The sequence below is a fragment of the Bufo bufo genome, chromosome 1, assembly GCF_905171765.1.
Source record: "Bufo bufo chromosome 1, aBufBuf1.1, whole genome shotgun sequence".
NCBI lineage: Eukaryota > Metazoa > Chordata > Amphibia > Anura > Bufonidae > Bufo > Bufo bufo.
In genome coordinates, this window is record NC_053389.1 from 28822390 (window position 1) to 28944285 (window position 121896).

At 45.2% G+C, this 121896-nt stretch overlaps 1 protein-coding gene and 1 long non-coding RNA gene across 2 annotated transcripts; one reads left to right on the plus strand and one right to left on the minus strand.

The window, feature by feature from the left end:
* Positions 1-48726: 48726 nt before the first annotated feature.
* LOC120986800 lies at positions 48727-60661 on the minus strand. The gene is made up of 3 exons (XR_005775798.1): positions 60651-60661; positions 56374-56380; positions 48727-48963 (listed from the first exon to the last, which is right to left on the minus strand). It is a non-coding gene; the product is annotated as an uncharacterized LOC120986800 (long non-coding RNA).
* Positions 60662-71127: 10466 nt separating this feature from the next.
* Positions 71128-121486, plus strand: LOC120986799 (phospholipase A2 inhibitor and Ly6/PLAUR domain-containing protein-like). The gene is made up of 5 exons (XM_040415502.1): positions 71128-71315; positions 73845-73964; positions 107549-107692; positions 108132-108293; positions 121119-121486. The coding sequence occupies exons 1-5, from the start codon at positions 71168-71170 to the stop codon at positions 121325-121327; spliced, it is 783 nt and encodes a 260-aa protein (XP_040271436.1). The 5' UTR covers positions 71128-71167; the 3' UTR covers positions 121328-121486.
* The last annotated feature ends 410 nt before the right edge of the window (positions 121487-121896 follow it).

The following is a 121896-nucleotide window of genomic DNA, read 5'->3' on the forward strand; positions in this document are numbered from 1 at the left end:
TTTACACAATGATTTCTTTTTTGAAGCAAAAAAAAATCATGTTTTTGTGTTTCCATAGTCTGAGAGCCATAATTTTTTTAGATTTTGGGCGATTACCTTGGGTAGGGTATGATTTTTGCGGGATGAGATGACGGTTTTATTGGCACTATTTTGGGGTGCGTGTGACTTTTTGATCGCTTGCTATTACACTTTTTGTGATGTAAGGTGACAAAAAATGGTTTATTTAGCACAGTTTTTATTTTTTATTTTTTACGGTGTTCATCTGAGGGGTTAGGTCATGTGATATTTTTATAGAGCCGGTCGATACGGACGCGGCGATACCTAATACGTATCCTTTTTTTAATGTAAGTTTTACACAATAATATCATTTTTGAAACAAAATAAAATAATCATGTTTTAGTGTCTCCATATTCTGAGATCCATATTTTTTCAGTTTTTGGCCGATTATCTTAGGTAGGGTCTCATTTTTTGCGGGATGAGATGACGGTTTGATTGGCACTATTTTGGGGTGCATATGACTTTTTGATTGCTTGCTATTACACTTTTTGTGATGTAAGGTGACAAAAAATGGTTTATTTAGCACAGTTTTTTTTTTTTTTTTACAGTGTTCATCTGAGGGGTTAGATCATGTGATATTTTTATAGAGCCGGTCTATACGAACGCGGCGATACCAAATATGTATACTTTTTATTTATTTATGTAAGTTTTACACAATAACAGCTTTTTTCAAACAAAAAAAATTATGTTTTAGTGTCTCCATATTCTGAGCCATAGTTTTTTTATTTTTTGGGCGATTGTCTCAGGTAGGGGCTCATTTTTTGCGGGATGAGGTGACGGTTAGATTGGTACTATTTTGGTCGGCAAACGCCTTTTTGATCGCTTGCTGTTGTACTTTTTGTGATGTAAGGTGACAAAAAAATGGTTTATTTAACACAGTTTTTATTTTTTATTTTTTACGGTGTTCATCTGAGGGGTTAGGTCATGTGATATCTTTATAGAGCCGGTCGATATGGACGCGGTGATACCTAATATGTATACTTCCCCCCCCCCCCCTATTCTTTACCAATTTTTTTTAACTTTATTTGGGGAAAATTACATTTTTGTTTACTTTTACTTAAAACTTTTAATTTTATTGGGGGAAAACTGAATTTTTCGACCTTTTTTTCACTTTATTTTTTGTCCCACTTTGGGACTTGTACTTTTGGGGGTCTAATCCTTTACAATGCATTCCAATACTTCTGTATTGGAATGCATTGGCTGTATGATTAATACTGTGTTTATAACTCATACAGCTTCCGGCCTGTGAGATCCAGGAGGCTGGATCTCACAGGCTCTTCACCGGAAGGCAGCGCGATGCCTTCCTTAGACATCGCGCTGCCTTCCATGCCATCAGGTCCCCTCAACAGCCCCATGGGGACCCGATGGCAGCTCCGCCAGCCGCCGCCGCACAATAAAAAGCCGCAACGCAGGTCTGAATTGACCTGCGGTTTGCGGCGATCGCCGATACGTGGGGGTCACGGGATCCCCCCCGGCCATTTAGCCGAGGTGCCTGCTCAATGATTTGAGCAGGCACCAGGTTTCGATCACCGCCCACCGGGCAAAAGTGATCGGAACTATGCATGACCTACCAGTACGTCATGGGTCCTTAAGGACTCGGGATCCATGCCGTACCGGTACGTCATGGGTCCCTAAGGGGTTCAGGGGTTCGATATACCTGTTTCCACCAAATATTGATTAAGGGGTTTCATATTCCTGCTTTCACCAAATATTGATTGAGGCCTACGATATACCTGCTTCCACAACATACTGATTAAGGAGTTCGATATACCTATTTCCACCAAATATTGATTGAGGCCTGCTATATACCTGTTTTGCTCTTCCGCCCCAGACTGTAATAACTGGCTGGGCTTGGTTGAGAAAGTGAAAAGCTACGAGAAGATTCTGTACAAACAAAGAGGATCCTACTTAAAGTGGAATAATTTGTGGAAAGATTGGGACACGGTTAACTAATTAGGACCTTTCTTCTCCTTTTTTTCTTTTTTTTTTTCTTTCTTTCCTGCAAGGTGGGGGGGTGGGCTGGTGGGGTGGGTTGGGGAAAATTCTATTAGTCTGGTCTCTTCTATATGTATTGCATCGGTGAAGAATGTGAAGTTATACTGGAGTACAGGAGTATCTCTAGGAATGCGGGAGGATGGGAGGACTTTCCGCCATTAAACAATTGTTGAAATTTTTATTTATTCATAATATAGAGCGGCATAAGGGCGGGGGACCTCGGGGCGCCCAAGCATCGGGCGCGACTCGGGGTGCGGCTCTTCCTGACAGACATGAGGTTCGACTGCGGGCAGTGATATGACACATGTGGTAGGCGTGTTACTATGTGATCTTTTAATGGGACAGAGTGGGCCTTTGGCTGTGTTGTTTATCTACATCCTCTTCAATTGCCGGCGACTGCCGACTGATACTCGACTCGAGTTCTTTGGCACATGAGATACCAATGTAAATATATGCGAGGTACGGCTGATTACGGCACTAATATTTAATTTAACCACATGGGGATGAGGCAGTAAAATATGCGAGTGGGTTTTCTACCACTGTGATAGAGGACTGCTGGACCCCCCCTTTCTGTCTCCTGCTCTATGAAATGTTTGCGATTAAAGATCGCCGTAAGCCCGCCTCGTATGGAGCATGTGAGTATCAAGTGATTGGCCACATGAGTGTCAATCCTGCCGACCGTGCTTACCCGTGTCTGGGGGAGGGCGTGCGCGATGCGCGCTCGCTGCTTGGCGGCCGTCTGGGCTGCGGGCCTCTTATCCCTGCCCCTTATAGATAATATTACGCTAAATGAGATGCTTTGTCCATCCGCTTTATTAAGCTTTGGATGTCGGGTGAATCCTGTTATCCTCCTCAGTAAGAGATCTCCACTTGATTTTTAAATGTTCACATAACTATGGTCACTTGTATGCAATTATTGTTAATTATGTCCATGAATCAGAATTGACGGACTTATGGATTTTATAATATCACAAATGTAATATGGATATATATTTTGTATTATAATAATAAAATATATATAAAAAAAAAAAAAGGGGTTCGATATACCTATTTCCACCAAATATTGATTTAGGCCTGCGATATACCTGTTTCCACAAAATACTGATTAAGGGGTTTGATATACCTGGTTTTACCAAATATTGATTGAGGGGTGCGATATACCTGCTTCCACAAAACCTTGATTAAAGGATTCGATATACCTGTTTTCACCAAATACTGATTGAGGGGTGCAATATACCTGCTTTCACAAAATACTGATTAAGGGGTTTGATAAACCTGCTTCCATCAAATATTGATTGAGACTTGTGATATACCTGCTTCTACAAAATACGGTATAAGGGGTTCGATATACCTGTGTCCACCAAATATTGATTGAGGCCTGCGATATACCTGCCTCCACAAAATACAGTCTAAGTGGTTCGATATACCTGTCTCCACCAAATATTGATTCAGGCCTGCAATCTACCTGCTTCCACAAAATACTGAGTAAGGGGTTCGAAATTCCTGTTTCTACCAAATATTGATTGAGGCCTGCAATATACCTGCTTCCACAAAATACTGATTAAGGAGTTTGATATGCCTGCTTCCACAAAAAACTGATTGAGGGCTGCGATATACCTGCTTCCACAAAATACTGATTAAGTGGTGTGATATGCCTGCTTCCACAAAATACTGATTGAGGGCTGCAATATACCTGCTTCCACAAAATACTGATTAAGGGGTTTGATATACCAGTTTTTACCAAATATTGATTGAGGCCTGCGATATACCTGCTTCCACAAAATACAGATTAAGGGGTTCGATATACCTGTTTCCATCAAATTTTGATTAAGGCCGGCGATATACCTGCTTCCACAAAATACTGATTAAGGGGTTTGATATCCCTGCTTCCACAAAAAACTGATTGAGGGCTGCGATATACCTGCTTCCACAAAATACTGATTATCGGGGTGTGATATGCCTGCTTCCACAAAATACTGATTGAGGGCTGCGATATACCTGCTTCCACAAAATACTGATTGAGGGCTGCGATATACCTGCTTCCACAAAATACTGATTAAGGGGTTTGATATACCAGTTTTTACCAAAATTTGATTGAGGCCTGCGATATACCTGCTTCCACAAAATACAGATTAAGGGGTTCGATATACCTGTTTCCATCAAATATTGATTGAGGCCTGCGATATACCTGCTTCCACAAAATACTGATTAAGGGGTTTGATATCCCTGCTTCCACAAAAAACTGATTGAGGGCTGCGATATACCTGCTTTCACAAAATACTGATTAAGGGGTATGATATGCCTGCTTCCACAAAATACTGATTGAGGGCTGCGATATGCCTGCTTCCACAAAATACTGATTAAGGCGTTTGATATCCCTGCTTCCACAAAAAACTGATTGAGGGCTGCGATATACCTGCTTCCACAAAATACTGATTAAGGAGTTCGATATACCTGTTTCTACCAAATATTGATTGAGGCCTACGATATACCTGCTTCCACAAAATTACCGATTAAGGAGTTTGATATACCTGTTTCCACCAATTATTGATTGAAGGGTGCAATATACCTGCTTCCACAAAATACTGATTAAGGGGTTTGATGCACCTGCTTCCATCAAATATTGATTGAGGCCTGTGATATAGCTGCTTCCACAAAATACAGATTAAGGGGTTTGATATAACTGTTTCCACCAAATATTGCTTGAGGGGTACGATATACCTGCTTTCACAAAATACTGATTAAGGGGTTAGATATGCCTGCTTCCAACAACTAGTGTTTGAGGCCTGCGATATACCTGCTTCCACCAAATACTGATTAAGGGGTTCGATATACCTGTTTCCACCAAATATTGATTGAGGGGTGCGATATACCTGCTTCCACAAAATACTGATTAAGGGGTTCGATATACCTGTTTCTACCAAATATTGATTGAGGCCTGTGATATACCTGCTTCCACAAAATACTGATTAAGGGGTTTGATATCCCTGCTTCCACCAAATTAATTGATTAAGGCCTGCGATATACCTGCTTCCACAAAATACTGATTAAGGTGTTTTATATACCTGCTTCCACCAAATATTAATTGAGGGGTGCGAAATACCTGCTTCTACAAAAAACTGATTAAGGGGTTTGATATACCTGCTTCCGCCAAATATTGATTGAGGACTGCGATATACCTGCTTCTATACAATACTGATTAAGGGGTTCGATATACCTGTTTCCACCAAATATTGATTGAGGGGTGCGATATACCTGCTTTTACAAAATACTGATTAAGGGGTTTGATATACCTGCTTCCACCAAATATTGATTGATGCCTGCAAAATAACTGCTTCCACAAAATACTGATTAAGGGGTTTGATATACCTGCTTCCACAAAATACTGATTGAGGGCTGCAATATACCTGCTTCCACATAATACAGATTAAGGGGTTCAATATACCTGTTTCCACCAAATATTGATTGAGGGCTGCGATATACCTGCTTCTACAAAATACTGATTAAGGGGTTCGATATACCAGCTTCTACCAAATATTGTTTGAGGCCTACGATAAACCTGTTTCCACAAAATTACCGATTAAGCCTTAATCGGTAATCGCCGGGCCGCGGCCCAGGACCGGACCGTGGAGGATTGTTAGCCGGGCCGCGGCGATCAGGGCAGTCTTTAACTCTGTACTAATGAAGCGCTTCCATTAGGGAAGCGCTTCATTAGTACAGAAGGAGGACCAGGGAGCGGTGAAGGATCTGTACTCACCGCTTCCTGGTCCACGGCTCGGCTATCGGCTGTGCAGGGCTGCGCACAGCGTGAGGTCTCTCTGTGACCTCACGCTGTGCGCCGCTATACACAGCCAGAGCCGACAGCAGAATGAAGAGGATCGCGATGGTGACCAGGAGCAGGAGAGGTAAGTGTTTTTTTTATTTTATTTTATTTGCACTGGGGGCTGATGGCTGACATGGGGCTGACATGAGGGGGGCTTATGGCTGACATGGGGGCTTATGGCTGACCTGAGGGGGGCTTATGGCTGGCCAGAGGGGGGCTGATGGCTGACATGGGGCTGACATGAGGGGGGCTTATGGCTGACATGGGGGCTTATGGCTGACATGAGGGGGGCTTATGGCTGACCTGAGGGGGCTTATGGCTGGCCAGAGGGGGGCTGATGGCTGACATGGGGCTGACATGAGGGGGGCTTATGGCTGACATGAGGGGGGCTTATGGCTGACATGAGGGGGGCTTATGGCTGACATGAGGGGGGCTTATGGCTGACATGAGGGGGGCTTATGGCTGACATGAGGGGGGCTTATGGCTGACATGAGGGGGGCTTATGGCTGACATGAGGGGGGCTTATGGCTGACATGAGGGGGGCTTATGGCTGACCTGAGGGGGGCTTATGGCTGGCCAGAGGGGGGCTGATGGCTGACATGGGGGGGGCTTATGGCTGACATGAGGGGGGCTTATGGCTGACCAGAGGGTGGCTTATGGCTGACCAGAGGGGGGCTTATGGCTGACCAGAGGGGGGCTATGGGCTGACATTGGGGGGGTGTTATGGCTGACATTGGGGGGGTTATGGCTGACATTTGGGGGGGTTATGGCTGACATTGGGGGGGTTATGGCTGACATTCGGGGGGGTTATGGCTGACATTGGGGGGTTATGGCTGACATTGGGGGGGTTATGGCTGACATTGGGGGGGTTATGGCTGACATTGGGGGGGTTATGGCTGACATTGGGGGGGGTTATGGCTGACATTGGGGGCTGATAGATGGCTAAAGGTTTGGGGGTTGATCTGAGCCATTTGGGGTCTGATCTGAGGTCTGATTAACATTGGGGGTCTGATCTCAGGTCTGATTAACATTGGGGGTCTGATCTGAGGTCTGATTAACATTGGGGGTCTGATTGCTGGTCTGACCTGAGGTGTAATGAATTTTTTTTTTCTAATTGTTCTCCTCTAAAACCTAGGTGCATCTTATAGGGCGAAAAATACGGTACAGTGCAGCAGAGACCAGTGCAGCAGAGACCAGTGCAGCAGAGACCATAGTCAGTTTATATAGTCATTATATAGTGTTATATATTTTAATATGCACCTTGTGTTTTGTTATGCACGTGAATCAGTCAGCCCCGCCCACCCCCTAAGCCCCGCCCAGAACACCCGCCCCCACCCGGTCCCTGGGAAAATTGTCTCGCATGAAACCGGTCCTTGGTGCAAAAAAGGTTGGGGACCACTGGATTAAGGGGTTCGATATACCTGTTTCCACTAAATATTTATTGAGGCGTGCAATATACCTGCTATCACAAAATGCTGATTAAGGGGTTTAATACACCTGCTTCCATCAAATATTGATTGAGGCCTGTGATATACCTGCTTCCACAAAATACCGATTAAGGGGTTCGATATACCTGTTTCCACCAAATATTGATTGAGGGGTGCGATATACCTGCTTCCACAAAATACTGATTAAGGGGTTTGGCATACCTGCTACCACCAAATATTGATGCCTGCGATATACAGTCAGGTCCATAAATATTTGGACATCGACACAATTCTAAGATTTTTGGCTCTATACACCACCACAATGGATTTGAAATGAAACGAACAAGATGTGCTTTAACTGCAGACTGTCAGCTTTAATTTGAGTGTATTTACATCCAAATCAGGTGAACGGTGTAGGAATTACAACAGTTTGCATATGTGCCTCCCACTTGTTAAGGAACCAAAAGTAATGGGACAGAATAATAATCATAAATCAAACTTTCATTTTTTAATACTTGGTTGCAAATCCTTTGCAGTCAATTACAGCCTGAAGTCTGGAACGCATAGACATCACTAGATGCTTGGTTTCATCCCTGGTGATGCTCTGCCAGGCCTCTACTGCAACTGTCTTAAGTTTCTGCTTGTACTTGGGGCATTTTCCCTTCAGTTTTGTCTTCAGCAAGTGAAATTCATTCTCAATCGGATTCAGGTCAGGTGATTGACTTGGCCATTGCATAACATTCCACTTCTTTCCCTTAAAAATCTCTTTGGTTGCTTTTGCAGTATGCTTTGGATCATTGTCCATCTGCACTGTGAAGCGCCGTCCAATGAGTTCTGAAGCATTTGGGTGAAGAAGAGCAGATAATATTGCCCGAAACACTTCAGAATTCTTCTGTATTGGAATGCATTGGCTGTATGATTAATACTGTGTTTATAACTCATACAGCTTCCGGCCTGTGAGATCCAGGAGGCTGGATCTCACAGGCTCTTCACCGGAAGGCAGCGCGATGCCTTCCTTAGACATCGCGCTGCCTTCCATGCCATCAGGTCCCCTCAACAGCCCCATGGGGACCCGATGGCAGCTCCGCCAGCCGCCGCCGCACAATAAAAAGCCGCAACGCAGGTCTGAATTGACCTGCGGTTTGCGGCGATCGCCGATACGTGGGGGTCACGGGATCCCCCCCGGCCATTTAGCCGAGGTGCCTGCTCAATGATTTGAGCAGGCACCAGGTTCCGATCACCGCCCACCGGGCAAAAGTGATCGGAACTATGCATGACCTACCAGTACGTCATGGGTCCTTAAGGACTCGGGATCCATGCCGTACCGGTACGTCATGGGTCCCTAAGGGGTTCAGGGGTTCGATATACCTGTTTCCACCAAATATTGATTAAGGGGTTTCATATTCCTGCTTTCACCAAATATTGATTGAGGCCTACGATATACCTGCTTCCACAACATACTGATTAAGGAGTTCGATATACCTATTTCCACCAAATATTGATTGAGGCCTGCTATATACCTGTTTTGCTCTTCCGCCCCAGACTGTAATAACTGGCTGGGCTTGGTTGAGAAAGTGAAAAGCTACGAGAAGATTCTGTACAAACAAAGAGGATCCTACTTAAAGTGGAATAATTTGTGGAAAGATTGGGACACGGTTAACTAATTAGGACCTTTCTTCTCCTTTTTTTCTTTTTTTTTTTCTTTCTTTCCTGCAAGGTGGGGGGGTGGGCTGGTGGGGTGGGTTGGGGAAAATTCTATTAGTCTGGTCTCTTCTATATGTATTGCATCGGTGAAGAATGTGAAGTTATACTGGAGTACAGGAGTATCTCTAGGAATGCGGGAGGATGGGAGGACTTTCCGCCATTAAACAATTGTTGAAATTTTTATTTATTCATAATATAGAGCGGCATAAGGGCGGGGGACCGGGGCTCGGGACCTCGGGGCGCCCAAGCATCGGGCGCGACTCGGGGTGCGGCTCTTCCTGACAGACATGAGGTTCGACTGCGGGCAGTGATATGACACATGTGGTAGGCGTGTTACTATGTGATCTTTTAATGGGACAGAGTGGGCCTTTGGCTGTGTTGTTTATCTACATCCTCTTCAATTGCCGGCGACTGCCGACTGATACTCGACTCGAGTTCTTTGGCACATGAGATACCAATGTAAATATATGCGAGGTACGGCTGATTACGGCACTAATATTTAATTTAACCACATGGGGATGAGGCAGTAAAATATGCGAGTGGGTTTTCTACCACTGTGATAGAGGACTGCTGGACCCCCCCTTTCTGTCTCCTGCTCTATGAAATGTTTGCGATTAAAGATCGCCGTAAGCCCGCCTCGTATGGAGCATGTGAGTATCAAGTGATTGGCCACATGAGTGTCAATCCTGCCGACCGTGCTTACCCGTGTCTGGGGGAGGGCGTGCGCGATGCGCGCTCGCTGCTTGGCGGCCGTCTGGGCTGCGGGCCTCTTATCCCTGCCCCTTATAGATAATATTACGCTAAATGAGATGCTTTGTCCATCCGCTTTATTAAGCTTTGGATGTCGGGTGAATCCTGTTATCCTCCTCAGTAAGAGATCTCCACTTGATTTTTAAATGTTCACATAACTATGGTCACTTGTATGCAATTATTGTTAATTATGTCCATGAATCAGAATTGACGGACTTATGGATTTTATAATATCACAAATGTAATATGGATATAAATTTTGTATTATAATAATAAAATATATAAAAAAAAAAAAAGGGGTTCGATATACCTATTTCCACCAAATATTGATTTAGGCCTGCGATATACCTGTTTCCACAAAATACTGATTAAGGGGTTTGATATACCTGGTTTTACCAAATATTGATTGAGGGGTGCGATATACCTGCTTCCACAAAACCTTGATTAAAGGATTCGATATACCTGTTTTCACCAAATACTGATTGAGGGGTGCAATATACCTGCTTTCACAAAATACTGATTAAGGGGTTTGATAAACCTGCTTCCATCAAATATTGATTGAGACTTGTGATATACCTGCTTCTACAAAATACGGTATAAGGGGTTCGATATACCTGTGTCCACCAAATATTGATTGAGGCCTGCGATATACCTGCCTCCACAAAATACAGTCTAAGTGGTTCGATATACCTGTCTCCACCAAATATTGATTCAGGCCTGCAATCTACCTGCTTCCACAAAATACTGAGTAAGGGGTTCGAAATTCCTGTTTCTACCAAATATTGATTGAGGCCTGCAATATACCTGCTTCCACAAAATACTGATTAAGGAGTTTGATATGCCTGCTTCCACAAAAAACTGATTGAGGGCTGCGATATACCTGCTTCCACAAAATACTGATTAAGGAGTTCGATATACCTGTTTCTACCAAATATTGATTGAGGCCTACGATATACCTGCTTCCACAAAATTACCGATTAAGGAGTTTGATATACCTGTTTCCACCAATTATTGATTGAAGGGTGCAATATACCTGCTTCCACAAAATACTGATTAAGGGGTTTGATGCACCTGCTTCCATCAAATATTGATTGAGGCCTGTGATATAGCTGCTTCCACAAAATACAGATTAAGGGGTTTGATATAACTGTTTCCACCAAATATTGCTTGAGGGGTACGATATACCTGCTTTCACAAAATACTGATTAAGGGGTTAGATATGCCTGCTTCCAACAACTAGTGTTTGAGGCCTGCGATATACCTGCTTCCACCAAATACTGATTAAGGGGTTCGATATACCTGTTTCCACCAAATATTGATTGAGGGGTGCGATATACCTGCTTCCACAAAATACTGATTAAGGGGTTCGATATACCTGTTTCTACCAAATATTGATTGAGGCCTGTGATATACCTGCTTCCACAAAATACTGATTAAGGGGTTTGATATCCCTGCTTCCACCAAATTAATTGATTAAGGCCTGCAATATACCTGCTTCCACAAAATACTGATTAAGGTGTTTTATATACCTGCTTCCACCAAATATTAATTGAGGGGTGCGAAATACCTGCTTCTACAAAAAACTGATTAAGGGGTTTGATATACCTGCTTCCGCCAAATATTGATTGAGGACTGCGATATACCTGCTTCTATACAATACTGATTAAGGGGTTCGATATACCTGTTTCCACCAAATATTGATTGAGGGGTGCGATATACCTGCTTTTACAAAATACTGATTAAGGGGTTTACCATACCTTCTTCCACCAAATATTGATTGAGGCCTGCGATATACCTGCTTCCACAAAATAATGATTAAGGGGTTCGATATACCTGTTTCCATCAAATTTTGATTAAGGCCGGCGATATACCTGCTTCCACAAAATACTGATTAAGGGGTTTGATATCCCTGCTTCCACAAAAAACTGATTGAGGGCTGCGATATACCTGCTTCCACAAAATACTGATTAAGGGGTGTGATATGCCTGCTTCCACAAAATACTGATTGAGGGCTGCGATATACCTGCTTCCACAAAATACTGATTGAGGGCTGCGATATACCTGCTTCCACAAAATACTGATTAAGGTGTTTTATATACCTGCTTCCACCAAATATTAATTGAGGGGTGCGAAATACCTGCTTCCACAAAATACTGATTGAGGGCTGCGATATACCTGCTTCCACAAAATACTGATTAAGGGGTTTGATATACCAGTTTTTACCAAAATTTGATTGAGGCCTGCGATATACCTGCTTCCACAAAATACTGATTAAGGGGTTTGATATCCCTGCTTCCACAAAAAAACTGATTGAGGGCTGCGATATACCTGCTTTCACAAAATACTGATTAAGGGGTATGATATGCCTGCTTCCACAAAATACTGATTGAGGGCTGCGATATGCCTGCTTCCACAAAATACTGATTAAGGCGTTTGATATCCCTGCTTCCACAAAAAACTGATTGAGGGCTGCGATATACCTGCTTCCACAAAATACTGATTAAGGAGTTCGATATACCTGTTTCTACCAAATATTGATTGAGGCCTACGATATACCTGCTTCCACAAAATTACCGATTAAGGAGTTTGATATACCTGTTTCCACCAATTATTGATTGAAGGGTGCAATATACCTGCTTCCACAAAATACTGATTAAGGGGTTTGATGCACCTGCTTCCATCAAATATTGATTGAGGCCTGTGATATAGCTGCTTCCACAAAATACAGATTAAGGGGTTTGATATAACTGTTTCCACCAAATATTGCTTGAGGGGTACGATATACCTGCTTTCACAAAATACTGATTAAGGGGTTAGATATGCCTGCTTCCAACAACTAGTGTTTGAGGCCTGCGATATACCTGCTTCCACCAAATACTGATTAAGGGGTTCGATATACCTGTTTCCACCAAATATTGATTGAGGGGTGCGATATACCTGCTTCCACAAAATACTGATTAAGGGGTTCGATATACCTGTTTCTACCAAATATTGATTGAGGCCTGTGATATACCTGCTTCCACAAAATACTGATTAAGGGGTTTGATATCCCTGCTTCCACCAAATTAATTGATTAAGGCCTGCAATATACCTGCTTCCACAAAATACTGATTAAGGTGTTTTATATACCTGCTTCCACCAAATATTAATTGAGGGGTGCGAAATACCTGCTTCTACAAAAAACTGATTAAGGGGTTTGATATACCTGCTTCCGCCAAATATTGATTGAGGACTGCGATATACCTGCTTCTATACAATACTGATTAAGGGGTTCGATATACCTGTTTCCACCAAATATTGATTGAGGGGTGCGATATACCTGCTTTTACAAAATACTGATTAAGGGGTTTGATATACCTGCTTCCACCAAATATTGATTGATGCCTGCAAAATAACTGCTTCCACAAAATACTGATTAAGGGGTTTGATATACCTGCTTCCACAAAATACTGATTGAGGGCTGCAATATACCTGCTTCCACATAATACAGATTAAGGGGTTCAATATACCTGTTTCCACCAAATATTGATTGAGGGCTGCGATATACCTGCTTCTACAAAATACTGATTAAGGGGTTCGATATACCAGCTTCTACCAAATATTGTTTGAGGCCTACGATAAACCTGTTTCCACAAAATTACCGATTAAGCCTTAATCGGTAATCGCCGGGCCGCGGCCCAGGACCGGACCGTGGAGGATTGTTAGCCGGGCCGCGGCGATCAGGGCAGTCTTTAACTCTGTACTAATGAAGCGCTTCCATTAGGGAAGCGCTTCATTAGTACAGAAGGAGGACCAGGGAGCGGTGAAGGATCTGTACTCACCGCTTCCTGGTCCACGGCTCGGCTATCGGCTGTGCAGGGCTGCGCACAGCGTGAGGTCTCTCTGTGACCTCACGCTGTGCGCCGCTATACACAGCCAGAGCCGACAGCAGAATGAAGAGGATCGCGATGGTGACCAGGAGCAGGAGAGGTAAGTGTTTTTTTTATTTTATTTTATTTGCACTGGGGGCTGATGGCTGACATGGGGCTGACATGAGGGGGGCTTATGGCTGACATGGGGGCTTATGGCTGACCTGAGGGGGGCTTATGGCTGGCCAGAGGGGGGCTGATGGCTGACATGGGGCTGACATGAGGGGGGCTTATGGCTGACATGGGGGCTTATGGCTGACATGAGGGGGGCTTATGGCTGACCTGAGGGGGCTTATGGCTGGCCAGAGGGGGGCTGATGGCTGACATGGGGCTGACATGAGGGGGGCTTATGGCTGACATGAGGGGGGCTTATGGCTGACATGAGGGGGGCTTATGGCTGACATGAGGGGGGCTTATGGCTGACCTGAGGGGGGCTTATGGCTGGCCAGAGGGGGGCTGATGGCTGACATGGGGGGGGCTGATGGCTGACATGGGGGGGGCTTATGGCTGACATGAGGGGGGCTTATGGCTGACCAGAGGGGGGCTTATGGCTGACCAGAGGGGGGCTTATGGCTGACCAGAGGGGGGCTATGGGCTGACATTGGGGGGGTGTTATGGCTGACATTGGGGGGGTTATGGCTGACATTAGGGGGGGTTATGGCTGACATTAGGGGGGGTTATGGCTGACATTCGGGGGGGTTATGGCTGACATTGGGGGGGTTATGGCTGACATTGGGGGGGTTATGGCTGACATTGGGGGGGTTATGGCTGACATTGGGGGGGTTATGGCTGACATTGGGGGCTGATAGATGGCTAAAGGTTTGGGGGTTGATCTGAGCCATTTGGGGTCTGATCTGAGGTCTGATTAACATTGGGGGTCTGATCTGAGGTCTGATTAACATTGGGGGTCTGATCTGAGGTCTGATTAACATTGGGGGTCTGATTGCTGGTCTGACCTGAGGTGTAATGAATTTTTTTTTTCTAATTGTTCTCCTCTAAAACCTAGGTGCATCTTATAGGGCGAAAAATACGGTACAGTGCAGCAGAGACCAGTGCAGCAGAGACCAGTGCAGCAGAGACCATAGTCAGTTTATATAGTCATTATATAGTGTTATATATTTTAATATGCACCTTGTGTTTTGTTATGCGCGTGAATCAGTCAGCCCCGCCCACCCCCTAAGCCCCGCCCAGAACACCCGCCCCCACCCGGTCCCTGGGAAAATTGTCTCGCATGAAACCGGTCCTTGGTGCAAAAAAGGTTGGGGACCACTGGATTAAGGGGTTCGATATACCTGTTTCCACTAAATATTTATTGAGGCGTGCAATATACCTGCTATCACAAAATGCTGATTAAGGGGTTTAATACACCTGCTTCCATCAAATATTGATTGAGGCCTGTGATATACCTGCTTCCACAAAATACCGATTAAGGGGTTCGATATACCTGTTTCCACCAAATATTGATTGAGGGGTGCGATATACCTGCTTCCACAAAATACTGATTAAGGGGTTTGGCATACCTGCTACCACCAAATATTGATGCCTGCGATATACAGTCAGGTCCATAAATATTTGGACATCGACACAATTCTAAGATTTTTGGCTCTATACACCACCACAATGGATTTGAAATGAAACGAACAAGATGTGCTTTAACTGCAGACTGTCAGCTTTAATTTGAGTGTATTTACATCCAAATCAGGTGAACGGTGTAGGAATTACAACAGTTTGCATATGTGCCTCCCACTTTTTAAGGAACCAAAAGTAATGGGACAGAATAATAATCATAAATCAAACTTTCATTTTTTAATACTTGGTTGCAAATCCTTTGCAGTCAATTACAGCCTGAAGTCTGGAACGCATAGACATCACTAGATGCTTGGTTTCATCCCTGGTGATGCTCTGCCAGGCCTCTACTGCAACTGTCTTAAGTTTCTGCTTGTACTTGGGGCATTTTCCCTTCAGTTTTGTCTTCAGCAAGTGAAATTCATTCTCAATCGGATTCAGGTCAGGTGATTGACTTGGCCATTGCATAACATTCCACTTCTTTCCCTTAAAAATCTCTTTGGTTGCTTTTGCAGTATGCTTTGGATCATTGTCCATCTGCACTGTGAAGCGCCGTCCAATGAGTTCTGAAGCATTTGGGTGAAGAAGAGCAGATAATATTGCCCGAAACACTTCAGAATTCATCCTGCTGCTTTTGTCAGCAGTCACATCATCAATAAATACAAGAGAACCAGTTCCACTGGCAGTCATACATGCCCACGCCATGACACTACCACCACTATGCCTTACTGATGAGGTGGTATGCTTAGGATCATGAGCAGTTCCTTTCCTTCTCCATACTCTTCTCTTCCCATCACTCAGGTACAAGTTGATCTTGGTCTCATCTGTCCATAGGATGTTGTTCCAGAACTGTGAAGGCTTTTTTAGATGTCGTTTGGCAAACTCTAATCTGGCATTCCTGTTTTTGATGCTCACCAATGGCTTACATCTTGTGGTGAACCCTCTGTATTCACTCTGGTGAAGTTTTCTCTTGATTGTTGACTTTGACACACATACACCTACCTCCTGGAGAGTGTTCTTGATCTGGCTAACTGTTGTGAACGGTGCTTTCTTCACCAGGGAAAGAATTCTTCGGTCATCCACCGCAGTTGTTTTCCGTGGTCTTCCAGGTATTTTGGTGTTAGCTCACCGGTGCGTTCCTTCTTTTTAAGAATGTTCCAAACAGTTGTTTTGGCCACGCCTAATGTTTTTGCTATCTCTCTGATGGGTTTGTTTTGTTTTTTCAGCATAATGATGGCTTGCTTCACTGATAGTGACAGCTCTTTGGATCTCATCTTGAGAGTTGACAGGAACAGATTCCAAATGCAAATAGCACACTGAAAAAGAACTCTGGACCTTTTATCTGCTCATTGCAATTGGGATAATGAGGGAATAACACACACCTGGCCATGGAACAGCTGAGAAGCCAATTGTCCCATTACTTCTGATCCCTTAACAAGTGGGAGGCACATATGCAAACCGTTGTAATTCCTACACTGTTCACCTGATTTGGATGTAAATACCCTCAAATTAAAGCTGACAGTCTGCAGTTTAAGCACATCTTGTTCGTTTCATTTCAAATCCATTGTGGTGGTGTATAGAGCCAAAAATCTTAGAATTGTGTTGATGTCCCAATATTTATGGACCTGACTGTAACTACTTCCACAAAATACTGATTAAGGGGTTTAATAAACCTGCTTCCACAAAATACTCATTGATGTCTGCAATATACTTGCTTCCACAAAATGCAGATTAAGGGGTTCGATATACCTGTTTCCACCAAATATTGATTGAGGGGTGCGATATACCTGCTTCTACAAAATACGGATTAAGGGGTTTCATACACCTGCTTCCATCAAATATTGATTGAGGCCTGTAATATACCTGCTTCCGCAAAAATACTGATTAAGGGGTTTGATATGCCTGCTTCCACAAAATACTGATTAAGGGCTGCGATATACCTGCTTCCACAAAATATTGATTAAGGGGTTCGATATACATGTTTCTACCAAATATTGATTGAGGCCTGCGATATACCTGCTTCAACAAAATACTGATTAAGGGGTTTAATATACCTGCTTCCACAAAATACTGATTGAGGGCTGCGATATACCTGCTTCCACAAAATACCAATTAAGGGGTTCGATATACCTGTTTCCACCAAATATTGATTGAGGGGTGCGATATACCTGCTTTCACAAAATACTGATTAAGGGATTTGATATACCTGCTTCCATCAAATATTGATTGATGCCTATGATATAACTGCTTCCACAAAATACTGATTAAGGGGTTTGATATGCCTGCTTCCACAAAATACTGATTGAGGGCTGCGATTTACCTGCTTCCACAAAATGCTGATTAAGGGGTTTCGTTATACCTGTTTCTACCAAATATTGATTGAGGCCTGCGATACACCTGCTTCCACAAAATACTGATTAAGGGGTTTGACATACCTGCTTGGCACACGTCCTGAACGTAGACGTGCAACGATTTGTTGCTAAATACCCGGGGGTCCAGGACGTCTTGCGGCAGGCCAGGAAAATCTCTGGCCATTTCAGAAGATCTTATACAGCCATGGCTCGCCTTGCTGACGTTCAGCGGCGACACCACCTGCCCATCATACGTCTGATTTGTGACAGCTCGACGTGCTGGAACTCCACCTTGTATATGCTTGATAGGCTGCTCCAGCAGCAACGTGCCGTTAACGACCACCTGTACGAACTCTGAAGCAGGACAGGTTCTGGGAGCTTGGTTTCTTTTCACTGCGTGAGTATCTGATCATGTGCGACGCATGCAGTCTTCTGCGGCCATTTGATGAGATCACTTAACTGGTCAGTCGCAGCCAGGGCACCATCAGTGACATCGTACCTTACGCCTTCTTTCTGGAGCGTGCATTGCGTTGTGTCATTGATCAAGCCGTTAAGGAGCAGGAGCTGGAAGATGAGGAAGTCGCAATGCTGAATGAATCCCCGTGGGGGGGGGGTGTGAATCCACGTGGGGGGGGGGGGGGGGCTACTCCATCTGAGACAAATCAGCAGGAGTCTGAAGATGAGCCAGAGGAGGATGGTGTCTGGGGGGAGTAGGAGGAGCAAGAAGAGCAGGCTTTAAACTTTTCGGGGATCCCTGGTGTTGCAGGAGTTTAGGCACTCCACCGCTTCCAATTTAGTGCAAATGGCGGCTTGCCCCTCGTCAAGAGTCCTGTCCGAAAGGACTTCCAGTGCAGCAGGGGGGATCGTGACCGATCAGCGCAATCGCCTAGCTCACGACAGTGTGGACTACCTCACATTTCTAAAAATGAATGAGGCATGTATCTCGGAGGCCACATAATGACTTGATCTTTTCTCTACGATGAATGCATAATTTTTGGAGCATATAATCTAACTGGCCAACAGTAAAATTGTTATACGGTGGCTGCCTAATGTACCTCCAGCTACATATTCACTTGTTCTTTTTTGTACTGTGAATGCCTAATGTTTTGGCCCTGTACTCCACTGGCCTGCAGTAAAATTGCTATCCAATGACTGTCTAACATACTTTCAGCCACATAATCACTTGATCTTTTCTGTTCCAGTGAATGCCTGTTTGGGTCCTGTACTCCACTGGCCTGCAGTAAAATTGTTATCCAATGACCGCCTTGTATACCTCCAGCCACATAATCACTTGATCTTTACATTCCGGTGAATGCCTAATGTTTGGGGCCTGTACTCCACTGGCCTGCAGTAAAATTGATATCCAATGACTGTCTAATATACCTCCAGCCACATAATCACTTGATCTTTTCTGTATGGTGAATGCATAATTTTTGGGGCCTGTAATCTAACTGGCCAACAGTAAAATTGTTATACGGCGGCGGGGGGCGGTTGTTGCGGCGAGGTGACAAAGCTTTTCCACATGTCGGCCATGCTAACCCTGACACATCTGTGTTGGCGACCTCTTCCTCCTCCCATGCCTTCGCCTTGTGCTTCCACTTGTCCCCACCTGTAGTCGCGCATCTTCCGATCATGCTCCAGTGAGGGAATTAAGGATGGCACATTGTCTTTGTAACGGGGATCCAGCAGGGTGGTCACCCAGTAGTCAGCACACGTTAAAATGTGGGCATCTCTGCTGTCGTTGCGCAGGCACTGCAGAATGTAGTCGCTCATGTGTGCCAGGCTGCCCAGAGGTAAGGACAAGCTGTCCTCTGTAGGAGGCGTATCATCTGCGTCCTCTGTATCCCCCCAGCCATGCACCAGTGATGGACCCGAGCTGTGTTGGGGACCATCCCGCTGTGAACATGCTTCATCCTCATCCTCCTCCTCCTCATCGTCTTCCAGTAGTGGGCCCTGGCTGGCCAAATTTGTACCTGGCCTCTGCTGTTGCAAAAAAACTCCCTCTGAGACACTTCTAAAAGATTGGCCTGAAAGTGTTAGAAATGACCTCTCTTCCTCCTCCTCCTCCTTGTCTTGGACCACATCCTTTTCCATCATCACCCCAAGTGTTTTTTTCAAGTAGACATAGAAGTGGTATTGTAACGCTGATCGCAACTGGCCATGTTTGTAGAGTACTCGAAACAGCGCAACAGGGCACACAGGTCTTGCATGGAGGCCCAGTCATTGCTGGTAAAGTGGTGCTGTTCCGCAGTGCGACTCACCCGTGCGTGCTGCAGCTGAAACTCCACTATGGCCTGCTGCTGCTCGCACAGTCTCTCCAGCATGTGCAAGGTGGAGTTCCACCTGGTGGCCACGTCGCATATGAGGCGGTGAGCGGGAAGGCCGTTACGCTGTAAAGCAGACAGCCGAGCGGCGGCAGGATGAGAATGCCGGAAGCATGCACAGACGTCCCGCACTTTATACAGCAGCTCTGACATGTCGGGGCAGTTGTGAATGAATTTCTGCATCACCAAATTCAGCACATGCGCCAGGCAAGGGATGTGCGTCAAATCGGCTAGTCCCAGAGCTGCAACGAGATTTCAGCCCATTATCGCACATTATCGCATACCACCAGGCCGAGCTTGAGGCTGACTGGCAGCAACCACTCGTCGGTCTGTTGTTCTATACCCCGCCACAACTCCTGCGCGGTGTGGGGCCTGTCCCCCAAACACATCAGTTTCAGAACGGCCTGCTGATGTTTACCCCTGGCTGTGCTGAAGTTGGTGGTGAAGGTCTGTCGCTGACCGGATGAGGAGGTGGTAGAAGAGGAGGAGGAAGCCGAGTAGGAAAAGGAGGCAACAGGAGGCAAAGAATGATGCCCTGTGATCCTTGGCGGCGGAAGGACGTGCGCCAAACAGCTCTCCGCCTCGGGCCCAGCAGCCACTACATTTACCCAGTGTGCAGTTAGGGAGATATAGCGTCCCTGGCCGTGCTTACTGGTCCACGTATCTGTGGTTAGGTGGATCTTGCCACAGATGGCGTTGCGCAGTGCACACTTGATTTTATCCGATTGGTTGTGCAGGGAGGGCACCGCTCTCCTGGAGAAGTAGTGGCGGCTGGGAACGACGTACTGTGGGACAGCAAGCAACATGAGCTGTTGGAAGCTGTCTGTCTCCACCAGCCTGAATGACAGCATTTCAAAGGCCAGTAGTTTAGAAATGGTGGCATTCAGGGCCAGGGATCGAGGGTGACTAGGTGGGAATTTTACGCTTTCTCTCCAAGGTTTGTGAGATGGAGAGCTGACTGCTTCCGTGTGACATGGTGGAGATGCTTGGTGACGGAGGTGGTGGCACATCCTCTGTTTGCTGGGCGGCAGGTGCCAACTTTGCTCCAGCGGTGGAGGAAGAGGCCAAGGCAGCAGCAGAAGAGGGAGCAGGAGGGGCCTGCGTGTCTCGCATGTAGATGCCTGGTCATGCAGGTTGTGCTAAGGTTCAGAATGTTAATGCCTCGCTTCAGGCTCTGATGGCACAGCGTGCAAACCACTCGCGTCTTGTCGTCAGCACATTGTGTGAAGAAGTACCATGCCAGGGAACTCCTTGAAGCTGCCTTTGGTGTGCTCGGTCCCTGGTGGCGGTGGCCAGTAGCAGGTGAACTGTTTTGGCATGGGTTTCAGATGGGCATGGGTTTCAGGCGCCACCTGTGCGCTTTCTGCAGAAGACTGGGTGGGAGATAATGTGAACATGCTGGATCCACTCTCGGCCACCCAATCGACTAGCGCCTGTACTTGCTCAGGCCTTACCATCCTTAGAACGGCATTAGGCCTGACCAAATATCGCTGTAGATTCTGGCAGCTACTGGGACCTGAGGTAGTTGGTTCAGTAGGACGTGTAGCTGTGGCAGAACGGCCACGTCCTCTCCCTGCACCAGAGGCTCCACCAACACCACGACCATGACTGCGTCCCTTATTAGATGTTTCCCTCATAGTTAGCGTTCAGAAAGCAAAGTGGTTGTCTGTTAAAAATAATTATCCGCCAATAAAAACCCTGATGTAAGGTATTGCACTCAAATAATTTTTTTTAACTCTATATGACAGCGGTATTTGTGGCCTAAATTTTACAGTAACTTATGCACGTCTAATCCCATTTGTGCAGTATATCAGAGGTTTTTTTTTAACCCCAGTAAGCAAAAGCCGTATTTGTGGCCTAAATTTCACAGTAACTTATGCACCTATAATCACAGATGTGCACTATATGAAAGAGGTTTTTTTTTCACCCAGTATGCCCCAGTATGAGAATGCCGTATTTCTGGCCTAAATGTGACACTCACTTATGCACCTATAATCACAGATGTGCACTATATGAAAGAGGTTTTTTTTCACCCCAGTATGCCCCAGTATGAGAAAGCTGTATTTCTGGCCTAAATTGAACAGTCACTTATGCAGCGATAATCCTAAATGTGCACTATATGAAACAGAGGTTTTTTTTTTAACCCCAGTGTCTCAAAGCTGTATTTCTGGACTTGCAGACATGCAGATATCCTGTGCTGGTGCACTATCGTTGCATAAAATGGCTGCCGATTATGTATTGACTAACTGAAGGAAAAAAGTTCGTTTTCAGTAGTAGTTGGCTCAGGGCAGGCTTAAAACAATTGTGCACTGCACCCACAAAACACATTTGCTGTAGATCGCTGAGTAAGGCCTCCTGCACACGAACGTATTTTTTTGCGGTCCGCAAAAACGGGTCCCGTTTTTCCGTGATCCGTGACCGTTTTTTCGTCCGTGGGTCTTCCTTGATTTTTGGAGGATCCACGGACATGAAAAAAAAGTCGTTTTGGTGTCCTCCTGGCCGTGCGGAGCCAAACGGATCCGTCCTGAATTACAATGCAAGTCAATGGGGACGGATCCGTTTGACGTTGACACAATATGGTGCCATTTCAAACGGATCCGTCCCCATTGACTTTCAATGTAAAGTCTGGAGTCCCTTTTATACCATCGGATCGGAGTTTTCTCCAATCCGATGGTATATTTTAACTTGAAGCGTCCCCATCACCATGGGAACGCCTCTATGTTAGAATATACTGTCGGATATGAGTTAGATCGTGAAACCTCATTTCCGACAGTATATTCTAACACAGAGGCGTTCCCATGGTGATGGGGACGCTTCTAGTTAGAATATACTACAAACTGTGTACATGACTGCCCCCTGCTGCCTAGCAGCATCCGATCTCTTACAGGGGGCCGTGATCAGCACAATTAACCCCTCAGGTGCCGCACCTGAAGGGGTTAATTGTACTATCATATCCCCCTGTAAGAGATCAGGGCTGCCAGGCAGCAGGGGGCAGACCCCCCCCCCTCCCCAGTTTGAATATCATTGGTGGCCAGTGCGCCCCCCCCCCCCTTTCTCTCTCTATTGTAATAATTCGTTGGTGGCACAGTGTGCGCCCCCCCGCCCCCCCCTTCCTCCCTCTATTGTAATAAATCGTTGGTGGCACAGTGTGCGCCCCCCCCCCCTTCCTCCCTCTATTGTAATAAATCGTTGGTGGCACAGTGTGCGCCCCCCCCCCCTTCCTCAGTCTATTGTAATAAATCGTTTGTGGCACAGTGTGCGCCCCCCATCGGCCCCCCCTCCCTCTATAGCATTAACAACATTGGTGGCCAGTGTGTGGCCTCCCATCTCCCCCCCCCCGATCATTGGTGGCAGCGGGTGACTAGCAATAGTACAATAGTAAAAGATTCATACTTACCTGGGAGCTGCGATGTCTGCTTCCGGCCGGGAGCTCCTCCTACTGGTAAGTGACAGTTCATTTAGCAATGCGCCGCACAGACCTGTCACTTTCCAGTAGGTGGAGCTCCCGGCCGGACACGAACATCACAGCAGTCGGTAAGTATGAATCTTCTACTATTGTACTATTGCTAAGTAACCATGGCAACCAGGACTGTAGTAGCGTCCTGGTTGCCATGGTTACCGATCGGAGCCCCAGCGATTAAACTGGGACTCCGATCGGAACTCCGCTGCCACCAATGATGGGGAAGGGGGGGGAGATGGGAGGCCGCACACTGGCCACCAATGTTGTTAATGCTATAGAGGGAGGGGGGGCCGATGGGGGGCGCACACTGTGCCACCAACGAATTATTACAATAGAGGGAGGGAGGGGGGGGCGCACACTGTGCCACCAACGAATTATTACAATAGAGGGAGGGAGGGGGGGGGCGCACACTGTGCCACCAACGAATTATTACAATAGAGGGAGGGGGGGGCCGCACTGGCCACCAATGATATTCAAACTGGGGAGGGGGGGGAGGAAGGGTCTGCCCCCTGCTGCCTGGCAGCCCTGATCTCTTACAGGGGGCCGTGATCAGCACAATTAACCCCTTCAGGTGCCGCACCTGAAGGGGTTAATTGTGCTGATCACGCCCCCTGTAAGAGATCGGGTGCTGCCAGGCAGCAGGGGGCAGTCTTGTACACAGTTTGTAGTGTATTCTAACTAGAAGCGTCCCCATCACCATGGGAACGCTTCTGTGTTAGAATATACTGTCGGTTCTGAGTTTTCACGAAGTGAAAACTCTGCTTTGAAAATGCTTTTATGCAGACGGATCTTCGGATCCGTATGTATAAAAACTAACCTACGGCCACGGATCACGGACACGGATGCCAATCTTGTGTGCATCCGTGTTCTTTCACGGACCCATTGACTTGAATGGGTCCGTGAACCGTTGGCCGTGAAAAAAATAGGACAGGTCATATTTTTTTCACGGCCAGGAAACACGGATCTCGGATGCGGCTGCAAAACGGTGCATTTTACGTTTTTTCAACGGACCCATTGAAAGTCAATGGGTCCGTGAAAAAAAACGGAAAACGGCACAACGGCCACGGGTGCACACAACGGTCGTGTGCAGGAGGCCTAAAGAAGCAGTTCTTCAAAAGATTCCTCCCTGATCTCTCCCTCACAGCAGCTGCATCATCTCCGTACACTAATCCGAGCAGAGTGGCGGGCAGTGCTACGTGACTCCAGCTTAAATAAAGGCTGGGTCACATGCTGTAGTTGGTCAATCACAGCCATGCCACTAGTAGGCATGGCTGTGATAGCCTCTTGGGGCAAGTAGTATGACGCTTGTTGATTGGCTGCTTTGCAGCCTTTCAAAAAGTGCCATAGAAATCCGAACCCGAACTTTTATGTAAATGTTCAGGTTTGGGTCTGGGTGCCGAAAAACCTCAACATGCATTACCCTGATTCTGCAGTTTACAGAACACCCCATATGTGGTCGTTAACTGCTGTATGGGTACACAGCAGGGCTCAGAAGGCATGGAACGCCATATTGATTTTGGAGGGCAGATTTACAGTCAGGTCCATAAATATTGGGACATCGACACAATTGTAACATTTTTGGTTCTATACACCACAACAATGGATTTAAAATTCACTGTAACAGGACTTTGATGACGTCACTCCGGTCATCACATGGTACGTCACATGATCTTTTACCATGGTGAATCACCATGGTAAAAGATCATGTGACGTACCATGTGATGACCGGAGTGACGTCATCAAAGGTCCTGTTACAGTAATTAATGCTCACCACAGCTCCTATTCAACAAAGGAGAAAGAAGCAGATGCCGGACTACGCGATCAAGTGGACTTAGGTGAGTTAAATTATTATTTATTTATTTTTAACCCCTCCAGCGCTAGTTTACTATGCATTCTGTATTCAGAATGCTATTATTTTCCCTTATAACTATGTTATAAGGGAAAATAATACAATCTACAGAACACCGATCCCAAGCCCGAACTTCTGTGAAGAAGTTCGGGTTTGGGTACCAAACATGCGTGATTTTTCTCACGTGAGTGCAAAACGCATTCCAATGTTTTGCACTCGCGTGGAAAAATCGCGGGTGTTCCCCCAACGCACCCGCACATTTTCCCGCAACGCCCGTGTGAAAGAGGCCTAAGTGAAGCAAGCCATCATTAGGCTGAAAAAACAAAACAAACCCATCAGAGAGATAGCAAAAACATTAGGAGTGGCCAAAACAACTGTTTGGAACATTCTTAAAAAGAAGGAACGCACCGGTGAACTCAGCAACACCAAAAGACCCGGAAGACCACGGAAAACAACTGTGGTGGATGACCGAAGAATTCTTTCCCTGGTGAAGAAAACACCCTTCACAACAGTTGACCAGTTTAAGAACACTCTCCAGGAGGTAGGTGTATGTGTGTCAAAGTCAACAATCAAGAGAAGACTTCACCAGAGTGAAAACAGAGGGTTCACCACAAGATGTAAACCATTGGTGAGCCTCAAAAACAGAGGTGGTCCCTTTTGCTTGGATCGACCACCAGAGGACACAAGAGTAAAAATGGAAACCTGGACTGCTAAGGACTGGAACCGTACCGTCTTTAGCGACTAATCCAAGTTCTTTTTGGGATCTGATGACTATCAGGTTTGAGTATGGAGGCCTTGTGGTGAGTCCTTCAATCCTGCCTTTGTTGTGGATTGACACACTGACCTCACTGCGGATGTGATGATCTAGGAAGCCATTGCATATGACATTCGGTCACCCCTAGTAGTGATATGAGGGGCACTAATGCGACGTGCCAGACCTGCAGGGGCGACACGTGAGGTGCACGGTGGGCCGATGAGGGGGAGTAGTAATACAGTTCATTGGTTTACTCACGGTTAGCAGAAAGCCTCCCTGGGCCGGCAGCACAGTGATGAGGAAGACAGCACGAAACCTTCCGGGGCACGCTCTGTGGTAGGGGAGCACCAGCCTAGATGGAGGTTGAGGTGCCCTTGATGACGGCGGTGCTTAGGGTGCTTGTGGCGGCTGGGTCCCTTGGTGGTATTTGTCGTGACGCCAGTACCGTTTATGGTGGTACAACCAGTTGTAGTGGTAGGTATTGAAGAATGAGGTAGACAGTGGTAGGATACAACTCACAACTTTTACTAGTCTATAGCTGGTTTTAGTTGCACCATAAACATCCAGACAGAATACAGTCTCTGGGTATATAGAGGAATTCTGTTGATCCACTGTTAATAGGTTTTGGCTAGGTCCTGACTCAGGCTGTGGTTCAGTAGTACTCTTTTCGGGTATGCTTAGTCCTATAACTTCTGTATCTTCCAAGCTCTTGAACAGGTAGCTAATCTTTCTTCTATACTTTATGGTGAGTCCGCCTGTAGCTAGATTGTCCTCCACCATGTGCAAAGGTGCCCGTTAACCCTTAGGTAGTGGCTGCTATCACCGATGTCTCTCTGCTTGGATTTCTTCCAGGGACGAAACTCTATCCTCTGGTTGTAGGATTAAAGGAACTAGGAGGACCACAGGAGGAAAACGCTCTCCTGCTCCTCATACCTTGGCACTACCACATAGTCGCTTCTGACTCCACTCACTACTCTGTGATGTGTAGTCTTAACTGAATTGATTAACTCCCACCAACAACAACCCACACTAGGCCTGACTAAGGTATTTATATAGACTGAGTGCTATCCCCCTCTAGTGGTGGGATGTATAAAACACACCTAACCAGCCTATGAACAGGGATCCAACAGGTGAAGTAATGCAGAATGACATGCAACAGGGTAATGCAGTTTACAGTTATTTTGCAGTTCCCATGTGTCCTGAGTGGGACGCTGCACTAACAGCTCAGCAATATGTCCAGGACATCCTGAGACCACAAGTGTTCCTCTCATGGCAGGACTTTCAACTGGCATTTTGAGCATTATAATGCTTGCCTACACAAGGGTTTCCGAGGAATATCCCAATCAGATTACATTTCCTTGGCTTTGCGGTCACCAGATTAATCTCCGATTTAGTGATGAGTGGCAGGGGTAACATTCGAATTCGTGATATTTCACAAATATTTTGTAGAATATTCGTCATATATTCGCAAATTTGTATATTCGTCATTCTTTTTTTCTACGCGAAAATCGGCAAGGTAATGATTGTGTAATATGTGAATATTGCACGCTCAGTACAGGCGTGGGTCAAAAGCGAATATATAGCACTATAGAATATAGTGCTATATATTTGTTTTTAGAATATTTATCATTTTTTTCCATCTGAACACATGATTCCTCCTCATGACTTCAGATGGAAAAAAATGACGAATATTCTATAAAAACTAATATATAGCACTATATTCTATATAGTGCTGTATATTCGTAATGACGAATATTCATAATTTTATTCCATCTGAACACGATTCCTCCCTGCTTAAATTGCTTGTGGGCCAATGACTCATTGGCCCCCAAGCAAGAAGCAGGGAGGAATTGTGTTCAGATGGAAAAAAATTATGAATATATTTCGTCATTACGAATATATAGCACTATATTTTAAATATTCGCAAATTCTCAAAGTTCCGATATTCGAGATTAAAATTTTCTATTTGAATATTCGCGCTCAACACTACTCCGATTGAGCATCTATGGTACCAGGTGGAATGCTTGCTTTTTCAATCTACAAGTGTGCAGGATCTACAGGCCCAGCTGTAACACCTGCGGGCATTGTACCACAAGATACAATATACAGGGTGGGCCATTTATATGGATACACCTTAATAAAATGGGAATGGTTGGTGATATTAACTTCCTGTTTGTGGCACATTAGTATATGTGAGGGGGGAAACTTTTCAAGATGGGTGGTGACCATGGTGGCCATTTTGAAGTCGGCCATTTTGAATCCAACTTTTGTTTTTTCAATAGGAAGAGGGTCATGTGACACATCAAACTTATTGGGAATTTCACAAGAAAAACAATGGTTTTAACGTAACTTTATTCTTTCATGAGTTATTTACAAGTTTCTGACCACTTATAAAATGTATTCAATGTGCTGCCCATTGTGTTGGATTGATAGCACAGGCTTCCAGTATCCGTAAATTCAGGTGCTGCACATCTCGTATCTTCACAGCATAGACAATTGCCTTCAGATGATACGAGATGTGCAGCACCTGAAACTACGGATACTGGAAGCCTGTGCTAGCATTTCTCCTGTGGTGTTGCTATCAGTGTGTGAAGAGTGGGAGAAGAGGGTTGCATTGACAATCCAACACAATGGGGAGCACATTAAACACATTTTGTAAGTGGTCAGAAACTTGTAAATAACTCATGAAAGAATAAAGTTACATTAAAACCAAGCACACCATTGTTTTTCTTGTGAAATTCCCAATAAGTTTGATGTGTCACATGACCCTCTTCCTATTGAAAAAACTAAAGTTGGATTCAAAATAGCCGACTTCAAAATGGCCGCCATGATCACCACCCATCTTGAAAAGTTTCCCCCCTCACATATACTAATGTGCCACAAACAGGAAGTTAATATCACCAACCATTCCCATTTTATTAAGGTGTATCCATATAAATGGTCCACCCTGTAGAACCTGTATGCCTCCATGCCCAAACGTATTTTATCCTGTATCCAGGCCAGAGGCCGTATCTCAACTTATATCCAGGCTAAGGAACATATCTCATCTTGTATCCAGGCTAGATGTTGTCTCTCACCATGTATCCAGGCTCAGTGAGCAAAACTCTAGATAATGAGGATCAGTCTGTACTTTGATTTACATTCATATTTGTGTTATAAATGATTAATGTCTCATTACTATCAATGTAATAGGGTCCAAAGGTCTGAGGATGGAAACAGTTGTTTTCCTTCCTTTCACTGTTCACAGGCTGTAACGCTCCGTCTTATGTTACCATGGTGACATTTTTGCCCTTTTTGTGATTAAGCTGTACTTTCATCTGGCGGCTCATTCACTCCTGTGATATTTTTCACTTACACTTAATTGATGATGATGGATTTGGCCTGTGTCTCATAACGACCTGAATAATTTATTCTCCATGAATTTCCATTTGGCTGTAGCAGAATACAAGGGACGGCTTTCTGCTAATTTCTCGTAAAACATGTGGTACACTGTGATATCAGTCATGACCGTGAGAGACCTGGTCCCAGAACTTAATGCTCAAACAGGGAGGAGCTTCAAAATAGAGGCTGGACCTCTATGAGAGATAGGCATGGAGCAAGGGAGGACATGCAGATGTGCAAGGTGCTCACAGGCTTTCTTTCACCAAGGCCAAAGTTTGCTGCTCTTTCCCTACATCTAGGTACATTAGATAAGGCAGAAAGGCTTGTTGGTGCCCCCTGTCTTACCAAGGAGCTTGGAAAAACCACCCCAGCTAGACCCATAAGAGTACAACCAATAGCCATATATAAATAAGGTATTTAAAAGGGGTTTTTGAGATTTTTAAACTGATGACCTATCCTCTGGTTAGGTCATCAGTATTTGATTAGTGGGGAGTCTGACACCCGGGACCACTACCGATCCAATGTTTGAGAAGGAACACAGTGGTTTTCTCACAACTTTGTCTTATGACATCATCTTCATCGGTCACATAGTCTAGGTACAGCTCAGTCCCATGGCAGTGAATGGAACTGAGCGGCAATATCAAGCACAGCCTCTATCAAATGGACAGCGCTGTGCTTGGTGAGTAGATAAAAGGCCTCTGCACTGTGAGCACCGATGCCTTCTCAAAGAGCTGATGTCAGATCCCCCAGATAGATTATCAGTTCAAAAATCCTGAAAACTCCTTTAATGTCCATTAGAGATTGCAGAATTTTTCAAAAAAATGCTATTTCCTGGCTGCAGAGAGCCTTTATAGTGGTGTAGAACACTGTGCCTTGCAGTAACAGGAATAGGGAGTGTGCTGTGGTAGTGAAACAATACTGTGAGTCATAATGACATGCAGATGACAGGTGTCGCTCTTAGAATCACTGCACACTTCACTTTTTTGGGCATTTACGGGGCCAAAACTAACCAAATAACTCAAGTGTGAACTCAGCCTTACAGGTCGATGTTAGCATCAATCGTCAGCAGCTGATTCCACACAGATGTCTACAGAACCTGTTCTATTAAACGCTTATACAAGTAGAGCCCCCCGACAGAGTGCAGAGGGTGTCAGCAGTAAGTTTGTGTTGACGTCACTGATTATTTTGCCCTTCCTCTGATCCATCAGAACAATAACTCCCAAAAAACGGATCCTGTCTGTGAAGCATCCACCTTCACTCGGTCAGCATTTGGTCAGTAATCCATCAGTATTGCTAAAGCCAAAAAAAACAGGAGTGGATCCAAAACAGAGATGACTTTTGAATGGTATATTTGCATGTCTTCTGTGTTTTGTACCCCCTCCTGCTTTTGGCTACCAAATCATAAGCCAATTCTGATGCAAAATAGGGACCATATCATGTAGACCTTACAGCTGTTACACAGACAGGATTCATTGTGCGTCTCATTTTTCCTTCCTTCTGAAAGATCAGAAGAAATGTCAAATAATTGATGATGTCAGCCAGACCGAAAGGCAAAATAAAGGCCCAGTCATGAAGTGAGGAGGGTGGGAACAGCATGAGAAGTCCACAGAGTGGCCCTATGACATAGTGGTGAGGTTGAAGCAGCATGAGGAGACCACAGAGTGGCCCAATGACAGAGTCTGGAGGTGGCAGCAGCATCAGGAGGAGGCCACAGAGTGGTAAAACGACAGTGTAGAGGTGGCAGCAGCATCAGGAGGACCCAGAGTGGCGCAATGACAATAGGTGGCAGCAGCAGCATCAGGAGGCCACAAAGTGGCACGACAGAGAGCGGAGGTGGCGGCAGCAGCAGAATCAGGAGGAGGCCACAGGGCGGTACAATGACAGTGTGGAGATGGTGGCAGCATCAGGAGGCCGCAGAGTGCCACAATGACAGAGTGTGGAGGTGGCGTCAGCAGCAGCATCAGAGGAGGCCACATGGTAGCACAATGACAATGTATAAGTGGCAGCAGCAGCTTGAGGAGACCACAGAGTGGCACAATGACAGAGTGTGGACGTGGCAGCAACAGCAGCATCAGGAGGAGGCCACAGGGTGGCACAATGACAGAGTGTGGAGGTAGCAACATCATTATCAGGAGGCCACAGAGTGGCACAAGGACAAAGTGTGGAGGTTGGCGGCAGCATCATCAGGAGAAGGCCTCAGGGTGGCACAATGATAGTGTGGAGGTGACAGCAGCATCAGGAGGCCACGGAGTGGAAAGGTGACATAGTGTGGAGGTGGCAGCAGCATCAGGAGATCACAGAGTGACTCGGTGATAGAGTGGGGAGGTGGGTGGCAATACAAGTACCAGTTGAAGATGGTGGGTCAAAGAAGGAGCACTTGGCATCAGATGTGTGGCATCAGGCGGGTGGCAGCATCAGAATAGTAGCTGAGGCAGGTAGCCAGAAGAAACCGGTCTCTTTTGTCAAAGTGTTGGTGTGGCACCAAGGATGATCTAGTCTGATGCATCAGGCATTGGTGGGTTGAAATCCTGGCTGATCAACGCCTGATTCATCTTGACAAAGGTCAGTATCTCCACATTTTGGACAGGCAAGTTCTTCTTGGGGTAACTATGGCCCCTGCCGCACTAAACACCCGCTCTGATGCCACACTACTCGCCGGCTAGGACAGATTTTCCAGGGCAAACTCTGCCAGTTGCGGCCACTAATCCAGTTAGGCTGCCCAGTAGTCCAGTGGATCTTCAATATGGGGTGGCAGGGTGTTGTTGAAGTATGCCGCCACCTGCTGGTTCAGATTCTGCTCCAGGTCTAGCTGCTGCTGCTGGTGAGTAGTTTATTCACTAGGCGGGTGAAGAAAGCTGCTCATCAGCGACTCTAGACTCAAGTTGCTGCTGATGGAGCTGGAACTGCTCCTACCTCCCCACCCTGCGACAGCAGCCATGGCAGAGGAACGTGAGCACAGAAGGCTTCCGCGGTCAAACCTGCGAGAGGATGGACGATGGCGCAGATAGGCAGCGGCCAACTGACTAAATAGGATCTCTCTATAGTAGTTCAGTTTGTCCTCCCTCTCAGCGGGTGTAAAAAATGCCTCCATTTTGGACCTGTAGCGAGGGTCCAACAAGGTGGAGAGCAAGTAGTCATCCCTCTGCCGAATTGTGACAATTCGGCTGTCACTACGCAAGCAAGTGAGCATGCATCGGGCCATTTGTGCAAGTGACTCGGAGGGACTCTCTGCCTCCATCTCCACTGCATACTGCCACGTTGTGTCTGGGATCTCTGCCTCGTCTTACTCATTGCCCTGTAGCTACTCTGGCTGCTCCTGCTCCTCCTCTCATGTCACCTGTGTAGAAAAACCACCTATTTCGCTACATATTGCTTGTACTCCAATGTCCTCTTTCTCCTGTTCAGCCCCCACAGGGCTCATGTGGCCGTGAGATGTAGACGCCACGTCTCAAGTCCCCTGACCAGCCAGATTTACCAGCATCTGTTCCAGGACATGAAGCAGTGGAATGACGTTGTTCATCCCGTAGTCTTGGCGACTGACAAATAATGTTGCATCCGCAAAAGGCCTGAGCAAATGGCAAGTGTCATTGTCACGAGGGTATCAAGAGCCACGTCTGACTCCGTTATACCCGGGGTCAGGAAGTCGCAGCGGGTGGCTGCGCGCTCTATATCTAAAGATCACGGTGTTTCTTAGTTATTGTTTTCTGTGTTTGCCTTGCTATCCTTTTTGTCTCTCTCAGGAATCCGTAGCTTCTCCTCCTCAGCTGTTTCTTGTCTGCCACTCCCTACCTCCTTATATTCTCCCCTCACACTTCTCTAGTTGCCAGTTATAGAGCTTCCTGCCTGGACATCTATACTGACCCACTGGAGTGGTTAATCCTGGTTGTCGTTCCTGTGTGCTGCCCTCCGGATCCCTGTTTGGCTTATTGTTGTCTCTTGTTGTCGCCCACCTGGGAATATATGTTGAGTCTGTGTTGTCTGTCCTCCCCTTGGTGTTTTCCCTTAGAGTTAGTGGTGCGGACTAGTGTTCCCATCGCCCTGTTCACTACTTAGGGCTCAGCTCAGGGAAAGCCAGGGCTTTAGGCACGTGATCGGCGTACGGGTGAGGAACCCGTCTAGGGACGTCAGGGCAGCCAGGTGCCAGCCGCCAGGTGAGTCAGGGGTCACCATCTTCCCTCTCACTTGGGCAGGGCCTTCCTCGTTCCCTCCCTCTGTGTCACGTATGTGATAGCCACGCCGACAGTGATATTATAACTGGCCCTTACTTTTTGAGAGAAAAAAAAAAAAAAAAATATATATTTTTTTTTTAATTGTTGTTTTTTTTTCTCTCTCTACTTAGAATCCAATATGGATCCTATTGATGCCTTGGCAGAACAGCTTCAAGGCCTGTCTTTGGAGGTGGCAGGATTGAAGGCGTCTGTTCTCCAACAACAGCAGCAAATGCAGCAGACCGCACCCCCAGCGGTTGCTATGGGTAACCAGGTTGTCACTGAACCCAAGGTTGCTCTTCCCGACAGATTTTCTGGGGGAAGGGACAAATTTGCGACGTTCCGTGAGGCCTGCAAATTATATTTTAAGTTGCGCCCTTACTCCTCAGGTCATGAAGAACAGCGGGTAGGGATTGTCATTTCCCTGCTTCAGGGGGATCCGCAATCCTGGGCGTTCTCGTTACCCCCTGGTTCTCAGGCTCTTCGGTCAGTGGAGGGATTTTTTGGGGCTTTGGGTCTCATATATGATGACCCTGACCGAGTTGCCCTGGCTGAGTCGAAGTTACGGAGACTCCTACAGGGAGATCGGTCAGCAGAGGAATATTGCTCAGAGTTCCGTAGGTGGGCTACGGATACTCAGTGGAACGACCCGGCTCTCAGGAGTCAGTTCTGCTCTGGGTTATCTGAAAGGGTTAAGGATGCACTGGCGCTGTATGAGACCCCCCTTTCCCTTGATGCTGTTATGTCCCTCTCTATCAGAATAGATAGACGTCTTAGGGAGAGATCGAAAATTCCGGAGCAATTGGTTACCTCTCCCAAGCAACAGTCAGCCTGTACTGACTTAGATGAGCCTATGCAGCTAGGCGGAACTTCTCGTCAGGTCCGTCCTCCCGAGGTTCGCCGTAGGGGGGGGGCTTGTTTTTTCTGTGGGGGGAGGGGTCATTTCATTAATGTCTGTCCCTCCTTTCTCAAAAACAAAAGACCGTCTGAAAACTACTAACCCCGGGCTGTGCGGAGGATGTCAGCCGGGGGGTATACGTTTCCTCCATACGAACATCTCAATTTGTGTTACCAGCAGTCATTGTTTTTGGTGTTAAGACGGAGTCTATTTCTGTTTTTCTAGACAGTGGAGCAGGGGTAAACTTGATTGATGCCCATTTTGCCCGCACTATGAGTTTGTCTCTCTGTACGCTGCAGAGACCCATTCCCGTATTTGCTATAGATTCTGCTCCTCTGTCTCAGAGAAACCTCACCCACATTGTTCGTAATTTACACCTTCGGGTAGGGGACCACCATAATGAGTGTCTTGCATGTTACGTTCTGGAGGGCCTTCCCTCTCCGGTGGTATTGGGTCTTCCCTGGTTGGTAGCGCACAATCCAGTGGTGGATTGGCAGGCCAGGGAGATATTGGAGTGGAGTGAGCATTGCAGAGAGAATTGCTTAAATAACAATTGCTTAATCGCCTCCATAGCTTCCCTACCTACATTTATTTCGGACTTTGAGGACGTTTTTTCTGAAAAGGGTTGTCAGAAGCTACCACCTCATCGTCCTTATGATTGCCCGGTTAACCTGATTCCCGGGGCAAAATTACCCAAGTCCAGGTTGTATAATCTTTCGGGTCCCGAGAGACAAGCCATGAAAGATTATATCTCCGAGAGTCTGGCTAAGGGACACATCAGACCCTCTTCTTCACCCGTGGCTGCAGGGTTTTTCTTTGTTAAAAAGAAAGATGGGGGCCTGCGTCCTTGCTTAGATTTCCGTGAGTTAAACCAGATAACCATCCGTGACCCATACCCTCTTCCTCTCATTCCTGACCTTTTTAATCAGATTGCGGGTGCTAAGTGGTTCTCCAAACTTGATCTTAGGGGGGCCTACAATCTGATTCGTATCAGGGAAGGGGATGAGTGGAAGACAGCTTTTAACACCCCTGAGGGGCATTATGAAAATCTAGTTATGCCTTTCGGTCTGACCAATGATCCTGCTGTCTTCCAACATTTCGTTAATGATATTTTTAGTCATCTCATCGGCAGGTCAGGGCAGGACGTCAGGGCAGCCAGGTGCCAGCCGCCAGGTGAGTCAGGGGTCACCATCTTCCCTCTCACTTGGGCAGGGCCTTCCTCGTTCCCTCCCTCTGTGTCACATATGTGATAGCCACGCCGACCGTGATAGTCATGCAGTGCAGTTTCTAGGTAAAATTTCTCTCAGGGCTGCTCGATAAAATCATATCAGAAGAGTACTTGCAACCGTCTCACCATATATATATATATATATATATTTTTTTTTTTATGCAAATTGCGGGTCCACAACACACCCGCCCGGCACCCCTATAGAAATGCCTATTCTTGTCCGCAGCTGCGGACAAGAATAGGACATGTTCTATCTTTTGCGGAGCTGCGGACCCGAAGATCGGGGCCGCGCTCCGCAATTGCGGATGCAGACAGCACACTGTGTGCTGTCCGCATCCATTTCGTCCCCATAGAGAATGAATGGGTCCGCACCCGTTCCGCAAAATTGCGGAACGGATGCGGACCCATTTTGCGGACGTGTGAAATGGAGCCTAACCCCTACACAGTGTAGAGGTATACTGTATATTGTGTGGCACAGTGTATGTTATGTATGCTATGTGTGTATAACATAAACATATTTCACATGAAAACTTACAATTACTTGGCTTGGCCCTTGGGGATCTCGGACACCACTTCAACACTTTGATGTTGTGTTTTATCCTAATGAGAAAGATTTCATAATAAGGATTAAGGGGCAGAGGGATAGCAGAGCAGAGAGAGGCTGGTGCTGCTACTAGGGGGTCATACCATGGGGGAGTAATAAAGCCCACCATAATGCCCCCCCAGTAGTAATAATTCTCCTTATAATGTGCAAAACATACCCCCTTGTAATGCCCCCAGTTGAGCTAATGTTCCCATAATGTGCCAATATAAAATACCCCTTCTCAGTGCCCCCGTAGATGACCCCATAGTGCTCCTCTCCCCCCTTCCCCATAGTACCCACCATAATGTGTCCCAGTATAAAATGCCCCTATACAGAGCCCCCATATAAAATACCCCTTATACAGTAGCCCCCTATCATGTGCCAGTAACCCCCCTATCAAGTGCCAGTAGCCCCCCTATCATGTGCCAGTAGCCCTCCTATCATGTGCCAGTAGCCCCCCTATCAAGTGCCAGTAGCCCCTCTATCATGTGCCAGTAGCCCCTCATTCATGTGCCAGTAGCCCCCCTATTAAGTGCCAGTAGCCCCCCTTATGTGCCAGTAGCCTCCTATTATGTGCCAGTAGCCCCCCTTATGTGCCAGTAGCCCCCCTTATCCCTTATTTGCCAGTAGCCCACCTTATGTGCCAGTAGCCAGTAGCCCCCCTTATGTGCCAGCAGCCCCCCTTATGTCTGTGCCAGCAGCCCCCTCTCTGTGCCAGCAGCCCCCCTGTCTGTGCCAGAAGCCCCCCTTATGTGCCAGTAGCCCCCTTATGTGCCAGCAGCCCCCCTTATGTCTGTTCCAGCAGTCCCCCTTATGTCTGTGCCAGCAGCCCCCCTTATGTGCCAGTAGCCCCCCTTATGTGCCAGCAGCCCCCCTTATGTGCCAGTAGCCAGTATCCCCCCTTATGTGCCAGCAGCCCTCCTTATGTCTGTGCCAGCCCAGCAGCCCCCCTTATGTCTGTGCCAACCCAGCAGCCCCCCTTATGTGCCAGGATTGTCATTTTTACATATAAAAAAAAAATATAAACTTATACTTACCTCCTCCAGGATGCGATGCAGGCCTCTTCCGTGATGTGTCCCTCGCTGGCTCAGGCGGCGCGATGACGTCATTGCGCCGCGACCGGCCTCTGATAGGCTGCTGGCCTAGTGCTGGCAGCCTATCAGAGGAACAGGGAGGGGACACACCTCTCCCTGCCCTGCCGCATTACAGACATTTGTATCGCCGTCCTGAGATGATGACTTTGGAGATGAGTGAGCGCTTCCACAATGGAAGCGCAGCGCTCATTTCCTGCTGTGCCCTGCCGGCGCCCCCCTTCTGACAGCGCCCCGGGGCGGCTGCCCGGCCCGCCCGCCCCAAGAAACGGCCCTGGTGTCATGCATAAGCTGCCACTGGCTGACATCGAAGTTACACCGGAGAATACTCCTGTCCGCTTGGATTATCAAGAAATCGTTTATGGCCTTTCTCTGTCCGTATAGTCAGTCCAACATATGGAGGGTGGAATTCCAAAGGGTAAAAACGTTGCATATCAGCCTATGTTGGGGGATGCCGTTCTGCCACTGCAGCTCAAGGAGGGTGTGTTTTGCGGTGTACGAGTGGCTGATGTGCATGTGCATGCAAAGTTTATGATGGGTGGAAGACTTCAGGAACCGCTTGACAACCAGATTGAACACATGTGCCATGCAGGGCACATGGCTCAGCCCTCCTTGACGCAGCGCATTGTTATGATTTTCAGTTGTCGTGAAGAAAGCCAGGATTCGATTTCTTGATGAAGGACAAGGAGCAGTTCCTCCCCTGTGTGACTCAGTTCGCCCAGGCAAACTAGGTGCAGAACAGCGTGACACCGACGTTCCTTGCAAATGTGGTATGTTGGAGGGGCACTGTAAATTGTCCCTGCAGTGGAGGCTGAGGACACGGTGGAGGATGAGGAGGCAGAGGTGAACATTGTCAAAGGACCAACAGAGTGAGAACGTGGAGGCAGAAGTGGCGTCACCTGGTCAAGTTGCTGGTGTGGCTGTGCAGGATCCACATTTACCCAGTGATCCATAAAGGACATGTATTGTCCATAACCGTAGTTACAGCTCCACAAGCCGGCACTGCCGTGCACTTTGACAGACACTGGCAGGCTCAAGGACTGGCCCACCTTCTGCTCTACATATGTGTGCAGGGCTGGTACTGCCTTTTTAGCAAAGAAATTACTGTTTGTGCAATACGCAGCCCTGCAGGGTATTGCGATGGTGAGGTCACGGTTACTAGGCAATCGAGGGTTGCTCTTGGTTTCTCACAGTTTATAGGAAGACCCTGGGCAGGCGTACAGCAGTGATGGAGAGGCTGGCACAGAAGTCCTCTGGGGCACTCTCAATGTATAGGGACCAGGCCGGTGGTAGGTGAGGTGCCCTGGGTGTTGCAGGTTTAATGTGCCGGTGGCAAGGTCCCTTTAAGTTCGTGATGCCAGTGCCGGTAATGGTGGCACACCGTTTGAAAATAGGAATAATTGAGGAACACGATATTGTGTTAGAACCAAAACTTCCTTTTACTGGAAACAATCAACTATTTGCAGCTTTTTGTTCAGTTCCATATGTCAGCAGCAGTCACAATCAGGCTTGTACAAATGGCAGGCACAATGTTCTTGCAAGATACACAGAGGGTTAACACACTTACAGATCAGGCTGTACTTTTCCTCAGAATTCCTGTCTGTCTTTATCCCAAGACCCGCCGTATGCTCTATTATTGGCTTTATCCTTGGTTAGGGAAACTTCCTCAGGTATATGTCCTTGCTTTCCAAATAAATCCTTCTGCCCTTCAGCTCTCTAGTCTGGCTGGAATACTGGCTCTGCTCTAGGGTGCCCACTGACTTCAGGAATTCACAACTCTGACTGAACTCTCTCTCTCTGGTCTAGACCTGGCTATATATACTAGGGGGTTCCCTAGCTCCCTCTACAGTCTAGGAGGAGGAATTACACCCCTAATAGGCCTGGTACTCAGGAGATACACATAAATAACAGGAATAAAATGACATTATACATAAAAATGACATATAAAATACAATGGCCCTGGTCCACAGGAGGTGGAGAACAACGTTGCCCAATTGACTCTTGTGTAGTGCCCACATTTACCTAGTGGGACACTACATACCCCGTTGCTTTGACAATGCCCGTCCTCGGCGCAACACAAGGGGCCCGTCCAGCTGGAAACTGCAACCTGAAAGACAAAAATCAAATGCAAAGCAGGCACACACATCTACTATTGCAATACAAATTTCAGGCAGCTCCGCTGGCAAAGGAACAAGTCAGTGAAAAGGGGAATCGTTCTCTTCACTCAGGATAGTATAGAGAACAGGGGCGCTGACCTGGTACAGCGTATCAGAGATAACCAGGATAGTCCATAATAATAAAACACAGTAGTCCCATAAAACAGCATCTCAGAGACCTGTTCTTTCTGAGGCTTGCTCTACTAAGTGGCTTCTTATTAAGTGGAGTTAAAAAGTAAGGAGTTCTAGAGCTGTGTGTGGTTTTGTGGGAGTGATTGCAGGTGGCTGAGAGTGGATTGCAGCAAAGATCATTGAAAGTTAAGTGTTTGTATTCTTGTACTTGGATTTAAAATCGCTTTTTTTTTTTTTTTTTTTTTTCCTCTGCTTAATTAAGGCGAGTGCCCGGGGCAACCAGGTGCTATAAATTGAGCCACTTATACTCTTCAGAGCCTGCTCTTTCTGAGGCTTGCTCTACTAAGTGGCTTCTTATTAAGTGGAGTTAAAAAATAAGGAGTTCTAGAGCTGTGTGTGGTTTTGTGGGAGTGATTGCAGGTGGCTGAGAGTGGATTGCAGCAGAGATCATTGAAAGTTAAGTGTTTGTATTCTTGTACTTGGATTTAAAATCGCATTATTTTTTTTTTTTTCCCTCTGCTTAATTAAGGCGAGTGTCCGGGGCAACCAGGTGCTATAAATTGAGCCACTCATACACTTCAGAGCCTGCTCTTTCTGAGGCTTGCTCTACTAAGTGGCTTCTTATTAAGTGGAGTTAAAAAATAAGGAGTTCTAGAGCTGTGTGTGGTTTTGTGGGAGTGATTGCAGGTGGCTGAGAGTGGATTGCAGCAGAGATCATTGAAAGTTAAGTGTTTGTATTCTTGTACTTGGATTTAAAATCGCTTTTTTTTTTTTTTTTTTCCTCTGCTTAATTAAGGCGAGTGCCCGGGGCAACCAGGTGCTATAAATTGAGCCATTTATACTCTTCAGAGCCTGCTCTTTCTGAGGCTTGCTCTACTAAGTGGCTTCTTATTAAGTGGAGTTAAAAAATAAGGAGTTCAAGAAAAGGAGCAGGAAACTAAGGTTGGATATAATTTCCTTGTGTGTTGTTGGCTTAATTTTACGTGGTCCTTCAACTACAGCAGACAGGGTCTAAATCTAAATCATTTATACTGTTTTACTTTTTTACTGTTGTAATCCCCATTTGGTATGTGTTGCACAATTTACAACGCAGTCCAGTGCACATCTTGCATGATGTATGCAGTCCTGGAACAGGAGTTCAAGGGTGTATATCTTTGTTCTAGATGTGAGCAAATTACCCGTTTGGAATCGCAGGTCGAGTCTCTAAATGGGCAAGTTGCAACACTGAGAGGCATTGATAATTTGCAAAAGAGTTTGCTTCTCACCGAGCAAGCACTCTTTGGGGTAGATGAGGGGGAGGGTGACAGAGAGGAGGCTGAGGAAAGTGAGGTAGCTAGCTGGGTAAAAGTTAGAAAGCGGGGTAGAGGGAAGAGTGCCAGGGAGGCTAGCCCTGATCTGACACACCCCAACAAGTTTGCACGTTTGGCAGATGAGGGGGATGTCAGTCCGGGGACGGCACTGCTGCAGCCAGACACTTCCTCTGCCAGTCAGGGGAATGTCAGCTCCAGTAAGCAGGGAACCAGGAGAGCAGGGCAGGCCAGACAAGTGCTGGTAGTGGGAGACTACATTATTAGGGGAACAGATAGGGAAATCTGTCACAAAGACCGTGATCGCCGAACAGTGTGCTGTCTTCCTGGCGCTAGAGTTCGACACATCGCGGATCGGGTTGACAGATTACTGGGAGGGGCTGGAGACGATCCAGCGGTCATGGTCCATATCGGAACCAATGACAAAGTTAGAGGTAGGTGGAGAGTCCTTAAAAATGATTTCAGGGATTTAGGTCAAAAGCTGAGGGCAAGGACCTCAAAGGTAGTATTTTCCGAAATACTGCCTGTACCACGAGCCACACAAGAAAGGCAATGGGAGATTAGGGAGATTAACAAGTGGCTCAAGAACTGGTGTAGGAAGGAGGGGTTTGGGTTCCTGGAGAACTGGGCCGATTTTTCTATCGGCAACAGGCTCTATCGTAGGGACGGGCTGCACCTCAATGGGGAAGGGGCAGCTGTGCTGGGGAGAAAGATGGCTAGAAGGTTGGAGGAGTGTTTAAACTAGGGACTGGGGGGGAGGGTAATTACGTTATAGGAGGGGAAGATAGTGCAGATAGAGACCGGGGGCAAGGTAATAAGAATGGGGGAGGAATGGAAGGAGGGACTAGAACAATTCAGAAGGAAAGGTGTAGGGTAAAAAATATACATAAACCTCTCAAATGTATGTATCCTAATGCCAGAAGCCTGACTAATAAAACTGGTGAACTGGAATTAGTGATGTGTGAGGAGGACTATGACATAGTGGGAATAACTGAGACATGGCTGGATGATAGCTATGACTGGGCAGTTAATGTACAAGGTTACAGTCTGTTTAGAAAGGATCGTCAAAACCGGAGAGGGGGAGGGGTCTGCCTTTATATAAAGTCCTGTCTAAAGCCCACAGTCCGAGAAGATATAAGTGAGGGACATGAACATGTGGAGTCACTATGGGTAGAGATACATGGAGCTAAAAACAACAATAAATTACTAATAGGAGTTTACTATAAACCACCTAATATACCAGAGTCCACAGAAAATCTACTACTAAACGAGATAGACGAGGCGGCAAATCATAATGAGGTGGTTATTATGGGGGACTTAAACTACCCAGATATAGACTGGGAAACTGAAACTTGTATATCTCATAAGGGAAACAGGTTCGTGGCTATAACCAAAGACAATTACCTCTCCCAACTGGTTCAGGACCCGACTAGAGGGACGGCCATACTGGACTTAGTATTAACCAATAGACCTGACAGAACAACAGACGTGCAGGTCGGGGGACACCTGGGAAATAGTGACCATAAAGTAATAACCTTCCAATTATCATTCAAAAGAGCGTTTCTACAGGGAGGAACAAAAATACCAAACTTCAAAAAAGCTAAATTTAGCCAACTAAGAGAGGCCATAGGCCAAACTAACTGGGACAAAGTCCTCACAAATACAGACACAAAATGGGATATCTTTAAAAACATCCTAAAAACTCATTGTGAGAGGTACATACCGTATGGTAATAAAAGGTTAAGGAACAAAAAGAAACCAATGTGGATAAACAGAACTGTAAAGAAAGCAATAAATGACAAAAAGAAAGCATATAAAACACTAAAACAGGAGGGTTGCACGGAAGCACTGAAAAACTATAAGGAAAAAAATAGAACATGTAAAAAACAAATAAAAGCGGCCAAACTAGAGACCGAGAGATTAATTGCCAAAGAGAGTAAAACTAACCCTAAAATGTTCTTCAATTATATAAATGTTAAAAAGTATAAAGCTGAAGGTGTTGGCCCTTTAAAGAGTAATGAGGGGGGAGTCGCAGAGAGCGACGAGGAGAAAGCAAAGCTGTTAAATATTTTTTTCTCCAATGTATTCACTGAGGAAAATAAATTGTCCGATGACATGCAGAATGCAAAAATAAATTCCCCATTAAAGGTGTCCTGTCTGACCCAGGAAGAAGTACATCAGCGGCTTAAAAAGATTAAAATAGACAAATCGCCAGGACCGGATGGCATACACCCCCGTATCCTAAAGGAATTAAGTAATGTCATAGCCAGACCCTTATTTCTGATATTTGCGGACTCCATACTGACAGGGAATGTCCCACAGGATTGGCGCGTGGCATATGTGGTGCCAATATTCAAAAAGGGGCCAAAAACAGAGCCTGGAAACTATAGGCCGGTAAGTTTAACATCTGTTGTGGGTAAACTGTTTGAAGGTTTTCTGAGAGATGCTATATTAGAGCATCTCAACGGAAATAAGCAAATAACGCCATATCAGCATGGCTTCGTGAGGGATCGGTCATGTCAAACTAATTTAATCAGTTTCTATGAGGAGGTAAGTTCTAGACTTGACAGCGGCGAATCAATGGATGTCGTATATCTGGACTTCTCCAAAGCATTTGACACTGTACCGCATAAAAGGTTAGTATATAAAATGAGAATGCTCGGACTGGGAGAAAACGTCTGTATGTGGGTAAGTAACTGGCTTAATGATAGAAAACAGAGGGTGGTTATTAACGGTACACACTCAGATTGGGTCACTGTCACTAGTCGGGTACCTCAGGGGTCAGTATTGGGCCCTATTCTCTTCAATATATTTATTAATGATCTTGTAGAAGGCTTGCATAGTAAAGTATCAATTTTCGCAGATGACACTAAACTGTGTAAAGTAATTAACACTAAGAGGACAGTATACTACTACAGAGGGATCTGGATAGATTGGAGGCTTGGGCAGATAAGTGGCAGATGAGGTTTAACACTGATAAATGTAAGGTTATGCACATGGGAAGGAAAAATGCAAGTCACCCGTACATACTAAATGGTAAAACACTCGGTAACACTGACATGGAAAAGGATCTAGGAATTTTAATAAACAGCAAACTAAGCAGCAAAAACCAGTGTCAGGCAGCTGCTGCCAAGGCCAACAAGATAATGGGTTGCATCAAAAGGGGCATAGATTCCCGTGATAAGAACATAGTCCTACCACTTTACAAATCGCTAGTCAGACCACACATGGAGTACTGTGTACAGTTCTGGGCTCCTGTAAACAAGGCAGACATAGCAGAGCTAGAGAGGGTTCAGAGGAGGGCAACTAAAGTAATAACTGGAATGGGGCAACTACAGTACCCTGAAAGATTATCAAAATTAGGGTTATTCACTTTAGAAAAAAGACGACTGAGGGGAGATCTAATTACTATGTATAAATATATCAGGGGTCAGTACAGAGATCTATCCCATCAGCTATTTATCCCCAGGACTGTGACTGTGACGAGGGGACATCCTCTGCATCTGGAGGAAAGAAGGTTTGTACACAAACATAGAAGAGGATTCTTTACGGTAAGAGCAGTGAGACTATGGAGCTCTCTGCCTGAGGAGGTGGTGATGGTGAGTACAATAAAGGAATTCAAGAGGGGCCTGGATGTGTTTCTAGAGCGTAATAATATTACAGGCTATAGCTACTAGAGAGGGGTCGTTGATCCAGGGAGTTATTCTGATTGCCTGATTGGAGTCGGGAAGGAATTTTTTTTCCCCCTAAAGTGGAGAAAATTGGCTTCTACCTCACAGGGTTTTTTGCCTTCCTCTGGATCAACTTGCAGGATAACAGGCCGAACTGGATGGACAAATGTCTTTTTTCGGCCTTATGTACTATGTTACTACTATGTTACTATGTTACTATGTAGAGGCCCTCAGGCGTTGGGGTCATCTCTGGGCACATTTCTTTAAAGTTTTAATATTGCACATAAAAGTCACAGCACCAAAGGTCCACATCTCAGGGTTAATTCCCCTGGCAAGTCCTGGCATATGAAAATAGTGCTGCAATATCCCCTATTCAACCTGAAAAGGGGGTTAAAAGGGTTAAAGTGCAAGGAAAATAAACAGGCACAACTGGGCTGGAGTACTTGAAGCAGGCAGGAGGTCCTGTAAACTGTACGGCAGTAGAGCATTAGCTAATCTCAGTGGTTTTTAACTAACACTGGGCCGTGGATAACTGGCAGCAGCTCTTGTGGCCAAAACGTAGGACTCCTGTTCTGAAACAGCTGAGTTCACATAACTGGGTCCATCAGCAAAAGTAAAACATGGCCTAGCAGGCCTACTCACAGGTATGTATCAAGTCCACCCTGGTCATCAGTGGTACATCCTGGCTCTGCTTTAGGTCTTGGCCTGAAACGGGGATCCATGATTGGCTGGGCCCACAAGATAGTGTTGACAGGTAGTTGTAGTATAAAGGGGCCTGTCGCTGCTATAGGCTCCGCAAGCCTGGGGGTTAACACTGCAGGAGGCTCCATGGGTCTGGGTGTCGCCGGCTTTATGCGACGGACCCGACTCCTGGTATAACACAGTTTCTCCGCTGGCGCAGTCATGGTGGTCGCCGAACTGGTGGCGATGGGATCCTTAACTGCAGACCCGGGAACAACATCCTCCGATCGCATTGGTGCTGCTTTGGACGCAGCAATTTGACGCAGGCCATTAAGGTGTACTTCCAGCCTGGCGATCTGCTCAAAGTAGATCTTCTTGGCGGTAGTCTTACGTATTGCAGTGGCGCGTATCTCGGCCATCAGCAAAGACAATTGCGCAGTAGGCTTGACAAATCCACCCCGCGAGCCAAGGCACGGCTCGAGCTGTGACCGCGGTGGGAAGCAAGGTGGCCTCTCTGGTCCCGGAGTATAGGCAGGCGGTGCTTCTCTCTCTTCCATCATGGCAGGCTCTGGGGTCCGGCTTGCAGGTAAGGCTATTCCGGCTGTAGACTCTCCTCTCTGCAACATGGTCGATCCTTCTCTGGAGAGTGATAGGGCGGCACACATTATCTCGGCCAAGATCTCCCACTGCTCCGGGAGGCCGCCCCCTAGCTACTTCAACATGGGGGAGGCGGAGTCCATCTTAGTAGACATGCAAATTTCAAGATAAGGCGGTGGCGCGGACATACAGTCTTTCCCGCTCTTCTAGCAGAAGGCGCCAATTTTTCCCGCCAACACAGTACAAAGATGACGCAGCAATTTATTTCAGTCAGTTTAGGCGGCCATCTTTAGACATAAGGCTGTCAATTCACTGACAGCAAGCGGTGACTTAAGAAGCGTCAAAAAGTCCACAAAAATACAGTTTTCACACCGCGATTTTTCACAGTTCTTTGGCCCAACAATTTTCAAATAAACAGATAGGGCTTTTATCAATTTATGGCAATAACGGCACACAGTTTATATTCCACAATGGCGTCGGAATGATCGTATCCTGTTCGTGATGCCAAAATATGCAGTACGCAGCCCTGCAGGGTATTGCGATGGTGAGGTCACGGTTACTAGGCAATCGAGGGTTGCTCTTGGTTACTCACAGTTTATAGGAAGACCCTGGGCAGGCCGTACAGCAGTGATGGAGAGGCTGGCACAGAAGTCCTCTGGGGCACTCTCAATGTATAGGGACCAGGCCGGTGGTAGGTGAGGTGCCCTGGGTGTTGCAGGTTTTATGTGCCGTGGCAAGGTCCCTTTAAGTTTGTGACGCCAGTGCCGGTAACGGTGGCACACCGATTGATAATAGGAATAATTGAGGAACACGATGTTGTGGTGAACCAAAACTTCCTTTTACTGGAAACGATCAACTATTTACAGTCTTTTGTTCAGTTCCATATGTCAGCAGCAGTCACAAGCAGGCTTGTACAAATGGCAGGCACAATGTTCTTGCAAGATACACAGAGGGTTAACACACTTACAGATCAGGCTGCACTTTTCCTCAGAATTCCTGTCTGTCTTTATCCCAAGGCCCGTATGCTCTATTATTGACTTTATCCTTGGTTAGGGAAACTTCCTCAGGTATATGTCCTTGCTTTCCAAATAAATCTTTCTGCCCTTCAGCTCTCTAGTCTGGCTGGAATACTGGCTCTGCTCTGCCCTGTTTATGGGAACTTATCTTCTTAGGAGGCAAGCTCTTCTCCTGGTATCAACTAGAAGCCTGGACTGTCTAGCTGCATATCAAAAGCTGGATCCCAGCTACCCTCTGCCTAGGGTGCCCACTGACTTCAGAAATCCACAACTCTGACTGAACTCTCTCTCTCTGGTCTAGACCTGGCTATATATACTAGGGGGTTCCCTAGCTCCCTCTACAGTCTAGGAGGTGGAATTACACCCCTAATAGGCCTGATACTCAGGGGATACAGATAAATAACAGGAATAAAATGACATTATACATTAAAATGACATATAAAATGCAATGGCCCTGGTCCACAGGAGGTGGAGAACAACATGGCCCAATTAACCCTTGTGTAGTGCCCACATTTACCTAGTGGGACACTACATTTGGGACTCTCCATCTCGGCTCGGCACAAGCCATCAGTTCTCTGAAAGGTGCAGAGTCCACCACTTGGAAAGGGAGGGATTGCAGCACCAGCATCTTGGCCATGAGCACATTCAGCTTCTGTGCCGTTGGATGACTGCACGCATACTGCTGTCTCATGGCAATCGATTCGGTGATCGATTGGTTACGGAATGACTGACGAGGAGGAGGAGCAGGAGCATAAGCATGAAATCGGGTGCATGCCACTGGGTGATGCAGTGGTTTCTGTGGCAGGCTGGACCACCACATCGGAGCCACGGTTTTCCCAGGCCACTTTATGGTGACGCTGCATATGTTGACGCAGAGCTGTGGTGCCAACATTGGCACCCAAGCCATGCTTCACCTTCTGCCCACAGATTTTACAAATGGCCATATTCACCTCCTCCAGCAGCTTAACAACAAACTGCCACACCACCAAGTAGGTGATTTTACTCCCAGGACTCCACACTGACTGACTGTTACCACTGCTGCTTCTGTGAACCCGTGCACCGCTACTTTACGGGCAGGTATACTCCTGTGAAGCGGATCGTCTACCCCGGGCACGTTTGGCTCCCGACCTCCCACTGCTGCCACCCTACTGACTCCCGGCCATGCTAGTGACTTGCTGGCACCGCCGCTGCGTCACAGGCAAGCTGCCAGCCTCTTCTCTCGATGATGATGAAGCCCCTAATTCACCCAGCTCCCAAGTGCGATCAGCCTCTTCATCATCATCGAGTACTGTTTGTACGTCACTGATGTCCTCCTCAACGGTCACTGGGCCAGGAGCCTGACCAATCGCAACACAACCTCCCACGCCACTCTCCTCATCACTACTTGCCCGCCTACCGGAAGAAGCGGTGGATGTCTCCTCTACATCTTGGCTGGGCAGTACCTGTTGACTCTCCTCTGTAGCTCGTCCTCGCTGTATAGGGGAGCTGAGCCCACATCATATAATTATTAATGCGATTATTAATGCCGAATATTTGGTGACCATCCAATTGAGATTCTGGTTTGAATGACTATTATATCTGTTAACCAGAGCATATTGTGATTTGCGGTTATTGAATTTTTGTGGTTATCGAATATATGGTGATGGTCTGATTGACATCCAGCCTGAACAATCACCTTTATTCGATGACCTGACTACATTTGCTGCTAGGCACATAGGTTCAACAAATACCCTATTCCTTAGCCTTTAACAAATAATCGTCATTTTAGTGACGTTTTAATGGTTTTATTGTGTATTTCTAGTACAATTTACGTATCTTGTATGTTGATTTTAGATGCATGATTTTTAGTAATTTGTGACCTGCAGAATATTTGAATATAATAAAATCAAATGTTTGAGCAGTCTTCCGGATATATGAGTGCCATATCTTTCTTAACTATCTTTTTGTATTAATGCTTTGGTGTGTGGAGTTCACACTGAGATATTGAGCACCATTCCATCCCCATTGATTAGTAGAGCCACCCCATTCTGCCAATACATTTTCTTCCTACTAACTCCATTTGGGGTTGAGTTCACTACCAAAGGGGATGGATATCTGGAGTCATGCTGAAAACAAAAGACTAAATGTAGAGTCATTCAACTTTGACGTTCCGGATACAAGGATAAATATTTATAACCAATCAATAAATGATTTATTCAGGGAGGCCGAATCTCTGCTATTAAAGCAATTACGGCAGAGATGGGAAATTAAATCCCTGCAACAGCATATCTATCGAGATATTATCCCAAGGGGACTGAGTTTAAACAAGATTCCAGCCCAGGACCTATGGGATCCGGAATTTGAAATAGAATGGAATGCATTGTTGAAGGAACAGTCAAAGTTGTTAATATTACTGATTATTAAAAGGAGGACAGTGATGTTGGATAAAATAGTAAGCCAGTTAAATCTGGTGAAAGAAAAAATAGATAAATTACCAAGGGATGATGAATATGAGTTATGGCAGCAAAGGCTATGTAAAAGCCTTGATAAAACAGAGCAAGATATTATAAATAAAAAATCCAGAAAAATAGTAAAGAATCCCTCAGCTAACAAACAAGATGTGAACAGACAACAGGAAGCTTCAAATGGGAATAAGGGTACAACAGGGGAAAGACAAGAAAGAGATGACTTAGGCAATAGATACACAATCCCAGTTAGTAACAAATTTGAGCTATTAACAGAGGAGCATTTTTTAGATGTAACTCCGTCACATCACAAAGTACGGACACGAGGGAGAACACAACAGTCCCCAACACAGAGTCACCAACGGAATTCACCAGGCACACATCAATACAATTTAAGGCACAGACAGGGAGAACAGACTCACAAGTACGGGAGAACAACACAGAACAGCACGAGACACAGATCACCAGTTCAGCACTAGATACAGAACCTGAGACACAAATCACTAGTCCAACACGAAACACAGAACACGAGACACAAATCACTAGTCCGACACGAGACACAGAACAGTATGAAACACAGATCACTAGAACGAGAACACAGGGACACCCATTGGGAGGGAAGAAGAAGAGGATACGAAGGGGAAGAGGGAAAAGGAACACAAAGACACAGATAGAGGACCCATCACAGGATTTAGTGGTAAATTTAAGTAATGTGATATTAACACAAACTCAAACAGCACTATTAAATAAGGGGCTAAAATTTGCACCGACACAAAAGCTCAACCATTTAGATGCATATATTGGCATCGAAAAATTTGTGAGAAAACTGTGCCTTAAGAAATATCACCTTAAGAACCCAGTGGAAAGGCCTATGATAGTTACACAGGAATATACACACACCAACCTAAAAAAGAAATCGAGAAAATATCCTATACAGGAGTTGAGTCAAGAGATCATCGCCTTTCGTCAATCAGTCGAATACGACCTGAGGAAGATTAAAAATAACAATAGGGGTAATAATACAAATCAGCAGATTCAGGCTATAAAAGAATTGCAAACGAGAGAGAATGTGGTAATTAGACCGGCCGATAAAGGGGGGGCTATCGTAATTTGGGGAGTGGAAGAATACAATGCGGAATGTATGAAACAATTAGAGGATGAGATCACATATATGAAATTGAAATCGGACCCAACTGGGGTATACAAAAGGGAGCTCAAACAATTATGTGAAAGAGGAGTCTCCGGAAACATATTAAAGAAACAAGAGCATGATTTCATACGTGATACACAAGCAAGGATACCTGTTTTACTGTCTGCCGAAAATTCACAAGAATCCTATACAGCCACCCGGCCGGCCGATCGTGTCTGGGATAGGCTCTATTACAAGTAATCTGTCCAAATATATAGACAGTCATCTGCAGCCGACAGTAAAAGATATGAAGACATACATTCGAGACACGATGCAAATTATAGAGATTTTAGAGAGGCTGACCTTTAACCCCGAATGGACAATATGCACATTAGATGTGCGGTCTTTATATACTATTATCAATCACCAACAAGGAATAGAAGCCATGAGGGATCAATCGACAATAGAGGGCAGACTAAAGAAAGAACAAATAGTCTTCTTGGAGGATAGTGTGAACTACATCCTATCCCACAATTACTTTCACTTTGGGTCAAGCTATTTTGTCCAGAAGTGTGGTACCGCCATGGGCACCAGGTTCGCCCCCAGCTATGCCAACCTCTTTATGGCGGATTGGGAGGAGAGGTTTGTTTTACCTCGGCTGGGGACGGACCTGGTGCTATGGTATAGGTACATTGATGATATTATCCTAATATGGAATGGGGATGGGGGATCTCTAACTTCCTTCATAGATACATTGAACAAGAACGATAGGAATATATACCTCTCAAAGATTTATGATGAAAGTATTGAGTTCTTGGATTTAAATATCCGGATTGAAGGTGAGAAGGTAATATGCAACACTTTTCTGAAGGATGTAGCAAAAAACAGCTTTATCCCCTATACAAGTGGCCACCTTCCTAGGTGGCTACTAAATATACCTTATGGGCAATTTAGGCGTATAAAACACAATTGCACTAGGAATGAACAATTCGAAGCGGAGGCCAGAAAAATGAAGGAACAATTTACAGTTAGGGAATACCCTCAAGCAATAGTTGATTCATCCCTGATGAAAGTGCGACAATTAGATAGAAATGCATTTTTTGACCAGGCACAAGGGAGAAGAATAAATAAGGATGATAAAATTATAAGAATGGTCTTGCCCTTTAATGCCCAGTATAGAAAAATAGTATAGACAAATAATTAAAAAACACTGGCATTTTTTAAAGGGAGATAGAGTGATAGTCTCACTGATCCCGAGCATACCGCAGATCGTGTACAGTAAAGCTCCTAATTTGGGTCTTAAGGTAGCCCCCACGATAAAGAGGAAGAAGACCAACAAAAATACAATACAGAATATGTTACAAATCCATGGTTTCTATAGGTGCGGTGTGTGTACAGGGAGTGCAGAATTATTAGGCAAGTTGTATTTTTGAGGATTAATTTTATTATTGAACAACAACCATGTTCTCAATGAACCCAAAAAACTTATTAATATCAAAGCTGAATATTTTTGGAAGTAGTTTTTAGTTTGTTTTTAGTTTTAGCTATTTTAGGGGGATATCTGTGTGTGCAGGTGACTATTAATGTGCATAATTATTAGGCAACTTAACAAAAAACAAATATATACCCATTTCAATTATTTATTTTTACCAGTGAAACCAATATAACATCTCAACATTCACAAATATACATTTCTGACATTCAAAAACAAAACAAAAACAAATCAGTGACCAATATAGCCACCTTTCTTTGCAAGGACACTCAAAAGCCTGCCATCCATGGATTCTGTCAGTGTTTTGATCTGTTCACCATCAACATTGCGTGCAGCAGCAACCACAGCCTCCCAGACACTGTTCAGAGAGGTGTACTGTTTTCCCTCCTTGTAAATCTCACATTTGATGATGGACCACAGGTTCTCAATGGGGTTCAGATCAGGTGAACAAGGAGGCCATGTCATTAGATTTTCTTCTTTTATACCCTTTCTTGCCAGCCACGCTGTGGAGTACTTGGACGCGTGTGATGGAGCATTGTCCTGCATGAAAATCATGTTTTTCTTGAAGGATGCAGACTTCTTCCTGTACCACTGCTTGAAGAAGGTGTCTTCCAGAAACTGGCAGTAGGACTGGGAGTTGAGCTTGACTCCATCCTCAACCCGAAAAGGCCCCACAAGCTCATCTTTGATGATACCAGCCCAAACCAGTACTCCACCTCCACCTTGCTGGCGTCTGAGTCGGACTGGAACTCTCTGCCCTTTACCAATCCAGCCACGGGCCCATCCATCTGGCCCATCAAGACTCACTCTCATTTCATCAGTCCATAAAACCTTAGAAAAATCAGTCTTGAGATATTTCTTGGCCCAGTCTTGACGTTTCAGCTTGTGTGTCTTGTTCAGTGGTGGTCGTCTTTCAGCCTTTCTTACCTTGGCCATGTCTCTGAGTATTGCACACCTTGTGCTTTTGGGCACTCCAGTGATGTTGCAGCTCTGAAATATGGCCAAACTGGTGGCAAGTGGCATTTTGGCAGCTGCACGCTTGACTTTTCTCAGTTCATGGGCAGTTATTTTGCGCCTTGGTTTTTCCACACGCTTCTTGCGACCCTGTTAACTATTTTGAATGAAACGCTTGATTGTTCGATGATCACGCTTCAGAAGCTTTGCAATTTTAAGAGTGCTGCATCCCTCTGCAAGATATCTCACTATTTTTGACTTTTCTGAGCCTGTCAAGTACTTCTTTTGACCCATTTTGCCTAATAATTATGCACACCTGATATAGGGTGTTGATGTCATTAGACCACACCCCTTCTCATTACAGAGATGCACATCACCTAATATGCTTAATTGGTAGTAGGCTTTCGAGCCTATACAGCTTGGAGTAAGACAACATGCATAAAGAGGATGATGTGGTCAAAATACTCATTTGCCTAATAATTCTGCACGCAGTGTATTAACTGCCGAACGACATGCTTTCCACTAAAAACTCTTGAGATAATATCCCCAACAAACCAACTTAGACATAAAATAAAGGAATATCTCACGTGTAACACTATGAGTGTTATCTACGTAATAAAATGCCCTTGTAATAAGATTTATGTAGGAAGGACTAAACGGATGTTAAAGACAAGGATTGCGGAACATCTAAATAATATCCGAAAAGGCCACATGGATCACCCACTCTCAAAACACTTCAAAGAATACCATGACCAACAAACAAAAAATCTGAGCTTTACAGCAAAAGAAAAGGTCGAATTGGATTGGAGGGGTGGGAACCATGTGGATAAAATGTCTAGAATAGAATCGAGATGGATTTTTGAGTTGGATAGCCTTATCCCACACGGATTAAATGCCGAACTTGAAATTTTTGTTTTTTTGTAAATACAAGAGGCTCTTGGGTGGGTGCTTGTCCACTGATGCACAGTCGGATGGTATTTTTATTACGTACGTCCGACTGCTCCTTGGTGGAAAGCACCCACCTTGTAATCAACCATATTCGCATATTCATCAAAACAAGCCTTCGCATCACATATAAGTCTGAAAGTTTTTTACGACAGTTTTAACCCATTAAGTTTTAATCATTAAAGTTTTAACATGTTTTTACTTATTTATGTATATGATAATTAAATGAATAGGATATCGCACTAGAAGAAATAGAAACCAAAAGGTGCTCCTGTAAATTGAGAGCACTCACTCAATAGAAGGATTATGAGAAATATATAAGGTACAGGGCACTCAAGAGACCGTGACCATGTGGTTAACAAATATATTGTTTTATTTAGAATAAGTCAAATAAAATAAATGCAATAAAATACACAATAGATAAATGCTTCTATAATAATATCACTATATTCATGCTATTCAAAAGTCCGCTAACATATAGATTGTCATCAAAAGCGGACCTCAGTAGTATGACCAGCAAAAAAATTGGTATCAAAATAACTAAAAGTTCATCCAATATTATGTGCAGTCTTTAAAAATAGATACCTGAGTATAGTTGATATGGACCAAGAAATCAGATGTCCCGTATTTAGTAGCAGCGGCGTCCCGCCGAAAACAGGTGAATTACTTGCAAGTAAAATAAATTGTAATCGACCAAACCTTGACTTTTGACCACTCTCCGAAATGTGCCTCTGGTTTGTGCAGCACTTGTAGAATCAGGAGATTGCAGGCGGCTCTGTAAATCGCTATCCAAGCCTATAGACCTCCGCTTTTAAATCGAAATTGCGCAATAGTATAATGACGGGAAATTTCGTCGGTAAAGGTCCACTTCTGCTTCTGTATGTTGGTCAGTCTCCGGTACTTAGGTCTTTCAGTACAAAATTTGGGGGGTGTCGCACCAGACGCGTTTCGGGGTCTAGCTATTTGCCCCTTCCTCAGTCCACTGAGTTAAGGGGGTGGGCTGCTGGGGAGGTCCAAATTTAAGGGACGGGGCACTTTGGGGGGGGGGGTCAGTGTTAAGGGGTGGGGGGCTGTGGAGGTCACTGTTTTAGGGGCAGGGTGCCATAGATGTCAATGTTATGGTGGATAGTGTTGATATCTTTTAACGACACACACACAAACATTAAATGAAATAGAGTAAATATACCCGAGCGAAGCCGGGTCCTTCAGCTAGTAAATAAATAAAAAGAAAATTAAAACACGCCAAAAAGGGCTGTAATTTTCTCACTTCACCATACAACGGCTAATAAGCCTCTTTTTTCCCCCACTAATACAATCTTAAAATGCTTTAGAACATATAACTGCACTGCACAAGGGCAAATAAGATATAGAAATATTTCCTTGTAATAAACCCTTGAAACACCAATACAAGAACACCAACGCAGTACTACATATATGTCAAAAATATATATATATGATCTTTATTTATTCACACAAATATATAAAAATTGTAGGTTGCAATGACAAACATACAGAAATACATAAAATATACCGTCAGTAGTAATAATATGACATCTCTGCTACCCCAATTTACCAGTAATAAGATCCCATATCTCTAAACCGCTCTACCATACACAACATTACACAGTAAAGTGCATAGTGCTCTAGAGTCACGCTTAATCAAGCGATAGGGAGTCACTTTATTGAAAGTCTGACCTTACAAGCAGCAAAGATAAAAGAGTAAACATATTACCGACCAGTTATCAAACACCTCTATGTTTGATCACTAGCCGTTAATATGTTTGCTCTTTTATCTTTGCTGCTTGCAAGGTCAGACTTTCACTAACAAATCGAAATCCACTCCGTCAACTTCGATTCACTCATCTATAATGTCCATATAGACACATCTGATATATTTGGTCACGCTTGTGGTAGAAGCTGTCAAAAAGGTAATGAGCAAGTAACTGAGACTTTTTATTAACTGGGGCTAAGGATATAAATCTGGTCAGGGTTATATCTGAACAAGGTTTGTGTGTTAACTCTGGTCTTGTTCTATTATCTAAAATAATACTCTGCTCTAATTAATACTCTATTTTTTACATCATTGTCTGTGTCACTTGCTTATTATCTTTGGATAATTTTAGATCATCTAAGATGACTAGAGGGTCTACTCATTGCAGTAACACATGCTGCTTACCTATGGTTTTATGAACTACAGGATCCATGGCATGTTATGCAGTAGTCCAGTAGTCATTAATGAGTAGGGGGCTGCTAACTGGGATTTATTACTGTGTTCAGGGCACTAAAGAGGCATCATCACTTTGTCGGGCCAAAGAGGGCACTAAATAAGGGGCACAGAGGAGAACTATTACTGTCTGGGGTATTAAAGGGCACTATTACTGTGCAACAGGGCACAAATGAGGGGACATTATTTCTGTGTGGGTACAAAGGGGCACTATTACTGTATGAGACACAAAGAAGGCATTGTTACTGCTTGAAGCACAAAGGAGGACACTATTACTGTGGGGGGGGGGGATGGCACTACAGGGATGGTATTACAGTGTGGGGCACTATTTTCCACTATGTTTTTGGCTCTATACACCACCACAATGGATTTGACATGAAACAAACTAGATGTGCTTTAACTGCAGACTGTCAGCTTTAATTTGAGGGTATTTACATTTAAATCAGGTGAACGGTGTAGGAATTACAACAGTTTGCATATGTGCCTCCCACTTGTTAAAAGACCAAAAGTGGGAGGCACATATGCATATGGGACGATTGGCTTCTCAGCTGTTCTATGGCCAGGTGTGTGTTATTCCCTCATTATCCCAATTACAAGAAGCAGATAAAAGGTCCAGAGTTCATTTCACATCTGCTATTTGCATTTGTAATCTGTTTCTGTCAACTCTCAAGATGAGATCCAAAGAGCTGCCACTATCAGTGAAGCAAGCCATCATTAGGCGGAAAAAACACAACAAACCCATCAGATAGATAGCAAAAACACTAGACGTGGCCAAAACAACTGTTTGGAACATTCTTAAAAAGAAGGAACGCAGATTAGAGGCCAGATTAGAGTTTGCCAAATGACATCTAAAAAAGCCTTCACAGTTCTGGAACAACATCCTATGGACAGATGAGACCAAGATCAACTTGTACCAGAGTGATGGGAAGAAAAGAGTATGGAGAAGGAAAGGAACTGCCCAAACTGCCCATGATCCTAACCATACCACCTCATCAGTGAAGCATGGTGGTGGTAGTGTCATGGCGTGGGCATGTATGGCTGCCAATGGAACTGGTTCTCTTGTATTTATTGATGATGTGACTGCTGACAAAAGCAGCAGGATGAATTCTGAAGTGTTTTGGGCAATATTATCTGCTCATATTCAGCCAACTGCTTCAGAACTCATTGGACGGCGCTTCACAGTGCAGATGGACAATGACCCAAAGCATACTGCAAAAGCAACCAAAGAGTTTTTTAAGGGAAAGAAGTGGAATGTTATGCAATGGCCAAGTCAATCACCTGACCTGAATCCGATTGAGCATGTATGGGCCTGGCAGAGCATCACCAGGGATGAAACCCAGTGTCTGGTGATGTCTATGCGTTCCAGACTTCAGGCTGTAATTGACTGCAAAGGATTTGCAACCAAGTATTTAAAAGTGAAAGTTTGATTTATGATTATTATTCTGTTCCATTACTTTTGGTCCTTTAACAAGTGGGAGGCACATATGCAAACTGTTGTAATTCCTACACCGTTCACCTAATTTGGATGTAAATACCCTCAAATTAAAACTGACAGTCTGCAGGTAAAGCACATCTAGTTCGGTTCATTTCAAATCCATTGTGGTGGTGTATAGAGCCAAAAATCTTAGAATTGTGTTGATGTCCCAATATTTATGGACCTGACTGTATGTAGCCCTATTTATAGAGCAGTATGACACTGTTAAAGGGGGTGACTGGATGAGACATTTCTGTAGATGGTGGGAAAAAAGGGTAGATGATGCTGGAAATAATTAAAAGCCAAAGATACCCGGCCAGAAAACTCTGCATAGATGAATCATGCTCTGGAGAAGTCATTACAGTGGTCTGGGTCACATGAAAAGAAAAGTAAATGTCTCCAGTCAGAGAAGAGATCACAATTATATTCTTCAGAGGGGCAGTGTATTATATATGGTCACTGTAAGTGGATATTATTGGTAGGGGAGTGCTGGGAAGGGGGGCAGGGAGGCAATTGTCCCCCAGGCCGTCCTAAAGCATGTTAAAAATGTCTGCTGGGCCGTCTTTAACAAATGATTATATATTTGTTTTTTTATTCCTCAGGGCCACACCGCCGATCACCACAGGCGGCGCGGCCCTGGTTCTAGTTGCCAGCGGCGGTGGGGTGGCAGTAGGAGATGTGGAAGCGCTCATCTCCATATTCATCTGTATCGTCGTCCTCAGGACAGCGATACAGATGCCTGTGCTGCAGGGCAGGGGAGGGAGAGGCGTGTCCCTTCCCTGTTCTTCTGATAGGCGGCAGGCACTAATGCCTGCAGCCTATCAGAGGCCGGCTCAGGCGGCGCGATGACATCATTATCATTGCACCACCTGAGCCAGGCAGCACACAGCGGGGGACACAGGCCGGAAGAGGCCTGCATCACATTACTGCTGATGGAGGTAAGTATTAATGTTTTTTGTTTTTTTCTTTGCGGGGGGAGCTGGCACTATGGGCGCATCTGGCTTTTCTTACAGCCCCATTTTTTTGGGGGTGGCACTATGGGGGCATTTATTTCTTGCCCATTTTTTGGGGGGGCACTATGGGGGCATTTCTTACTGGCACATTATGGGGGGCACCATGAGGGAGAGGAGCACTATGGGGCAGCTGGGGGCTCTAAAGGGGCTTTTTTTTATTGGCACACTATGGGGGGCACTATAAGGGAGAGCGGCACTATGGAGGATCTGTTGGCACTATAGGGGCATTATTTGGGGGCACTATGGGGAAGTAAGGGCTCTAAAGGGTCTTTTTATTATTGGCACATTATGGGGGGCATCTAGTGGCACTAAGGGGGCATTTTTTCACTGACACATTATGGGAAGCACTATAGGGGAGAGCGGCACTATGTGGCAATATTTGGGGGCACTATGGGGGAGTGGAGCACTATTGGGGCATCTGGTGGCACTAAGAAGGGGAATTTTTTACTGGCACATTATGGGGGAGAGGAGCACTATAGGGGCATCTGCTGGGGGCACTAAGAAGGGGAATTTTTTTTACTGGCATATTATAGGGGAAACTATAGGGAAGGGGGAGAGGAGCACTATGAGGGCATTTACTGGGGCACTATATAGGGGTATTTTATACTGGCATACATTATGGGGACATTAGCTCAACTGCGGGCACTAAACGGGGGTATTTCATGTACTGTCATATTATTAGGAGAATTATTACTACTAGGGGGTATTATGGGGAGCTTTACTACTACTGGGGGGCTATGAGGAACATGATTACTAGTATGGGCACTATAGGGGCATTATTACTACTGTGCTCTGGCAGAGAATTATTTCTATTGGTGGTATTTTGGGGAGTACTGTTACTTTGGGGGGCACCCTGGCACAGTATCAGCTTAGCACAATTATTTTTGGGGGACATTATCTTTATACTATTAGTGTCTGGGCGCAGTTATTCTTTAGAGCATTGTGTGCCAATAATTGTTGAAGGGGGCACTATCTGTGTGGTAGTAGTATTTCCAGGGGGACTGTTTCTGCAGTATAGTATTGCGGGTGGCAGGAAAGGGTGTTCAGAAGATGTGAAGATGATGGAAATGTGGGAAACTAATGTCTGTTTGTCAATCTCTGCAGAGACGGGAGATGGCAGAAAAATCATCATGGCGGTCTGGTCTGAATGGAGAAGATAAAGAAAGAGAACGTCTACAACAAAGGTGACATCACTGGATGTAAGAGGTATGTGGCGCTATGTAGGAGAGGAGATGCTCCGGCTCCGTGCAGAAAGAGGATTCAGAGCTGGTAGAGGACGGCCAAAGGGGGCAGCAGTCCACGGGCGGGTGGCAGATGGTGGTGGGAACCACAGGCCCTGAGCGGGATCTGGGGAGGGAGGAGAGCGGCGGAGCTTCCTGGCTGCAGCCGGCTGTTTATTGTATAATGTGAAGCAGGCAGTGCAGCCAGGACAGGCCCCCCCTCTCCGTATGATGTGTAGAGACAGGCCTCAACAATAGAATTTCAGCTGTACAGTGTTTGTTGGGATTGGCCTATTATGTGTAGGAGGGGCTTTTAATAATGGACGGGCCTAAAATGGGCCACTTGACTGGATTTTCCCCCCAGGACTAAGGCTGCCAGCCTTCCCCTGATTATTGGTTACATTGGTCTTTGTGGTAGCTACATGTGGTCAAAGTGTGGCACTACTGTTTGGTAAGTGTATGGTTTTTAAGGTATATGCTATTTTAGGACAGGGTGATTCATTTATGGATACTCAATAGGCCCGACATGGTTATTTTACTGCTGATGCATTATATTTAAGGCTATGAACTTTTATAGATATTCAATACTGTCTTCTTTGCAATTTTTTTTCCGCAGTGGGTTAGGGGCATATGCTTTTGGGTGTGGCCTCCTGATCTTTAAACACCCTAGCAATCCCAGTTGCAGGATCCCTTCAGTTGCTCTATCTGCAGTAGGAGACCAGACATACTGACCCTTCACCTCAACAAAGCACCACCCACATAATCCTCTACTTGGACTTGTCTGTCCATCAGAAACCCACCTTCCAGCATGGCTCTCAGCTCTGGAGAACAACAGAACTTTATGTTATTTACTGTTATACCATGTGTCCCATTGGCTCTAAAGAATCATTTACGTTTCCCTTTGCAAATAACATCTGATTGAGAGCAGTGAGACCCCCGACGCTCAACTTTTACCTTCAGAAAAAACTCAAAAAGCTTGATCCACCAACAACGCTACCTCAAACTAATTAACTTATTACACTTTACTCTCCATTAGTTTTGGGCCCGTCCATTACATTGTCCATTACGTTATTAGTCTTGATAGTTCCTTAATCTACAGTGAACCTAATAGATGCTAATGGAGTAAGTAATAAGAAACCATTTGAAAACTGGATGCCAAACTCTTTTCCTGTGAATGAGTAGCAATGGTAATCTACTGGTCGGGACCATCACTACAAGGAATCCCAGTGGATGTACTACATGGAGAGATTCAACAGAGCACATCTTATTTTTCTCATATTTATTCTCATGGAAATACTTTTTCAGAGCCTTTTTTTACCAGGTCAGTGTAACATTGTGACTAGTGTTGAGCAAAGCGAAGCATCCGAAGTGGAATTCGGTCTGAATTTTAGGAAAAGTTTGATTCTAAACAAAGCTGAATTTCTTTGCGCATGGTGGTAATGATTCATTACTCCTAAAATGGTGGCTGGAGTTGTCTTAGAAAGAACATAAAAAAACCACTCACCTCATCCACTTGCTCGCAGAGGCAGTCCTCTCCTCTCTTGATTGAAAAAGACCTGCTGAAGGACCTGTCCTGAGTGTGATGACAAGATTACGTGGAGCAAGTGGATGAGGTGAGTGATTTTAATTTTTTTTTACCCAAAAGGCCATATTGTACTAGCGTACTACTTCTGACATAGCGATTCATGGCAACTCAAATTTCTTGTCAATCTTCGGCGAAGCTGCCAAATCAAATTTTTCTAAACTTTGCTCATCTATGATTGTGACTAGGGATGAGAGAATCGACTTCGGATAAAACATCTGTAGTCGATTAGCATAAAACTTTGTTCTAATACTGTATGGAGCAGGTGCTCTGTACAGTATTAGAATGTATTGGCTCTGATGAGCTGAAGTTATTGCTTCGCGAAGTCTCGCGAGACTTCGCGTAATAACTTCATAAATCAATTTGTACTGTAAAAAAACATTTACCGAACTCGGGTTCGGTTCCAAGTCATACCTTGGAGCAAGAGCAAGAAAAAAGACGCCAGCCCAACTGAGGCGGCTCGATAAGCGCCAAAAGGGTAGGAACCAAGGATGTCTTAGGTAACTGGGGCATCCCCTGGTCCTGTCCTAGAAAACAATCATGCTGCTGAGGCCTTGAGGGATGACGAAGTCACAGGCTGAGGAGGTCGCCAGGTCCTCAGAGTCCACCGATTATGAAAGTATTGGTGAGGATGATAGTAAGTGGCTAGAGGAAAAAGCTAAATCAGGGCGCCAAGAAAAAGAAGAAGAAAGAAGATGTAAGATCTTCTCCCACCCTGGTCCAGGTACCAAAGGAAGGTAAACCCGACCGCCCTCTGGTTGATCTCTCCAACCGGTTCCAAGCCCCTGATAACATCTCCTCCTCTTCTTCGGCTGAGGGTGAGGGGCCGGAGGTAGAGATGGCAGGGCCTACAGGGGGTGTTGAGTCTTCCCCTGAGGGCAAAATGTTCTGAGAAGGGGAGACTGGACTGGAGTCTGGAGACAAGGATGAGGAATCAAAACGGGTGTTGGGGATGGATACATCTGTGTCATTAAGAAGGGGGAAGGGTTCTTGTTCAGACACAGAGGGTAGAGGGGAGAGTGAGAAAAAGAAAGCCATCTAGCTCAACCACCCAGGATGGCATCACTCACCCCGTTGACGCTAGCGTCCATTAATGTTGCCAGCATTAAGTCAGATGCGGCTAGATTTGCTGCTTATGATTTTTTTGCCCGGATTGATTCAGACATTTTATTTTTGCAGGAGACCAGGCTCCCAGTTTTGGCAGCCATACATAAAGCTAAAAGAGAGGGGAGGCACGGGCCCTCCTATTGGTCTCTTGCGGCCGAGCCGTATAGCGGGGTGGCAGTACTTTTACGGGTTATTGAGTTAGAAATGGGGAGGTGCCTGATTTTAGATGTCCTCATGAGGGGACAGGAACTTTGGTTAATCAACATCTGCGGTCCTCAGTCCAAGTGGGACAGGAACTGTCTCTTTATGAGGATCAAGCCCTACCTTTTACGAGTTGGCAGGTGTTCTTTGGAGAGGACTTCAATACTGTCATGAGGCCCCAAGATAGGGGAGTTCGAGAGACAAGCTGACTTATGATGGGGTTGCGCTTAATGGCATAGTTAGTGATGCTTTCCTGGTGGATGTCCACATCCGGCACACCCCCGGCCACGCGTTGTTCACCTATCATAGGGCTAGTTGCAGGTCTCGAATAGATAGGTTTTATTTAGAGGTGGAAGCTGTCTCTCTTTTATTTTCTCTGAATGTTACAGAGACCCCGTGTGGGGCGAGGCTTTGGAGGCTCAATTCATCTCTCATGGAAGAAGCGGAGGTAAGACAATCCTTTGAGGACTTTCTTCAGAGCCAGGTACCATTGCTGGATCTTTGTCAGAGTGGTGGGAGATGTTCAAGGAAAGGTTGGCGAGATTCTGCCACCAGCTCTCGAGCCTCAGAAGCCTTGACAAGTACAGCTTGTATCAGGGCCTGAGGAGAAAACTCGAGTATCTTGACTTGACTGGGGGTAGCCGGGAGGAGATCTCCAGAGTGAAATCTTTGCTCATGAAGTGTCAGTGTCATCTTTAGTTTTTGAGAGGGATTACTGGAAATACTACTCTCCCGACCCTTACAGGATCTGTAAGATGTCAATGAGTTCTAAGATCATCTCGGGACTGATTGATAGTACAGGATCCTTGAACAGATCCAGATCAGGGATCCTGGAGGTCATCAGATCCTTCTACTCATACCTTTTGGGGGAGATGGATCTAGATCGAGATGTGAAGTTGGCTTTCCTGGCTGAAACTGTCCCCAAACCAGGAATAGATCCCTCTCTTGATGTTTTGGCAGGGATGATCAGTGAAGAGGAAGTCATACTGGTGATCCAAGGTTTTGCCCTCAAGAAGTCGCCAGGTCCAGATGGCTTAACCCCTTAAGGACACATGACGTACCGGTACGGCATGTTTCCCGAGTCCTTATGGACACATGACGTACCAGTACGTCATGTGTTGTTCCGATCACTGCCGCCCGGCCGGCTGTGATTGGAACAAGGTGCCTGCTCAAATCATTGAGCAGGCACCTCAGCTAAATGCGCGGGGGGGTCCCGTGACCCCCCCATGTCCGCGATCGCAACAAACCGCAGGTCAATTCAGACCTGCGGTTTGTTGCGATTTCTGCAGTTTCTGATCCCCGCGGTCCCTGACCGCAGCGATCAGAAACTTTAGTGTGGCGAAAATATATATTTATCACCCCCCCTGCACCTCTGAATGATTTTAGCCCGGTGGGCGGTGCAGGGGGGGGTTGCGGGCGGTGCGGGCAGTGCGGGAGGCGGGCGGTGCGGTAGGCGGGATTGCGATCCCCCGCCCGCCTCCCATTGAATAATCGTTGGGGTACAGTGGGTTTACCAGGGTGCCAGCACATTGCTGACACCCTGGTATAAACGGCTGACATCAGTGATGCGATGTCAGCCATTTAACCCTTTCCATACAGCGGTCCGTACGGACCGCGGTATGGAAAAGGTTAACAGCTCAGGGAGCTCCCTCCCTCTCCGATCGGGGGGGCTGCTGTGCCTTTGCAGCCCCCCGATGGGAGAGAGCTCCCAGAAAGCCCCCCACCAGCCCCATCCTCACCCTTCCCCGTCTGCGAAGTTGTGGCAGACGGGGAAGGTTCCCATGGCAACAGGAAGCCTTCTCAGGCGTCCTGCTGTCCATGGTGCTGAACAGATCTGTGTTGAAGGCATAGATCTGTTCAGTGTAAGTAAAATACAGTGCAGTACCCTATATAGAGTACTGTACTGTATTATACAGACATCAGACCCACTGGATCTTCAAGAACCAAGTGGGTCTGGGTAAAAAAAAAAAGTGAAAAAAAGTGAAAAAGATTTAAAAATCAAAAAACACATTTATCACTGATTAAAAATGAAAAAAAATTAAATTCCCTACACATGTTTGGTATCGCCGCGTCCGTAACGACCTGATCTATAAAACGGTCATGTTACTTTACCCGAATGGTGAACGCCATAAAAATAAAAAATAAAAAACTATGATGAAATTTAAATTTTGCCCACCTTACTTCCCAAAAAAAGGTAATAAAAGTGATCAAAAAAGTTGCATGTATTCCAAAATTGTAACAATCAAACCATCATCTCATCCCGCAAAAAATGAGACCCTACTTAAGATAATCGCCCAAAAACTGAAAAAACTATGGCTCTTAGACTATGGAAACACTAAAACATTTTTTTTGTTTCAAAAATGAAATCATTGTGTAAAACTTACATAAATTAAAAAACAGTATACATATTAGGTATCGCCGCGTCCGTATCGACCGACTCTATAAAAATATCACATGACCTAACCCCTCAGATGACCACCGTAAAAAAAAAAATATATAAACGGTGTAAAAAAAGCCATTTTTTGTTATCTTACGTCACAAAAAGTGTAATAGCAAGCGATCAAAAAGTCATATGCAGTTCAAATAGTGCAAATCAAACCATCATCTCATCCCGCAAAAAATGAGACCCTACTTAAGATAATCGCCCAAAAACTAAAAAAACTATGGCTCTTAGACTATGGAGATACTAAAACTTTTTTTTTGTTTTAAAAATGAAATCATTGGGTAAAACTTACATAAATTAATTTTTTTTTATACATATTAGGTATCGCCGCATCCGTGACAACCTGCTCTATGAAATTACCACATGATCTAACCTGTCAGATGAATGTTGTAAATAACAAAAAAAAAAAACGGTGCCAAAAAAGCTATTTCTTGTTACCTTGCCGCACAAAAAGTGTAATATAGAGCAACCAAAAATCATATGTACCGTAAACTAGTACTAACAAAACTGCCACCCTATCCCGTAGTTTCTAAAATGGGGTCACTTTTCTGGAGTTTCTACTCTAGGGGTGCATCAGGGGGGCTTCAAATGGGACATGGTGTCAAAAAAAACAGTCCAGCAAAACCTGCCTTCCAAAAACCGTATGGCATTCCTTTCCTTCTGCACCCTGCCGCGTGCCTGTACAGCGGTTTACGACCACATATGGGGTGTTTCTGTAAACTACTTAATCAGGGCCATAAATAATGAGTTTTGTTTGGCTGTTAACCCTTGCTTTGTAACTGGAAAAAAAATATTAAAATGGAAAATCTGCCAAAAAAGTGAAATTTTGAAATTGCATCTCTATTTTCCATTAAATCTTGTGCAACACCTAAAGGGTTAACGACGTTTGTAAAATCAGTTTTGAATACCTTGAGGGGTGTAGTTTCTTAGATGGGGTCACTTTTATGGAGTTTCTACTCTAGGGGTGCATCAGGGGGGCTTCAAATGGGACATGGTGTCAAAAAAACAGTCCAGCAAAATCTGCCTTCCAAAAACCAAACGGCGCACCTTTCACTCTATGCCCCGCTGTGTGGCCGTACAGTAGTTTACGGCCACATATTGGGTGTTTCTGTAAACGGCAGAGTCAGAGCAATAAAGATACAGTCTTGTTTGGCTGTTAACCCTTGCTTTGTTAGTGGAAAAAATGGGTTAAAATGGAAAATTAGGCAAAAAAATGAAATTCTCAAATTTTATCCCCATTTACTAATAACTCTTGTGCAACACCTAAAGGGTTAACGAAGTTTGTCAAATCAGTTTTGAATACCTTGAGGGGTGTAGTTTATAGAATGGGGTCATTTTTTGGTGATTTCTATTATGTAAGCCTCGCAAAGTGACTTCAGAGCTGTAGTGGTCCCTAAAAATTGGGTTTTTGTAAATTTCTGAAAAATTTCAAGATTTGCTTCTAAACTTCTAAGCCTTGTAACATCCCCAAAAAATAAAATATCATTCCCAAAATAATTCAAACATGAAGTAGACATATGGGGAATGGTAAGTCATCACAATTTTTGGGGGTATTACTATGTATTACAGAAGTAGAGAAACTGAAACTTTGAAATTTGCTAATTTTTCGAAATTTTTGGTAAATTAGGTATTTTTTTATGCAAAAAAAATATTTTTTTTGACTTCATTTTACCAGTGTCATGAAGTACAATATGTGACGAAAAAACAATCTCAGAATGGCCTGGATAAGTCAAAGCGTTTTAAAGTTATCACTACTTAAAGTGACACTGGTCAGATTTGCAAAAAATGGCCTGGTCCTTAAGGTGAAATAAGGCTGTGTCCTTAAGGGGTTAACATCTTAATTTTATAAGACCTTTAAGGATACCTTGGCTTCCCTCTTGACTGAGGTAATAATGAGTGTCTGTCCTTGGGCACTCTGCCAAAGTCAATGAGAAGGTCAGCCCTGATCATTCTATCAAAGGGTAAAGATCCATCTTGCATTGAGAACTGGCATCCTATAGGGCTTCTCAGTGTGGACAGAAAGATTTTGGCAAAGGTGCTGTTTAACCAGCTGGTGAAATTTGCACCCCAGCTCCTTTCGTATGCCCAGCATTGCTCTGTTCCTGGCCGCAGTACATTTGGTGCAGTGTTCAGTGTCCGAGAGGAGTTGCAGCAGGGTAGGGCTGGTCACTGGACGGTGTACTTGCTGTCCTTGGATCAGGCAAAATCGTTTGATTGGGTGAACCACTAGTATCTCTGGTCTGTTCTTCTGAGGTATGGCCTGCTGGGGCGGTTTGTCGATTGGCTTAAGACCTTGTACGCAGTGGCAGAGAGTTTCCCTCTTGTGAATGGTAGGATTGGCCACTCTTTTGAGGTGGTGTCTGGTGTTCGCCAAGGTTGTCAGTTGAGCCCACTTCTATATGTGTTCGCGATTGACCCCCTTCCTTAGAAGGGTAGATCGTGGGCCCTTGGCAGGGATCAGGATGGACCGAGCGGAGCCGGACTCCACTCTATGAGTGGTAACGAATGCCGATGATGTCACCGCCTTTGCGCCTTGAGAGGGGAAGCAGAGTGGTTGATGTCTAAGGTCGATGGCAACTCGGAGGTCTCTGGGTCCAAGATCAACTGGGATAAGTGTAAGAGTCTCTAGCTGGGAGAGGGAGATCCTGGCTTTGATCTCCCGGACACTCTCCCAGAGCCCCAGGAGTCTGCAAATGTCCTCTGCTTTAAATTCGGCCAAGGGGATTACCCCAAACAAAATTGGGACAGCAGGCTAAAGATTGCCGCTCAGAAGGTGGACCAGTGGAAGGGTTGGTCTTTGACCCTCAAGGAAAGGGTTAACTTGATTAAAACATACCTGCTCCCTTTGCTGATATATCTTGGCAGTGTGTGCATCTTGCTGGAGCCTCTCTGGACTCGGGTCTACAGTCTGTTCTTCCAACTGTTGTGAGGGCACAGACTGAACCTAGTTAGGAGGGAGGTTACTTACCGCACGAGGAGGCTAGGGGGGTTGTGTATGGTCCACCCTGTGGTGTTCTTGGTGAACACCTTCATCAAGGTTAACATTGCTGACCTCTGGAAAGAAAGGGATACTCCATGGGTATTCTCCTTTTGGGGATGGTTTCGGCCTTTCTTCCAGGAATGAGAGACAGGAGGGTAAGTGAAGGATCTTTGTACACCGCATGGACATCTTCCTGCTTATGTTACCCCAGTTCTGAAGATGATTCGCCGGTGGAGTCTAGGGTTGTGGGAGATCAAAACTCTGTCAAGGAAACTCCTTGACCAAAGGGTTCTGTTAACCTATTTCCAGAAACCTCTGGCCCTCAAGGATTGCCCAAGTCTGGATCTGGAGGTTGGGTTGCGACTTTTGAATTCTATCAGGATAACATTGAAGTTTTGGGACTTGGCTTGGCGCTTCTTCCATGGGAAACTGTATGTGAGGGACAACTTGAAGTGCAGGAGCTCTGAGGAAAAGGGTTGTCCCCAGGAGGAGTGCGGTGATGTGCTGGAAAGCATGGACCCCTTCTTGCTTCATTGTCCCTTTAATACAAAGGTCTACAACAGGGTGGGTGCCTTCATTGGCTGGCCTAGGCTGGCTGGTCTCACCTATGCGGAGTGGGCCTATGGCGCATTCAGAGACCTGGGAGGCCGGGATGGCTGCACTTTATTCTTAGTTAGTGTAGTGGTGAGGTACTACACGTGGAACGCACGCTGTCTAGTATTTACAAAAATCCTCCCGGTGAACGAGGTGGTGAGGAACCTTCTGGGTGACCTCGTGAAGGTGCACTCTCTAGAATTTGACAGTCGGGGAGCAGGGAGGGCCTCTCTCCTCTGGAGGAGCTTTTTCTTTCCGGTGCCCTAGTTTTTTCATCCCCTTCCCTGGTGGTGGGCTGATCTTGACATGGTAGATTTTTGTTTTGGTCAGTATTTAGGATGTAGGGCTTGCAGGCACCAAACTTGGGCTTTGTTGGGTTTTTGTGTATTTTGTTTATTTATTGTTTTACTAAAGTTTACTTTTATTCTGTTTATATTGTGTATTTATGGGGTTTGCCATTAGGTGGGGTGGTAATTCAAGGGGGGGGGGGGTGTTCATGGGACTTTCTGAACTTTGGGACTGTTCACTAGCCTAACCTAGTCTATGGACATGGAATGCGAGCATGAGAGGTGGGTCCAGCTCTCTGGCTAGTGGGGGGGAGAAGGTTGGTGGGCGTGGGTGTATATAGTGTACATAGTTCTGTTTTTATTGTGTGTGTATAATTTAAAAAAATGTTATTATGGTTATTGTTGTTATCATTATTATATTGTTGTGATGATATAGATGGTATATTTGGTAACTGACCAGCAACTGGACCAGTTAGTTTTCTGTGATTATTTGTATATAAGTGTTGTGGTGTAGGGTCAGTGTATATATGTATGTGAGTAGTTGGTGTATGTCTACAACGGAATATTGCATTATGGTGGCTGGACCAGTGTTAGTTGTATTTATTGGTTGGTTGTGTTTGATATTTTATGATGATTATGTTTCTTATTAATATTGTTACATTGTATTATTGTTATGTTTCATAATTTTATAATAAAAGAAATACGTTATAGTATGTAATGCAAGATCAGTACAGGATAAGTAATGAAATGTATGTGCACAGTGACGGCACCAGCAGAATAGTGAGTGCAGCTCTGGACTATAATACAGGATATAACTCAGGATCAGTACAGGATAAGTAATGTATGTGCACAGTGACTCCACCAGCAGAATAGTGAGTGCAGCTCTGGAGTATAATACAGGATGTAACTCAGGATCAGTACAGGATAAGTAATGTAATGTGTGTACACAGTGACTGCACCTGCAGAATAGTGAGTGCAGCTCTGGAGTATAATACAGGATGTAACTCAGGATCAGTACAGGATAAGTAATGTAAAGTATGTACACAGTGACTGCACCAGCAGAATAGTGAGTGCAGCTCTGGAGTATAATACAGGATGTAACTCAGGATCAGTACAGGATACGTGATGTAATATATATACACAGTGACTGCACCAGCAGAATAGTGAGTACAGCTCTGGAGTATAATACAGGATGTAACTCAGGATCAGTACAGGATACGTGATGTAATGTATATACACAGTTACTGCATCAGCAGAATAGTGAGTACAGCTCTGGAGTTTAATACAGGATGTAACTCAGGATCAGTACAGGATACGTGATGAAATGTATGTACACAGTGACTGCACCAGCAGAATAGTGAGTGCAGCTCTGGAGTATAATACAGGATGTAACTCAGGATCAGAACAGGATACGTGATGTAATGTATATACACAGTTACTGCATCAGCAGAATAGTGAGTGCAGCTCTGGAGTATAATACAGGATGTAACTCAGGAATAGTACAGGATAAGTAATGAAATGTATGTGCACAGTGACTGCACCAGCAGAATAGTGAGTGCAGCTCTGGAGTATAATACAGGATGTAACTCAGGAATAGTACAGGATAAGTAATGTATGTACACAGTGACTGCACCTGCAGAATAGTGAGTGCAGCTCTGGAGTATAATACAGGATGTAACTCAGGATCAGTACAGGATACGTGATGTAATGTATGTACACAGTGACTCCACCAGCAGAATAGTGAGTGCAGCTCTGGAGTATAATACAGGATGTAACTCAGGATCAGTACAGGATACGTGATGTAATGTATGTACACAGTCCAAGTGTATACATAAATTCTTTGTTATATTGACTAATATATTAAAGTGAATTATATTTATGTCTTTTGAGGCTTGTAAAAATTGACAGCGTTCCGGCTGACATTATCTGTGCTGTCTGTTGTTGTATTATCATGCGGCTGGTTATCCCTCGGCCATAATAACATTATATTCCAGCTGTTGCTGTGCTGGCTGGTATTTCTCCTGCTTGCAATCACCACAATAAGACGGCACACATCCCATTCCCTGATAGTTCAATCATGTCTGATGTAATACTGAAGCTTTTACTGTCCTGCTCTTTCCATTTTATTTATCCCCTCCCCTCTGTTTTATGGCATAATCTTATGAAGCCAACGCCCTGTTATAAAGTAAATCTGCACACAAGGCTGCACAGTAAACTACTTGTTTTCATAGCATCCTCAAGGAACTTCAAAGTCATGAGAAGCTCCTGGCTCCTGTTCATCTGCATCTTATCAGGCATCACAGCTACAGGTAGGTAACTAGACAAGCGGATGAGTCAAGTCTTCAATCTTGCAAAAGGGATATTTTTATTTTTTGGAAATAAATTTGAAAAACTAATGATTCTAATACTCCTTTTAAATGTACTTTATTTTATTTTGATTTTATATAATGCATCTTGTAAATACATGCAATCAAAATGTGTTTTATATTTTAATCTAAGAAATAAAATATTATTGTATTTTATTAGTAGTAGTAGTGGTATTTTTTATGTTTATTATTTTATTGTATGTATTTGTTACTATATGGTTTTATTATGCAACATTTTGTATTTGTCAAAATAATAGAATTAATTATTCAGTTTAAATTTATTTTGCTTAAAATTTTGGGAAAAAAATGTTAAAATCAGTTTACTGCATAAATAACTGGACTCTGATATTTATTGCTGATATTGTCATTGTTTAAACAGGCCATGGATATTTATGCTGTTGCTGATGGTGATGGTGATGATGATGGTGATGAGTGTAGATATGGTTATAACTGTACCTTATCAGTACTCATGACTGAGGATAAACAGATATTACTACAGAAATGAGCGCTGACTATCAATGTTCAGCAGCGTATCTCTAATACTGGATGTGACTGCCATAAAGTAGAATATGTCAACGTTCTTAAAGGCTGTGGACACTAGGGATGAGCGAATCGACTTCAGATGAAACATCCGAAGTCGATTCGCATACAACTTGGTTTCAATACTGGATGGAGCGAGGTACCACGTGGAACCGAACCCGGGTTTGGGAAATGTTTTTTTACAGTATAAATAAATTTCTGAAGTTGTTATGCGAAGTCTCACGAGACTTTGGAAAGTAATAACTTTGGCTCATCTAAGCCAATACATTCTAATACTGTACGGAGCGCTCGCTCCGTACAGTATTGAAGCAAAGTTTTATGCGAATCGACTTCGGATGTTTTATCCAAAGTCGATTCGCTCATCCCTAGTGGACACCTTTGGGGGAAATTTTTTTTTTTTATTGCGTTGTCCTCATTTTGAACAATGAATGACTTTTTCAATTGGTCTTTATTAAAAAAAATAATAAATCTGCAGTTTTGTTCTACGGGATTAAAAGGGGTTTCTCACTTCTGACATTGCTGGAATATCGCGAGGATATGCCACCAATATCACATAGGTGCAGGAGGCTCCACCTGTGGGATCGGCTCCTATCTCCAGAATGAGACCCTCGAAGTGACTGGAAGGCATACGTGCATGCTGGTTGCTCTCCGTTTATTTCTATGGCAGCTCTGAAAATAGCCAAGTGCTGACTTGGATATTTCCAGGAGTCCCATAGAAGTGATTGGAGAGGTGACTGCCCTGCACTGCATGCTGTTCATTAATTTCTATGGGAATTCTGGAAAATAGCCGAGCGCGCTCGCTTGGCTTTTTTCAGAATTCCCATAAAAATAAATGAAGACCACGCCATGCATGTGTGATGCACCCTCCTTTCATTCTGGAGGTGGGACCCACATCTATTTGGCATTGGTGGCATATCCTAGCAGTATGCCTCCAATGTCTGAGATGATAAAACTCCTTTAAGCTTGTCTATCTGCAGAGTACATTGCTTTCAGTTTCATGCTGAACCGTCAGGTTGCTGCTCCAACTGCTCGATGTCTAGCCCTTATCTCTGAACTCCCACACACTCAGTTAAGACATATTCCTATCAGCTGGATAAGAATTGAGCTATTGTGAGTGTTTATGAGCTGTCAGGAGTTCATAGATAAGGGCTAGACATCCAGCAGTCAGAGCAGTAGATGTTCATGGCCTTTAAACACAACCTGACATGTCTGTTTTACTATCTACTGTCCTTGTATGCCCCATGTAATAACATGTCTGCAGCATCTTTTCATATAACTCTATCTTGTGCCATTCCTCTATTATTCTTACTAGCAGTTTATGAGTGAATTTCCAGCCCTCTGCTATAAAGGTTCAACTGAGTGTCACCGCTAGAGACTGGGTCACTGCACAGCCTTACACTATCCAACCAGCACTGCCAAGGTCACCACAAGGACTTTTATTGCAGACTGCTGGCAATTCGTAACTTTTAGTAAGAATAATAGAGGAATGGCACAACATAAAGTCATAAGAAATGGATTCTCCAGAATTATTACATGCGAAATACAAGTAGCTATTAGAAAAGACATGTCAGGCGAGGTGACAGCGGCTCTTTACCCTTTTATATGCATATACAGTAATCACTGCCCTCACCAATCCATTGTATATCTATTAACTATTATATCTATTAAATTCTCCCCACCAATGCTTGCAACAACCCCTTTGACCTTGAGTGAAGGCACTGACGGGATTAGAGCCTAGGGTTTCATAATGCGATTATAATGCAATGGAGACGGAATATAGCAGCCATAGAAGTCAATGAGTCCAACTAGTCCTCCACATACCTCTGATTTCATACAGAGACATCCTCCATACATAACATTTCTTTGTAGACATAGCACATGATATTGCTCTTTTTTGGGGGGTTTCTCAGCTTTATGAATCTTCTGTTTCAGATTCGCGTTTGTCATGTCTAGTGTGTGCGGCAGAAAATGCGAAGAACTGCGAAGGAAAACTAACGGAATGTCCATTGGCCACTGACAAATGTATCTCAATTCATGAAGTAACCAAAATAGGTAAGTCACCAAGAGACCCTGTCCAGCCTGTCTAACCCCCCACTCCTGCAATCTGCTGTTTTTACAAGTCATTTCCCAAAGTGCGAGGCCCAAACTTTTGAATCAATTTACTGCAACCCCCCATCATTGAGCAGCAAATGGCACGGAAATGTCCCTGATTTCAATATGACAGACCCTCAAATCCAGCCCTGTGGCCTTCTCCCACCAGGCTAATGGAATTTGCTGCCCTCTTTCACATAATGCACTTCCCTGTCAACAGCCAGCGGAATGTGAGGGTCCTTGGTCCTGTTGTGTGTGGGGTCTCTTCTAAATATGGCCATAATGGCTTCTTGGTTCCCATCCCCTATCCGCTCTATAGCTAACATTGAAAAAGTAAAGATTTGGGAATGGACACTGAAGCCCTTCCCTTTGGCCATCCAGCAATGGCCTAAAATGCCCCAGAAGACCCACATAACCCACAATTTGGGTCGTGTGCCCAACAAGCTTCATGAGCTGGTACAGCCAGAGGCCTTGCATTTGGCAGTGGAATCCTGGCCCTGCACAGAGGTTGTCTTGTTGCTCCTTCAACCTGAGACTGTGCTCACACTAGGGAAGTGGATGGGTGGTGAGTAGGGTTGAGCGAACCTGAACTGTATCAGTAAAAGTTCGGGTTCGGTGTTCGGCGATTTCTTGGCACTTTTTGAAAGGCTGCAGAGCAGCCAATCAACAAGCGGTTAACTGTCTGACCTTAGAAGCCATCACAGCCATGCCTACTAATGGCATGGCTGTGATTGGCCAGAGCAGCATGTGACCCAGCCTCTATATAAGCTGGAGTCACGTAGCGCTGCACGTCACTCTGCTGTTACAAGTGTAGGGAGAGGATGCTGCTGGACTTGATATTTCAGGGAGAGAATAGGAGAGAATCCAACTCAGCGATCTACATAGAAATAGTTGTGTGGGTGCAGGGCACAATCGTTTTACCCTGCCATAAGCCCATTGACCAAAAAAAAAACAACTTTTATCCATCTGTTAGTTAGGTGGGTGGCGGCGGCCATTTTATGCAAGCTCAGTGCACCAGCACTGCATCACAGCTTTTGGGACATTGCAAATCACAATTTTTTTGGGCAATCTACAACATCTGGATTAGTCAGTGTGCAATTTAGGCTAGAAATACACCCATCATTTTCCTGGGGTTTGAAAAACACACTTTTTTGTAAAAAAAATGTATTTTCCTGATCTGCAAGTGTTAAATTCAAGTTTAATATATACAGCTTACATATTCTGTTACCAAAAAAACATTTTTTTGGCAATCTATAACATCTGGATTAGTACATAAGGCCGAAAAAGACATTTGTCCATCCAGTTCGGCCTGTCATCCTGCAAGTTGATCCAGAGGAAGGCAAAAAAAAAAAAAAACCCTGTGAGGTAGAAGCCAATTTTCCTCACTTTAGGGGAATAAAAAATCCCTTCCCGACTCCAATCAGGCAATCAGAATAACTCCCTGGATCAACGACCCCTTTCAGTGATTAGTCAGTGTGCAATTTAAGCTAGAAATACACCCATCATTTTCTGGGGTTTGAAAAACACACTTTTTTTTGTCAAAAAACTGTATTTTCCTGATCTGCAAGTATTAAATTCAAGTTTAATCTATATACAGCTTTCAAATTCTGTTACCAAAAAAACTTTTTTTTTGCAAACTACAACATCTGGATTAGTCAGTGTGCAATTTAAGCTAGAAATACACCCATCATATTCTGGGGTTTGAAAAACACACTTTATTGACAAAAAACACTATTTCCAGGCCTTGCAGCATCAGCACTTGTGAAATTACAGGCTTATATACTGCTGTCAAATTCAGTTGTTAAACAAACACTCGTTTGGGCAAAAAAAAATTGTTGGCAGCCTTTGATGCAGATGTCATTGTGAGATACACCCTTAATACATTTGGGTTACATTCAGAGATTTGAAATACCGCCATTTGGTGCACCAATATTGAATTCAGGCCTACACTGGTTCAGGCCGTGTGAGATACACCCTCTACATACAGGGGTTTGATTCAGGCATTTAAAATACAGCCATTTTGTGCAAATAAATATTTAATTTAGGCCTACACTGGTTCAGGCCGTGTGAGATACACCCCCTACATACAGGGGTTTGATTCAGGCATTTGAAATACAGCCATTTTGTGCAAATAAATTTTTAATTCAGGCCTACACTGATTCAGGCCATGTGAGATACACCCTCTACATACAGGGGTTTGATTCAAGCATTTAAAATACAGCCATTTTGGGCAATTTTTTTTTTATTGAGGCCTAGTCTGGTTCAGGCCATGTGAGATACACCCTTTACATACTGTCATTCTATTCTACTATTAATAAAACACCCATTTAGGGCAAGATCCTAAATTCGAGAAATACGAGGAGAGCGTCAAATAAGGGACGTGGCCCAGGTCGTGGTGCTGCTGGTGGAGCACCTGTTGCAGGGAGAGGATGTGGTCGATCTGTACCAGCTACACGCACAAGTGAAACCCCTTCCTCAGGTGCGAGCAGGCGACAGAACCTGCAGCGGTATTTGGTTGGGCCTAATGCGGTTCTACGAATGGTGAGGCCTGAACAAGTACAGGCGATAGTAGATTGGGTTGCTGACAGTGGATCCAGTTCCTTCACATTGTCTCCCACCCAGTCTCCTGCTAAAAGACCACAGTTGGCACCTGCAGCCGATCTCCATCAGTCTTTCACCTTACCCCCTTGCAAATCAGCCAAGCAGTCTGAGCCCCAAGTCATGCAGGAGTCTCTTCTGCTTTTTGATGACTCTGTTAGCAGGGTTTCCCAGGGCCATCCACCTAGCCCTGCCCCAGAAGTGGAAGAGATCGAGTGCACCGATGCCCAGCCACTTATTTTTCAAGATGAGTACATGGGAGGACCATCGCAGCGCGTCTCGGATGATGACGAAACACAGGTGCCAACTGCTGGGGCTTTCGAAAGTGTGCAGACCGACAAGGAAGGCAGGGGTGAAGACTGGGTGGAAGATGATGTGGAGGACGATGAGGTCCTCGACCCCACATGGAATCAAGGTCATGCGAGTGAACCATGTAGTTCGGAGGAAGAGGTTGTGGTCGCACAGAGCCACCAGCACAGCAGAAGAGGAAGCAGGGTGCAAAAGCGGAGCGGCCGTCCTCTAGACAGTACGCCTGCTACTGCCCACCGCAGCAAAGGACCGAGCACACCAAAGCCAGCTCCAAGGAGTTCCCTGGCGTGGAAGTTCTTCAGACAATGTGCTGACGACAAGACATGAGTGGTTTGCGCGCTGTGCAATCAGAGCCTGAAGCGAGGCATAAACGTTCTCAACCTGAGCACAACCTGCATAACCAGGCATTTAAGTGCAAAGCACGAGCTGCAGTGGAGTTGACACCTCAAAAACCAAGAAAGGTCTCTAGCTCCTCCTGCTTCCTCTTCTGCTGCAGTCTCGGCCTCTTCATCCACCTCTGGAGTGACAGTGCCACCTGGCACCCCGCAAACAGAGGATCTGCCAGCAACACCATCACCTGGGTCACCAAGCATCTCCACAATGTCCCACGGAAGCGTTCAGCTCTCCATCTCCCAAACGCTGGAGAGGAAGAGGAAGAACCCCCCTACCCACCCGTGATCCCTAGCCCTGAATGCCAGGATTTCTAAATTACTGGCTTTTGAAATGCTGTCATTCCGTCTAGTGGAGACGGATAGTTTTAAAGGCCTTATGGCGGTGGCTTTCCCACAGTACGTCGTGCCCAGCCGCCACTACTTTTCAAGGCGAGCCATCCCTTCCCTGCACAACCAAGTAGGGGACAAAATCAGGTGTGCACTGCGCAACGCCATCTGTGGCAAGGTGCACCTGACTACGGATACGTGGACCAGTAAACACGGTCAGGGCCGTTATATCTCCATAACAGCACACTGGGTAAATGCAGTGGCGGCTGGGTCTGAGGCGGATAGCAGTTTGGCGCATGTCCTTCCACCACCGAGGATTGCAGGGCGCTTCAGTTTGCCTCTTGTTGCTTCCTCCTCCTACTCCGCTTCCTCATCCTCTACGGCCTCCTCATCCGGTCAGCGTAACACCGTCACCACCAACTTCAGCACAGCCAGGGGTAAACGACAGCAGGCAGTTTTAAAACTTATCTGTTTGGGGGACAAACCCCCCACCGCACAGAAGCTGTGGACGGGCCTTTAACAACAGACCGATGAGTGGTTTGTGCCAGTCAGCCTCAAGCCCGGCCTGGTGGTGTGCGATAATGGCCGAAAGCTCGTAGAAGCTCTGGGACTAGCCGGTTTGACGCACATCCCTTGCCTGGCGCATGTGCTGAATTTGATGGTGCAGAGATTCCTTAAAAATTACCCCAATATGTCAGAGCTGCTGCATAAAGTGCGGGCCGTCTCACCCTGCTGCTGCTCGCCTGTCAGCGCTGCAGCGTAACTTCGGCCTTCCCGCTCACCGCCTCATATGCGACGTGCCCACAAAGTGGAACCCCACCTTGCACATGCTGGAGAGACTGTGCGAGCAACTGTAGTGTACGGGGACTGTAATACCCGTCACTACCAAAGTGTCACTTGGTGTGCTGTCGTCCCTCCTTAGTTATAGAGAAGTTGGTACATGTCAGTTTTATAAAATGTCATGTAATGCAATGCTATGTGTTTCCCTGTTGCTGTGAAACTTGCATGTACAGGCCTGCAGGGGTGTCATTCCAGCTTCTAGTCGCTAGAGGGAGCTAGAGAGCCCTAGTTTATATAAGGCCCAGACAGGGAAGCAAAGGCCAGTCTAGACCACAGCTCAGAAGTTTCTAGAGCCTGAGGAAGTGTCCAGCAGTTGAGAGAGACAGAAGCAAAGATCAGGAAAGCAAGAGGTACTCAGAAAGACAGAGGAGGTACTGATTAAAGCTATAGCCAAGGATATAAAGCCAGAACTAGGTTAATGGGCCTTGGTGAAGATATGCTATATTCCAGGATCAGACAGAATTAGAGTGCAAGCTCCTGTGCTGCAAGTCCTGTGTTCAACACTCTGTAATCACCTTGCTGTAACTGAATTGCCTGCATCGACCGAATTGCAAAATCGACTGTATGCCAAGGAACTGCGATTCCAATATTGTCTCTGCTTGAAAACTACTAAAGTTGGAGTTCTGTTTTAATACTACGTTTCCTCAATTTATTCCTGCATCCGCAAACGGCGTGCCACCGTTTACTTGGCACTGGCGTCACGAACTATTTCTACCTATACCTGCCCTTGCAGAGAGTCAGCCGTACCAGGTCAGTGTCTATTGCACTACATCACCCAGAAACACCTATTGCACACAACTTGAGTACGCTGCACCTCTCTTTTGGCGTCACGAACAGGATACGCACGCTTTCTAGTGCAAGAAGCGTGAACTTTGTGCCTTATACAGTTGCCCTGTGACCAAAGTGACAATTTGCCTGTTTTATTCAAGTGGACTTTGTGGACTGAAAATCATACCCAAAGTGTACCAAAAAACTCTAAAAAGCGCTGTGCAGTGTTGCGCTACACAGAGGAAGAAAATCGCCGCATTGGAGTGTGGTTTTGTGGACTTTTTACAATCCTGCTTGCTGTCAGTGAATAGACAGCGTTTATACCCAAAGATGGCTGCTGGGCTTGCTGAATTTACTGCTGCGTCACCTTCATCCCGAAAAGGCGGGAAAAATTGGCGCCTTTCTGAGGAAAAAGCGGGAAGAAGGTCAAGGGCAGGCGCCACGGCTTATCTGGACATTTGCATGTCTGCCAGCATGGACACCGCCTTCCATATACTGGAATACCTGGGGGGCGGCTCCCCAGTGCAGTGGGAGGAGCTGGCTACTCTAATTGACGCGACCCTATCGCTCTCCTCAGAAGGATCGAGCATGTTGGATAGTGAGCAGAGTGTTACTGCAGCGTCCGCACCTGAAATTGCAAAGATGACTGACATCGGTGTAGAGCCAGAAGAGGCTCCACCGGCCTACTCTCCGGGACCGGAGCAACCCGCCTGCCGCCCAAGGGAGAAAGAACCCGAGCCCTGCTATGGCTCGTGGAGAGACTTTTTCCAACCATCTTTCAAATGGTCCTCCCTGATGGCGGAGATCCGAGAGGCCGCTATAAAGCGGAATACAAAGACCAAAATCATCTATGAGGAACTAACTAAGACAATACATGAGAAGCATACGCACACCCAACCCCGCCTGGAAAGGAGAAAGGGAGTGGTGCTGTCATTTGACAAATCCCGTGGCTACGGGTTTATCCAGGACTATCTAACTGGCAGAGACCTCTATGTAAATCGAAGGTCTGTCAAAAGAGACTACCTCCCTTCGTACCAGCACAGCCTCCGCGAGGGAGAGGAAGTGGAGTACACCCCTGCCGAGAGCCTACGAGGCCCTTATGCAACTGCCGTGACCCGTCCCAAGCGAGCTCCTGAGGACTGGGAGGCAGAAGAAGGAGAAGACTACTCTGGCTGCGAGCGAGAACCGGAACGCTCTCCAGAGCCGGCCCATCACGCCTTTCAGGAGCGGAGCTCCTTCATTGGGCCTAATGTCTTCTGGCAGCCAACCATGTTGGAGAAATGGGTGAGCCCCTATCCTTCCCCCGAGCTGCCTCGTCGGGAGAAGACAATATCGGAGCTGGAGCAGTTAAAAGGACTTAGTGCTACCTTTGAAAACATCCGGAGGGGTCGGAGACCAGACGCATCGCCAGAACCTGCAGAGGCCGAGTCCGCACCATCGGTGACTGTACCTGCGCCGGCAGCGCCAGCAGATGACAGCGACTCCGACACAGAGAGCATCGGTGAGCAGATCGTCCGGCTGGAGGAGAAGTTGCGGGAGTTGCGCAAGAGGTACACCGCCAGGATCCAGACACCGCCGAGGAAGGATGAGGTAAGGGTGCCTGTCACCACCCGTAGACCGCCTTCTGTTGCCACCGCTCCATCAGTGCCCCAGACCGGACCCGCGATTGCCGTAAACTGCTGCACCCAGAGCACCGGACCGCTTGCTGCGGCGGTGCCAAGCGCATTACACCCTGCAGTGATCATGCAAGGACCGGCACGGTCCACCAGAGGGTTCACCCCTAGGCCTAATGGGCCAATACCTATTAGGGGCCCCTTTACCCTACAGCTGCCCCCTGACACAGTTATGTGGGCACACCCGCCTGTAGAAGAGTACTACAGACGATACCTGCCAGCGGAGCCAAGTGGTTATGATATGCCACTGTGATCAGCCTGCTAGGCCTTTGATTTACTTCACTGCAGAAGTTTGATGTTAACCCTTCCAGGACAGGAGTCCTACGTTTCTGGTCCTTTGTTGCGGCTGCCAGTTTGTCCACGGCTCAGTGGTAGGTGTTGACCACTGAAATCACAAAGTCAGCAAGGCCACGTTTGTTTCCAGGATCTCCTGCCTGCTTTTGTTACCCCACGCCAAGTTGTGCCTGTTCCTTTAGTTGCACCTTTTACCCTTCACCCCCTTTTCAGGTTGATCAGGGGTATTACAGCACTTGTCTTTGCTGTCCTTTTATTGTGCAACTTCATACTAAGGAACCGTGCCCGGAGACAGACTCAAAAGAACCTGAGCCTCTGAGATTCTTATTCTTTTAAAAGTATTGTGCCCAGAGATGGACTCCACCGAATGAGAGCCTCTGTGATTAATAAGAAATAACCTGGGTACGGACTCATGTTTGTTCTTTGAGCCTCCAAGAACTTTTATGCTGTTTTATCTATTTTGCTGTTCTATCATGGACTTATTCATTGTCATGGACTATCCTGGTTATAATGTTACGCTGTGCCAGGTCAGCGCCCCCGTTCCATTCATTATCCTGAGAGAAGAGAACGACGCCCCTTGTCACTACCCTTCACTTTTGCCAATTGGACCTGATGTAAATGTAAATGCAGATGAATTACATGTATGTATGCCTGCATGTCTCTATTTTCTATTTCAGGTAGAGATTCCAGTTGGGCGACCCATGATGGAGTACGAGGTCGTACTCAGCTTAAAGCAGTGGGGTATGTAGTGTACGGGGACTGTAATACCCGTCACTACCAAAGTGTCACTTGGTGTGCTGTCGTCCCTCCTTAGTTATGGGGAAGTTGTTATATGTCAGTTTTATAAAATGTCATGTAATGCAATGCTATGTGTTTCCCTGTTGCTGTGAAACTTGCATGTACAGGCCTGCAGGGGTGTCATTCCAGCTTCTAGTCGCTAGAGGGAGCTAGAGAGCCCTAGTTTATATAAGGCCCAGACAGAAAAGCAAAGGCCAGTCTAGACCACAGCTCAGAAGTTTCTAGAGCCTGAGGAAGTGTCCAGCAGTTGAGAGAGACAGAGAAGCAAAGATCAGGAAAGCAAGAGGTACTCAGAAAGACAGAGGAGGTACTGATTAAAGCTATAGCCAAGGATATAAAGCCAGAACTAGGTTAATGGGCCTTGGTGAAGATATGCTATATTCCAGGATCAGACAGAATTAGAGTGCAAGCTCCTGTGCTGCAAGTCCTGTGTTCAACACTCTGTAATCACCTTGCTGTAACTGAATTGCCTGCATCGACCGAATTGCAAAATCGACTGTATGCCAAGGAACTGCGATTCCAATATTGTCTCTGCTTGAAAACTACTAAAGTTGGAGTTCTGTTTTAATACTACGTTTCCTCAATTTATTCCTGCATCCGCAAACGGCGTGCCACCGTTTACTTGGCACTGGCGTCACGAACTATTTCTACCTATACCTGCCCTTGCAGAGAGTCAGCCGTACCAGGTCAGTGTCTATTGCACTACATCACCCAGAAACACCTATTGCACACAACTTGAGTACGCTGCACAACAGCGGGCCATAGTGGAGTTTCAGCTGCAGCACGCACGGGTGAGTCGCTCGGTGGAACAGCCCCACTTCACCACCAATGACTGGGCCTCCATGCGAGACCTGTGTTCCTTGTTGCGCTGTTTCGAGTACTCCACCCACATGGCCAGTGCCGATAACCCCGTTCTCAGCGTTACTATCCCACTTCTATGCCTCCTTGAAAAAACGCTCCTGGCGATCATGGAAGAGGATGTGGCACAGGAGGAGGAGGAGGGATCATTTCATAGGGTTTCCGGCCAGTCATTCCCAAGGGGCTCCGAGGGTGGGTTCCTGCACCCACAAACCCAAGGTACACAATTGTCCAGCCAGGGCACAGTTCTGGAGGATGAGGAGGTGGAGGATGAGGAGGAGGAGATGGAGGAGGAGGAACCATGTTCACAGCAGGGTGGCACCCAGACCAGCTAATGGTTATCACTGGTGCGTGGATGGGGGGATACAGAGGACACAAACGATAAACCTCCCACAGAGGACAGCTTTTCGTTGCCTCTGGGCAGCCTGGCACACATGAGCGATTACATGCTGCAGTGTCTCCGCAACGACGGCCGAGTTGCTCACATACTAACTTGTGCTGATTACTGGGTGGCCACGCTGCTGGATCCCCGTTACAAGGACAACGTATCGTCCTTAACCGCTTTACGTCCGCTGTGTATGCAGAGAAGGAAGCGGAGGTGCAGCGTACTCAAGTTGTGTGCAATAGGTGTTTCTGGGTGATGTAGTGCAATATACACTAACCTGGTACAGCTGACTCTCTGCAAGGGCAGGTATAGGTAGAAATTGTTCGTGACGCCAGTGCCAAGTAAACGGTGGCACGCCGTTTGCGGATGCAGGAATAAATTGAGGAAACGTAGTATTAAAACAGAACTCCAACTTTAGTAGTTTTCAAGCAGAGACAATATTGGAATCGCAGTTCCTTGGCATACAGTCGATTTTGCAATTCGGTCGATGCAGGCAATTCAGTTACAGCAAGGTGATTACAGAGTGTTGAACACAGGACTTGCAGCACAGGAGCTTGCACTCTAATTCTGTCTGATCCTGGAATATAGCATATCTTCACCAAGGCCCATTAACCTAGTTCTGGCTTTATATCCTTGGCTATAGCTTTAATAAGTACCTCCTCTGTCTTTCTGAGTACCTCTTGCTTTCCTGATCTTTGCCTCTGTCTCTCTCAGCTTCTGGAAACTTCCTCAGGCTCTTGAGCTAACATATTCCTGTTTCTGCATATGGGAATTCAGGAGGGAATCTTCTCCTGGACAGCAGGCTTCAGGCCTGGACTTGTCTCAGACATTGTCTAATCTCCAACTGTAGATTACAGACACTAGACTCCGTCTGCCTTGCACTTCCCTGACTGGGCCTTATATAAACTAGGGCTCCCTAGCTCCCTCTATTGACTAGAAGCTGGAATGACACCCCTAGCAGGCCTGTACATGCAAGTTTCAGTAACAGGAAAATACATACATTACATGACATTTTATAAAACTGACATATAACAACTTCCCCATAATTAGGAGGGACGACAGCACACCAAGTGACACTTTGGTAGTGACGGGTATTACAGTTCCCGTACACTACACTATGCTTCGCCGGGACCGGAGAGTGCAGGAGCTGTGTGAGGTCTCTCAGAGACCTCGATCAGCCCTGCTCTGAGGCTGTACAGCGCTGGATTGCTGCTGTACAGCCTCTCTAGGGGTGTATTTGTCCTGTAACTGGGGCTACTATGTCAGCCCCAGTTACAGGAGAAATCAACAGTGAAAAAAAAAAAATAAGTGAAGTAAATGTCCCCCAGAGGTCTTGTATGACCTTATGGGGGACGAAAAGTGTAAAATAAAAAAAATAAAAATAAAAGGTTGAAAATAAAAAAATTAAAAAAAGTTTCACATGTAAAAAAAAAAAGTCCCCAAGTAAGGAATGAAAAAAAAAAGTTAAAAATAGAAAAAATAAAAAAAGTATACATATTAGGTATTGCCGCGTCCGTAAAAACCAGCTCTATAAAAATATCACATGACCTAACCCCTCGGGTGAACACCGTAAAAAAAAAAAAAAAAAACTGTGTCAAAACAAGCAATTTTTGTCACCTTGCATCACAAAAGGTGCAACACCAAGTGATCAAAATCGCGTAGGTCCCACAAAATAGTACCAATAAAACCGTCACCTCATCCCGCAAAAAATGAGCCCCTACATAAGAAAATCTCTCCAAAAATAAAAAAAACTATAGCTCTCAGAACATGGACACATTAAAACATAATTTTTTTGTTTCAAAAATGCTATTATTGTGTAAAACTTTAATAAATGAGAAAAAGTATACATATTAGGTATCGCCACGTCCGTAACAATCTGCTCTATAAAAATGTCACTTGACTGAACCTCTCAGGTGAACGCTGTAAAAATAAATAAATAGAAACTGTGCTAAAACAACCAATTTTTGGTCACCTTGCCCCATAAAGTGCTATAATGAATGATCAAAAAATCATATGTACCCAAAAATAGTACAAATAAAACTGGCACCTTATCCCCTAGTTTCCAAAATGGGGTCACTTCTTGGGAGTTTCTACTGTAAGGGTGCATCGGGGGGCTTCAAATGGGACATGGCATCTAAAAACCATGTGGAGTTCCTTTTCTTCTGCGCCCTGCCGTGTGCCCATACAGCAGTTTACGACCACATGTGGGGTGTTTCTGTAAACCGCAGAATCTGGGTAATAAATATTGAGTTTTGTTTGGCTGTTAACCATCGATGTGTTAAAGAAAAAAATTGATTAAAATGGAAAATCTGCCAAAAAAGTGAAATTTTAAAATTTGATCTCCATTTTCCTTTAATTCTTGTGGAACGCCTAAAGGGTTAACAAAGTTTGTAAAATCGGTTTTGAATACCTTGAGGGGTGTAGTTTCTACAATGGGGTCATTTATGGGGGTATCCACTATGTAGGCCCCACAAAGGGACTTCAGACCTGAACTGGTCCTTAAAAAGTGGGTTTTGGCAATTTTCTTAAAAATTTGAAGAATTGCTTCTAAACTTCTAAGCCTTCTAACGTCCTAAAAAAATAAAATTACATTTCCAAAATGATGCCAACATCAAGTAGACATATAGGGAATGTTAAATAATAAATATTTAATGAGGTATCACTTTCTGTTTTAAAAGCAGAGAAATTGAAATTGAGAAAATTGCGAATTTTTCACATTTTTGGGTGAATTTGGGATTTTTCCATAAATAAAGGTGAAATATTTTGACTCAAATTTATGACTATCATGAAGTACAATGTGTCACGAGAAAACAATCTCTGAATGACTTGGATAAATAAAGGCGTTCCAAAGTTATTACCACATAAAGTGAGATATGTCAGTTTTGCAAAATTTGGCCTGGTCAGGAATGGGGCAAATGGCCCAGATGGCAGGTGGTTAATTCCCTCACTGCAGCGTGATCGTAAGATGCGCGAGTACAAGCGCACGCTGCAGTGAGGGAATTAAGGACGGTACGTTGTCCGCTGCTGGTGGCATTCCCACCTGACAGCGGGGGCACAGTAGAAGAACAAGGCAGAGGATGAGGAAGAGGTCGCCAATGCAGCTGGGGCACCGTTTCACCAACATGGTGGAGCAGTATGTGTGCACACGCCTACACGTACTGAATGACGGGTCTGCCCCATTCAACTTCTGCGTCTCCAAATTGGGCACATGGCCTGAGCTTGGAGGTGCTGGCCTGCCCTGCAGCCAGTGTATCGTCCGAATGTGTGTGTTTTTTTTATTTTTTTATCAAATCTTTATTTAAGATTTTCCTTTTGTAAATAAATCAGTAGAAAGGCACTGTACAATTAAACAATGAAGAGAAAAACATAGAGTCCATCCTTGATCTGATACAGAGCATACATATTGCTTGTTTGAGTTCACATATTAATTACTCGTGACTGGTGGTTCCACCTCAGCACTGACAAATTAAACCTAGACAATGATTAGCCAGATCACATATTCTACCAACTATCCCACGATCACATCACCTATGATTCAATCATGTTACAAAACTACTTTACCAAGTATGCAGCGGTACATTAAGTGCAGCAATTATGTAACTAGTCACACTAACATTTCCCTTACCACTATAACTTTTTCAAGTAAGTCCTAAATTATGTGAGGTACTATTAACCAGAATGTGATTATCGTGCCACTTCAGCCATGGATTCCACACCAACAGATACTTATCATGGGACAAGGATTCCCAGCTAGACAACTCCTCCAATTGACATACCTCTTGTACTTTGTCGGTCCAGTCTACCAATTGTGGCACTTTGTTGGTAAGCCAAAACATAGGAATTAATAGCTTCGCTGCAGCAACTAATGAGGTTAACAGGGAGTGCTTTGCCAGTACAAACTTGACATTGGGTAAATTAAGCAAGGCGAGGAGGAGGGGCAAATCTCTTGGATATGTTCAGAGATCATATCCCAGAAGGGGGAAATCAGGGGACATTCCCACCATATATGAAATAATGTGCCTTTAGCGCCTCTACACCTCCAACAGTGATCCGAATGTGAGGAATCCATGGCATGAAGTTTGACAGGCGTATTGTACCACCTAGTGACTAGTTTATAGGCGTTCTCCTGGATCCTAATGCATCTAGAGTACCCGTGTGAGTGACAAAGAATCCTATCTACTGTTTCACTATCAAAGGAGGTATTCATGTCTCTTTCCCATTGAGAGATGAAAAGGGGTTTGGATGAACCTTCGATGTCTAATAACTTATTATATAGCTTAGAGACAATCCCCTTTTTGTTTGTTTGTTGCGTCAAAATCATATCATACCAAGAAGGGTCAAGTCGGTCAGGGGTACACTCTATATACTGATTGCATATCTTCAGGAATTGTGAATAATATAGAGGTGACCATGGAATATGTGGAAAACTAGTTCGAAGACATTGAATGGAAGGGACCACTCGTTGCTTTAAGATGTCACCTATTGCATCCGTGCCCAGCGCCGCCCATAGACCCAGGTCGTCCCGGAAGCCTTTTGTTAGCAAGTATGGTAAATAACATATAGGAGTACACGGTGACAAACATTGAAAGGGGTATATGTGTGCTGACACTTTAGACCATGTGACCAAAACTCCATTGAAGGGGTCAAGTTTGCCCATGCCTTTGTTACCTTTAACTACCGCCTTGGGATCCCATAAGCCTGCTAAGCCCTTTGGGCCTAATAACCTCCTGGCTATTTGGCAACCCAGCTTGCATATCCTAGGATTGCTAAGTTCAGAGTGTAATCTAAGTTGAATTGCTCTGTAATAAGTAGCCGCATCTGGTAGACCGACGCCGCCTCTGAATCTGGGTTTTGCTAAAACTTTGTATGCGAGTCTAGGACTGCTGTTTCCCCATATGAAGGAGGAGAAAAGGCTGCGGACCTGTGCCAGGAAGGATTGAGGAAGGGGAATGGGTAGGGTCTGCAAAGTATATAGTAATTTGGGCAAGATCTAAGTTTTTTATAAATTTTTCCTCCCTATCCAAGATAGATAAGGGATCTTAATATCTGCAAGTTGTTGTCTAATATTGGATAGCAATGGTGAATAGTTCTGGGAAAATAGTTGATTAGGGTCTTTTGTCACTTTGATGCCTAAATACTTAATGTGGGAGTCATGCCATTGGAAGGGAAAGTCCCTCTTAAGTCTCTCTGCTAACGAACGGGCGATGTTAATGCCTAAGGCTGTGCATTTAGAGAGGTTAATTTTAAAGTTGGACAGGGATCCAAATGTGTCTAACTGTTTCAGGAGGGCTGGTAGCGCCTCTTCTGGTTTTGTTAAAAATATTAGCATGCCATCCGCAAACGCGGCTACAGTATGAATCTCATTTCCTACTGTTAACCCTTGAATTGCAGGGTCCTGTCTCAAAGCTTGAATAAACGTCTCCAAGCAGAGTATAAACAATGTGGGAGAGAGCGGGCATCCCTGTCGTGTCCCATTTGTTATCTTAAAGGTAGGCGTACAGGTAGTATACCGTTAACTTGGACTTTTGCGGAGGGGCTAGAGTCCAGAGACAGCACCCAACAGTGTGGCTTCCATATATTTCCAATCCACTCTGTCAAACGCCTTTTCAGCGTCAGTGCTGAGGAACACAAGCTTCTTCCCATGTTTCAAGGCGAATTGCTGAGCTTGTAAAACCCGAAAAGTGCTGTCTCTGCACTCCCTGCCCCCCACAAAGCCAGATTGTTCTGGAGAAACAATCCCTGGCAGCAGAGGAGAGAGTCTACTGGCTAAAAGTTTCGCCCACAGTTTCACGTCTGCATTTAATAGCGAAATCGGTCTAAAGCTAGAAGGGAGATTCTAAGTCTTTTCCCGGTTTCGGCAATACAATAATATGTGCCTCTAACGCCTGTTTAGTCAGGGGGGTACCATTCAATAGTGAGTTGAAAAAGGCTACAAGTTGTGGGCCTAAAATTGGGAGAAACCGCTTATAATAAGCCACCGTGAAGCCGCCTGGGCCCGGGCTCTTACCGGACGGTGTAGTTCTAAGCACTCTTTTCACCTCCTCCAGAGTTATAGGGGCTAACAGGGTTAATATTGAAGAATCTGTAAGAATCGGTAGATTCAACTTCTGTAAAAACTTCCCTATTTCCTCATCCCGTGCCAACATTACACCTCCCTGTTCCCCATGCCTAAGATTGTACAAAGCGTGGTAGTAATCTCTAAATATTTTTGATATCTTTTGGGTGTCTGTTGTGAGAGACCCGTCTTGTGATCTCATATGCTTGATAAAGACCTGATCATCCCGTTTTTTGATGAGTGCTGACATAATCTTGCCCCCTCTATTTCCATGAACATAATGTTTGTGTTTTAATCTCAAGTAAGCCCTAGATGCTTTTATGTTTAACAGCCCCTTAAGTTCCTGTCTCAGGGTTTTGAGTTCTTCCAAATCCCTTAATTGCGAGTGAGCGTTTATGGGACGCTTCGAGTGTGGCAATGCGGGATAGCAGGTCCGACATATTTCTCATTCTACTCTTTTTAATGTGAGAGCCCAGTGCAATGAACTCCCCCCTTATTACCGCTTTGTGTGCCTCCCATACTATAGCCCTAGATGAGGTGGAATCTACATTCAGGGTGAAGTACTCTTGTAATTTTTGTGACATGGATTCCATTTGATTCTGTGAGTCAAGAAGGGTATGATTCAATCTCCAGGTCCATTCTCTTCCACACAAGTCAGGGAAACTGATGACAAAGGAGACCGGTGCATGATCAGAAACCGTGATGTTGTGAACCACAGAGGATTGAACCGCTGGTAAGAATCTATCAGAGATAAAAAAAATAATCCAACCTCTGGTAGGACTTATGAGGGTTAGAGTAGAACGTATAATCTCGCCTGTCACCATGCACCGACCTCCAAACATCACTGAGGTGAAGGGCTCTAAGGTGTGATTGGGCCGACTTGAGAGCACAAAATGAAATGGCCGATTTCTGGGTTGAGGAATCAAACAGGGGGTTTAGGGTAAGATTGAGGTCCCCCCCTACTAAAAGGACACCCGCAGCAAATGCGCTAATTTTGCTAAGCACATCCTTTAACCAGCTGACCGTTTTTACATTAGGCGCATATATATTGCAGTGACTGTAAGATGGCCTATTTCTCCCTTCAAGAGAAGATTTTTAACTCTGAGTGTAATGTAAAGGGGATACCTCGCTTGAATCCGATGCTGACTCCTCTTGCCGCTGAGCTGCTAGAAGTAGCATGGTACCATAGATTAAAAGGGGAGTTACTTAGATTAGGCAAGTGGGAGTTAGAAAAATGGATCTCTTGAAGGAGGGCTATATCAACTGCAATTTTTTTGAGGACTTGAAAAATTCTACTACGTTTCATGGGGTTATTACATCCATGCACATTAAAGATGGAAAAACTTAACGTTAATGGAGCCATTGGAACTGGCTATAAAACCACGAGCTAAGGCCATACATCTGTCCAGATATCAAGGATATACATAACAAATCAAGTAAAACCTCAAAACAACGAACATAACTTAAAGGTAGTTTCCAACGCATTCAGAGTTTTATGCTGGGGGGAGGAAAGTAAATACACTAATAGCATTTGTATCCCGACCAGCCCAGAATCCCATCTTCCCAGCCTCGCCATTAACTAATATAAGATATACTAATACTACCCTTACGACAGCCTTATAGGGTAGTAGGTAAAGCTCTGAATCAACTTAAAGCTATAGATACATTAAACTGAAATGCATAATTAGCATATTACTGCTTTAAAATCATGGGTGGTTTATAAACTCTAAGGAAGCAGTCCAGGCAATCGGGCGATACCAGAATTAAAAAAGAAAATACCACTGGTGGCAGGCCCTCAATCTGGTACGCCTTGGGACCAGGCCCTCTTGTACTTCCCGGATCTCTGAGGTTTCGGCTTCATCCATTTTGACACCGACGGTAGCGGTGGTAAGTCCTCCATAGATGGGATAGGCAGCCAGGAAGGAATCTCCAGCGGCTACTGTTGCAGCGCTTCCCAAACTGGCGGAAGATCTTCAGGTGTACGGACGGTTATGCGACGGTTCCCCGCTGTAATCAGGATCCCAAAGGGAAAAAGCCATCTGTAAGGGAACTTGGAGGAGCGAAGGAGGTCGGTGAGTGGCTTTAGAAGTCTCCTTTTTTGCAGGGTAGAAGCAGCCAAGTCCTGGTATAACTGGACATTAACCCCTTGGAACTTCACTTCACCCTTCTTCTTTGCAGCTTGTAAGATTAGCTCGGTATCCCTGTAGCTCAGGATACCACAAATTACATCCCTCGGATTATCGCGGGATACCGGTTTCGGTTTTAGGGCTCGGTGTACTCTTTCGACTGTAACATGGACCGCTTGTTTCGGACCCAATAGCATGTGGAAGAGGGAGTCCATGACCTGGAATAGGTCCTCTTTATCATCCGCCTCTGGCAGACCTCTGATCCTGATATTTCTCCGCCTGTTTCTGTTCTCCTGGTCCTCCATTTGCAGCAGGAGTGTATTCATCTCTCTGGCGTGGGAGTACAAGGATTCTTTTACTGCTGAGTTAAATGTAAGTATGGCATCTTGAGACTGCTCGAAGGTTTCGACCCGGTCGCCAATGTAATGAATGTCAGTTTTTATGGACACCAGGTCCGCAGCCAACGGATCCAGGGCTCTCTTCCAGAAACTCTCTGGTGAGATCGGACCGTTCGTCTCCGTGTTGTGAGCTACCATCTTCTATGGCCTCCTCATCTCTCGATGCCTGGGATACTACGGAGTCGCTCGAGGCCGCACCATGATGTTTCGGCGCCATCTTAGAGTGCCGCGCTGGCGGCTGAGAGGCCGACTTACTAAGGAATTTCTCCATGTCCGACCTCGGGTTTGGGTCTTCTTTATGCCCAGAAGTGGCCTGTGTGCAGTCCTTCGGCTGAATCTTCATGCCAGTCGTTGGATAGTGCTGTGATAGAGGCTGAGACAGGTTCTGGTGGCGAGAGCTCTGCTAACAAGCAGCCACCATCGAGCTCCGTCAGGCCACGCCCCCCCCTGAACGTGTGTTTAGCACGGCAGGGGGCGTCATCACAGACAAGCGCAGCCGCCTGTCCACAGCCAACATGGACAAGCTCACATTCATTAAAATGAACCAGGCAGGGATCCCTCAGGACTTCTCCGTACCTTGTGCAGAATAGACATGTATACCGGCACTAAGCAGCCATTGTTATACTGCAGCGCAATTGCTCATGTTTGTATTTTGGATATTTCACACTCTTTTGGAGTTTACCCTAATTTAAAAAAATTAAATTAAAACCAAAAACCAGTGTTGGCTACCTCATCCTCCTCCCCCGCCGCTTCCACCTACACCGCTACGTCCACCGCCTCCTCAAACTCCTACTCCATGTGGAACTCCACCTCATAAATAACAATTTTTTTTTTTTATTTGTACGTGTTTTTTTTAATATCATTTCACTACTTTGTCATTTACATTTTCGGGTGAAATTCACACATTTTTGGGTGTATAGTACCACTGCTATACCTAGTAGGCCGATTAAAATAAATAAATAAATTGTCTGTTACATTTTCTAGTGAAATTAACAAATTTTGGGGTGTATAGTACCACTGCTATACCAAGTAGACAGGTTAAACAAAAAAAAAAAATTGTCAGTTATATATTCTGGTGAAATTCAACAATTTTTGGGTGTGATGTACCCCTTCTCTACCTAGTTGACAGCTTAATAAATTTCGATAATTTTTCTGTTACATTCTTGGGTTGACATTATACAATTTTAGACGTGAATAAACACCTGCTATGCATAGGTGACAGGGAATAAAATTTTATATATTATTCAGTAATTAATGTGCGCCACATCCTTTCATTCAATGTTTAAACTTTGAAAAGTTGTCACAATTTTACGCTTTAATAATTTCTCCCATATTTCAACTCTATAATTTTAAATTTGAAAGAATTAATCCTCCCTTAGATGTGGTCTCTCTTTCTCACGCTCCCTCTCCGGCCTGGAACCCTGATTCCCCGCCACCCATGATCACCATGGTAGGCGCATAAAAGAACATTGAAAGTTGATAGAGCAGATATCAAATTGGATCGTGAACATCACGGGGACGTGCGACATGGTGGGGCACTAAGTGTGCACACGCCTACACTGACTGACAGGGGTCAGCCCCTGCAACTTCTGGTCTCCAAATTGGGCACATGGCCTGAGCTTGCCCTTTACCCCTTGGAGGTGCTGGCCTGCCCTGCAGCCAGTGTATTGTCTGAACGTGTGTTTAGCACGACTGGAGGGGGTTATCACAGGTTATATTTCCCAATGTTTTGGGGTGTACCCTAATTTAAAAAATACAAATACATTTAAAACCAAAAAGCAGTGTAGGCTACATCCTCCTCCTCCACCGCCGCTTCCACCTACACCGCCACATCCACCGCCTCCTAAACCTCCTACTCCATATGGACCTCCTCCTCCTAGATCAAGATTTTTTTTTTTTTTTTTACGTATTTTATGTTATTTTAAGTAATTTCCCTATCCACATTTGTTTGCAGAGCACTTGCCATGCTCTTAACCACATTTTGACGCCATTTTCAGCCCTCTAGCCCTTTGCATGACATTTTTACAGCCAATTTAGTGCTCAAAAGTTCAGGTCCCCATTGACTTCAATAGGGTTCAGGTTCGGGGTCAAGTTCGGGTCCCGAACTCAAACTTTTTTCTGAAGTTCGGCCGAACCCGTCGAACCCGAACATCCAGGTGTCCGCTCAACTCTAGTGGTGAGAAGTTTTTTTTCAAAAGCTTAAAGGGGTTTTCTGGTTTTATGATACTGATGACCTATTCTCAGGATAAGTCATCAAAATCAGATGGGTGTAGTACATGTAGTACTTTATTCCGGCCGCCTCTTGGCATGAGCTGCCGTGCTGCCGCCGGCACTCCGGCCCGCCCCCATTATAGTCAATGAGTCCAGAGCGGTAGTCCGGGGGCACATGTGCACTAGCGGCAGCACGGATCCGACAGGCTGTTCACCTGCCGAAACAGCCTACTGGAGTTCCTTGCCGCTAGTGTGAAACTAGCCTTAACTGCTTCTTTGCTCAGATGTTTCTGCTTCAACCACCTTTGGCCAGGACCTCCTGCTGCATTTAGCGCCTACATGGAAGCGCTGTGCAGGGATGTACAATGGGATGTAGGCAGTTCCTGCTCCTAGTGTTGAGCAAACCGAAATCCACAAAGTGGACTTCGATCCAAATTCATGATAAATTTGATTTGCCGCGAAGCCAAATTACCTCGTGCTTCATGGTGGTGAATCAATGCGCGGTGACATATAACGTCATCACACCGCCGAACGTGATGACGTTCAACCGTGCAAGATCTTTACTCAAGATGGTGGCGGCTGGCCAGTCGCGAGTAAATGATTTAAGGTAAGTATGATTTTTTAAAGATTTTTTTTAAATGTAACCCGCGCGGCATCTGAGGGGTACAATGACGGGGAGCAGTACAATCGCCGTTCCCTGTCATTGCACCCACTACTTACAAAGAAATGCCCTTCTTGACCAAGTAAGGTGCATTCACATCACCGTTTAGCTTTCCGTTCTTCTGATCCGTCAGAAGAAGAGAGAGAGAGAATAAAAAAACAGGATCCTGTATGAAAACGGATCCTGTTGCATCAGGTATGCATAGGATTGCACAGGATCCGTTTTTTTTACAGGATCCAATAAAAAAACAGATCCTGTTGCATCAGTTGTCATCCGTTTGAGCCATTTCCATCTAAGATCCGTTTTTTTAGACGGAAACAAAAGTGCTGCATGTAGGATTTGTTTCTGTCTAAAAAAAAAAGGATCTCAAATGGAAATGGCTCAAATGGATGACAACGGATGCAACAGGATCCATTTTTTTTTTTACTGGATCCTGTTTTTTTTTCTCTCTCGGATGGATCAGAGGAATGGAAAGCTAAACGGTGATGTGAATGCACCCTAACTCGTCACAAAGTGCATTTTTTTGTAAAATTCGATGAAGCAACCAAATCAAATTTTAGAAAACTTCGCTCATCTCTACCAGCTGCATTCAGCGCCCAAATGGAGGAGTTGTACAGGAATGTAAATCGTTTTGTGAGTGCGAGAAAGCAGAAGGGGCTCCATGCTTACCTCCACCTTGGTTTCTCCTGGGTATGCCTTTGCATTACAACTATTTTTCCTAAATCATCTTTGTGAGCACGGATATTTCTAGATATAGATTGCAGTCATTGTCCTGGGACAAGAACTCTACCCTTAGGCCTCTTGCATTGGGGTCCGCACGGGCACCGCCCGTGGGCCAGCCGCATGCGGGTCTCGACCCCATTCACTTGAATGGGGTTCACGATCCATCCGTTCCGCAAAAAGATAGGACAAGTTCTATCTTTTAGCAGGACGGAAGCACGGAACGGAACACCACAGAAGCACTCCTTAGTACTTCAGTTCCGTGGTTCCGTTCCGTTCCACACCGCATCTCCGGATTTCATTCACTTCAATCGGTCCGCATCTGTGATGTGGAATGCACACGGCCGGTGTCCCATATATTGGGGACCCGCCGTATGCAGGCCGCAATACGGCCACGGACACAAGAGGCCTTAAGTGGATGCACTAAGTGGATGCAATATACCCCAAAAAAGTGAATCATTGCATTTTTCCTTCTTTTTGAGTAAGAGGGTGCCCCCCTTCACTGAGCTTCTGCCATGACGTGCCATTATTACAGGCACAGCAATACATGCACCTGGCATTTCTATGGGTAAAGTCTCTACAACCTCAGTGGTTGATGATCTGGAAATCATTAGTAAGGAGCAGGAAGCATTAAAATAAGAAAGAACGCACATTACCGAGGTTTGTGCTAATGAACGAGCGCTGACTTCCTGAAGGTAAGGACATCAGGATCTGAGAGGCTAATTATAACAATCTGGAGGATTTCATTAGGTTTACAAAAAAAGAAAAGAAAAGAAAAATTAACAAAAATAACAGATGAGCGAATTTCTTGAAATTCATGTCAGGTCCGATTCTATCGAATTGCGTGTCAAAATCCTCGCAGATGTGATTTTATTGGACGCTTGTGCAGAAGAATTTTGCCCGCTTCAGCATGTAAACAACTAAGCTGGCATCTTGCCATGCTCATCAAGGGCCCAGTTCTTTCAGGCTTCGCTCTGCACTGCAATGGCCAGTGTTGTCATCATGCAGTACCCCAGCAGGACTACTGCAAAGGTTTAACTAATACCGAACAGTTAATGCAATATACTTGAGTTAAATGTTGTGATTTGTCATGTTTCATGTGATCTCAACAGCACTGTATCAGCAACCTAACAGTTAATGTTAGGCAGACTGTTTAGATTACCAGGTGATGGACTAGGTCTGCCCCCATGGTCAGTAAGAGTGAGAGTCTAGTCTGTGGAAAGCCAAAGGCAAGAGGTCTATGTGGACAGTTCCTGCAGAAGCTAGGCCCAAGCTCAGAGAACCCATATCTGTGATCCTACAGCTGCCAGAAAAGCTTTAAAATCTTTACTATCAGAGTACACCGAAAGGGAAGGAGACCAGACATCTTGGAAGGTCCAGAACTCAAAGGCCGTGCATTGAACTCAAACAGCAAGGAATTGTACACGTTTATGGCGGAAAGGCTTTGCTCCTGTGGAGGGGAATACTGCTGATGCATCCCCCATACTTTGGCTTGGCCATCCATATCTGCTAACCCTCAGTCCGGGAACTTCAGAAGAAATTAATAATAACATCATTGCATGCCTGTGGTTCTGCTGAGAGACTATAAAGAGTTTAATGCAAGTACCATGACTGTTGCTTCTACACTGCTATTGAGAAAGTATTGGAACTGTGACTTTTTCTGCTGCACCCATGATTAAAGTCAGTAAAGAGAAGCAATATTTATTGCAATGAACAGGCCTTGTTATTGTCTCCATCATTCGCTGGCCCCTGCATCTGCACTCCTGCCTTGCACCCGTTCAAACCTACTCCATCAAGGGTACCCCAACTACCACCAGACAGGAGCCCCGATACAAGATGTGCCCTAAGGGAAGAAGGGATGTGCCCTCCAGTCACTGCACGGCAGGGCCTAAGCAGGTGACACACAACCCTGATGAGCTGCCATTGCCTGACGTCTAAACACATGCTCCCAGCTGAGGTGGTCTGGTGGACGGTGTAAATATTCACCGCTTTATTCTGCTCATAAAGATGGTCCAGCATATTCCATTCTATTGGAACGTCGCAGATCAAGCAGTGCAAAAGCAGAACTTTTTGTCGCTGCAAGTCCAAAAGGGCTTTTTTTACCATGTACCCCATGCAGGGATCATGTGTTATCTCCCCCAAATGCAGCACTTACACAATGTTCCGGGTAATATCGCAGACCATGTTGCCCAGTTGTAGTTGGCGAGGAGACATATTTATCGGGGAACTTTGCTGCTTGATACACATTTGCAACTGAGCCTTTGTGTGGTAACTCTCTCCTAGGCCGATCAACTCTAACACGGCATGGCAATTCCTCATTTTAAATATATGATAGGAGGGAGGGGAGTGATGTGCCACCCCCATGGCCTATCATGTCCTAGGTCTATAGAAATGCAGAGTGGTGTAGTGCGGCCCTTAATAGTCTTTGAGTGTGTCACGGTGCTCATACCTGGATACAGCCGATCCCCAGGGTTAGGCTCCGAAACAATAAAGGGGAGAGTAATGGTGGAGAATAAGTCGAGTCCAGACTCTTATAAAGATCAACAGCTTTACTTGCATCAACTTGCATCTTGACAATATTTAGGCTTTCTCTTGGTTCCAGCAGGCTTTGGCATAAACTGGCAGGCAAACTTCAGTACTCTGCTTTCTCTCTTTCTGCTGTGCTAAACTCTGCTCTATTCTGGAAGCTGAACTTCAGGACTGTTCTGGTATCTCTGGAGTGGGGTGCTTTTGGCTGCTGACCCCCTCGTGATACTCTGTCTGTAAATCTATAAGGAGTCAGGGAGTTACTTCCCTTCGGAGAGACTGCTACATCTTTTATGTCTTCTCAGCTCCACTATGAGTAAAACTGAATAAACAAGAACTGCAATTTCCTTCCTTCTTGTAGAAAGCAGTACTGGCCCACTTCTGTCCAAAAGGGGGAGAATGGAATGGTAAGTTTCATTCTATCTAAAGATTGCTCTGCCATATACACACCGCCACCTGCTGGTGAACCAGGCATATTCACGTACAAAATAGTTGCATAACAATTATTATTAATGAACAAGTGGATATGTGAGGTGGAGGGCACACAAATGTCTAGGTACACATATGGATGAATCATAAATTGTGTATAATAAATTATTTATTGGAGATAAAATTGTAAACCACAGGTGTATAAATGCGTGGTTCCAAACAGGTGGCGTCAGGGTAAATTGCACCACAATACGCAATGTAAAATAGAATCCAATATTCTGGTATAAGATAATAGATACTAGTACAGGTGATCAGTCTGTCTAGTAAATTACTAAAATACAAAATACACATCATAGTCAGCTTTGTGTGGTCCTATATACCCAACTGGCAATGACGTGGGTATCCGGATATCCAATAAAATAAACAATAAAAACACATTGTGTCAGGTGGTATTGCGGTCCCTTGTTATGTCCAAATAGATAGATACAGTCTGTTGTATATTGAGGCTGGAACTGTCTTACCCCATTTAAGATGTACCCAAGTAGTGGCTATCGGTGATGTATGCTGACGATGGTCCGATCCTGGGGAGCGTCGGTGCACACGTATCTTGCAGCTTGTTCGGCGTCTCTTACTTCTGGCATCTCTGTTTGCGTCCCACGTGGTGCAGAGGATGGCGTCTCACGTGACTCGGGGAGTCTCTCCGTCACTGCGGTCAGCTGACTGGAGACGTCACCTATTGCAGCCGGCTCTATTTTGTCACTTTTGCAGTCTCTGTTGGTGGAAAATCTTTAGCTATTGAACCATATGAGAATCAAACTACTGTCTGAATAAGGACCTTATCCAATATTGGATTCTATTTTATATTGCGTATTGTGGTACAATTTACCCTGACGCCACCTATTTGGAACCACGTGTTTATACACCTGTGGTTTACAATTTTATCTCAAATAAATAATTTATTATACACAATTTATGATTCATCCATATGTGTACCTAGACATTTGAGCGCCCTCCACCTCATATATCCACTTGTTTATCTACTATTTTGGCAATAGGTGCTGCCATCTGGAGAGAGCACCTATCCGTGAAGTGCTGACAGTAGAGCCTCTGTATATTTCTTATTCTTAATGCACGATGACAAAGGACCTGGAAATAAATACACATATGTCATTAATGTTAGACCATTAGAGAGAGAGTAGCGGAGTGCAGAAATCGTCATACCACTTCAGGGTATGACAACTCTGCCATTGTCCATTAAGTAGGACTGCGACTGAGTAGGAAATTGAGCTGGAGGTGGCTAAGCGCTTGGTGTGTGAACCAGACCGACACAAACGTGGAGATGTCATGGAGACTTGGCCTTGTTGCTGCGGTGTTACAATGCTGCTGCTACTCAAAACATTGACCCAGTGAGAGGTGAAAGTCAAGTTATGTACTGTCCCTGTCAGTAATAGCTGATTCAGGTGTCCATGGTGGCGTGCAACTTGCTGCACAGCAATAATTGCAAGGAGTGACCGATGTTCTCCACCACTTAACAGTACAAGACAAAGATGACTTTTTGTGAGAAATAAGTGATGCAATGTATCTTCCAGTGAGGCTGAGCTTGTGCCATCAGCTCCCTAAAGGCAGTGAAATTGACTAAGTGGTACAGCAGCGACTGCCCTGCCAGAATCTTGACAGGAGGGAGTTCAGTTGGCACCAAGCAGATTGCTGGGAAGAAGAGTTGTCCCCTGACCATACATTCCATTATGGATGGCTGGTGATGTAGGGCAAGGAGGAGTCTGAGTGAGAGAAGCAGGAGCTGATAATGTTGAGGACAAAACTATACTGCTTGTGGATGCATCCTAGCTGCTACAATGATAATTGGCAGAAGAAGGATAGTCTTGTTCCAATTGCTGGCTAATTTGATCCTTCTATGTAAGCAGATAATGCTTCCTAGTGTGCTGATGAAGAACCATACTTCCTATATTTGTGTGTGAATGTTCACAACTTATTTTTAGCCTATAGATATTGTACACAGCAACGGTCTTGAGCGCAGGCACACAACTCCTCAACAGGAAGACTATATTGAATATCTTTCATAGCACATGGAGGTTTGTGTCTTCTTAGGAAAAAAGTAGATGGGTCACTGGAATGAGTAGAGCTAAAACGTAACTGTTATTAAAGTAACTAAAAGTAACACAAAGTGATTGTGCAAAAATAACAATCAAAGTCACCTCAAATCACAAAGGAAAATCGGGCAACCCTGCTTAAAAGGGAACTGCACTAATGTGTGCTGATGGTCCCAAGAAATGATGTTCAGACAGGGGGTACCCAGATCGGACTAGTCAGCCACATGATCAAGTACATGTACCCTTAGTAGTGGGTAATTCGAGGACTGCCAGTATTGGGTATAGAGCTGGGTGTTAAGTAAACGAGGCTCATTTGTTCACTCCAGACCCAGAATATACTCTGGGTAGCGATCAATGGTCATGTGTGCAGGCTGATCATTTATTTGCCAGTAAAGCAGACTTGTCCTATGCACTGGACCAATGACACGAGTGATCATTTTGCTGACCACTATATTTTTCTATGTCATCACCCACTGAACTTGTACGCTACTTATAAAGAGGAGGGCTGGATTCATGAGGTTGGTGCTCACATTATGCCAGGTCTTGATTCCACAAGCAGGATTCGTAGCACACAGCCCCAGTCTCTCGAGTGCCTAGGTTGTCGTCCCCAGCCTGCGATGCATACACCCAGGCTGGATTGGTCAGGTGAACCAGGTGCCGAGTACTGATGCTGGCTACTATCTCTCAATGCATTTCTGTGTTTGCGATTCATGCGAGCACTACCTCAGAAGAGAAAGCTTATAGCAGATGTGAATGCAGTAACGTTGGTCTACCACAGTTGATGGTGTGTGGGCGCCTGCCAACACTAGAGTGGGCATAAAAAGTAGATGCTCAACGAGGAGGGGGAAGTGAAGACAGAGATAATGTAAATTAAGTTCTTCTCTGGGGCTGCAAGGAAGAAGAGCAGGAAGAATGCTGTGATCCCTGGTACAGTGTCCGACTCAGAAGTGATTTCACCATTGTCTTACTGTTGCTGAAATGATGTATAAGCCAACTAGTCCACTCTGCTATCATCTTCCTCCTCAATAATAATATGGTGCTTGAAGGAAGCAAAGAAGCTGTGGCTTCATCACTGCAGCCATGCACATTCTCACTTGCAGATGCAATGGCACAGTTCCTTTCCAGATGGTTTACTACTAGTGATGGACAAACATCGGCCGGGACGATTCGCGAACGCAATCGCATGAACGCAAACTGCAAGTTCACTTTAATGGCAATGAAAAACCTTCAGGTCATATTTGCAGCCACCAAATACTTACTAGAAGTGCACAAATCGTCCCACAACATGGACAGTGACATACCACAGGGGGGTCAATGTCAAAAATTCCCACAAAAAAATTCATTTTAATCAGGGGCCATTTTTATGCGTCTTAAAGGGAAACTCTCAAAAATATGCCCTCCTGGAGCCTAGAAAATGTTTATTTTAGGTCACGGGAGTACAGGCCCCAAAAATTAGGCATTCACCTGACATAAAAGAACAAGTGATTATGTGGCTGGAGGTACATTAGATGGCAGGTGGATTACAAGGCTGGAGGTACATTAGGCGGTCACCGTATAGCAATTTTACTGTTGGCCAGTTAGATTACAGGCCCCAAAAATCATGCATTCTCCGTACAGAAAAGATCAAGTCGTTATGTGGCTGGAGGTATATTAGATGGTCATTGGATATCAATTTTACTGCAGGCCAGTACAAATACATGTCAAATACATATGTTTAAAAGAACAAAAATATAAAAATGGATTAAAAATATGGCTAACGAAATCCCCCCTCTTGAAAAAACCCCATTGGTAATAGGTGAAATTCAATTAAACGTGGTCGTCACAGGTGTTGAATTCCTCCGAGAGCCATGCCTCATTTATTTTTAGAAATGTGAGGTAGTCCACACTGTCGTGAGCTAGACGAGTGCGCTTATCGGTAGCGATGTCTGCTGCTGCGCTGAACGTCCTTTCAGACAGGACACTCGACGAAGGAAAAAAAAATAGTTCCATGGCAAATTGTGCCAGGTCTGGCCACAGGTCAAGCCTGCACACCCAGTAGTCAAGGAGTTCCTCGCTTCTCAGATAGTGCACATCGGCCGTTAACCCGATGTAGTCGGACACCTGTCGGTCTAGGCGTTCCCTGAGGCTGGATCCGGAGGACGCTGTCAGTGGGTTGGCTGCAATGATCTCATATCCGAAGTGACCAACACATCTTCAAACCGCCCTCTTCTGGCATGCGCGGTAGGATTGGTACCCGCAACTGTTTCTCTGTGGGTCTAAATTCCTCTGCCAGCGCCCGCAACAACTCTTGCAGCAAGGCCTGGAAATGCTGCATTCTGACAGCCCTCTGTGATGCTCGTAACATGTCTGCCATTTTGTGATTGTACCAGGGGTCTAAGTACGTTGCCACTCAGTACTCCTTGCTCTTTATGCTTTTTATACGGGGGTCCCTCTTCAAACATGAAGGCCCCCATTTGCACTAAATTGGAAGCTGTGGAGCACCCTGGCTCATGCTCATTGCCCAGGAGAATGTTGTCCTCGGTCTCCTCCCCCCAGCCACGGACAACACCAGGGATCCCAGAAAAGTTTAAACCCTGCTCTTCTTGCTCCTCCTCCTCCCCCCAGCCACCATCCTCCTCTGACTCCTCTTCAGACTCCTGCTGACTTGTCTCAGATTGAGTAGCCCCCCTGGGAATTTATCCAGCATTGCGACTTCCTCATCTTCCAGCTCCTGCTCCTTGACGGTTTGATAATTGAAACGACGCAATGCACGCTGCAGAAAGAAAGCGTAAAGTACGATGTCACTGATGGCGCCCTGGCTGCTACTGACCAGTTTGGTGATCTCATCAAATGGCCGCGGAAGTCTTCATGCGTTGCGCATGAGCAGCCACTGGCGCAGTAAAAAAAAATAATCTCCCCAGAACCTGCCCTGCCGCAGAGTTTGTACAGGTAGTCGTTAACGGCACGTTGCTGCTGGAGCAGCCTATCAAGCATATACAAGGTGGAGTTCCAGCACGCCGGGCAGTCACAAATCAGACGGCCAAGTGGTGTCGCCGCCGAACGTCAGCAAGGCGAGCCATGGCCGTGTAAGATCTTCTAAAATGGCCAGTGATTTTCCTGTCCTGACGCAAGACGTCCTGGACCCCGGGGTATTTGGCAACGAATCGCTGCACGACTAAGTACAGGACATGTGCCATGCACGTTACATGTGTCATTTTGGCCTGTATCAGCGAGCTCAGCAGATTGGCACCGTTGTCGCACACCACTTTAACAACTGTCAAATTGAGCTGGGTAAGCCACTGATCGGCCTGTGACCGCAGAGCTGGAAGGAGTGCAGGACCAGTGTGGCTCTTGGCTTCCAGGCATAACAGCCGCAGCACAGCATGGCAACGTCTCACCTGGCACGTCGAATAGGTTCTAGGGAGCTGGGGGGTGCAGCGGAAGAGACGGTAGCAGTGGAAAAGGAGAAGTAAGCCCGTTGAGGAGACGGAGGATGGAGTAGGAGAAGGAGAAGAAGAGACAGGCCTGCATGCAATCTGTGGCGGTAAAACCAAATCCACACGGGTGCCACGGGTTGCATGCTTGACGGCCGTCAGAAGGTTCACCCAGTGGGCAGTAAAAGTTATGCACTTTTCCTGCCCGTGTTTGCTAGCCCGCGTACCTGTGGACAGATGTATCTTGGCACCGACACTGTGTGCCAGAGATACATTCACTTGCCGCTGAACATGGCCATATAGCTCTGGGATGCCCTTCTGGGAGAAATATTTCCTTCTGGGGACCTTCCATTGCGGTGTGCCAATGGCCACAAATTTTCTAAAGGCCTCCAAATCCACCAGTTTATATGGCAGTAGTTGGCGGGCTAGCAGTTCCGACAAGCCGGCGGTCAGCAGTTGGGCAAGAGGGTTATCCGGCGTCATCAACTTTTTACGTTTGGGACATGGAAGCCTGCCTTTTGCCAGATGAACGCGACGATGGAAGGTGGAGTGGAGGACAAATGGGAGGAGAGAGGAGAAGAAGAAAAGGCAGGACGTGGAGCGCCGGGAGTGTGGCTTTGTGGGTTTTGACGGTGTTGCTCCCACTGGGCTCGCTGATGGGAAGCCAGGTGCCTTTCTAACGCGGTCGTCCCTAGGTGAGTGTTGGGCTTACTACGACTTATTAGTTGACAGCACAGGCTGCAGATGGCAACACTATTGTCAGCAGCTGACACGTTAAAAAAGCCCACACTGCAGAGCCATTTGCCGGCGTCCTGGGAGCGCCAGATGTGACCGTGCATGGTGAATGGCTCGCTCCAAATAAATTTGCAGTCTGCTTTTGCCTCCTGTACACTGCGAGTTCTGCCTGCTTCTCCTCCCTATCTGCCGCTCCGTCTCTCCCTCTGAACTCCCCTCCTCTTCCTCTCTTGTGGGCACCCACGTGACGTCCATCGACACGTCATCATCGTCACCTTCACCACCACTGACATTAGAGATCTCGGAGTAGGCAGCAACAGCGGGGACCACTCTCCTTTGGCTGATCTGGGTGTCATCAGACCGCTGGGTGGCGGCCGTTGCTACCTCCTCTTCCTCATCCGATGCCAAGAATGGCTGCGCATCGGTAAGGTCTGGGAATGGATGGGAAAATAATTCCTCTGACTCGAGTGGAGGGGCTATGGTGGTGGTGGTGTCTTTGGGGGTGCACACAGCAGAGAGTGAGGAGGATGCTGATACAGAGGTTGAGAAGGGTGCAGAAGCGGAAGGCTGAGTGAGCCACTCAACCAACTCTGGTGCGTCCTTTGACGTAATCTCACGCACCTTCTCCAACTGCCCACTTAGGCTCCGACCTGGTGCACCTGCCCGACCCCTATCACCGCTGCGGATTGGCCTGCATCTCCTTCTGCCTGTCATTTTCAAAATGACCCTGTGACAAAGTCCCTATAGAAGAGCAGTATTTGTGGAAGCAGGTATATAGAACCCCTTAATGATTATTTGCTGGAAGCAGGTATATCAAACCCCTTAATCAGTTTTTTTGGGGGCAACTGTTATATTACACCAGTTGCAATTAGTTGTTCCAATAGTGTTTGTCCCTCTGTATAGCTGCGGTATCGCTGCAGAACCTCACACAACTGCTGCATAATACAAATGCACTATATAGAAAGTATATTATAGGTATATCACACCCCTGCCTCAATCAGATATTTTGGGGGGCAACTGGTATATCACACCAGTTGCAATTAGTTATTCCAATAGCGTTTGTCCCTCTGTATAGCTGCGGTATCTCAGCAGAACCGCACACAACTGATGCACAATACAAATGCACTATAATATACTTTCTATGTTAGAAAGTATATTATAAGTATATCACACCCCTCAGTATATTACACATATTGATAGCACACCTATACCAGTCCTTAAAAGGACTTTTGCGGCCCTATTAGCTAGCGTTTGGTGTTCCCTCCACATAGCAACCTCTCCCTACACTGGCAAAAGACTAAATGTAAAATGGCTGCCAGATCGGGTTTATTTATAGGGTAGGCGATGTGTCCATGTGCTGAAACATCTCAATTGGCTGTCCTGTCCCACCTGATGGATGTATCATGGGTCAAAGTTCGGCGCAATGCAAAAGAATTTGGTGCCGGCGGACATCGCCATATGTTTGCATGTTCGGCGAATCGCGAACGAGCAAAGTTCGCTGCAAAATGACCGCCGGGTGAACCGCACGCCATCTCTATTTACTACACATTTTATTTTAACGCCTATTTAAACAATGAGAAGTCACAAGTTTGGTATGCTAATTATTGAATGATGAAACTTTCCAACAATTTTATTAAAAAAATGCAGTTGACCAGAGTCCAGTGCAAGTATGACACTTAAAATATAATCAGCCAACAGATTTAAGTTTATTAATTGGTGTGCTACCTGACTTATGTACAGTGAACAATGAGCACTGTAGCTTTAAATGCTGATTTGCAGTGCAGCACAGTCTGTTTGTATGTGCATAGCTCAAGTCTTGTAACACAAATAGTACACTAAATGACTATGTCCTGACCATTGTGCTAAACTTCATTTTTCTATCAATTAATTAAAACTAACTATATACAATATATCTTTCAGGTCCCTAAAATTGTCCCTGTTAGACCCAAAACTTACTGTGTCCCCTCTTGTCACATCAATGGACAAGCTGATAATACATATGTGGGGTCATTTATCAAACTGGTGTAAAGTAGAACTGGTTTAGTTGCCCATAGCAACCAATCAGATTCCACGTTTCATTTTCCAAAGGAGCTTTTCAATGAGAGGTGAAACCTGATTGGTTGCTATGGGCAACTAAGCCAGTTGTACTTTACACCAGTTTGATAAATGACCCCAATAGTGTCTCTGTTTAGGACTTTATATAGTGCCTAATGACAAATGATCCTACTGCTGCCAGTACTATTGCTGCTGCTGTTACCCCTGCACAGCTTACCTCTTCCACATCCACACTGTACTGCTTCTCCCAAAAAAGGGGGACATTTTTGGATGATTGGCCGATTTTCCGAGCAAATTTTTTTTTTCATTATAACGAATATTTGAATTCACGAATATTCGACGAATATTCTACAAAATATTTGTGAAATATCGCGAATTCGAATATGACCCCTGCCGCTCATCACTATTGCTCACACTATGAGCCACCAACGCTGCAGCAGGTGTGTTTATAGGTATTACATGGATCACAGCTGACGCTGTTGATTGTATATTGCACAATAACTACACAATTATGCACAGGCACTTTAGATCATATGTTATTTTATAACACTAAAGGATGAATTTATTTATGAATTTTTTATTGCTGTCATATGAATCTTTACACTGTAGAATTATTATGTATTATTGGAGATGAATCATGTAATTATGTATTTTGATCACTATGTTGGTATATAAACCCCTGTGAGACATCATATGTTTGCTTGACAAAGGCCCCATTGAGCTGGGCTGCAACGTTGCGACTGGGGTAATAAACAGGTCCACCGCCCTCACCTTTTTTTTGGACTATACAGTGGAAACCAACGTTTGTGGTTTCTTCCCTTTTAGAAGACACTTTTTCATTGATGGTTACGTTGATGTTTTCACAGGTGCACGAGATAGGTCTGTGTTCATGAGACTGTGCGGTAACTGTTCACACGACAAGCCGATGACTGTGCGGTTCGACAAAGGGATTCTGAAGATCAATGTAGCCTGCTGCAACACGGACGCTTGCACTCCTCCTGAACCCACCAGTAGGTTGCAGATTAATTGGTATCGATAAATAGATTAAATGGCTGATCTGATGCTAAATCTATAGAATTTCTAGGTTTATGACCAAGGCCTGGACACAGCATCATCATTACTGCAAACACTGAGCATCGTAGATGTTCACATTTGGAGGGAAAAGTCACAGGCAGCATGCAATAATTCATGCAAGATTTTCTGCTTTAGGGAAAACAATTAAAAAGTTGTGTAGGACTTGCTTAACAAGCACGTGTAACAAAAACAACAGGACTAGTAATACAGTAAAATCATCAGTTTAATGAGGAGATTACAATCCGTGTTATTGTAGGCTGTAAAACAAGAAGCTTCTTTGAAGTAGGAACTGTTTTGCTGACATCTAGTGGGCGACAGGAAAACTGCAGCGCTTCATCTTTATCTAATTTTATTTTTTATTTTCTTACTTTTAAGTTCCACCAGAAAAACCTGGCACCAATGAAAAACTTAAAAGCAATGGAATTAGATGTAAATCCTGCTTTGCTGAAAACTCTAAAGCTTGTGACTGTAACACCTTTGTGAATTGCAACGGGGAGGAGATGAAATGTATTTCGCGGCAGATATCGGCTTCCTCAGGTAACTATAATAATAGCTACTTAAGACCTAAAGGCGTTGTGACCTTATAACCATGTTGTGGGTAGAAATTGTGGAAAATGGCCATGGATGATCAAGCCAAATACAGGGAGTGCAGAATTATTAGGCAAGTTGTATTTTTTGAGGATTCATTTTATTATTGAACAACAACCATGTTCTCAATGAACCCAAAAAACTCATTAATATCAAAGCTGAATATTTTTGGAAGTAGTTTTTAGTTTGTTTTTAGTTTTAGCTATTTTAGGGGGATATCTGTGTGTGCAGGTGACTATTACTGTGCATAATTATTAGGCAACTTAACAAAAAACAAATATATACCCATTTCAATTATTTATTTTTACCAGTGAAACCAATATAACATCTCAACATTCACAAATATACATTTCTGACATTCAAAAACAAAAACAAATCAGTGACCAATATAGCCACCTTTCTTTGCAAGGACACTCAAAAGCCTGCCATCCATGGATTCTGTCAGTGTTTTGATCTGTTCACTATCAACATTGCGTGCAGCAGCAACCACAGCCTCCCAGACACTGTTCAGAGAGGTGTACTGTTTTCCCTTCTTGTAAATCTCACATTTGATGATGGACCACAGGTTCTCAATGGGGTTCAGATCAGGTGAACAAGGAGGCCATGTCATTAGATTTTCTTCTTTTATACCCTTTCTTGCCAGCCACGCTGTGGAGTACTTGGACGCGTGTGATGGAGCATTGTCCTGCATGAAAATCATGTTTTTCTTGAAGGATGCAGACTTCTTCCTGTACCACTTCTTGAAGAAGGTGTCTTCCAGATACTGGCAGTAGGACTGGGAGTTGAGCTTGACTCCATCCTCAACCCGAAAAGGCCCCACAAGCTCATCTTTGATGATACCAGCCCAAACCAGTACTCCACCTCCACCTTGCTGGCGTCTGAGTCGGACTGGAGCTCTCTGCCCTTTACCAATCCAGCCACGGGCCCATCCATCTGGCCCATCAAAACTCACTCTCATTTCATCAGTCCATAAAACCTTAGAAAAATCAGTCTTGAGATATTTCTTGGCCCAGTCTTGACGTTTCAGCTTGTGTGTCTTGTTCAGTGGTGGTCGTCTTTCAGCCTTTCTTACCTTGGCCATGTCTCTGAGTATTGCACACCTTGTGCTTTTGGGCACTCCAGTGATGTTGCAGCTCTGAAATATGGCCAAACTGGTGGCAAGTGGCATCTTGGCAGCTGCACGCTTGACTTTTCTCAGTTCATGGGCAGTTATTTTGCGCCTTGGTTTTTCCACACGCTTCTTGCGACCCTGTTGACTATTTTGAATGAAACGCTTGATTGTTCGATGATCACGCTTCAGAAGCTTTGCAATTTTAAGAGTGCTGCATCCCTCTGCAAGATATCTCACTATTTTTGACTTTTCTGAGCCTGTCAAGTCCTTCTTTTGACCCATTTTGCCAAAGGAAAGGAAGTTGCCTAATAATTATGCACACCTGATATAGGGTGTTGATGTCATTAGACCACACCCCTTCTCATTACAGAGATGCACATCACCTAATATGCTTAATTGGTAGTAGGCTTTCGAGCCTATACAGCTTGGAGTAAGACAACATGCATAAAGAGGATGATGTGGTCAAAATACTCATTTGCCTAATAATTCTGCACTCCCTGTATTTACCTATAGATTTGCTTATAGACTTGTGTGCTTGAGGTGCACATGAACACAGTGAAGAACACCTGACTTTATTTCTTTACAAGACATAGAAAACTTGACAGTTGTAACATACAGATTGGCACAGTAAACTTGATGGTTGCAGGTCAGTCTTAAAGGGGTTGTCCGAGTTATGTAGACAAAAAAAATATAGAGCCCTGTAAACCTGATGGTCAGCAATATATACATAAGCTAATAATCTATTTTCTAATTTCCCTAGTTCTCTTCTGACCCTTTATTTACCTGCAGTAACAACAATCTCCGAGGTTTTCCTCATAAATATTTGTGGGTGTCAAAAAGACTGCCCCTCCCCCTGCTCTGCAAAAGGAGTGAATAAAAGTCTGCCCTGAGTGACATGTCTCACTGCTGGGATACTTATCAGCATGTGGTTTGTGTAGGACAACAAGTCCCAGCTGTACAATGACACTGCTGATACACACAGGATTCTCCTCCTACCTGTTCTTGTGCAATGCTCTGCAGAACTCCTCCAGTCTGTCAGCTCCTGTGCCCAGCATTTTTCTCTTCACTGCCGGCAGCTGTTCTGCAAAGCCTCCAGCCCTGAGTCTGTGCTGCTGAAGGGGTTACTCTTTCCCAATTAATCCAGTGGGAGGGAGACACAGGGCAGAGAGCAGCAGATGGCAGTGCAGGGGGTGTGGCCAGCACAGTGATGTTTTGTGCACCTGTGTACGAGACATCATCAGAGGAGGGAGTGAAGCTGACTTCACACGTAATGTTATTTAGTGATTTTCACAATAAGAGGTTCATAATCCAGTTTATAGGAAATTAAATGCTGTGTAACCACTATTCATATATGAGCCGGACGTTTCGGTCCATAGGGACCTTCTTCAGTGGCTTGGAGTTTCTGTGGTCAGAGATAAAGAGATATCTGGGTTGCCATCCAGATATCCCTTTATCTCTGACCACAGAAACTCCATGCGACTGAAGAAGGTCCCTATGGACCGAAACGTCCGGCTCATATATGGATAGTGGTTACACAGCATTTAATTTCCTATAAACTGGATCATGAACCTCTTATTGTGAAAATCACAGAATAAAATTACCTTTGAATTGCAAAGAATATTCTGTGTGCCGCATATTTATACTATTGTTGGATGACCTCCGGGTCTTTGCTGGCAGCGGGAAGAGGAAAACAGTGTGCAGTACTCCATTCTCTAATATATCACAGGTAATGTGACCCTCTGAGAAAGGAACCACTGAAGATAAAGTAAGTGCATTGTAAACCCCTTACATTTGATTAGTTAGAAATGCAAGCTCAGTGCACCAGCACTGCATCTGTGCTTTTGTGACATTGAAATCAAAGCTTGAAATACTGCAATAATAATCTTAGTACAAAAATCAAACCCATTTTTGGCAATATCCTACATCTGGGGCCTTTGCCGCATTAGTCAGTGTGCAATTTAAGCTAGAAATACAGCTATAATTTTCTGGGTTTTAAAAAACACCCTTTTTGGGCAAAATTCACAATTTTATGCCCCTTGCTGCATCTGAACGTGTGAAATTTAAGCGTTATATACTGCTGTCATATTCTGTTAGTAAAAAAAACACCCTTTTTGGGCAAAGTACTTAATATTGCAGCCTTTGATGCATCTGTTATTGGTAAAACAAGCTTTAAATACTTCAATAATTTTCTGGGTTTCAAAAAACACAAATTTTTGGCAATAACCATCATTTTGGGCCTCTGCTGCATTAGTCAGTGTGCAATTTACGCTAGAAATACAGCTTTAATTTTCTGGGTTTTAAAAAACACAATTTTGCGGCAAAATACCAAATTTTACAGCCCTTGCTGCATCTGTACGTGTGAAATTCAAGTGTTATATACTGCCGTCATATTCTGTTATTCAAAAAACACCCATTTGGGGCAAAATACTTAATTTGCGGCCTTGTCTGATTCTGTCAGTGTGAAATTCAAGCGTTATATACTGCTGTCTGTTATTAAAAAAACACCCATTTTGGGCAAAGTACTTAATATTGCAGCCTTTGTTGGATCTGTTATTGTAAAAGCAAGCTTGAAATAGGGTACTTCAATAATTTTATGGCTTTGAAAAAACACCCATTTTTGCCAATACCCTCCATCTGGGGCCTCATTAGTCAGTGTGCAATTTAAGCTAGAAATACAGCTATAATTTTCTGGGCTTTAAAAAACACCCATTTAGGGGAAAATACTTAATTTGCTGCCTTGTCTGCATCTGTCATTGTGAGATACACCCTTTACATACTGCTGTGCTATTCTGGTATTTAAAAAACATCCACTTTGGGCAAAATACTTAATTTGCGGCCTTGTCTGCACCTGTACGTGTTAAATTCAAGCGTTATATACTGCTGTCATATTCTGGTATTAAAAAAACACCCATTTATGGCAAAAAACTAAATTTTGCAGAATTTGCTGCATCTGTCTGTCATGGATGGTGTACAGGAAACAAGACAATGCAAAATAATCTATGACTCACTGGATCTACAACTAAGGAACAAAAGGGAGACCCCTGCATGAGACCTGGCACACTCTCCCTGACTGCTCAGCCTATGCGAACACCCCAAAGGTGGATGGTCGCATATCCACGTACCTCGACTATCTAACATCTGAAGACCCTACAATAGTGAGGGGACACGACCACCGGCTTCCTACACTAGACACGGAGGGAGTCAGGGTCACCTGAGATCCAGCAAACAGAAAATCGTAAATAAATGAACAGCACTTATCTTGCAGAAGACTGGGAAATAGGAACAGCATGCACACACACTCCAGGAAGTTGTATAAGCCGCACACTACTGCATTATGGGGAGGAATTTAAAGGGATGCAATCAGTCCAACTGCATGACAGCTGAGAGAGTCTAACGAGATGAGGAACTGAAAACCAAAACAAAGAAAACTCAAGGAGGAGGTTCTGAAAGGCTTCTGTCAGAGCTTCTCAGCTGTCTGGTTGTGACACTGTCATTGTGAGATACACCCTTTAGATACTGTGAAACAAAGTGTAACTGGGCACTCTCAGGATATCTGTACCATAAGGGATTTATTATCACATAAAATCTAAATAAATAAATAGCAACAATGAGCGCAACCTATCATATAAAATGGCACCCTAATATAATAGTGAAAAAATAATTTAATACAATATATAAAAGTCAATATCAGAGTCTGGTGGGTTTGTTATCGATGAAATGAATAAAGTAAATAAGATCCAATGCCAAATAGTCCCAAAGATGAATAGTAGCAGCAAAAGTAACAATATCCTGTGATAAGGCCTATGCAATACACTGGTACGGATACCATAAAATGGTCCTGTGTGACACAGTGGAAACAATTTGTGCAAACAAAAGTAGCAGCGTCCCGCTATATGCAATTACCAGCGGCGTCCCACTGAAATATCTACTGAGGAAGGGGTGACCTGATACCCCGAAACGCGTCTAGCTAGGACAGGACCCCCAAGTTTGTGACCACCCGATAAATGTGAATAGCCTGCCGAATTTGCACAAAGACATCGTCCGCTGCGCGAATGGGAGTTTGAATAATACAGCGTAAGACCGGTAACCTAAGTGAGAGTCTAACCCCTTTCTCAGGTGCGAGTAGGCGTCAGAACCTGCAGCGATATTTGGTCGGGCTGAATGCGGCTCTACGAATGGTGAGGCCAGAACAAGTACAAGCGATAGTAGATTGGGTTGCTGACAGTGCCTCCAGTTCCTTCACATTGTCTTCCACCCAGTCTCCTGCTGAAAGATCAGAGTTGGCACCTGCAGCCGATGTCCATCAGTCTTTCACCTCACCCCCTTGCAAATCAGCCAATCAGTCTGAGCCCCAAGTCATGCAGCAGTCTCTTCTGCTTTCTGATGACTCTGTTAGCAAGGTTTCCCAGGGTCATCCACCTGGCCCTGCCCCAGAAGTGGAAGAGATTAAGTGCACCGATGCCCAACCACTTATGTTTCAAGATAAGTACATGGAAAGACCATCGCAGCACATCTCGGATGATGACAAAACACAGGTGCTAAGTGCTGGGGCTTTCGAAATTGTGCAGACCGACAAGGAGGCCAGGGGTGAAGACTGGGTGGAAGATGATGTGGAGGACGATTAGGTCCTCGACCCCACATAAAAACACGGTCATGAAAGTGACCTGTGTAGTTCGTTGGAAGAGGCGGTGGTCGCACAGAGCCACCAGCACAGCAGAAGAGGGAGCAGGGTGCAAAAGTGGAGCTGCCGTCCCCTAGACAGTACGCCTGCTACTTCCCCCCGCAGCAAAGGACCGAGCACACCAAAGCCAGCTCCAAGGAGTTCCCTGGCGTAGCAGTTCTTCAGACAAAGTGCTGACGACAAGACACGAGTGGTTTGCACGCTGTGCAATCAGAGCCTGAAGCGAGGCATAAACGTTCTCAACCTGAGCACAACCTGCATGACCAGGCATCTAAGTGCAAAGCACGAGCTGCAGTGGAGTAGACACCTCAAGAACCAAGAAAGGTCTCTGGCTCCTCCTGCTTCCTCTTCTGCTGCAGTCTCGGCCTCTTCATCCACCTCTGGAGTGACAGTGCCACCTGCTACCCCGAAAACAGAGGATCTGCCAGCAACACCACCATCTGGGTCACCAAGCATCTCCACAATGTCCCACGGACGCGTTCAGCTCTCCATCTCCCAAACACTGGAGCGGATGAGGAAGTACCCACCTACACACCCGCAATCCCTGGCCCTGAATGCCAGCATTTCAAAATTACCTTTGAAATGCTGTCATTCCGTCTGGTGGAGACGGAGATTTTTAAAAGCCTTATGGCGGTGGCTGTCCCACAGTACGTCATGCCCAGCCGTCACTACTTTTCCAGGCGAGCCATCCCTTTCCTTGCACAACCAAGTAGGGGACAAAATCAGGTGTGCACTGCGCAACGCCATCTGTGGCAAGGTGCACCTCACTATGGATACGTGGACCAGTAAGCACGGTCAGGGACGTTATATCTCCATAACAGCACACTGGGTAAATGCATTGGTGACTGGGCCTGAGGCGGATAGCAGTTTGGCGCATGTCCTTCCACCACCGAGGATTGCAGGGCGCTTAAGTTTGCTTCCTGTTGCTTCCTCTTCCTACTCCGCTTCCGCATCCTCTACCAGCTCCTCATCCGGTCAGCATAACACCTTCACCACCAACTTCAGCACAGCCAGGGGTAAACGACAGCAGGCAATTTTAAAACTTATGTGTTTGGGGGACAAACCCCACACCGCGCAGGAGCTGTGGACGGGCCTTGAACAACAGACCGATGAGTGGTTTGCGCCAGTTAGCCTCAAGCTCGGCCTGGTGATGTGTGATAATAGGCGAAATCTCGTAGCAGCTCTGGGACAAGCCGGTTTGACGCACATCCTTTGCCTGGTGCATGTGCTGAATTTGGTGGTGCAGAGATTCCTTAAAAATTACCCCAATATGTCAGAGCTGCTGCATAAAGTGCGGGCTGTCTGTGCGCGCTTTCGGCGTTCTCACCCTGCTGCTGCTCGCCTGTCAGCGCTGCAGCGTAACTTCGGCCTTCCCACTCACTGCCTCATATGCGAAGTGCCCACAGAGTGGAGCTCCACCTTGCACATGCTGGCCAGACTGTGCGAGCAGCAGCAGGCCATAGTGGAGTTTCAGCTGCAGCAAGCACAGGTGAGTCGCTCTGCGGAACAGCACCACTTCACCACCAATGACTGGGCCTCCATGCGAGACCTGTGTTCCTTGTTGCACTGTTTCGAGTACTCCACCAACATGGCCAGTGCCGATAACGCCGTTCTCAGCGTTACTATCCCACTTCTATGCCTCCTTGAAAAAATGCTGCTGGCGATGATGGAAGAGGATGTGGCACAGGAGGAGGAGGAAGAGGGATCATTTCATAGGGTTTCCGGCCAGTCATTCACAAGTGGCTCCGAGGGTGGGCTCCTGCACCCACAAACGCCAGGTACACAATTGTTCAGGAGGAGGAGATGGAGGAGGAGGAACCATGTTCACAGCAGGGTGGCACCCAGACCAGCTCATGGCCATCACTGGTGCGTGGCTGGGGGAATACAGAGGACACAGACACACACACCTCCCACAGAGGACAGCTTTTCGTTGCCTCTGGGCAGCCTGGCATACATGAGCGATTACATGCTGCAGTGTCTCCGCAACGACCGCCGAGTTGGCCACATTCTAACTTGTGCTGATTGCTGGGTGGCCACGCTGCTGGATCCCCATTACAAGGACAACGTACCATCCTTAATTCCGTCACTGGAGAGTGATCGTAAGATGCGCTAGTACAAGCGCACGCTGGTAGACGCGCTGCTGGTGGCATTCCCACCTGACAGCGGGGGCACAGTGGAAGCACAAGGTGAAGGCAGAGGAAGAGGTCGCCAACGCAGCTGGGGCACCGCCAGCAACTCAGAAGGCAGGGTTAGCATGGCCGAAATGTGGAAAAGCTTTGTCAGCACGCCACAAAAACCAGCACAACCAGCTGATATGGAACGTCTTAGCAGGAGGCAGCATTTCAGCAACATGGTGGAGCAGTATGTGTGCACACGCCTACATGTACTGAATGACGGGTCTGCCCCCTTCAACTTCTGGGTCTCCAAATTGGGCACATGGCCTAAGCTTGCCCTTTACGCCTTGGAGGTGCTGGCCTTCCCTTCAGCCAGTGTATTATTTGAACGTGTGTTAAGCACGGCAGGGGGCGTCATCACAGACAAGCGCAGCCGCCTGTCCACAGCCAATGTGGACAAGCTCACATTTATTAAAATGAACCAGGCTTGGATCCCTTAGGACTTGTCCGTACCTTGTGCAGAATAGACATGTATACCGGCACTAACCAGCCATTGTTATACTTCAGCACAATTGCTCATTCTTGTATTTTGGATATTTCACACTCTTTTGGAGTGTACCCTGTTAAAAATAAATAAATAAATTTAAACCAAAAACCAATGTTGGCTACCTCATCCTCCTCCACCACAGCTGCTTCCACCTACTCCGCTACGTCTACCGTCTCCTCAAACTCCTACTCCATATGGACCTCCAGCTCATAAATCAACTTTTTTTTTTTTTAAACGTATTTTATTTTATTTTATGTAATTTCACTAATTGGTCTGTTACATTTTTGGGTGAAATTCACCAATTTTTGGGTACGATATACCACTGCTATACCTAGTAGACAGGTAAAAAAAATTCACTAATTTGTCTGTTACATTTTAGGGTTAAATTCAGTAATTTTTGGGTGTGATATACCTCTGCTATAGCTGGTAGACAGGTTAATAAATGTCACAAATTTTTCTGTTACATTCTTGGGTTGACATTTTACCATTTTTGCCATGAAAAAAATCCCTGCTCTGCATAGGTGACAGGGACTGAAATTTTTAAAAATCGTCTTTAATTGACCCTTTCATTCGATCCTTCTGCTTTAATAACTTGTCCCACATTTCCGCTTTATCCCATTGCAGTCATTGACCTCCCTTGGATGTGGTTTCTCTTTCTCACGCTCCCTCTCCGACGTGGAACCCTGATTCGCCGATAACCGTGATCAAAATGGTAGGCTCAGAAAAGAACATCGAAAGTTGATAGAGAAGATATCCAAATGGATCGTGGACGTCACAGGGACGTGCAATCAGGCAGAAGTTATCTAGAGTCAACAAAGCGGCAGCAGGGCCTCTCCTGGCTAACATTTCCAAAACCAAAATACCGCAGTGACATTCCCTATAATTTTTTTTTAATCATTCCAATAACAGGGCATCTTAAGAGTCCTGTATTGTTATTTATTGTCACTACCTCCCCGAGTCAGGAGTGGGTAATTGCCGCGCGCCCCCTCCTTAACTTGGAACTTATGCTTCAATACTTTGTCCCACATTTCCGCTCAATTACATTTAATTTCATCCATTGACCTCCTTTGGATGTGGTATCCCTTTCTCAGACTCCCTCTCCGGCCTGGAACCCTGATTCCCCGCCACCCGTGATCACCATGGTAGGCACATAGAAGAACATAGAAAGTTGATTGAGAAGATATCCAATTGGATCGTGGACATCACAGGGACGTGCGACATGGTCTGTAGTGTCTGCTTTTCTTCATCCAGCTGAGCTGAAAGTGCTCAGACTGGGTATATGGCCAAGTCTCAGCCGACACTAGGTCTTTGCTGTCTTCCCTAAGAAGGGGTTCTCCTGGATGCTATCACACAGCCTTCCCCTAGCAGGGGGGAGGCTACACTGATTCTAACTTCCTTCTCTACCCATGCTGCAGGATGTGGGAACTGCCCACCTCTCCACAAAGGGGGAGCTAAGCTGGAATAATCCATTAGATATGCTAATATACTACTGGTTACCAGGCAAATTACATGAACAATTACAATTCACATGGATTTATGCACATTTGTTAAAGACATAATGTAAATTATATCTGATGAGAGTATAAAGGCTCTTAGGAGATAGTAGGGGGGTAGAGGCGTGTAGTAACACAACTCTGGGGTATTACATGTGCTCCTTTACTGGAGGAACTCAAGTGCAAAACAGTACAGGGAAGGCATAGGGCTGGCTTCTCCAGTCTCCTCCTTGGCAGAAGAAGGGTTTAATGCTGACGAAAGACCTGAGCTAGCTGTCTCTCTCTCACGGACATTCACGACAGGTGGCAGGAGATCGGTGAGACTGGCAACACGTGGTTTGATCTGACATGTTTTCTGTTTGGATCAAATTATGTCTGTGTGGCTTCTGGTGCTTGCCACTCCTTCTTTCCCCAGGTGTGGCTATTATGGTCATTTAACCTTCTCTATTTATTGTTGTTTCTCCCACCATGCTATGCGGTTTATAGCTTCAGTTTGAGTTGTGGATAGCTGGTGTGTGGAGCTCGGCTGAGTTCCTGGTGCTGCCATAGCCACTTGAAGTTAAGTGTTTTCTTTCCCTTTTGTATTTTGTTTGGGTTATTTTATGTGTTGCATTTCCCTGTCATTTGTATTAAGGCCTGTGGGAGACTCCTGTTCATCCTTCCTTTTGGAGGAACAGGTTGTCTCAGTCCTGACATTAGTACCAGGGTCCTTTAGGGAAGTTAGGACATTAGTTATTCCTGTGTATGAACTCACCTACCTCTGGGGTCTGTTCATACTGGTAGTTAGCCAGGACTTTGATTAGGGTTTTACTAGGAGGTGTCCATTTCCTTTCCCTAGTTTCCAGGCCTTATTCCCTCACCCCTTTCCCTCCCACACCCGAACGTAACTCTATCTCTCTCTCTCTCAGAAGGCTGGTACCCTGGTCAAAGGCTGGTGATCATGGGTCTGTGGGAGAATATTCCCGTCTCAGCCTCTTCTTCTGGTCATTCAATAGTCTGGCAGAGTCTCCTCTTCTAAGCACTGATCCCAAACTGCAGAACACTAGGGGCTCTGACTGCTCTCCTTATATACAGATTCTGGCTAAACTAGCACCTTATATTAGGAGGGGTGGAGTAAAGAAACACAGCTCAAACAGTTACAATGTTACAACTCCCGTATTTCATAGACTTAAATTAGACTTCAGTGATACTCAATGAAAATGACACAGCAGTTTTTCCAGACAAAAACAAGTTTTAGACATAAAAACAGAGCGAAACCAGATATCCACAAGGTCAGTTTGTCTGGTTTTGGTGGTAAACAAGTCAGAATTTTTCCCTTCAAAACATTCTCTTCTTTAAACATTAGGCTACTTTCACATTAGCGTTTTCAATTCCGCTTTTGAGATCTGTCATAGGATCTCAATAGCGGAAGAAAACGCTTCAGTTTTGTCCTCATTCATTGTCAATGGGGACAAAACTGAACTGAACTGAATGAAATGGAATGAACCAAAATGCATTCCGTTCCATTTGGTTGCATCCCCATCGCGGACAGAAAAACGCTGAAATGAGCAAGACGGATCCGTCCTGACACACAGTGTAAGTCAATGGGGATGGATCCGTTTTCTCTGACACAATGGAAAACGGATCCATCCTCCATTGACTTTCAATGGTGTTCAAGACCGATCCGTCATGGGTATAGACATAATACAACCAGATCCGTTCATGATGGACGCATGCGGTTGTATTATTGTAACGGAAGCGTTTTTGCAGATCCATGAAGGATCCGCAAAAAAATGCTAATGTGAAAATTGCATTATGCCAGCTTCTTATTATTAGCTAGAAAGTGGCAAAAGTCTCTCAGTGTTCATTAACCCTTTCCACAGTGCTGTGCAAACACAGTGCAAATGTACAAGATATATATCACAGCAAACATATGCAATAACACAGTATTAAATAGTATAAGTCAGTGCAAGTTAACCCTTTGCATAGGGGGAACAGGGGCAAATGTCCACAAATGTCCAGAATTCAAAGTATCCCTGCTCCAGGGCACTACAAGTGCACAGTGCAAGGTATGATGTAGGAGGCTGCAAACCAGGCCAGAGTTAGAAGAAAAATGTCTCTCTTTACTGTAATGCAAAATGGAAGTTGTAGTACATCCAATTATAACGGTCACAATTCTAACTGAACACTGTGAAATTCTCTTCCAGATAGCAGTGTATGGATTTAGGCAAGGATGGGCACTCTTTCCTCTCTAGCTTGCCAAAGTCTCTCTCAGTACTTTTGCAATTATACCTGCATTGCGCACAGCAGCGTACAGGCTGAATGAAATTACTGGGCGGGTCATGTGTAGGGTGTCTTAACTGTAATCCCTCCATGGCAGTAAAGTCTTTATTGCCCTCAACGGCAGTTACCTTACTGATTCATTCTTTTATCTCGGCCATGCAGATTCCAAGTTCTCCTTACTCTCTCTTTTTTGCTGTAGATCTTACAGAGATCTAATTGTAACTTTCATGGGCCTGAGAAGAAGGAGCACATGGCACAGATTCCTTCCCCTCTGAACTCTCCCCTCAGAATCTCTTGGAAACTCTAGAGCGAGGGGTGGAGCCAGCCACCACCTAGCAGCCTCCTGCAAAGTGCTGTATCAGAGTTAGTCAACTCTGTTACTACCATACAGCACTATGCTGGGAGTATACAAAGCATTACAATGGATAACATAACCATAACATGATAATACCATAAGTCTTTTACATAAGGGGGAACAACATGTACCCTTCTTATTTGTGCTCATTGGGTTATAGAAGGGCCAGAAAATATATGTAAGATGTCATTTTCTTCTGTTTTCTCTACAGGGAATTACAACCATGTGGCCGCTATACGAGGCTGCGCCACTAAAGACATGTGTCAATATCGCACAGAAAACATAACATCAAAGAGCATGCAGACCATTCAGCTGAGAACCAGTTTCACATGCTCGGATGAAAGTGACAGCATCCACAACAGTTTATTATTGCTGGTCCTTACTGCCACTATGTTCTCCAAGTTTACAGCAGCCATGTGATGTCCACCTGTAAAATAGCTTTCTGTACCAAGAAAAACAGTGCAAAACGACTGACGCAAGAAAGTGTAATTTTACAAATGCTTCGCTTTACTGATTACTAGTATTTATATAAATTATTCTTCGTACATATCCAAAGCTAATAAAAAAAAATCTACTGTGTAGTGTATTATGGGATCTCACAAGAGAGACCGGTAAAGATAAGGAAGTGTCTGGATAAGCCTGGGAAAAAAGTTACACTCCTTTCGTGTCCGATTCGTCAGATTTAAAAAAAAAAATTGATTTGTGGTTCTACATGAATAAAATCTGCTCCAATTGGCCTGAAAATTGGTATATGACACTATGAGGTCTCCTAGGAGAGTGACACTGACATACAGTATATACAGCTATGGGTAAACACATGGTTGATGGATGTAGATGGTGTTTAAACACACACTGTGTTATGGGAAAAAATATTGGCTTGCTGGGACCAAGAGTTCAAAAATGAATGGGGGCAGATCCCTTCTGCACTTATCTTTAGAACGGTGCACCGCCATCCTCCATTCATTGCTATGGGATTGCCGAAAATAACC

Bases quoted from the DNA above. Each gene is read 5' to 3' on its own strand.
- LOC120986799 (XM_040415502.1), top strand. From the start codon at position 71,168: ATGAAGCCAACGCCCTGTTATAAAGTAAATCTGCACACAAGGCTGCAC. The intron at 107,693-108,131 runs GTAGGTTGCAGA...CTTACTTTTAAG, and splicing joins CACTCCTCCTGAACCCACCA to TTCCACCAGAAAAACCTGGC. The intron at 108,294-121,118 runs GTAACTATAATA...TTTTCTCTACAG, and splicing joins GCAGATATCGGCTTCCTCAG to GGAATTACAACCATGTGGCC.